This window comes from Pipistrellus hanaki (genome assembly GCF_964339955.1).
Source record: "Pipistrellus hanaki genome assembly, chromosome: 11".
Lineage (NCBI taxonomy): Eukaryota > Metazoa > Chordata > Mammalia > Chiroptera > Vespertilionidae > Pipistrellus > Pipistrellus hanaki.
The window spans coordinates 2313877-2448667 of NC_140513.1; the positions used below are offsets into that span (position 1 = coordinate 2313877).

The 134791-nt window shown below is 58.8% G+C and overlaps 1 protein-coding gene across 1 annotated transcript; it reads left to right on the plus strand.

The window, feature by feature from the left end:
• The first annotated feature begins 1205 nt into the window (after positions 1–1205).
• MED27 (mediator complex subunit 27) lies at positions 1206–112050 on the plus strand. The gene is made up of 8 exons (XM_084898665.1): positions 1206–1438; positions 3399–3543; positions 49794–49924; positions 82419–82512; positions 95851–95958; positions 100858–100899; positions 109028–109105; positions 111856–112050. The coding sequence occupies exons 1-8, from the start codon at positions 1236–1238 to the stop codon at positions 111988–111990; spliced, it is 936 nt and encodes a 311-aa protein (XP_084754791.1). The 5' UTR covers positions 1206–1235; the 3' UTR covers positions 111991–112050.
• The last annotated feature ends 22741 nt before the right edge of the window (positions 112051–134791 follow it).

Below are 134791 nucleotides of genomic sequence, written 5' to 3' on the forward strand. Positions count from 1 at the left end.
TTGGTTAGGGTAAGGTCTGCCAGGTTTCTCTGCTTTGAAGTCACCAGTAACCCCCTCCCCCTTTTACATTACTGAATTTAAAGATATATGGTAAAATACATGTAACATAGAATTGACCATTTTAACCACGGTTCAGTGTTTAAGTCTGTAGCATCGAGTGCATTCACGTTGTTGTGCAACCTTCACCGTCATCTGTGGGATTTTTTCATCTTCAACTGAAACTCCATCCCCATTAATCACTAACTCCCATCCCCCCCCCGCGCCCCCCCCCCCCCCCCCCCAGTCCCTGGCAACCACCATTCCACTTCCTGTTTCTGTGACTTTTCCCACGCCAGGTACCTCACAGAAGTGGAATCACACAGTATTTGTCCTTTTGTGACTGACTTATTTCATTATTTCATTTAACACAACGTCTTCAAGGCTCCTCCATATTGTGGCAGGTGTCAGCACTTCCTTTCTAAGGCCGAACTATTCTTTTGTCTGTAAACATCACAGGTTGCTTAAGTAGTCATCTGAGGATGGACACTGGGTTGCTTCTGCCTCTCAGCTATTGGGAGTAAAGCTGCTAGGAACACACGTGTGCAAATATCTGCTCCAGCTTGTTTTCCCTTCTTTTGGATCTGTGCCCAGAAGTGAAATCACTAGATCCTTGTGTTTTTTTTTCCTTCTTAATTAATAAGTTCCTTGGGAGCGATGCTCTGAGACGATATAAATATCCTGTTACTCCTCACACGTTCCCACACTAGTTTTAGCACCCCTCGATCCTTTCTGAATCAAGTATTACTCCAATGTTGACAAATGGTAATTTCCTTTGCATCGTTCCCTCTACATTTACTAGTTGGCATTCCACTGTAGGAAATAACTTTCCCATATCTCCCACTAATTTACGGGTGTGGACTCACTTTATTCAGGGGGGTATGGTTCTTTACTCCACGGACACTATTGCTCTGAGCAATTCTTTTCCATGTAACTCTCAAGAGCGCCAGTTTGGGGACTTTCTGTATTTCCTTGTCACCACCACGAAATTCCAGCGTGCAGCCTTACTTCCCTAAATGGAGGTCACTTTCCTGCCCAAGAATTCGTGTAGTTCAACTAGAGTCCCTTTTTTGGATGCTTGTCCCACACAGACCACTTGAGCAGCTTCGCCCCGCGGAAACTACATTTCCCAGAGGCCTCCGCGCGCCGCGTCATCAGAGCGCGCGGCTTTCGCTCGCGGAGCCGGCTGTGGAGGCGATATGGCGGACGCGCTGAGCATCGGCGTGAACCTGGAGGCCTTCTCCCAGGCCATCAATGCCATCCAGGCGCTGCGTTCCAGCGTGAGCAGGGTGTTCGACTGCCTGAAGGATGGCATGCGCAACAAGGAGACGCTGGAGGGCCGGGAGAAGGCCTTCATCGCGCACTTCCAGGACAACCTGCACTCGGTCAACCGGGACCTCAAGTAGGTACCGGCCGAGGGCGCCGGGGGCCGGCCCGTTGCGCACCGTCCCGCCCCCGCGCGAGCCTCCCTCCTCGGGGACTGTCCCCCTTTCCGCCTCTGCAGCCTCTCGGGGGCACGGTGTCCCCACGCCGCGGGCCCGTCTCCCTGCTCTGGGCCACGTCGTCCTGGCCGCCGCCGCCCGGACCCCGTCGGGGTCGTTCCGTTCCTCACGAGGAGACACGCCTTTCCTTGAACTTGGCTCCGCACATTAGCCCAGGCTCTCACTGTAGCCCTCGGTGCCCCAGAGGCCTCCCCGACTACTGTTGGCCCCCACCGGCCCTGCCCCAAGCCCAGGTGCCCCCATCTGATGAGCCCTAATTCCTCGCGTGGACCTGGAATTCATCAGGCCCACCTTTCCCACCCCCAAGCACCACAGAATTTCCCCCAAGCCTCCATCAGTCTTTCCCTCCCTCTCCCCCTCCTTCTCCTCCTCCCTCTCTCCCCTTCCCTCTCCCTCCCCTCTCCCTCTCCTTCTCCCCCCTCCCTCTCTCTCCCCTCTCCCTCTCCTTCTCCCCCCTCCCTCTCCTCCTCCCTCTCCCCCTCCCTCTCCCCCTCCCTCTCCCCCTCCCTGCTCCTGCCCAGTTCCCTCCCAGGACAGAACCAGGATCTGGCTTATCCACTTAACACTTAACACCCCCTCCCTTCACTTATTAGCTTGTGGCCCTTGAAGATGAAGGATTGTACATTTCTTTCTCCTTCATACAGGGTAACCTTCATTCCTTCCACATGACAAGCGGTGGTGTCAGAGTTAAGTGGGCGGGCATTTGTGAACCGCACATAGTAGGCACTTGTACTTGGTTAGGTCCTCACGTTGTCTTCCCTCCCGTGGAGAGCCAGCCAGCCTTTCTGGGTTTTTGCATTTTATTTCTCAGAACTGAGCTGAGCAGGGAAAAGCTCTTGGTGAGCTAGCCCTCCTGTGGATTCTGGGGCGGCCAGATTCTTTTTTTCAACTTGTCTCCTTGGTCACCAGATGGAAGAGGAGGTAGAACCGGGAGGAGGTGGTGGCCACGTGATGGGTGCCTCCCCCCCCCCCAGTAGGTGCCGTTCTCTTCTGGCGGAAGGCCGGGAATCACACCCCCTGCTCAGCGCGCACGTCACCGCTGTCCTCTGGTGCCGGCCCGTCACCACTCCCGCTCGGGGGCTGCGTTGGCCATCCTTTCCTTCCTCTTCCATTTCCTCCCGATTTGCTTCCCTCGGCAGTGTTCAGCAAGCTGTGCCCTTCCCGTGTGAGAGAGTAAGGAAGGTCCGAATTGCCCCTTTGCCTTCTTAGATCTTTCTGCGAGAAGAAGGTGACGGGAGCTTCTGAGGGAGCGTGGCGTGAGCAGCTGCTCCTTGGGCAGCTCCTGGGACAGTTTGGGACGGCCCCTCGGACCCCTCAGACCGTGCTCCTGGAGTGTCCTTCTCCCTGGCTCGCTGTCCCCGTTTCTCTGGAGTTTTCCTGCCGGACGGAGGCAGCCCCTCTCTAGGGTCTTCCCAGTCCATTTGTTTGTTTCATCTCTTCCTGGTTACTTTCTCCGTCTGTGAAGCCCCAGGGACAACCCTATCCCTGTGTCAGTGGCGAGTGGTCATCACTGACTCAGGTCCTTGCTGTCCCGCCCCATGTGGCGGCCTGTTTGTGGCCTGAACACTCAGCACGGAGCAGTGTTTCCTTCACCCCCTTCCAAAATTCCCAGCGCCCCCCAGCGGAGTTGTAAAATCGCAGTTTTAGGCGTCATCTACTGATTCAGGTGCTCTTAGCTTTCCCCTCCTTTGGAATGGCTCTGCACCCGAAAGCCGGCTTTTCAAATAAGCTCCCAGATAGGAGTGTTCTTGATTGTTCCCGATCTTTTTCACCAAAAAGGAGTCCCGTTTGCGGGGCTTCTGACGGCGGCTGGAGAGCCGGCCTTGTGGGGCACTCAGGCTGCCCTCCTGCTCTTTGCAGCGAGCTGGAACGGCTGAGCAACCTGGTGGGCAAGCCGTCCGAGAACCACCCGCTCCACAACAGCGGCCTGCTGAGCCTGGACCCCGTGCAGGACAAGACGCCGCTCTACAGCCAGCTGCTGCAGGCCTACAAGTGGTCCAACAAGGTAAGCGCGCAGGGCGGGCGGGTGTGGGGAAGCGGGCGTCCCAGTCTCCTGAGTGCCGAGGGGAGGGTTTTCTTTCTTGTTTTGCTCTTGATTCAGCTTGGGGTTACGGAGTTGGGAGTTTTAGAATTTCCCTGTGAGCGTGTGTCCTTGGAAGTGCTTGGAAGTTTTTGAGGCTTCGTCATGACGCTCAGGCAATAAAAAAATCTACGGTGTAATTAACCTGGAGGCTGGCTAAGGAGGCAGCTTTTCCCCCCAATCCTCTCCTGAGGATGTGATTCTTACTGATTTTAGAGCGGGAAAGAGAAACCTCGACGGGTTGCCTTCTATAGGTGCCCCGACTAGGATTGGAACCCACATCTGGCTATGTGCCCTGACGAGGCGCTGAAACCACAACCTTTTGGTGTATGGGCCCAGGCTCCAACCACAGGGGCCACCCGGCCTGGGCCATAGGAGCAGCTTTTAAAACCCCTTGAAACTATATCCAAAATAATGCTGCGGTCGCTTTTCCTGGGGAGCTGTCCTGGCTTCGCATGTTCGGCCCTCAGCCTGGTGGCGGTCATCCCGTCCTCGGTGAGGAGCACTAAGAGCTGTTCGGGAGATTTCTCTCTGGTTTCTCTCTGGTCACCTGAGGCTCCGTCTGTTCTGTACACGCAGCACAGAATTTGCTACTTCCGGTTTCCTCAGCTGGCAGGCCGGGGGCAGAGACCCCTGGGCCAGCCGAGAAAGGAAAACTAAACTGTAGTCTGAAGACAACAGGTGCCCGGCCGGCGTGCCTCAGTGGTTGTGTTGACCTATGAACCAGGAGGTCACGGTTCGATTCCCCATCACGGCACAGGCCCGGGTTGTGGGCTCCGTCCCCAGAAGGGGGCGTGCAGGAGGAAGCCTATCCACGATTCTCTCTCATCCTTGATGTTTCTCTCTCCTCTCCCTTCCTCTGTGAAATCAATAAAAAATATTAAGAAAAAGTAAAGATAACAGGAACAGTTTGGTTCAGAGCATGGAAGCAGTTTGTATATTGACGAGTTCCTTTTGTTGGGTGCTGTGGGCTGTATTTTATTATTTTTCTTTCTTGTTGTTGCTGATGGAGAGGGAGGCGATGTTTGGAATGATCTGGAAGCGCCTCCCTGAGACACTGCTCGCAGTCCTGTCCGGAGCTGCTCCGCGCCCTCCCGTTCCCCTTGGCTTTTCTCCTCTCTCCTGTGGCCGCACCCGCAGGTCTTAGGTGAGAGATGAGCTTGGACAGTTTCTTCCCTGTGTAGTTTTTTCTTTGAACTTCTCTCTGGGGCATTTAGTGTGCTTTGGTTTTAGGTGGAACCCTGGCAACTGAGTCTGAGATCAGGGAGAAGTGATTGATCGTGGGATGCTAAAGAAAGAGCTTGGGTCTTGGATGCGTACATTTAGCCTCTGAGGCTTATCCCCCAAACTCTGCCGGTGGCACCTCAGTTTGGTTTTGAGGACCGGGGGGCCCAGGTGCTGTGGGCCTCCGTCACTCCTTGGCCTCTAGGCCCGCCCTCCTGGAGTGGCCTGATCTCCACGCGGCAGAGAGAGCCCGGCATTCGTAGGTTTGCATGGTCCTTACAGGAGGTCACCTCCTGGTGTCCACATCAGACCCTGGCAGAGGGCTGGCCCTGCTTGGAAAGTGGCCCCAAGACAGTTCACTGAATCCAGGGGGTGGCATTCTCTGATTGGCCAACACAGCTCCCTGGATCACAGAAGGCACAGGAAGTGGGGCTCCTTGGGGTTGGCGAGAGGCAGTTCCCATAGGGGGTATGTAGACCGACAACAAAATTCTCTGTGTCTGCTGCCGTTGCCACGGCCAGAGCCGAGACTGTCCAGCCCTTCACAGACAGCATGCCCCTCGCCCTCCTGTGGTGCCTCCTTGGGCATTTCAAGGGTGTTCAGCTGGTGAGGTGGGGGGTGGGGCCCTAAGCGCATGGTGGGGCTGGCCTCTGATCCGACCTTGTCTGCCTCTTGGTGTTTGGACTGGGGGCCGGGTCAATGTGTCACGTGGTAAAGTCGTGCTTCGAACTTGCTGGAGCGAAGGAGACTTGTCAGCTGTGGGAACACTTAGCTGATCCTGAAAGCACACGTGACAGGGACTCGGGTGACGGGTGTTAAATGGAAATGATGATGCTTAACTTCTGAATGAAGGTAGCTTAATTGCTCAACGGATTTCATAGTTGGAGAATGAAAATAGAAGTGCCTGCCCTGCCCCCTGCCCTTCCCCAAGGAGGAAAGGAGGTCGTATTGAGGGAAAGAAACATGTGTATGGAGCCTCTTGTTCTGGTGATGCTCAGGCTGGAAGTGGATGGAGACGTTTCTGAGATTGTGTCATAAAAGAACAGAGGAAAACAGGGTAAGGATTTCTTATGTACATTTCTTTAAAAACAGAGAAGTAACCCAAGGAATAAGCCAGCCAGTGTTCTAATTTCCAGCGGAGGCAGCAAATGACTATACACTGAGTGGCCAGATGGTGTATATCGTATATAATATAAGGCTAATCTGCAAATTGTCCCCTCGACCAGGAGTTCGACCAGCAGGCAGGCCGCCCAACTGCCCATGTCCCCTCCCCCTGGCCAGGCTGGCCAGACCCCACCTATGCACGAATTCATGCACCGGACCTCTAATATATATATTTGTGTGTGTGTGTGTGTGTGTGTGTGTGTGTGTATATATATATATATATATATATATATATATATATATATACTGAATGGCCAGATTACTATACGTTCAGAGATCATAATAACCTGGCCACTCAGTGTGTGTGTTCATCACATGTGCTAATCTCGCCTCTCCTGCAAATGAAAAGGGCTTTCTCACGGCTGGGCTTTCAGCACTCATCACTCTGGCCCCCGGAGCTTCAGCCAGCAGGTGCATTACTGCGCGGGGAAGGCGGGGCGGGCCTGCCGCTGTCAGGCTGCGCTGGCTGCGGGGGAGGCGGGGAGCGATGCCACCCGCCCTGTGATGAACTCTCGTCTCAGGCGCTAGTGGCCGTAGAAGATAACAAATTATTTCCTTCAGGGGGCTTGTAATTTTTGTAGCGTCAGTTGGAATATTAATTACGTGGTAGTTGGCATAATTGTTAGGATAACATACTTAAAAATTAATCTCCGGAATGAAACGATGTCAGGTTGCTGTGAGCAGCACTTTTCCGTGCTGAATGGGGAAAGAACGGGCTTTTAACTCGCGGCTCCTGTGGCTGACGGTTCTGCGGGATGACAGGCTCTGGCGGAGGACAGGAATAATTGGCGGCCGCGCTGCTCGCTGCAGTCCTCCGCGCACGCTTTCTGTCGCTCATTCTGCTCAGAGACGAGGCAGGCTCATCCGAGGCCCCTCCGAAGGCTTCGGCGTCCTGGGCTTGGGCTTCTGTGGGGCTTGGGCTTCCTTCCTTTGTTGGAGGCGGAGGCTGCTGCTTACGCTGCCCAGCAGGTTGACACTTCAGCAGAGACCCAGCAGCCATTCTCCCCTGTGTGTGTGTGTGTGGGGGGGGCGGTAAGAGAGAAGCTGAAGCCGCTGCCATTGCCTCTTCCGTTTCTGCACACTTAACTTACATGTTTATTAGAGAGTGTCCCACTGGAAAGTCCACACATTCCCTCTGTCCGCCCGCCCGAACTCCTCCACCAGAATGCAGCTCCTCCCGGTTTTACGTGACCAGGCGTTCGTCTTCCCGGTCCGCACGCTGTGGCGCCGCGGAGCGAACAGCCTTTCCTCCGGGGCCTGTCCTCCGCGGAGTCCCTAGAGGTGCTCTGTCTGCGGGCCTGCGGGAGGCGCCTGCCCCGGGGCCCGGGGCCCCGTGCGCAGTCAGCGTCCAGCTGCAATGCCTGGAATGAAGGAGGCTGAGAGAGCGCCTCCTGTTGCCCTTCGGGGGTCTTTCCGGCCGGTCCGAGCGCCTGGCTGTGTCACTGGAGAAGGGCCTGAGCCCGCGGCCGCCGTGGCTGGGCTCCAGAGGGAGCGGGAAGGACGGGCTGAGGTCAGTTGATGAGCCGGGATAAGCTCCGAGGGCTGAGCTCAGCAGTTTTATCTGTGTCTCTGCCACCCGGTGTGCCCTTTCTGGGAGCCGGTGCTTCGCAGGGGTGGACTGGGTGGGATCCTGGAGTTGACTGAGTCAGGCTCGTGAGCGATCGCCTGATGTCAGGGGTCCTGTGGCAGCTGTCGCTTGCCAGCCATACGCTAATGACACCCCCTGTCACCGGCTGAGCGCTCCCTGACATCCAGCCCGCGGGTCCACGTGGCTGCGGGCATCTGCGCTCGGAGACTTCCAGGCTCTCCCAGTGGGTCCAGAGCCAAAACCCTGCGCCCACCACCTGCTGCTCGTGGTGGGCACCTTCGCGGCCAGGTGCCCGGACCTCACACCTTCTGACGAGGACCTGCTGAGTCCACCCCTCAAACCTCCATCTGCGGCCTCTCCCCCTCCACGGCTGCCGCCTGGCCAGGCCCCGTGGTGCCGGGCGATGCCGAGCTCCCGCCTGGTCCGTTTCCCAGCCTCCCGGGCTCCGGGTCTTTGTAAAGTGGGCGCCTCTCCCAGTGCCTTCTTCTGCCGCCTGCAGACCCAGCCCAGCGCCCGGCTGGCACTGGCCCGCACCTGCTCCTCGTGCTCAGGCCCCGCGTCCGGAAGCAGACGGCCCGTGGCCAGAGTCCCCAGCCTCCGCCTCCCGGCTGTCACGTGGGCGCACGGCCTGGCTCAGGGAACTTAGAGGACGGCCTGCGCCCTCCCCGGAGGGTGAGCACAGCGCCCGGCAGCTCTCTGTCCCTCTTCGTCCCTTGGGCCTCGCTGAGCTGCGGCTCCTCTGGGGAGTCTGAGCTGTGCCCCCGTGTCCGCATCCGTCACTGCTTTATCCCATCTGCCTGCTCGTCATCCTCCATGTTAGGACTCAGGTAACTCTGGAAGGTTATCGAACACCTTTGAGCCTCAGTCTGCGGGACTGTGAAATGGGCAAAATACCCATCTCCTAGGGTGGGTCTGAGGCCAATGGGAAAAGGTGTATAAAGTTTCCAGTTTGGGGGTGAATACTTAGTGGCGTTTAAATAGCAGTTATTGGTAGTAGCTATTTCCATTGTGTCAGAAAACAGCATTGGACGGCTCAGTGGAAGCCTCTAAATCTATTCTTTCATTTTTAGATTCTCTGTGTTTTCCCTGTAGAATCTGCTTCTGGATATTTCACCTTGACTTTGTCCAGCGTGCTGGTGTTGGCCACAGGAGAACAGAAGGGCAGTGAGGCTTCTTCCTGAGTTCTGGCCAGTGTACCCCACCCTCAGGGACCCGGCCGATCAGGCTTCCGCCCTGTGAGCGAGGCAGCGGCAGCGGCGTGCCCTGGCCCAGCCCGGCCTGCTGCCCTCGGCTTCCGGAGCTCCCGTCCCCCTCCCCCTGGCTCCTGTCCCCCTCCCCTTGCTCCTGTCCCCCTCCCCTCGCTCCCGTCCCCCTCCCCCTGCTCCCGTCCCCCTCCCCTCGCTCCCGTCCCCCTCCCCCTCGCTCCCGCCCCCCTCCCCTCGCTCCCGTCCCCCTCCCCTCGCTCCCGTCCCCCTCCCCCTCGCTCCCGTCCCCCTCCCCTCGCTCCCGTCCCCCTCCCCTCGCTCCCGCCCCCCTCCCCCTGGCTCCTGTCCCCCTCCCCTTGCTCCTGTCCCCCTCCCCCTCGCTCCCGTCCCCCTCCCCTCGCTCCCGCCCCCCTCCCCTCGCTCCCGCCCCCCTCCCCCTCGCTCCCGTCCCCCTCCCCCTCGCTCCCGTCCCCCTCCCCTCGCTCCCGTCCCCCTCCCCTCGCTCCCACCCCCCTCCCCCTCGCTCCCGCCCCCCTCCCCCTCGCTCCTGTCTTCCTCCCTCTCGCTCCGTGGCTTTGCTGCATCACTTGTTCCTGGACACTCCGCTCCCTGCAGCTGCAGGGCTTGGCCGCGCTGCCGGTGGGGTGCTCCGGCCGGCCTTCTGCTTTTCCTGGCCCCCACGAGCCTCCTCTCCCGGCAGCTCACTCACTCATCTGGCAGCTTCTGGCGGGCAGCGCGGGCGCCTCCCCTCGGGAGCCCTGTCAGCGTGCCCTCAGCCCTGCGGGCGCAGGTGCCGTCCCGAGCCTCGGCTCTGCGAGGTGTCAGCCCTCTGCCAGGAGCACCGTGTACCTCCCTCCCGAGTGTGTTCCCTCGTTTCCTCCTCCAGCCGCATCGAATGCTGCTGAGAGCAGCCTCCTGGTAACCAGGTAGGGCCGGTCCCTGGCTTTGCCACGGCCTCTAGCTGCGCTGTGGCTGCTCGTGCTCCAGGGCTGGGGTTCGGCAGCACCATCCGGCCCCGAATCTGGTGCACAGAAGGACTCAGTCACCGAGGTCCCCCTGCCGCATTTCCAAACAGACTCTCCGAACTGTGCCTCCTTTGTGTTAGATCCCAGGGAACCTCAGCGATCACGTAGAGAGTGACAGTCCCAGGCTGCCCGCCGCCCTCTGCCTGGGGACACCCGGGTGGCCAGAAAAGCAGGGGTCCCCCCCCCCCCCCCCCGGCGTTGCGGCTGCGGGTCCCGGCAGTGGAGCAGGCGCGGTGTGCAGGCCACAGGGCACATCGGGGCCGGTAGGGATGGCTGCGGTCCAGTGACCGCCGCAGAGCAAGCTGGCAGCGAGCCCCACGGGGACACGGCTCAGGGCCTTACCTTGACCTCCAGAGCAGAGAGGCCCAGACCTTAGTGTCTAGAGGCCTGGCGCTCAGCTGCTTTGAGCGCTGAATACAGCAAACTGGGGCCACAGCACTAACTGGCATCTGCGCTGGGCGTTCCGTGGAGAAAGGGGCTGCCTTGGTCCCTGACTGACAGGCGGGGACACCAAGGGCGGCTTGTAAGGATCAGACCACTCCCCCTTCTCCTTTTTAAATATACATTTTTTATTTCGGAGAGGAAGGGAGAGGAAGAGAGAGAAACATCAGTGATGAAGGGAATCATCGATCGGCTGCCTCCTGCATGTTGGACTGAGTCCGCAACCCAGGCACGCGCCCTTGATCAGAATCAGACCAGGGACCTCTGGCCCGCAGGCTGACGCTCTACCCATTGAGCCAAACCGGCTAGGGCCCTTTCCCTTTTTAACGGGAATTGTGCCGATCCTCCAGATGCCAGCTGCTCTTACCTCTCCCTCATTGGCGTGGTCTGTGTGTCTCAGGTTGAAGATGGCGCTGGGCCGTGTTATTTCCAGCCAGCGGGCTGCTCTGGTGATGGACAGCTTGTCCGTAGTGGCCACCACTAGGCGTTCTGGGCTCGGCTGTCTCCTGATGGCGCGTGGGGGATTTTGCAGGGACAGGGCAGGTTTGGAGTATGTGCATGCCTCCATGCCAGGAAATGCACTTGTAAGGGCTCCATGTATTCCTTTCCAAACCGCGTTTGAGTAGTGTGCTTTTCTCAGTAGGAAAATATCTAATCCATCTCCCCGGGACATGTTTGCTGAGCACCTATTATGTTCCTGGCACAGCGAATGAAACGGAAAATTCCCGTCTTCTGGAACCTAGACTAGATCCAATTCTCTGACTTGAGCAGAGAAGTTAAGTGCCAAGCCACCTGATTTTAATAATTCCTGGCTCTGTTGCTGATCCTTTTTCCTCCTCTGTCAGTGGCTTTTATATGCCTCAGTTTACCAGTCTTTTTTAAAAAAATGTTTTTGTTGATATTAGAGAGAGAGAAGAAAAGAGAGGAGGGTGGGAGAGAGGGGGGGGGGGGAGAGAGAGAGAGAGAGAGAGAGAGAGAGAGAGAGAGAGAGACATCGATGAGAGAGAGAGAACGTGGATCGGCTGCCTCCCGCATGCTCCCTGGGGATTGAGCCTGCAGCCTGGGCATTAAACCGGCTGCCTCTTGATGTCTGGAGTGCCACTCAGCTAGCTGAGCCACCCCGACCAGCGCTGCTCACCAGTCTTTACTGTCAGAAAGGAGCATAGCTCTTGAGTCCTGGTGGCTTAGCTGGCGGATGTAACTTTATGTCTGAACAAAGGGAATTTTGTCTTGTAGTCCTGATATCTTAAATATCATCCTGTTTGTATAGCTTGGTGCATTTTAATTCTGTCACATGCTTAACACCAATGCACATTTTTCCTAGTTATACACACTTCCCTGGTTTTTTGCATGGCACCAGCTAGCCCTTTTCTTCCTCAGCCGAAGCTGTGTTTGTTGAAGGGGTTCTCACTGGTTTTGAGAGAGCAGTAAATACATACTTACTTTCGTGTCCGTTCGGTCAGCCTTGGCACCTTGGGCTTCCTCCCTGGCCAGCTGGCCTGTCTCTGTCGTAAGCGAACTGTGCGTGTTCTTCGTCATGTGGTTCAGTGACTACACATGTGTTGTTCCCTGTATTTATGACGGGGTCTGTTTATTTATTTATTATTTATTTATTTATTTATTTAATTGATTTTTTTACAGAGAGAGGGATAGAGAGTTAGAAACATCAATGAGAGAGAAACATTGACCAGCTGCCTCTTGTACAGCCCCGACTGGGGATGTGCCCGCAACCAAGGTACATGCCCCTGACCGGAATTGAATCCAGGACCTTTCAGTCCGCAGGCCGCCGCTCTATCCACTGAGCCAAACCGGTTTCGGCTATGACGGGGTCTGTTTAAATTTCATTTCGGTGCCCGGAGCCCTGAAGGGTGATTTGCATGTGGTGGGATTGGCCTTAGGCACCAACTTCAGTCCCTCCCCCAGGGGCGGGGCAGGCCAGGCCGGGCCCCACTGTGCTCCCTCCCATGGCTGGCTGCCCTCCCGGCTGTCTATCCTATCATCTCTCTCTCTTCCTCTCTCTCGCCATTTAAACTCACACTTTATAGTCCAGTATGCCTCCCGGAGTTAAATGCACTGGTTCTAATCCTACATCATCCTTGGGTTTGTGATGAGAATTAGAATCACCCTGAGCCTCCAGATGGAATGACTTCTCGACCTCTGCTGCTCAGCGAGCAGATGACTCAGCGATGTGGCCTGGGCGTTTTGTAAGGGAGGGAGCAGCTTTCCTTGTAGAATTATCGGCTCGTTTCAGTCTGCTGAGCTCCTCACGGCGCCCTGCCTCTTCCCCTGCAAGATGAGTTTGCAGACGCCCGCACATAGTAGGCACTTGCTGGTATCAGTTTTTCTGTTATCACTGCAAGTTCCCATCTGCTGTGCCCTCCACCCCACGCACTGCACTCCAGCCAGGGAGACTTCCTGTTTCTCTGGGTGGTTTGGATAAATGCTGGTGTTAAATACCTTTAACACGTTAAAAGAAGTAACGGAATCCCGGAGGCCAGCGCTCTCCCGTCCCTTGCTTTCCCCAGTCTGAACAGGGCAGCCCAGCCCTGGCCCATGTGGCTCAGTGGGTTGGAACATCCTCCGCCCATGCACCAAAAGGCTGTTGGTTCAGTTCCCAGTCCGGGCACGTGCCCAGGTTTCAGGTCCTGTCCCCGGCTGGGGTGCTTATGCGAGGCAATGATCGATGTTCCTCTCTGTCTAAAAAGAAAGAAAATAAAAATATATCCAAACAGAGCAGTCCCAGTTAGCTCTAATTGCTCAGATGAACCATGACATTGAGATTTTGATGCATTTCACAGCACTCAGACAGCGTCACCGCTTCACCCTGCCGGCAGTTCTTGGGCTCCTCTGCCAGATGCTGGGCCGGGGACGTGGCTTTTAAAGCTGGGCCGGCAGCTCCCAGCGGGCCGCTGTGGGGGCGCGGCTCCTCCTCCTCGGCTTCCCCCAGTGCGGGGCGTCGCTGCCTTCCTTCCAGGCTCGGCTGGTGCAGAGCTTTCGAGGAAGGCTCCCCGGCTTCTGCTCCGCAGAGGCGCCTCCGAGGGAGTCACTGCCGATGAGTCACACACGGCAAGGCCTCGGCCGCCTCCGGCCGCCGTGGGTCCTGGGCGCCGGGAGGGCGGGCGGTGCGCCGCCACGGGAGCTGGGAACCCCGGGCTCGGTGAGCAGGGAAGACCAGCAGCCTCTACCCAGTTGGCGTGGTTGGCGCTGGTTTCCGGGCGGCTGGAGCCGGCCCTGCCGGGCTCAGTGTGTGTTGCTCCCTCCCGTCCCGCTTCAGCCGCCTCTCCCGGAGCCAGGCCACCTGCAGGTCTCCTCCCGGCCTCTGTCTTCCCCAGAGCCAGGCCACCTGCAGGTCTCCTCCCGGCCTCTGACTTCCCCACGCAGTCAGGGCCCCCTGACAGGGCTGAGAACGTGCAGCCGACTCCCTTCTTGTGCTCAGGACTCAGACCCAGTTTGAATGTAGCCGTCCCCTGAGTCCGCCGGGCCTGGCCCCTGGCACTCAGCCTGCGTGCCTCCTGCCCTCCCTGTGGCTGTTTCAGTATCTCCCCCCCCCCCAAAAAAAAAAAAAAAATCTGGCTAATACCTCCCACTTTATGTTTCCAGTTCTGTTTGTGGGACAGTCCCTCCCCGGTCCCTCTGTGCTCACAGCCCTACCCCCCATCATGGCAAGGCTCCCGTTGGCCTGTAAGTGCTGAGGCTGGACGGGGACAGGGACCCTGCCTGCCTGGTCACTGTGCCCAGCGAGGCCCACCCACAAACAGACTCACAACACACTGAGTGAAATGAGCGGTCTCATTAGCGCGGCGTTGAGGGCAGCGGGCACAGCTTTGGGTGGATGACACTTGACCGCTGTGTGTCCTGAGCCCACAGCTGTGAGGTGTCTGCTCGGCGCATGTATTCCACTCACGGCTTCCTGCTGAAGGGTAATCACATTAAGTTGTGCGTTTTTGGCTTTTAAACTAGTTTGGGGAGACAAACAGAAGGCAGATTCTCCTGATTATTGTGAGGCGGCTCTGGAAAGGGCAGAGAAAGGGTACAGCGTGGCTCCCAAGGGCCTTTCAGCACAAGGCGCGTCGTCTCGTTCCACCATAAGCCGTGGAGGGCGGCGTGGAGGGCGTGAGCTCTGGGCCCATGGCCTGAGTTCAAGTCCCGCTCCCCCCTCCGCTCCTGGTGCCTGCTCTGTCAGAGGAGGGGGCGTCGGGAGGTCTCAGAAGACGCCGGCCCCCGTAGCTGTCATCACCACATCAGTGCTCTGGGAACCAACGTGCCTGGGTTCCCCGGAGAGGGGACTCCCACTCCTCAGAGTTAAGCCGCTGCCCATTTCCGGGGTGTCAGGCCAGGAGGGTCTGGGCACTGCCCCAGTCTTCCCTGTGCCGGCCCTGTCTCAGCAGCAGGCGCTGGCCCTGGTTCCGGGAACGGGTGTCTTTATGGAGAGGCCTGTTAGGAAGTGGCTGACCTTGCAGGAACAATTCTCTGCCCCGGTGAGTGCTGGAGTCGGGAAGCAGCTTTTAAGTAAGGAGAGCACTGTGTGCATCCCCATCGGCAGCTCACAGCTCACAGCTCACAGCTCCTCTTTTGTCTTTGCCTGTGAGTCCAAGTCCTTTCCTCTAATGCGGTGGGGATACACAGCCCGCTGCTGCCGCTGGCTTCCAGACGAAGTGGTTTCAGCCCGAGGCTAGGAGGTTAGCTCCCTGCGGGGTTGGGAAGGAGGTGTGGTCGCTGGGGGCACGGTCACCAGTCCCTCTGTTGTCGTGACTGTCATGCCATTGGGGGAGGTGCATTGCTGTTTCATGTGCCGCTGAGACAGACAGCCCATCAAGATGACAGCTGCGGACGGCGTGACGGAAGGCGCAGGGGATTTCCGCAGGGTTTAGAACAAGCGAAGTCGATAGGTTGACAGTGGAGGTGGTTATAGAATGCTCAGTTTTGATACTCTTTCACCGAAGCTGTGGAGGTTGGATTTGGAGGCACAGATGTTTTTGTCACACAGTGTCCTTCGCATGACCTTCCATTTGCTGAAAAATATAATGGACCTGGCCTGTCTGTGCAGTCAGGTGAGGGGCCCAGATTCCCCTGTTATACATGTTACGTCATGCTTCTTATGTGTGACTTTCAAAGATCACATGTCCTATTTTTTCACTCAGCCCAATATAAAGATTTTACTTTTAAAATCGGGGGCCAAGCCCTGGTCAGTGTAGCTTGGCTGGTTGGAGCGTCATGCCGTACATTGTAAGGTCATAGGTTCAATTCCCAGTTATGGCATATACTCAGGTTGTGGGTTCGATATTCAGTCTGTGTGCGTAAGGGAGGCAACTGATTGATGTTTCTCTCTCACATCAATGTTTCTCCCTCTCTCTCCCTCTCTGAAATCAATAAAAACATATTCTTGGGTGAGGATTAAACACATAGATAGATAAAGAGATAAATAAATGAAACTGGTGGCCCAATGTTTTATAATTCTTAAAAATAGCACCGTCACCTCGAATGGTTCTCCCCTTGCAGGCAGAACATTCCCTGGCATTTGCTGCACTCCCCGGGGGGCACAGCCGTGGCATCGTCACTGCCAACCAGGAAGGGCTGAGGCCGTGGAGGGGACACGCTGGTCCGGCACCTGGAAGAAAGCTGAGCTCAGTCTCCGCTCAGGGGCTTACAGCACTAGGTCAGGGAGTCTCACTTCGGCCAGTAATGCCGGACCGCCTGCCAGGACCCCCGGGACAGGCAGGGTCTCCTGGGGCCGGCTGACTTAGTATCTGGGAAACTGAAACTCTGTCCTCCATCTGCTGTGCTATGTGCTTCTGCTTATCCTCGGTAATGACGTTTCCCGCGCTCCTCCCAGGTTACTCCCCATCATCCCAGGCAGGAGGCAGCTGGCTATGATGCAGGGCAGTGTTCAAATGCTTGCTGAGCTTGACTCACGCTGGGCTCTCTCCACGACCCCATCTCTCTTCCCTTAGAGGTGGAGGAGCCCGGACAGAGGCCACTAAGTGATCTTGCTCAGGGGAGTGCTGAGGGTTACCTCGGGGGGTGCAGGTCAGTGTTTGCATCTGCCTTAGCCTGGGCTCCTGTTTGCAAGGAAAAGATTTACTTGAGTTCCTGGGAGCAAAAAGGGGCCTTTATTGGTATTTTGTGGGACCAGTGGTCAGGAAATACGCCAGAAAGATATTGGGCACGGAGCCGTCCCTCTGCCAGGCTTGGCACCAGGGACCCGTGTCCCTTGTCCTGCTTCTGCATGCGTCTCCGGCAGGCCCACGGGTCCCGGCCTGGGCGGTACCTGCCCCGCTGATGTGAGCGGTGGCCATGGGAAACCCACCCTGCAGCTCCAGGTGCGCCTGGCCCAGGGGCGTCCATGGGCAGTTCTCAGAGAAGAGGGGCCATGCTGCCCCACCCAGAGGCTGCCCTGCACGGTCGTGATCTGTTCCTCCCTCTTCTGCTCGGAAAGCCGGAGAGCGGCCTTTCAGAACGGCTCAGCCCCCCCGGAAGTTGGGGATCTTGTCAGCAGTTCTCCGCATTGCCGGGGGAGGCTGGTGGCACTGATGGCGTACCTGCGCGCCGACCGCCTGGTGATTGAGGAGTGCTCCTCTCCCTGTCGCGATGGGTCCATGAGGAATGGCTCCGATGGAGGAAGCAGATCAGTCTGGGCCCCTCAGAGGAGCAGCGTACCGCAGCCTAATGAGCTGTGAGGACGGCGTGTCTGCCCTGGTAATGAAGTCCCCGTAAGGAAGGCAGGAAGTGGTCAGCAGGTGCGCAGACGGAGCGACTGTCACGCCGTTCCCTGTGAGTCAGGGCCACCCTGTGACCTGATGATGGAGCACTGGGCTCTGGTGCCGGGTTCAAGCTCTGCCTCCGCCATTCCCTTCCTAGTCTCCACCCCCCGTGCTCCCCGCCTGCAGGGCCTGCCCTGGGCAGCTGCCTCCCTGGTGGCGGGAGCCCAGGGAATTAATGCCGCGGCCTGAGACTGGCGTCCGGCCCAGTGAGCAGCGCTCCGCATTGCCCAGTGTGAGGGGGCACCGTGGGGTGCAGGCTGGACTGAGATGAGGGTCTGCATCCTGTCAGGTTGGTGGTCCCTCTGCTCTGACTCGGTGAAGGATGGTAATGGGGAGTCCTCTCTGGGATGATGCTCACCCAGGCCCTGGCTTCCGCACGGGCGCGCAGCCGTGCGGAGTGTGAGGCATCTCAACGGCCGCCTGCGTCTGTGGTTTGGAGCACCCGCTGACCCACGTCTACGTCCTCCCTGATTTAATCGTCTTTGCTCTCCTGTTTGATCTTGTAAATATTAATTTCGCCGGGCTGTGCGTGTGGTTTCCAGTGGTCCCAGGTTAATTGCCGGGTTTTGTTTATAAAGTACTTGTAGAGGGCTGGCCCATCGCGGAGGGCGGAGGGCCCAGGCCCAGTGGAGCCTGCCACCTGCGCTGAAGCTTGGGGAGCAGCAGGAGCATTCCGGGTTCTTTCTGGATCTGGCTGGCACATTGCTGCTGGAGTCCTCCGTTTCAAAACTCTCTGGGGCGTGACTGTCCTCGGCCTTTCCCGGTGAGTGGGCAGATGTGAGGAATCCTGAATCTCCTCTTCTGAGAAGGATGGGGGAGTGCCTACAGGCTATTTAGGAAGCATGTCTTGAGGTCCTACTGTGTGCACAGCTGTGTGCTCGGCGGGGGGAGGGGCCTAGAGAAGACAGGCCCTGCCCTCCTAGGGCCTCCAGCCATAGTGCACAGCGGGACACCCCACCACGAGCTTCCCAGGTGCAAATTCAAATTCTTCTTGAATTTGTTTTTTTTGGGGGGCCGTAATCCCCATATCACTTTTCCTTTGGTTACTTGATAACTTTTAGATAGATTAACTATTTTTCTTAATACATTTGCTTTCACAATGAAACTTTATGACATTTCATTACTAATTATGTGTGTGTGTTTTGGTCTTGTTAATTCTCACTTGAGTATATTTTTTCCATTGGTTATCAGAGAAGGGGAGGGAGGGAGGAGGGAGTGAGGGGGGGAGCAGAGCTGGGGGATGGGTGTGGCACAGGAGTTACACACCTTTCCTAGCTGTGGGGCTTCAGGCGTGCGTCAGTCCCTGTGCCTCAGTTTTCACACGTAAAATGGGGTCACTCACAGTGTTTACCTTATTGGGCTATTGTGGGAATGGAGGTGACAGCTGTAAATCACACCCTGTGGGGTCTGACACACAGCAAGCGCTCACCAGTGTTCTTGTTTCTGTTTTTAAGCGGCTTCCCCTAATCCCTCCCTCCCTCCCTCCCTCCCTCCCTCTGTCCTAATGTGCTCCCGCCTTCGGGGCTCTCCTGAGGAAATGAGCGCTCCGGCCGCATTGCTTTCTTTCCCGTTACGGTTTTTCTTGGAAGCCGAGCCAACCACAGGTCTCCGGGCAGCCCCCTCGTGCATCCTGAGCGCCCTGCCCCGAAGCGCGTAGAGGAGTGGTCACTGCGCCCGAGTCTGGCTGGCTTTGTTCAGACTCGTTTCTCTGGTGTGTATTTAAGTCTTCCTTTGAAATGTTCCTTCGACAAAGGGTTATTAGGCTGCCTCCCGGAGCCATTATGTACTTCAGAAACACGCCGAGCGCAGCGCCACCAGATAGCCGCTCCGCATTCATCTTTTGTTATTAAACCTCAGCACAGGGGCTGTTTGCGGAGGAAGTGTCAGCTCTTCCCCAAGACGCTTTGTTTCCTTTTGCTTGTGAAGCAGAAGTTTGTAGACAAGTAGCCGGCCCTTTTAGAGGAAATGTGAGAGGATAAAGTTGTCTTCAGGCGCCTGCCTCTTGGGGCCACGACCCCGGCTGCTGGCTGCTGCTTTCTTCTTTCACGGCCCCTTTCCGAGCGGCCGCCATCGCTGCCCGGGCGGCGGGGCTGCACCGACAGCTCGGCCTGGGCTGGCGGAAAGGAGATGGCCCTGCTGCTTTCTCCTGGTGCCCTTTCCTGGAGCACAGGTTGTTTTGTTTTGTTTTAATATGTTTTCATTGATTTCAGAGGGAGAGCGAGAGAGATGGAAACATCAATGAGAAAAAGAGAGATGGATCAGCTGCCTCCTGCACGCCCCACCCCTGGGATCGAGTTCTCAACCCGGGCCTGTGCCTGACCTGTAATCGAACTGTGACCTCCTGGTTCATAGGTCAACACCCAACCACTGAGCCACACTGGCCAGGCAGTCTAATTTGTCCTGTTTTGTTGCTCGTCTTTTGTACAGTTGATCCTAAGCCGAACGCCCCTTAACTATAAAGGCCCCTTCTCTCCCCCTGCCCCGGAGCTCTCTGTCCGCACTGTGGGTGTGACTGCTCGTGTTCTGGGATGAAGAACTCTGGATGACGGCGATGCTCTCAGCTGTCACTCGCTGTGATAGCCATCAGTCACGCGTCACTAGTGAGCACTTGCAATGTAGTTAGTGTAACTGCGTGATTATGTTTTATTTAATTTTAATTAGATTCAAATTAAATAGCCACACGTGCCAGTAGCCATTAGATGGGATGACATCGATCTAGAGCAGGAATGAACCCTTTTCATTTCGCTGAGAGCGTTTCCTGGCTTCCAGCTCGGGGTGGCGGGCGGCACGGGTCTTTGAGAAGCATTGGCTGTTGTGACTGTAAGGGCAGGATGAGGACGAGGCACCAGCTCGAGGGAGTCATTCTGTGGCAGGACGAGCCCTCTTTCCCCAACGTGGTCAGTGTTGGAGCCAAGTACAAGGCATGAGACCTGTGGGCTGATCCTTCCCGAGGCCAGTTCGCCGGCTGTGGTTCCGCTCCTCCCGCTCCGCTCAGGGCCGCCCGCGCTGCAGGTGAGCGTTAGAGGGCGGAGTCCGCGCTGAGTGCGCAGAGCGCAGCTGCCGGCTCGGGTGCTTTGTTACTGCCAGCCTCGTTTGGGGTGCGCCTCCCCGGTGGTTAGAGAGACTGCTGTCTTGACACCTCAGTTGAAAAAATGGATTGATCAGACCATGTGCAGCAGCGTGCGGGCAGGTGTATGTGTTTATGCACGTGTGTTTGTAAGTATTGAGCCAAGGGTCTCCTGGTGACTTATGAGTAAGAAACACTGGCTGAGCCATGGCGGAGTCTTCAGGCAACCATCCAGGATTTACCGCGCTCACCATGTGCCAGTGTTAGCAAGATGAGAAAGCCTCAGTCCTTGCCCTTGTGGCGCTTCCATTCTGGTGGTAGACACACCCCGATATAGATGGATCATGTAGTGGTACTGCCTTAGAGACAGAGTGAGGAGGAGACCAGCTGGGGCTCGCTTCACTGGTGTGTGTGTATGTGTATGTATGAGTGTGTTTGTGTGTGTTTATGTGTGTGTGTGAGTGTGTGAGAGTGTGTGTGTGTGAGTGTAAGTGTGTGTGTAAGTGTGTGTGTGTGTGTGTGTGTGTGAGAGAGAGAGTGTGTGTGAGTGTAAGTGTGTGTGTAAGTGTGTGTGTGTGTGTGTGTGTGTGTGTGAGAGAGTGTGTGAGTGTCTGTGTATATGTGTACACACACACACACACACACACACACACATCTCCCAATTCGGGATTTCTTTGAAGCAGTTTCACCTTTTCCCTCCTGATGTCCTTCACTTCTCCTGGCAGTGTGCTCAGTTCCCACTTGTCCTGAGAACTGGGAGTGTGTGGTTAGGCTAATGGGGGCTCTGGGGCCAGCCTTGTTGATGCGATTGCTCCCGATGTCTCTCTTTCTCTCCCTTTCCATCTGTGAGCCTGTGTGTTTTCCTCGCTGGGCCGGCCTGGCCCTCTGCTGACTTTCAGCCGGATCTTCCCGGTCGGTCACAGGATGGTCAGGACCAGTGACGCGTCCATTCCTGCGACCTGGCTCCTGTCACGGGGCCTCGCCCCACAGGCTGTGTTCTTCTGGCGCCGGAATGAGCCCGGCACGCAGCTCTCCTGGCAGAATATTGGAGCTTTTCCCTGATTTTCCCACAGTCCGCGGAGCCGGACTCCGGCCGCACCAGGATTAAGTGAGATTACCAGCAGCTCCTCTTGTCTCTCTTGTGTATCTTGTATGATGTGTCCTAATAACTATTGATGTCAAGTTCATCCCTCCAGAAGCCGAGCCCGACCTTTGGTGTCCTGCTGAGGCTGCAGTTTTATGATGTGTTTTTCTTGCAAGTAAAATCAATGGAGATAAATCTCCCCAACTTTTCCCGCACGACGAGGCGGGCGGGCCCGGCTGCCACGGGAGGCCCCTCCCTCTGCAGGGCACTCCGGTGTCACACGCGAGGTTGTTCACCACAATTGATCGGTGGGCCCACTGCTCTTAAAGGTCACGCTTAATGACATTTTGGGAAGATTGAGGAAGGTGCCCTGGTCGGCCCGTTCTCCTGCGCGGCTGTTTGCTCTGAGCCGCCTCCTCTCATTTACCAGGCGGTTACGCCGGTGCTTAAAGGGCAGGGCCCGCTGTGCATTTTTATCCGGAAATTGAGCCCAGCTCGTCTGCTGCAGTTCACAAAAGGCCTGTCTGGCTCACGGGAATCCTAATAAATGGATGATGCCCAGGATGCTGCGAAGCCCTCTCCGCCCCGTCGCCAGGGTGTGGGCTGCAAGACGGACCGTGGCCACAGCGTGGGCCAGGCTGACGGGTCCAGGGGGCCCTGCCATCGGCCTTTCATGTTGAGCCCGTGCTGGAGAACAGATGGAGGGGCAGGGGCCTCCTTGACAGTCTGGGAGGGTGGGACCTGTAAGTTAGAGGAATCAGAAGAACAGCTTAGTTATCAGTGGCGTGTGCGTGACAGCCTGACATTTGGTAATGGTCCGCCGAGACCTCGCTGCTTTGGAGCGGGGCTCTTGCAAATGCGCCACGTGACATGCTTTTCCCAATAAGGAGGACCGGTGTGATTGGGAGAGTTCTGAATAATTTCGCATTATTTATTAACCATCAGCAGGAGGGATATTTTTCCTTGCCATCATGGTTGACCAGAGGATTAGAAACAAGAGTAATTGAGATCCCTGCCGTCAAGAAACATGATTTTCATTCTTGAGAGAAACGTGTTGTTTGGGAAATTTCTGTGATAGGATTTCGTATCCTGCGAGATCACATAGTGAATGTTCACAGATAGCAAACTTTTTTTTTTTTTTTTTGGCAGGAAGTAGTCAGTTACCATATTCAAAGTAATAAGTGCTCATTATCCCAACTGGAAAATACAGAGAAGCACAAGAAGAAAAGATGGCATCTCTAATTCTCCACTTAAAGTGTAGCACAGTTAGCAGCTTAGTATTGTCTTTTTAGTCTTTTTTCTACACAAATGTTTGTGTTTAGATGTGTTGTAGTCATTCTTCATATGCAATGAAAACCACTCCCACTCTAGTTCCAATTATATCCTAAGAATTGTGCCGTTATGTGGTGATACTATATAGTACTCAGAAAATTTCACATTGAAAAACTGGGTGACAGTCTCATAGTTTCCCAAACTGTTTCCCTGGTAGTTCAGACATTCATTAGGTCACCAGTGTTACCAGTGTGGATGGGGTAACTATCTCCATGCACAGCTTTTTCTTTGTCCAGGAGTAGAGTCACTGTGGCAGAGGTCTGTTTTATTTTTCAGAACAAGGATAAGCTTTATTATGTATAAAACCATAGCTCACCAGTTGAGCCACTGCAGAGGCGCCAGGTGGACGTGTGTGTGTGTGTGTGTGTGTGTGTGTATGTGTGTGTGTCTATTCTAAAAATGCCATTCGTCTCCTTTGTAACTTGTTTCTTTGCTGAAACTTTTCTATTCATTTCAAGAGTGCCCTTTACTCGTTGGATTTCTATAGTAACCATTTGATGTCTCTGTCAGAGAGTTCCAGAGTCTCTGACCTCTGTAGTGACATCGTTACCTGAGTGAACGGAGGTTTTCCTTGTCATTGATAGCCAGGAACGTCGGCTTATGTCCTAGACGTTGTTGCTGTCACGTTAGGAGACGTGGAAGTTCCACAGAGAGCAGGATGCTCTCGGGTTAGCGGGCAGGCAGCCCTGCTGGGTTCAGGCTGCAAGTTCAGGCCTTGTATGGGTTCAGGTTTCAATGTCAGCTTTGCTTTCAAAGACTTGGCATGTTTTTTCCAGCCCATCTCACATGTGTGCCACTCAGCGTCCAGTCCTCGGTCCTGTGTCCAGTCGCCAGTTCTCCTTCTCTAGAAGGTCCAGTCGATGCTGGTGTAGCGTGGACGGAGCAGGCGTTCACAAACGGCCTCAGGAGGTCACTCCGGTGCGTCGCCCCTGCAGTCCCTCCCGCACCTGCTGCTTGTCGGGGCCTCTCCTCTTCGGCCCCGGCCAGAACTGGGCCTGTGTTTGCACTGCTCTGCGTGCAGGTCTCTCTGTGGCACCGGGACAAGGCAGCGGGCGGCGTGTCTCTGGCACTGGGGACAAGGAGCGGGCTGCAGAGAGAATAAAAGGGGGCAGGGAGTGTCCCTTCTCTCCGGGGACTCCCGCTTCCGATGGGAGGGCCATTACCTGCCTCAGAACCAGATGCTTCTGGGCCCCCATCGCATGCTGAGGGTGGGGCAAGGGGACCGGAGCGAAGGAAGAACCAGCAGAGGAATTGCCCACTCACTCTGACTGGGGGCCTTTCCACTCCTGGAGCGGAGCTGGGCGGTGGCCTGGGGTTTGTCTGCACTCCAGGCCGGCCAGTGTCGAGTTGAGGCTGGGGATACTGGGGGGCAGAGGGATGCTGGCGCACCTCTGGTTCGGGGTACTTCGGCGTGGGGCTTCTTTCTTCATCCCCCGCTACCGCTTCCTTCTCAGAACCCTCAGCTGCTCGTGGTTCTGCCGTTTGTGGCTGCATCCGGTGGAGCGGCGTGAAGGATGCCAGTCTGGCTCACCGGGCCTGGATGAGGATGGCTTTTAGGCTCTCGGTGCATCTTACCAGGTGCTTTCTAAGTGGCCACACCAGCTCACAGTTCCTGCCAGGCGAGCTGGCCTGTCTCCGTGCACGTCATGAGTGTCGGGAAAGACTGTCAATCAAAGCAAATGCTCCCGTCTCTGCTTCCTGAAGGAGAGCCACAGCAGCTGCGGGGCCAGCCTCCTTAATTAGTGCTTAGGGTCAGACTCTGCCTTTATATTTATTACCGAGGTGTGTCTCTCTTCTTCTTTTCACTGTCACTTCAGGCCCATGGCCCATTACGTAGATAAGTGGAGACAGATACATTTATGTCAGGGTCAGGTCTGGGTGTCAGTAATGTAGCCCTCCCAGGATAGCCCAGGGCTTTCGGGAGCTCTGCATTTCCAGGGACCCACTGTTCAGCTCACCTCGTTGCTTGGCCGAGCACAGCTTCTGTCCCCCTCTCCGCAGTGGCTGCTGGAGCGCCAGCCATCATGTCCTCGTTCCTAGCTCAGCTGGAAGAAGGCAGAAGGAGCAGTAACTGTTAAGATGGCCTCCCAGAACCTGCCAGAACATTTTATTTGCATCTGATTGGTCAGAACTTACACAGACACCCGACTATACGAGCTATAAAGGTTGCTGAGAAAGAGAGTCTTTGGCCCGAAAGCAAAGAGTGTGTTTAAAAACTTGGGGTCTGTTATTAAGAAATGGAGATTGGATATTGATGGGCAGTTAGAAGTGGCTACCAGAGTATCTTACCCCCCCCCCCCCCAACTAGAAGAGAATATCTGTTTCTAATAAAACAAGCAAACATAGAGGTCTGAAAAGGAAAAAGTGAGTGGCTAGAGGGGGGTTCCCTCCCTGGACCCCTTTCCCTTTACTCTCAGATCTAACCACTGTTAGCAGCTTGATGAAAAGCTCTTCAGGATGTGTGTGTGTGTGTGTGTGCGTGCGCGCTCAAGCACACGAATCTGTGATCAAAAAAACAAATGTGGGATCTTACTAAACATATCCTCCTATGTAATAAAAGGCTAATATGCAAATTGTCCCCTTGGGAGTTCAATCGCTCACTATGACGTGCGCTGCCACCAGGGGGTGGCGTGGAACATGGCGGGCCACCCGCAGGGGATGTGGTGGGCTCTGAGGGAGCGAGGGAAGGAGGAGGTGAGGAGGCGGGGAACCTGATCGGCCCTCATCGCCAGCCAGGCCTAGGGACCCTACCCGTGCACCAATTTTGTGCACCTTGCCTCTAGTTCTCTTACAATTTTCTTTCATTCACTAGCATCACATGTAAGCACACCATCCATGTGCTGTTCTGTTACATGGCTGTGCTGTGATTTACTTAACTTTCCTATTGATAGATGGGTTGCCTAGTTATTTCACTTGAAAATGTGTTGCAGGGGATATTCTTGAAAACATAGCTTGGCACACTTTGTACAAATATTTTTCATTGTTTTTCTAACACTATTCACACTAAGCTTTTTCATTTTTGCAGATATCTTCCCAATTTGTTGTTTGCCTTAGACCTCATTGTATTCTTCTTCTTCTTTTAAATTTTACGGATTTTTAGAGAGAGGAAGTTGGGGAGACAGGCAGACAGACATTGATGTGCAGGGGAAACATTGACCAGTTGCCTTCCATACGTGCCCCAGCCAATGACCAAACCCGCAACCAGTTGGTGCATGGGACGACGCGCTAGCCAATGAGCCACCTGGCCAGGGCTTTGCATTCTCTTTCAACATAAACTGTTTGAAGGGTTTTGTTTGTTTGTTTGTTTAATCAGATCTGTTGTCCCTTTCTTTGTGTCTTCTGTCTCTTTTGAACTAGTTTGTCGTGATATGCTCACATTGTTTTTCTCCCATGTTTTTCTGTGATTTGATTTCATGCTTTTAACTAATCCAGTGGTTCCCAACGTGAGGCACATGCCCTATAGGGGGGCAATTCTAGAATGAGTTATTAACTGAAATTTCTGCATTTTTTATGGTTGTAGAGGCCTCCCATACAGTATGTAAATATATATATTGTGACATGCTTATGCATTTCAGTTCTTTTTATGTGTTTCAAACTATTTGCTGTTTTTTTTTCATATCTATAATAATAAAAGCATAATATGCTAATTAGACCTATGTCCTTCCGGACGACCTTCTGGATGAAGCTGGAACTGCAAGGGAAGCCTGAGTTCCAGGTGCCTGAGGGAAGCAGGTGCTGACAGCTGGGGGAAGGCAGGCCCACTCTTGCATGAATTTCTGCATCGGGCCTCTAGTCACTTCATATTATTATTTTTTAAACAATTTCCTAGTGATTTTTTCCTCAGTACTTCAACTGTCCTTTCATTCTTTTATTTTTCTCTTTTGTGGATGCCATGTTCTTTGGAAGCTTGTTTAGACCAAGTTAATGGTCCTTTAGGATTCCCCCATGTGACTAGGAGTCACTTTTTGAATAATAAGGATTCTATGTCATGAGGGTGGGAGGGATCAGGATTTTAGCGATGCGTAGGAGGGGCGTGGCCAGAAAAGGCTCGGAGCCCTGGTCTGATCGATCTAGCATCACTTCTGGTGTATGGCATGAGGTGACACTCAATTAACACTTCTCCTGTTTTTAATGCATTCCCACTGAGTTAAATGCATTTCATTTTTGCCTTGTTAATAGCATGTCTTCATTAACTGGACACTGACCAGAAATGAAAGCAATTGAGTTGGTTCTCCAGGTAATTTTCCAGCCGTGGCCTTTGTGGGTGAAATGTGCATTGTTTTCATCACTTAAGCAGATACAGGATTGTCCTTCAGATGGGAGGTCAGCAGATCCAACTGCAAAGCAGATAATTAGAAACAGTTTGCAGACTGAAATATGGTGCAGCGGGCAGACCGGCTGCCAATGGCGCACCCGCCCGCCCTCCCTCTCAGGACAGGCCTCCTGGGCACCGGTTCCCTCCTTCACTTCTGCTGGAAGACCCTGAGGGAGGAGTGGCCGTTAGAAGTAAGAATCATAAGGAAAGAGCATTGGCTGGGCACTCAGGACCTGTCAGATGGTGGGCGAGGGGTGTCACCCTGTATCAGACCCCGGAAGCAGCTCTGATGTGTGCACTCTGGTTCCTGTTCGCGGAGGAGGACCCTGAACCTGGAGGGTGGGGACCTGCGCCAGGGCCACAGCCCCACGTGCAGGTGACAGCGTGCTGCCCGCCCCCACCCCACGCCCCCCTTCCCTCCTGCCTCCCTCCACCCGTGTTCTCTCTCCCTTTCCTCCTCTTTAAAAAAATATATTTTATTGATTTTTTTACAGAGAGGAAGGGAGAGGGATAGAGAGCTAGAAACATCGATGAGAGAGAAACATCGATCAGCTGCCTCTTGCACACTCCCTACTGGGGATGTGCCTGCAACCAAGGTACATGCCCTTGACCGGAATCGAACCTGGGACCTTACAGTCCACAGATCGACACTCTACCAACTGAGCCAAACCGGTTTTGGCTCCCTTTCCTCCTTTTTCTTTACTATCCTATGAGTCACTTTAAAAATTACATTTTAGGTTTAGAAAGTAGCAGGTTTAGTATAGAAATTTGGAGATATTGCAAATATGAGGAAGAAAATAACTCGCTGTTTGCACCCTTGCCCGGTGTGTGAAGGGCGTTCCCTCGCTCATGTCACTTCTGGAAGTTACCAGAAGGAAGTCTCCCCGCTGCCCGGGAGGCAGAGGCACTGGCACCTCCGCGCACACCACCTTCGCGTGGGCGGTTTGTGGCTTTTCTCTGGAGATCCACGGCCCGCCCACCGCGCTGTCCACTGCGGGTGCTCTCCCGCAAGAATCATGAATTGTGTTCCCATTAGAATTCCTTTCACATCTGTCACTTACATTTTAATGAGCCATTTCTTTCAGCTTTTCCTTTTTTTGGTAATCCTCACCGAGGATATTTTCTATTGATCTTATAGAGAGAATGGGAGAGAGCGAGAAAGACAAAGAGAAACATCGATGTGAGAGAAACACATTGATGGGTGGTCTTCTGCAAGTCCGCCTCTCAGGGCCCAGGCTGGGGAGGAGCCTGCAACCAAAGTACGTGCCCTTGACCGGAATCGAACCCGGGACCCTTCAGTCCACAGGTTGAAGCTCTATCCACTGAGCCAAATCGGCTAGGGCTCAGCTTACTGATGGCATGTATTTTCATTTGCTCCCTGCAGTAGGGGAATCAGAAGAGTTTTTCCTTTTTTAAACCGGGAAGGACTTGCTATGGAAAACCTGAATCTGCTCATGCGTGAACGGTGGCACAGTAACCGGGGAGCCGCTCCTGGCTCCAGAACGGGCGGGAGCAGCTCCGGCCCAGGTGCCTGTGAGCCCGCCCGGGACACCCCCTGGGGACTTCCCCCCTCGGAACACCCCCTGGGGAACCCCTTGGGATACCCCCCTGGGGACACCCCCTGGGGACACCCCCCTGGGGACACCCCCCTGGGGACACCCCCCTGGGGACACCCCCTGGGGACACCCCCCCGTCGGACACCCCCTGGGGACACCCCCCGTCGGACACCCCCTGGGGACACCCCCAGCTCCCCAAGGACACTGCTGCCCCAGGCAGTGTTCTGGGCTTTGAGTTTTGAGTTATTTCCTTTCTTGTTTTTTAGATGGAAAATTAAGCTTTAAAAGGTTCAGTGAGTTTCCCAAGTAGGAATAGCGTCTTGGGGTGTCTGGTTCTCTCTCTCTCTCTCTCTCTCTCTCTCTCTCTCTCTCTCTCTCTCTCAAAATGACTGCCTGCTCACTGGCTAGTAGTATGGCATTTCCCTCCTCGAGTTCACTACATAGATTTCTGAAGGGTGAAGTCAAGGTGTTTGTTGGAAGCAGTGCCTTTATCCACATTTAAGCCTAAGGGCTTACACTTGTTGGCTTCAGGTGTTATGGGAAACCGGTGTGCGGGCTGCCCGTGTGTCCTGCTGGGTCCCCGGGCTGGACACCATCGCTCCCTCACACCGCAGGTGCGATGGCTCAGTGGGTGAGCACGTCTGGAAGATACGCAGGTGGCCTTAAAAAACCCTGTCCTGGGATTTTCCACTGGATCCGATCGCTTTGTCAGTGTGCACAGCGCCATCAGCATTCAGCTCCCAGACGGAGGGGGGGAGCTCAGGAACAGATTCTCGCAGTAACAGGCGCAGTGGAGTCGCTCCCGGTCCGGGTGCCGGCGTCAGAGGTGGTGGCTCAGAGCGAAGGCAGGGCCCGGCCGCTGCACGCTAGACACTGGGGGGACAGGAATGGGGGCCTTGTCTCCCTGAGGCCTGGGCAGCACAGTGCGCAGTCCCTGGCGGCGTCCGGACTCACACACATACCGTGGCTTTCCCACTCCCCGCGTGTGACCTTGGGCACGTGACTTTGCCTCTGAGTGTTTTCTCACCTGTAAAACGGGCCCATCAGTACACACTCTGGCGTAAGGAGATGAAACAAGTATAAAGAGTGAGAATGAGATCAGTGGTGTCAGCGCCTGTCCCAGGGCCGGCACAGCGTGCTCCAGTGATGGAAGCTGCACTGTCGTCGCCGTCTCTCAGCCAGCCCCCCGTTCTGTGGAGGGAGAAGCTGAGCCTGATCCTACAGCCACTCAGGCTGAGCTGAGACAGGAGTCCCGGTGTCCGGCCCGGCCTCTGCGGTGCCCCCTCCACACACACACACACACACACACACACCACAGCCATTACCTGTCACCTTCCTGCCTCTCGCGGCTGCTGCTCGCCTCCCCTCTTGAGCCGGCAGATCCTGACAACAGATGGTGCTGTTTTGAATTAAAACAATTTAACTCCGGATCCATCAACTGCCAACATCAAACATCCTTAAAAGAAGGAAAGAACCTCATTATCAAGAGTGTTTAAGCAAAGGAGGTATTTGATCTAGCCTCCTCATTTGCATTCCTAAGCAGAAGCAAGGCCTGCCGCCACAGGCAGCCCCTCGCCGCACCTAATTGCCTCGGGATGGATGTCCCCTTCCCTCTGCGCTCGGCGCTCATTTGGCCGTGGGGCCCAGGCTTCCAGCCGCACTGAATATTAACAAAGCGTTTGAACCTGATCTTGTTGTGGGCACAAGCCCCGCGGCTGTCCGTCTTTCAGCGGTGGGCTAACACTCCGCTCCTGCTTTGTCCAAACGCACGTGGACATGCAGGCCCACGGACCGCGCAGGGCTGAGCCTGCGGCCCTGGGGGCGGGCGGGCTGCTGGCCCTGAGCCAGCCCGGGACAGTCTCTCTCCTGCTCCCAGTGCAGCGTCCAGAGGTGAAATGTATATTCGGTGACGCTACCCCTGCCGCCATGCTGTCCTCTCCATCTTCCCAAAGGCCACGGTCCACAGGGCCACTCCTTGCACCCAGTCCCCGTCTGATGGGGAGGGGAGGGAGTGATGCCGTGAACATACTCAGACTCCAGTCCCGGCGCTGGGAGCTCACCTGCTGCTCTCTGCTCCCGCCTGCTCCTCTGCCCACTCAGCCCGCCCTCCCTCCCTTCTCGCCTCCTGGCACCCAGCTGAGGGCTGAGGGGCAGGAGTTAGTGCCCCTTTGTCCTGTCTGGTTCCTGTCCTTCTCTATGCCTCCTCCTCTGTTTTCTTTCTCTTTCCTCTATTCTCTCCGCTGCCACAGTGTGGCCTCATGACTGATGGGGGCACGGCCACTGCCTTTCCCTGTCCCCCGGGTAGACATGAGTGGCACCCCGGGAGCCACGACCCCGGTGGCCCAGGTCCGGGTCCCGGCTGTGGCTGCGGCTGTGGCTTAGCTCAGCCTAGTGTCAGCAGGGGTAAGAGGACTGAGGTGAGCATCCATGTGTCTGCAGCCAAACAAGAGGTGCAACTGCAGCCGGGGCCTTGCTGGCGTCCCAGGGCTGCTGTGTGTGAGTGAGGAGGCGCCAGCAGAGGGACCAGCACCTGCCGAGTGAGTGGGTACTCGTCTCCTTCAGGCATCTTTCCCGGCCTTTGTGTCCTTGACCCAGAGGTCAGGCCTAATGGGCTGGGGGTCCGGTGCTCCCCGCGCGATTCTGCTGAAAGCAAATGTGCTGTCTTAGTGTTTGCTTGCCCGACGTCTGGGGTTGAACCTATTTATAGCCTCTCGTGACATTTGCACGGACAGCCGTCAGGTGATGTCTCCTGTGTGAGCCCCTTTCACCCCGGCCCCACCCCGTGGCCACTGCCCCTCCGAGCGGCGGCCCTGCCTCTGCTGAGCTCGGTGGAGCCGATCCTCCCGGGGACCGGAGGCGGGAAGGTGTCTAACCGGTTCCTGCCGCAGGGAAGGGCGAGCCCGCGGCCGGAAAGGCCCCGTTTGCTTAGGGTCCCTGGGCCCCGCAGGACCGAGGCCGCCTCAGGAGGCCACAGACATGGCGGGTCTCACAAGGAATCAATCTGTGTCTGCGGCGCTCTGAAAGGTGATGTGTGCACAGTGGGTGCTGGCGTGGTGTGTGAGTGATTTATCATATCAGTCTGTGTGAGGGGAATATCTGTGGTCTGTTTTCACTTTATCAAAACGTCCTGCTTCTGCATTGACACTGTCCCCCTCCTGTGGTCTTTGGAAACAAAACACGGAGCCATGATGTCTCAGAACCGGAAGGGGGGGCCGTAGAGCCAATACCTTCTATGAGGGAGGGGCCCATGGTCACGGGGGGGGGGGGGGGGTGAAGGTGTTCCCGGTGAAAGCCCCGAGGGGGACCCAGGCCCCCAGGGACCTGGCTGTGCCCCTGCTCATGGCGTCCTGGGGCCGGTGAATGCCGCCTCCTGGTTCCCTGCCTCAACCTCAGATGCGGGGTCTTCACTCGCTCTCATGTGGCCTCTGGAAGCCCGGTCCCCCTGCCAAGGGCCAGCAGACAGCTGGGGTGTGCTCAGTTCCCTGTCCCTCCCCGCGAGGGCCTGCCTCCGGGCTCCCCTCGCACAGGCAGAGGGGAGGGTGCGCGGTGGGAGCTGACAGCGACGGGGCTGAAGCTTAGCGTGCACGTGCGCTGGGCGCTGGGCGCTGGGCTGGGCGCTGGGCGCTGGGCGCTGGGCGCTGGGCTGGGTGCTGGGCTCTGGGCTCTGGGCTGGGCGCTGGGCGCTGGGCTCTGGGCTGGGCGCTGGGCGCTGGGCGCTGGGCTGGGCGCTGGGCGCTGGGCGCTGGGCTCTGGGCGCTGGGCTGGGTGCTGGGCTCTGGGCTCTGGGCTGGGCGCTGGGCGCTGGGCTCTGGGCTGGGCGCTGGGCGCTGGGCTGGGCGCTGGGCGCTGGGCTGGGCGCTGGGCTCTGGGCTGGGCGCTGTGCACTGGGCTCTGGGCTGGGCTCTGGGCACTGGGCTCTGGGCTGGGCTCTGGGCTCTGGGCTGTGCACTGGGCTCTGGGCTCTGGGCTGGGCGCTGTGCACTGGGCTCTGGGCTGGGCTCTGGGCACTGGGCTCTGGGCTGGGCTCTGGGCTCTGGGCTGTGCACTGGGCTCTGGGCTCTGGGCTGGGCGCTGTGCACTGGGCTCTGGGCTGGGCTCTGGGCACTGGGCTCTGGGCACTGGGCACTGGGCTCTGGGCTGGGCTCTGGGCGCTGGGCTCTGGGCTGGGCTCTGGGCTCTGGGTGGGCGCTGTGCATGGACGAACGCTCTTCCTGCACAGCAGCCTGCGGCATGGGCACACCGGTGACTGACTCATGTAAGAGGCGAGGCGCCTGGTGGGCGCAGAGCTTAGTCCTAGGTGGCGGCGGTGAGGTTGGACCCAGAACCACGCCCGTCACCAGCCGAGCCTCCTGCCTCTCAGCTGAGCTCTTGGCACATCACCCCCTCGGAACGTGACAGGTTTGACGGGAAGTTAAAGCACCAAATGCCACAGCTCCAGGGCTTCTGGGCTCTCACTCTGCTTCCACCTGGCCGCGGTCTCCGTCCAGAAAGCAGCCCCATGGCACGGGGGTGGCCCCGGCCTGTGGCACCTGCAGGTTAGAAGTCCAGTTGGAAGCGAAGGGACCGCAGTCACACCTCTGGCAGCCGTGGCCAAGCCAGCGGACGTCACGTTCTCGTTCAGGCCCCACCTAGACTGGTTGGCGCTCTGCTCCGTCAGCCTGCGCTCGCCCAGCAGCCAGAGGCCCGAGGCTGGCAAGTCACGTGGTGCCACTCCCCTGCCCAGGCCCACAGGGCACCCGACCCGGGCGCCCGCCTCCCCGGAGGAAAGCCACGTGCTTGCGGTGGCTTCCACACCCCGGGGTCTGCCCGCCGCCCACCTCCTGCTGCCCTCTCCTCCACTCTCTGCCAGCCACCAGCCTCCTGCTGCCCTCTCCTCCACTCTCCGCCAGCCACCAGCCTCCTGCTGCCCTCTCCTCCACTCTCCACCAGCCACCAGCCTCCTGCTGCCCTCTCCTCCACTCTCCGCCAGCCACCAGCCTCCTGCTGCCCTCTCCTCCACTCTCCGCCAGCCACCAGCCTCCTGCTGCCCTCTCCTCCACTCTCTGCCAGCCACCAGCCTCCTTGCCGATTCCAAACATTCACGCTGAGCTCCCGCCTCTCCCGGCCTCGGGGCTGACTGCTCTGCCTTCAAATAGCTCAGAATCTCTGCTCAGAATCAGAATCCTTAGCCTGCCGAATTCCCCACTCGCTTCCCCTCCCCTCACATCTTAAAACCCGGGACACACTTTGGCTTCTAAAGCAGCGCACTTTTACTTTTAAAATATAAAGCTTATTGTCTGTCTTCCTCTACTGGGGGTGTTCTTTGTTTCATTGATGTTTCCCAAATGCTTAGAAGATACCTGGCCCATATTTTTTGAATGAATGAATGAATGAATGAACAAGTGAAAGAAATGGATGAGTGTAGCGTGGCCGGCATGGCTCAGTGGTTGAGTGTCAACCTATGAAGCAGGGGGGTCATAGTTTGATTCCCAGTCAGGGTACATGACCAGGTTTCGGGCTTGATCCCGATGTGGGATGTGCAGCAAGCAGCTGATCAACGATTCTCTCTCATCGTTGACGTTTCTCTCTCTCTCTCTCTTTCTCTCTCTCTCTCTCTATCTCTATCTCTATCTCTCTCTTTACATCTCTCTCTTTACATCTCTCTATCTCTCTTTTTCTCCCTCTCCCTCTCCCTCTCCCTTCCTCTCTGATCAATAAAAATATATTTTTTAAAAAAGGAAATGGATGAGTGTTTCTTGGTGAAGCCCCTTTCTCGTTGGGCCGTTTAAGAGTCACATAGCTGCTTGTACCAGAGAATGTCATGTCCTCCCAACGGCATGCTCTGTGGGTCTCTGCACCTTGTCACGTGGATGTGTCACCGCAGGATGTAGGGTTTGCGGGGCAGGCAGCGCTGAGCTGGTGCTGAGGAGGCAGGTGAAGGACATGCTGGAAGCAGGCCCGCGCTCTCATCTCGTTCTGATGGAACAAGCTCTGTGTCAGCGGAGCGGATGCGACGAGGCACGCCGCTCACCCAGACCGAGTCGCCGGGGTGGGCGGGGGGCCTACCTATTTGCCAGTTTTGTCCCGTGATGTTCCGCGGAGACTCGCAGCCCCGCTGTGGTCATTTCCCCTCCCCGGCGTGGCAGCCCCAGCGCCCGGGCCCACTGCACAGGCCCAGCCCGGCCCACATCGCTGCGGGTTTGTCTGCATATTGCCGCCGCCTGTGTTCTGTGCCATGCAGGCTGTCGGCTACAGGGCACAGAGCCGTGTCCCAGGCACCGAGTACCATGCCTGGAACAGAATTGTGTGCTGGAACAGAATCATCTCTGTCTGCAGTGAGGGCTGTGCTCTGGGCTGCGCAGATGGCCCACTGGGTGCATGCATGTCATCGTTCCTGTCTTAGTGCCCGGGACACTGGGCACGGGAGGTCGGGTCACTTGCCGAGGTCACCAGGTGGCAGTGGCAGAGCCAGGACTCAGACCTCAGCCTTTTCCTCCTGCAGGGGACGCTGGCCCTCAGGTGTACTCATCATAACCAGCCCTGATGCCGTCAGAGCAGCAGTGCAGGAACCAAAGACCGTGTTCTAACTGCATCTGAACACGTGGGGAAACGAGGTCTTCTTATTTATTAAATGTCAGCTAGAGCCCTAGCTGGTTTGGCTCCGTGGATAGAGTATCAACCTGTGGACTGAAGGGCCCCGGGTTCGATTCCAGTCGAGGGCACATGCCTGGGTTGCAGGCTCGATCCCCAGTGTGGGGCAGGCAGGAGGCAGCCAATCAATGATTCTATCTCATCATTGATGTTTCTCTCTCTCTCTCCCTCTCCCTTCCTCTCTGAAATCAATAAAATATATATATATATATTTTTTTAAATGTCAGCTAGGAAGTATTTTTGTCTTATAGCCTTTTCAGATGTTTCCAACATGTCTTTCTGCTTGAATCCAGCGCAGATGTATTTCGCTATTGTTGTTGTTTTATAATTTTAATTTGCTGTTGAGGAATCGGCAGTTTTTCCGGCGCCATCACCAGAATGCAGCTCTCACCCGCTTGCCGGGCGGGTGAGCAGCCGTGCAGCCTCCACGGGGCCAGGTCCGGGGCTGGCGGTCCTGGCTGCCGGAGCTCCGGCCGCGCTCCGGCCCTGCGAGAGGGTCTGCGGCTGGTGTGGCGCCTCCTCCGTGAGGCCTGGCCGCCACCACACTCTCTGAAACTTGGACAGGTTTTCCAGCGTTTAGGGAAGTGACAAGAGTAGCACCCTGAGCTCTGCATGCTTTTACCCACCTTCGCGTTTCCTGTCCCCTGTCGCTCCCTGTGGGTGCGATTGTGCAGGCGTCTCTCTGAGGTGCAGGAGGTGCAGGCCGGCCCGGACCGCCACGTAGAGCGTCAGGCGCCGCGGTGAGGCAGTCACACTGGTCCCCTGGCTCCCGCTGCTCCTAGAAGTTACGCTCACACTGTACTGCCGTCTATAGCAGCATCCGTGATGTACATTCGTTAATGCCTATTGCTAAAAAGTGCTGGCGTTTCCCGCTGGGAAAATGGCACCAGTGGGCTTCCTCCTTGGTAGGCCTGTGGTTTGTCATGGTAACTGGCCCTTCACTCCCGAGAACAAGGGCGCCCCCCTCGGCCCGGTGCAGTTGTCAGGATGCTCCGGGCCACGGTCACAGGCGGCTCTGAGAGCTGAGCCTCAGCACACAGTCCCGCTTGTCTGGCATGACAATCGGATGTTTGTAGTAAAGCCCGTATCTGTGTAGCGCTCTCCTGCCTTGAGTCTCTCGCTGACCTGTGCTCACAGCCAGGCCGGAGGCTGCAGGCCGCGGTGCAGGCAGGCCGTCTGCCCAAACCCGCCCCGGGCACAGGCGCCCGAGCTCACAGCACGGGGACGCTGGGGAGACGGGAGCAGGTCCAGACCCAGGCTGTCCACGCGAGGCCCGCTCTCCATCACGCCTCCGTCAGACCCGGGGGAGGGGGCTCCGCTCTCCCGCAGCATCCGGAGCGCTTTGCCGGCTGCCTCCTTGGCCAGACTCGGTGATGCCACCTCTCAGGGCAGGCCTTGCTAGGGAACTGGCTCTGGGAGATGTGAGAACCAGACTTTGTTTCCCCATCGTAATGGGGGATGTTCATGCCTTCATTCCCGAGCTGACGCGCTCCGAGCGTTTATAACCTTCATTTGTCCCGGACACTCTTTTACTCTCGCCTCCCCTTTCTCTGAATCCAACAAAGGTAATCCTTGTTTTCCGGCTCAGATCTGTGGTGTTTATGAGAGCTAACGATGTGTTATGCCTTCGGGGAGGAAAGGAAAAGTCCCTGATTCTCGGGCTGGGAGGGGCGAGCGCCTCTCTGTTCCGTGTGTTTAATAACGATTGTGCGGGCGCTCCTGGCCCCGCATCTATTCATGTGGCTGTGTCGCTGCCTCTGAGATTGGACTGTTATATTATTAATGGCGCTGCTCACACATGCCTGGCATTTAATGTCCAACATAAGAGGCTCACCTAGTGTGAGTGAGACATCTCAAATTGAAAGTGTAGATGCTATAAAAATTTTAAAGGCGAGAATGTGCTATGGGTGAACTTCTGAAATAAAATTAGTATATTTTTAATCACCAAGTCAGGAATGTCCTTGGGTTCTTGAGAGGGAGAGGGCCATGGGGGAGGGAAGGAAGTGTGTTTGCTTGCTTTTTTTGCCAGGTGGGATCCAGAGACCCAGGTGAGATTCAAGGTGGGATCCGGAGACCCAGGTGGGATTCCAGGTGGGATCCAGAGACCCAGAGGGAGTGCAGGATGGGCTGGACGTGAGGAGGGAAGAGGAGATAGGAGACGGCCGCTCCGTTATTAGCTCGCCCGGCGGCGGCGGCCGAGCCCAGCACAGTGGGAGACGCACACACACAAGTGCAGGAGCTGAAATGCCACGCTCGGTGGCACGCGGGGGAGGGTAACCTTTGATGATGAATTTTCTTGCCCTTTTTAGGGGAGTGGAAGGGGAGGCGGTGCTACTTCACAAGACTAAATTTACCAAAGTTTTTCGAAGTTAAATTTGCTTAGAAAAAATGTCAGACGATTGTGACCGCAGAGCGCCTGTGCTGGCGTGTCACTGGGCTTTGTTTAGCCGGGTGAGGTGCGCAGGCGGGAAGCTAAGCTGCGTTTTCCTGGTTTTTCGGTATTGAGTCTGCACCAGACGGCGTCCCAGCAACCCCATGATTTATCTATTGTGTGTGATCTTTTCTCAGACACTGTTAACCTGTGCCCTTTGCAGACAATGCCGGGCAGAGAATGTCAGGGGGCGTCCCATTGCTCTCACGGGGTGCGAGGAAAATGAGTGTCCTCAGCCCGGCGGCTCTGCCGAGCATGCGGAGCGCGGAGTGCGGAGACACCGTGGAGGCTGCGCTGCTGCGGCTGCAGCCCTTTGGTGTGCGGTGTGCGGTGTGCGGCGTGCGGTGTGCGGCGTGCGGTGTGCGGGGGGCCGCCGCGGAGAGGAAGACAGCTGCTCCCGCCCCTGCCGGTGCCAGAGGGGCTGTGCGGCTCCACGCGGGCGGCTCCGCGGTGCCTATTCACACGGCAGTTTATCCGGCTGAAGGGAGGCTCGGGCACATGCTGGGGAGATGGCTTCCCTGCAGGCTCTGGGGGGCGGGGGCGGGGTGGGCAGCAGAGGCCCATGGGAAGCTGGGGGAGGAGAGCCCTTGATTGGAGCAAGTCGGCCCCGGAGCGCTGGCCTGGTGCCCCGCCCGGTCCCCTGCCTCCTGGACCTGTCACTCCCCGAAGATGCAGCGGACAGGGTGCTCTGCACAGGGGAAGGGAGCTGTCATTTGTTCATGTCACCACCGAGGTCATCACTTAGGCACCGAGTGAATCGAGGCCAGGGGCAGTTCTTGGGCAGAGCAGACGCCACGTGACTGTTTCAGGCTCCTCGGGCTCAGCTCTCCGGGAAAGAAGAAGAAAAACCAAACGTGTGGGCTTAAGAGGGGTTTTGCCAAATTACAGACCCGGGTTGAGTTCGGATGCCACATCATTGCATCCCCAAGTTTTACTTTCTGGTGAACACTGAATGAGAACCTACGGAAAGGAGCCCCAGAGCCACGAGGCACAGCTTGCCCGTCTCCACCATTTCCCGTGGCTTCTCAGGTTCCCATGGCGTTGCCATTCCGATCCCGATGCTGATGAAGCCAGGGGGCTTGGCTGGTGGGCCAGTGCGGCGGGACCCCCCCAGCCAGGAGCACCGGCTGCCAGCAGCTCCCGCAGCGCCTCGCCCACGCGCCCCGGCCGCAGTGCAGCGCTCTGCGCCTCATTATGCCCACCACCTGAGCGGTTTGCAGTAATTGATGTGTGGGAGGGAGGCATCTGCTGTAGTAAAACCTTTAACTGTGCAGTAAAAGGAAATAAAATTAAGTACCGCTGGAGTAAACCCGCAGGCCCGGCGGGCAGGGCGGGTCTGCGCGGCTCCTGTTTCAGGACCCGCTACACGCTGGGGCCCGCTTCCCCATAAAACCTCCTGTCCGTCAGGGCTGGGGAAGGCGAACGGGGTGTCCTGGGCGGGGTGCAGCAGCCTCTCCGGGGGGCGTGCCCCCAGCCCTGCTAGCTCTTCTTCGGATACCTGCCCATGTTTTCTAAATACCTCACTGCACCTGCCTTGTTAGATGTTAGCGTGGACTCCACTCTGGAAGATAGAGACCGAGCTTTGTATCCCCGCTCTCCATTGATTTGCTGATTGATACTCAGTGTGTGTGGGTGGGGGCTCTGAGCACTGCTCACAGCGGAGCCGTGCGGGCACTGTGCCTGCCGGTCCTCCTGGTGAGGGCAGGGGCGGGGGCGCGGCTCGCTACCCGTAATGCAGACCCACCCGCGCCCTGAGCCCTGCGGCCCCGGAGCCCCTGCAGTCCCGGAGCCCCCCAGTCGCCCCTCTCCTGCTCCTTATCCTGGCCACAGCCCTGGGTGCCGCTTTCCGCCACCTTAGTGGGGTGCGGGGTGCACAGGACACGCCCGTCCATCCCCTGGGGCGCACCCGGAGAGCTCGGGTTTTCTCCTTTAACTGTTCTAGTCTCACTCAGTTGACATCATGCAGTAACCCACTGAATCAAATTCTGAATTTTATTGCTGGCCAATTTAGCTCAGCAATTCCAAGAGACAATAGGTTTTGTGTATCTGTTCACTTGCTGTTTTTTAAATATATTTTTATTGATTTCAGAGAGGAAGGAGAGAGATGGAAGCATCAATGATGAGAGAAAATCATTGAGTGGCTGCCTCCTGCATGCCTCCCACTGGGGATCAAGCCTGCAACCCAGGCATGTGCCCTTGACCGGAATCAAATCCAGGACTCTCAGTCTGCGGGCTGACGCTCTATCCACTGAGCCACACCAGCCAGGGCAGGGCGTGCGTTTTGAATACAAGTTGCTTTTGTTTACACACAGACTTGCAGCATCTTAACTTTGTTTCTTACAAAGCTGAACTTTCCAAAGCAGCAGCAGCGCCATTGGAATGAGAGCCACCTCCCTCGTGCTGGGTGGGGAGAGCCAGGCAGTGCTGCAGGGGCGGGGGCGGGGGGGAGGGGGAGCGAGGGGGGTGTCCTGAGACCAAGCCAGGCTCTGGACCCAGGAGTGGCGCACATGGCCCGGCACTCACCAGGCTGTGCCGCCTGGAACAGACGCCCAGTGTTGCCGTCTGGAGGTTTGAGCTGCGCCCCCAGTGCACATGTGACTGATGAGGAGCTGGCCTTGGAGAGGGAATAAGATGCTGTCAGGAGGGTCGGTCCCTGGTGATGGGACTCGTATCCCTACAAGAAGTGACACAGGGACCTGGCGGGCGTGCAGGCCAGGAGGAGGACCTGCGCCCAGATCGGGCCTCCTGGCCCCCCGCTCCCGCCGGCAGAGCGAGAAGCAGGCGCCGCTGGCTGCCCACCCGTCTGTGGCCTCTTCACACCCTCCCCGTCCTTGGAAACCAGAGACAGCCACCAGCTTAACACACTGGTCCTCGTGCAGCGCTGTTCGCGCCACGCTGCTCATTATCATGGTGACGAGATGCCACAGGGACGCACTCTTGTTGATATTAATTATTCTCCAGTAAATTGGCATTCTTTGGGCGCCCTGCTTAAGTCACAGAACCTATTGGTGATAAGTGGGGACTCACTGGGTTTGCCTGTGGGATCCTTGCACTTCCTGTGGGAAACGCAGCCCTCAAACCCCCTCTCCTGACCTCTGTGCCACCGGAGGAGCAGGTCACCCAGAAGCCCGGCTGCCCTGACCTCAGCTTGGGGGCCCTGCCTTCCGTTTCGTCTCCTCCCCTGGAGGCCAGGCAGCGCGGCTCAGAAAGCCCGTTTCATGCATTACTGAAGCCGCACCCCCTGTTCCCAGCTCTCGGTGCTGACTCAGAGGCAGCCTGTTCAGATCGGCATGATTCTGGTGTGAAAAACCGTTGGCTTGTCTTCCCTCCCACCCCCTCCTCCTCTGTAACCCGCTTCATGGAGGCTGTTCTTACGAAATACCATCATGTGCTCATTGGAGGGTTATTTGTAAACTTAATTAACTCTCTGACAGAGGCGGAGGGTTCGGGCAGCCGCTCTGGCCGCGGTCCCCGCACCCTGGCCCGTGTCTGTCTGAGACGGGGGAATGGTTGGGAAATGCCAGGTGGTGATGTATGGCTCTCTTTAACATTTCTTTGATTTATGTGCAGTGCCGTGGAAAAAGGCAAAGAAAGCAAATTATATGGCGAAAAATGTTGCCAATCTTCACTTTCTTACTCTTGGTTTTAAAAGGTACACTTATCAATCAAATCTGATGGATTTTCTTTTTTTGTCAAGATTGAAAATTTAACTATTGGAAGACCGTTGCAATGCATGGTCTATGTCTGCTTAATCAAATGTGCTGTAGTTAGCACTGAGTAGATCAGCATTCTTTTTAAATATATTTTTTTGATTTTTTTTTACAGAGAGGAAGGGAGAGGGATAGAGTTAAAAACATCGATGAGAGAGAAACACCCATCAGCTGCTTCTTGCACATCTCCTACTGGGGATGTGCCCGCAACCAAGGTATATGCCCTTGACTGGAATCGAACCTGGGACTTTTCAGTCTACAGGCTGATGCTCTATCCACTGAGCCAAACCGGTTTCGGCTAGATCAGCATTCTGAGAGCTCTTCCGTCTCTGCTGTTGGCCCAGCCTGCTCTCCGCATCACTCTTCAAACGTGTGCACAGGGCAGTCAGGTTTTTCACAGGATTTGGGACAATGTAAGCCCCGGCTGCTGGAAGCATGTCACATCCATGTTTGAAAGCCTGAGTCCAGCTGCTGGGCCAGCGAGCTGATTGCGACTTGTCTGAGGGTTCCCTCTGGCGTGTTCGGGGTGGGTTCTAGGTGGAGACCGGCTTCTGCAATCAGCCAGGGAGTCACAAGTATTATATCTTGAGCATTCCTCGCTGGCTGCTGCTGGTCCCCGTTGTGGTTGTTTGCTTGTTCATCACAACTAAGTGGAAGCTTTGAGTAGGGCTGCAAAGCATCATGGGAGTAAGTGGCTTGTCCATGGAGCAGAGGCCCAGCTTCATGTCAGGCCAGCCATCCCTACTCTCCCCTTCCTCAGACCCACCCCCAGGCAGGCGCCTCCTCTAAGGGGCTGATTGGTTTTGTCAGAAGCAGGGCCTCCCCGTTCCTGGCTCAGTCGCCCTGAGCTCAGTCTAGTTGCTCACAGCTCAGCAACCTCAGCCCGATCCTAATCACAGTTAACACATATTGAGTGTGTGCCGTGTGCCAGCCACGCTGCTCAGCACAGTCATGTACGTAACCCTCACCGCCTGGGAGAACTTGAGTGGGTTTTGCTCAGTGAAATCCCAGTCACTTCGAGAGTAAGGAGGTCATATCACCAGTGGTGTCGCCCCAGGGGAGAGAACGGAGGCTCTTGAATGTGTGTAGAGAGAGTAACACGCCCAAGGTCACAGCGTAGGCTCAGTGAGGGCCCTGTGACTTCCACCCGGACAGCAGACTCCATCCCTGCATTCCAATTAGAGGGAGGCGGGGAGGTCACCGCGGTCATGCTGATCCACAGAAAATTCCCTCCCATCTGTGGTTCACCTCACACCAAGAACATGCCACTGTTAGCACATATGACTGCTGTTGCTTTTCCTCACACAGCCCCGTTTATCAGAGGAGAATCCTACCACGTAGGCCGGCGCCTGCTTTGCCTTCCTCACACTTCCTGTGCACACAGTCAGACTGCAGTCGCAGGGAGACGTCAGTGCCCTGTAAGGAGACAGGCGCTCAGAGCTGGAGGCAGACTTTGATCTTCAGGTGCCGAGCGCTCTTAGCTGCGTAAGCACGGCTTCCTAATGCGATTGTTTAAGACGCCGAGGCTGAGCCAGCGTCCCGGGCATCTGGGTGTGTGCAGATCAGAACAGTCTCTGCAGTGTATCAGAGGCGCTTCCCGCTGCCCCTGGGCCTTTGGGTCGGAGAGCTGGGGTGGGCGGAGTCCCTGGGCTTCCTTCTCAGCAGCCGCTCCTTCAGAAAGCCTCACCCTTACCTGAGCAGCTCATTGCCTGACACGTTGAGGGTGACAGTGTTTGATGAAAAGATGACCATCTAATCAGCTTTGTGAGCGCTCAGTCGTCGCTGGCCTGGCTGGAGGAGGCGAATTCCTGGGATAGTGATGCTAATCCAAGCACGGGCCTGTGTGCCGGGCACTGTGCTCACCGGGCGTTTGCGCGGATCGTGTCACTTAATTCCTGCAACTGCGCTGCTGCTCCGTCTGGGGGAGAAGCTGACAGTCCCTCCTTCCGGGCCGCGGGCAGGTCAGGGAAGGCGCTGGCAAAGCCCTGCTGGCCTGCGCGGCCGTAAGGTACGGCGTGTGCTCTGGGATCACATCGTCTTCCTGTTGGGCTGAGGGAGAGGGGCACCCGCCTGGGGCTGAGCTGGGGGCCGGCCTCAGCTGTCTGACGGCAGAGCTCCGCCTCCATCGGCCCTGCTGCCTCGGGCCCTAACCTCTGCACCCAGGCCCATCGCCCACCAGTACTTCTCAGTCACCAGGCTTTATGCCTCCTGTTCTTGAAGCGAAAAGGCAGCTGTTAAAAATGATCAGTAAAAAATGTGTCTTTCCCCTGGCCACTGTGGCTCAGGGGTTGAGGACTGACCCATGAACTGAGGTCATTGGTTCGATTCCCGGTCAGGGCACAGGCCCAAGCTGTGGGCTCACTCCCCAGTGTGGGGCGTGCAGGAGGCAGCCGATCCATGATTCTCTCTCATCATGGATATTTCTCTCTCTCTCCCCTCTCCCTCTCCCTCTCTGGAATCAATAAAAACATTTAAAAAAAAGTGTCTTCCCAAATGCTTCCTCCGGCCTCCTGACTCCTGTCCTCCCAGGCCTCTGAGCAGAGCAGCTGTCCCCTGTTACCGTGTCTGATGTCACAGTTCTGTTTCTGTCACAGTTAGGGACACGTGGCCACGTGGCCCCTCCTGCTGAGGTGCGGGAAGGAAGAGAGGGAGCTGAGGGCGGCATCCGAAGGGATAGATAGTAAATGGTGCCAGCGCAGAAATCGTCACTTCCTGACCCGGAAGGAAGACTTCCACTCTCCGGCCAACCCTACACCGATGGGGAGGCACGTGGGATCACTTTCACGCCCCATAAGAGAAGCTGCTAGTGTCTAATTAGGTTACAGGTATCCGAATGGTGACTTTTAAATAATCATGTTTGCTGGTTTCTTTGAAGAGTATTTTTTAAAAATATATTTTTATTGATTTCAGAGAGAAAGAGAGATAGAAATATCAATGATGAGAGGGAATCATTGATTGGCTGCCTCTTGTACATCCCCTACTGGGAACCGAGCCCGCAGCCCGGGCCTGTGCCCTTGACTAGAATTGAACCCAGAACCCTTGAGTCCACAGGCCGGCACTCTATTCACTGAGCCAAACCAGCCAGGGCAAGAATATTTTTAAAAATATGTATTTTTCTTGATTTCAGAGAGGAAGGTAGAGGGAGAGAGGGAGGAAGATAGAAACATCAATGATGAGAATCATTGATCGGCTGCCTCCTGCACGCCCCACACTGGGGTCGAGCCTGCAGCCCAGGTGTGTGTCCTGACGGGAATAGAACCGTTTCCTCCGGGGTCATAGGTGATGCTCAACCACTGAGCCCCACCGGCCGGCTTGTCTTCCTCGCGTTCCCAGAGGCCTGTGAAGGTCGCCTCCTCCGTTTGCAGCCACACGCACAGTTGGCTTCGCTCGTGGATCTGTTCAGAGATGAGTGATACCTCCCCCGACTGATTGGCATCTCTGACATCTGGTGACACGCGTGCAGCTGTCGTGTGAGCGGGCCAGTTGTGCGGCAGCCTATTAATAACGGTGCGAGTCCCGGCTGCTCCAGGCGAACCGTCTACACGCCCCCCCCCCCCCATACCAGGGAGGGAACCGCCGTACCCCGCCTGTTTGCTCGGACAGCGGGGGGCTTGGGCGTTTGCGGGTTTGTATGTAGGAAGAAAGAAGCACACATGGCACTAGCATGTCCATGTCCGTGACACTGCGCTGGGCGGGGCTCGGCCCCGGGCCGTGTCTTGCCTTCGTGGTAATTGAAAGGACTGGAATCTGGCTTCCCCGTGAGAACAAATAGGCAAATAAATTGGACGCTTCCTTCTGACGGTTTATTGATGGTGTTTTGACCAACTAAAAAGATCATTTAGCCAGGAAGGCTCAAACGTAGGGTTGTTTTTCTTTAAAAAAAAAAGTTGGCTATTTGAAAGAAGCCTTAGGAGATAAAAGGAGGGAAGAAGCTAATACCATTATCTGATATTTAGAGAGAAATCCAAGCGATGCAATTAGACAGATGGGTTCGGTGGCTGTTTTCCTCGGCACAGATACACCAGGCTGCTGCCTGGCTCCCTCAGAGCTGCGTTCAAAGGGAGAGGCGGCGCGTTAGCATCACACGGCGCGCTCATTAGCTGCAAACAACACAGACTCGGTAATGAGGGCAGAGGTCGCCACTCAGAGTGGCGATGGGTGTTTAATGGTTTGGGGGAGATGGGGCTGTGTGAGAGTCACATTAGCACCCCCCCCCCCACCTGCCACAGGCCCACACCCAGCCACACGCGGTGGCTCAGGGCAGGTGTCATTGTCCTTGGATGGGGCTGTGAGCAGGGCCTTTGCCGGCAGCTCTGGCTGTCCGGGTCCGGGTTAGAGGGCAGGGGACGCTGCCCGGATGGCGTCCTTTCTCGTCGCTCTCCTGGGCTGGACACAAACTTCCAGAGGGGACCCTGCGTGGCCCGGGTGGACACCGGTTGCACACGTGGCTCTCAGGATGGTAAAGGGACTTGTAAAACCCACTAGGCAGTGGCATGACGGCCCATCAGACAACTGATCAAGGCTGATGTGCTACTGCCGAGTCTACAACTTAGATTTTCTGACAATATTGACATCTCTGACTCCTTTCTCCACATTTTTTCCTTTTTTACCTTGAATGATGGTAAAACCTTAAAATGACAAGATAGAGAACTGCCCCCAACTGCCCACGTTGGTGGTGCCGGAGTCAGGGGGGAGCAGACGTGCCTCAGCGCCCAGCGGGCAGAGCGAGGGCGACGGGAGCCGGCGGGGTGGTGATGTGGGCCCCGCAGCTCCGGGCACGATGGGGTCCCTGGCGGGAAGAGCCGTGTGTCTCGTTGCTGGAGCAGAGAGGACACACGCAGCCATTCCTCCACGTAGACAGGTGAGCACTCACCCCGCGGTGACTGCCCGGTGGCCCGCCTTCCTAAGGGGGGTGGCCCGGGCCAGCCACCTCCCAGGCTGGCGTCTCCTCAAGGGAGGGGGGAGGACACCGCTAGGGCCTTTCCCCGGCCTTAGAACCCTGTTTCCCTCTCAAACTGCTGTCCATCGCACAGTCCATCCTCTGTCCATTCTGGAGCAGGAGGAGCCTTTAGGACAGTGGTGAAACCGAACGCCCATGTGACTCCCTTAGAGACCAGAGGAGCCAGACTTCCGAGCTGGGGTCAGGGGAGGGGGTGCCGTGCCCGGAGGGCGGGTCGGGAGATGTGGACACAGCTGTGGTTACAGGCGGAGCCGGGAGGTGGCCTTCCAGGCCCATTCCCCTGCCCCCCCCCCCCCGTCTCGGTCTGGCCCTTAGGTGTACCAGGACCCCTGGCAACACTTGGCAGCTTTGCAGGTGAAACAGCTTAGTTAAAACCCACTCCACAAATGGAGTTCTCCCGATTCTCAGCGGGGGTTTTCCGGGTCACTGGGCCTTGGGGAAATTTGCCCGGGTCCAGGGGTCACTAGCGGACACGTGGGTGAGGAAGGGCTTCGGGCTGAGAACTGACAGAACATCCCAGGTCGGTCATAGGCATTAATAGACAGCAAAGTTGGAACTGAGAGAATTGCTCTCAAAACCCAGGGAACGCTGCACTCGCTGAGTACCGAGAGACCACTTAACCCCGAAAAGACCACCCCGCCCCCCCGCACAGACACGCGTCCGCCCCGCGCAGAGCTGTGGGAGCCGAAAGAACAGAGCGTTTCATTTTCCTCCGCTTTCACTGTATCCTTGCTGGCGAGGGGAGAGCTGACCTTGGGTAGAACAATCACACGAGAACTTTGATAAGTTGCTTTTTGAAACCGTTGTTTCCATGCTCAGACGTTCGGAGCAAAGGATGCTTACGGAAATGCATTTTTTTTGGAAAAGATTACAGAAGCTGTCATTGAAAACTCCCGGCAGGACTTGTGGAGAGGGATGTGTTCTTAATGCTGATTGTGGATCAGCTGCACTTCCCTCTGCTGTTTAAAACCTTTGGCCGAGGCACGTGTTCCAGGAGCTTTCCAGATCCAAACTCTTCGTGGAATGGAGTATTTAGTGCTTAAATAATGCATAAATCCAGTTGGACAGGAGCTGCCTGTCAGTTTTATTAACTTTGACCTTTTCTCCCATTATAAAGATGCTTCGGTAAATATTTAATGGGGCCGTATAGATCCTGACATCGGAGCCGTGTTCCTGGAAGCCGGGCCGAGTGTAGTGATTAACAGATGTCCCTAATCACCGTGAGTCAGCGTTCTCCCCCTTCGGGGTGCCGGTCCACTGAGGCCGGCCGAGACGCAGAGGCTTCAGGAACCTTCCAGACAGCCAGCAGCCGGCATGCATTTCTGCTGTTTTGTTTTTTTCTTTTATTTGTTTGTTTGTTTGCGCAAGTGATGGAAAGGATGCCAGGTGCGCAGAACCACCCCGCCACTCTGCCTCGTTAGCAGGCCTCTCCCCCTCGGAGTCAGCAGGCCGGAACGGCTGAGCTTGCAGGGACCCTGACAAGATCCAGAGCGGAGGAGAGCCAAGGAGAGCCGCCCCGAGCCGGGAGCGGACCCCTGCCAAGCTGTCTTTCCCTTTAAGTCCATAAAGCCCGTGCATATTGCACTCATTGCAGATTCTGGTGGGAGAGATCGAAGCCCAAGTAGCTGACATTTTGAAACATTGTCTTTCAAACTTGTACTGTCCCTCGCCGCCATCGATTTCCCATTTAAGAACTCTGTAGGAGAAAAACAAATTTGAGCAAAATTCATTGGCCTAAGATGAGTTGTTAAAGCCAAATGATGCCCCCCTTTTCCACCATGAGGGGAGCTCCGTTTTTATTATGAATGTGATACATCTTTGTCTTGTATTGTGCAGCCATAAGGCTCCCGGGCAAATGGACCACGTAAATCAAGAGGCTGTTAGAAAGCAATATGGATGCTCCAAACACAGACGCCGCAGGCTCCCTGGGTGCCGGGATACCTTCATTGTTATGGCCTCTTGCGAGAAGCAGATCGTTCTGTTTGGTTTTCTCTCATTCTCTCTCTCTCTGTGTGAATGTGTGTGTGTGTGGCCAGGGCTGCAGGTGAGGCCACTTACTGTTCAGAGCACCATCACCCTCTGCATCCAGGGCCGCCCCTGTTAGCCGGCGCTCACCAGTCTCATTACCGGGAGCCGTATGCTGAGTAGCCGACCCCGCAAAGGAAATCTATCCTTTGAAGAGCATTTTGAAAAGAAATTGATTCAGGGACTCGGAATGAGTTACTATTTTGTATGTTCAGTTAATTCCAAATGCGTGTTTGAAAGGCCTTGCTTCATTTGCGGAGGGAGGAGGCAACATCGTAGATGTTATAAATAGTCTCCGTCCAAATTCTCAGCTTGGCACGTTCTCGTTTGAATGTGTTGTTTACATCTGTTCAAAATTGGGATACCCTTTAAGGATAATTTTATTATAGACAGATCGATGACAGCTCTTAGGATCTAAAATCCAAAAGTACGGGATTTGAAAAGGAAGGTAGGAGTCAATATCACATGTCAAATGGAATGTAAGCTTCATTTGTCAGCGAGTGAGAATTAGTTGTATTTAAGTCAGAATGTCTCGGTGGTAGGAGTTGGGGGCTGGGAGATTGCCCTGAGCACAAGGGCAGTGTCTGCAGAGATGGAAACTTCCGTGTCCTGATGCGGGTGGCAGTCGTACAGATGTATGCATATCAGAACTCATCAAGCTGTACCCTTAACGTGTGCTTTTCATTTTATGTAACTTATAACTCAACGCATTTTTTAAAAGTCCTGTTTGGTTTGGAATTAGGCAGCCTTACTTCTCATTTCACCAGAGAAATGGAGGGCTGGAGAAGTGAGATGATCTCCTAAGTAAACTCACAGCTCAGCAGTTTGTCCAGAACAAAGCATCGGCGCTGGCCCTGAGCCCATTCAAAGCGTGTGCTTCCTTACCGCTGCATGCATTTATGCATTTGTGGGTACAAGGATGAGAGTAGCTTTTCCATCCCCTCTCCAGTGAGCCTGTATCCATTGGTGTCCATATCTTCCTGAGCTGATGATGGTTGACATCGTATCTTAACCACTGAAAACAGTGCCCAGCGCTTCTGGACCCGACTCCGGATACGTCTGAATCTGTTCATAAGCGGTCTTCTGCCCCTGGTTTTCTTTAGTAGACTGTGGGTTATGTGGCTGTTAGTATAAGCAAGACATGACAGCAGCAAGAGTTCCCAGAACTAATTTATCTTTAAGAACGAGTGGTTCTTCTTATTAAAAAATGACATTGGTTTTAAAACTATTTACATAAGCATATATGAATAGTAGTAAAAAGTAAAGTAAAAATTACTCTGATTCTGCCTCTTAGAAACACACTATTAATATTTAGAGAACATCTTTTTGAGCGTCTCTCTGTTTATAATGTAACCTATTCGTTTGTTTTTCAATACAACAAAATGATATAAAGTTCTTTGAATATTCTAGCCAATTCCTAGTATTGTTGGGTATTTAGATTGTTTTCAGTTCTTCCTCATTATGCAGTGCTGTGCTGAGCAGCCTAATTCGTGTTTCTTTGCCTGTTTTCTTATTATCTCCCTCTCAAGCAAACCGGTAGCCGCTGGATTTGCAGTGATTTGAACTGTTCTGAAGGGTGCAATGTAACGTGTTGCTGGTTCAATGCCCGCCCTGCCTTTCCCAGGGTCATTCTCCCTGTTGTTCTGTTTCCGGGCAGTTGCAGTACCACGCAGGCCTGGCATCCGGCCTCCTGAACCAACAGTCGCTGAAACGCTCTGCCAACCAGATGGGGGTGTCCGCGAAGCGCCGGCCCAAGGCGCAGCCCACCACGCTCGTCCTGCCGCCTCAGTGAGTACCGGGGCGAGGGCCTTCCTGGGCCAGCGCCGCGTGCGCGTGGTTCTGGCTAATGGAAAGTTATTCTTGCGAGATTGTTCTTTTCTCTTAAAATTAGAAACCCAGCGTACAGGTAACATATTTTGTGTAGATCTTACATGAAGCAGTTATAATACAGCTCATATTGTATGTATTCTGTGTGTGACTTTTCCACGTAGGATTTTAAGATTCCTCAGAGCTGATTCTTTGTTTCCTTGTACCATTTCCATGGTCGGCGGAGGGTGAGTGGCCAGCCTGCCAGGAGCACATTCTGAAGGCTACAGGCTACCTAGTCGACCTGCTGGGCTGGCGTTAGAGTTGGCACTAGGCTCACCTGTTTTCTTCTCCTTCTTTCCTTTTATTTTAAACTAGAGGCCGGTGCAAGGAAATTTCATGCACTGGAGGGGGGTCCCTCGGCCCGGCCTGCCCCCTCTCACAGTCCGGGAGGCCTCGGGTGGAAGGCAACCTGCCAGTCAGGGGAAGACAACGCCCAGTCACACCGGCTGCCAGGCACTGTCCTGGGTTCTGGGAATGAAACCAGGAGCAAGATAGACACGGTCCCATCTTCCTGGAGCTTTCCATGTAGGGGGTGAGGGTAGAGTCCAAAAAAGGCGCCCTTAAACAAATGAGTGCATCCATCAGTAATACCGTGATCTCCGTTGGGATCGGTGCTTAGGGAGGGAGCGTGGAGGGTGGTGGGAGTGGACGTGGGGAAACTTGGAGAGTGAGGAGGAGAAGGTCAGCGGGGAGCTGTGAACACCGGAGACCACCATCGCGGCGACCTTCAGGTTTTCCTCACAATTAACATGTGCTTCCGGGAGAGAGCGAACCGAGCCAGCTGGCCTCGGCGGTTAGTGTGTGCCTGCTGCGGCACAGGGGCCGTGTTTTCCCACCACGAGGGCCACTCCTGTGAGTGACAGGAGCTTCTTAGGAATGTGATTCCTGTTCCTCGGGTGATGAGGTGGTGATTCAGGAAATCTCAATTCCAGCTTTGGTTGGAGGCTAGATCCCCGCCCTGGCTGGGGGTGTGTCTCTCTCACATCGATGTTTCTCTCTCTGTCTCTCGCCTTCCCTTCCACTCTCTCTAAAAACCAACGGAAAAATATCCTTGGGTGAGGATTAACGACAACAAGCAGATCTCAGCTTCCAGCTCTCGGAAGTCTGATGGGCCTTGTAACCTGTCATTTTCTCCGCGTGGATTGTCTGCTGAGGCAGGACGCTGGCGAGAGTGAAAGGCTCCCTAACGTCCCCTAAGACTGGAGCCGGGAAGCGCGGCTGCTCACTCTCTCCTTCGACAAAAGTCCGCGCTCCGGCCATCTGTTTCTCGCTCACTCATTTGCATTGGCTTACACCTGCTTCCAGGTGACACGCTATTATGAGGACACTCAGCAACTATTTTAAGCACCGAGGCAATCAACAGACTCTGTTCTCATGCCAGGAAAGAGAGGTGCTCACAACTGTCATTATACATTTATAACGAATCACTCAAAGCAGCCCGTTTCAAAGGGAAAAGCGATTGCTGTGTCCTAAGAATATGGCTTGGAAATGATTTCCTATACTGAGCAGCCTGTTTCCTGTGGAAATTGACTGTCACCTTCTCACATCATTGAGCTTTCTGGCTCCCGTTATCCGGGAAGCCCGTTGTAGAGCTGCCGTCCCGGGGCAGGATCCATAGCGAAAGGCCGTTCCGGGCACCTTATTGAGCACCTGCTATGTGCCACTTAGTGTGCGGACATCAGGGGAGAAACTCCGAGGAGGCTGCTGCTGGCTTAATTGGATTATAAATTTTTTAAATTAAAAATAGGACACAAGTTAATATGTACATTATCGTAGGTTTTTGGAAGAACAATGAGAACAAAAAAGTCAGGCTGCAGCGCCAGAACCGGCTCGGAGTGCCGAGACCGAGACCACAGGCCCGGCAGGGGTGCAGGCCACGTGTGCGGTGTGTGTTTATAATGCAGCACCCAGATTCCCGGGTTCCTGGAGGGTTGGTGGGCTCAGCGATCCAGAGCCGGCTCCCCCTCCGGAGAAGCTTGTGGGAGACACAGCTGTTCGCGCTGAGATCCCTTGTCACTCAGCTCTCCGGGGGCACGCACACGGCAGCTCGCTCCCCGGCTCCCGAGTGTTCACGTGGAGGCGCCTTTTCATCGTCTTTGGCTAATCCTCCCCCAGGGATAGTTCCCCAGTGATTTGTAGAGAGAATGGAAGGAGGGGAGGGACAGAGAGAGAAACATCCCTGTGAGAGACACATCGATTGGCTGCCTCCTGCATGCGCCCGAGTGGGGCCGAGGACCAAGCCTGCAACCAAGGTACATGCCCTTGACCGGAATCAAACCCGCATCCCTTCAGTCCGTAGGCCGAGCTCCGAGCCAGACCAGGGCCCCTGGGGTCTTGTGAAGGGGAATGGGTTTGGGCGGTAGCGGGCTGAGGGCTCCTCTGTCCTATTCCGCACACACAGCTCACCCTGTCCGGGAATAAAAAGAAATGGTCTCCCAGAAAGGTTAGAGTGAAAAATACTGCCTCCTCCCCTGGACGTGGTGGAGACGGGCTGTTTCTCTGCATCACGTTCTCTTTCTTGAAAAGGTCCTGCTGCTAAATCAAGGACACATCTCCGTCCATGGCGCCTCTGCCAGTCCCCGGAGGTGCCGCCAGCCCCAGCCCCGCACAGCCCTCCGCCGGCCAGCCCACCCGCCCAGCACCCTTCGTCCTGGGCCACCCCAGAAGAGCACAAACCCGCCCGCCTCCATGGAGACCCCCGCTCACCCCCCTGCCCTGGCAGCCTCTCCACAGCGGACCCCTGGGAGAGGCGGCTGCTGGGCTGCGGCTCTCACGCCCCACAGGCTGGCCGTTTCCGTCCCGGGCCCTCCTGTGCCTCTTGCCGCTGCCACACAATGGCCTCGGGCGGAGTGGTGGAGGCTCACTGTGCTGTGTGTGCGGGGCCGGTGCCTTCTCACTGGCTGGCATTCCGGTGTTTGCGGGGCCTCCGGGCATTTCCCGCGCCGTCCTCTGCTGCGGGCTGTCTACCACCACCACCACCACCACCACCACCCCCCCCACCCCACCCCCCGCTCTCCCAGGCCCGCCTGGAGCGGCACCCCACAGGCCCGGGGGGCGGCCAGGCAGTGCGGTTCAGGAGGTGACAGGAAGTGCAATGCTGTCTGAGCCTCCAGCGCGGCCACTAGTGCGGCTCCGGGGCTTTAACCGAAAGGGATTCAAGCTCTGCCACTGCCTTGCTGTTTCCCCAGATCGCTGCCTGAGGGCACACCCCTGCTCCCACTGGTGACTGCTGCTCCCACGGGGTCCTGAGCAGAGCCCAGCTTGGGTCTGTTGTCACGGTCACTGGCGTTAAACCAGGGCGGGCGCGTGGCCAGATGACACGTATGGGACCAGAGGTCACCCTCTCCCCGGGCCTCACGTTGCTGGGCCTTCACGGAAACCCTGACGCTGGGCCACTCGAAGGTGACACCTCCATCAGGGGCTCCGGCGGCTCTGTCCCGGACGACCCCGGTTTCTGTGGAGGGCAGAGATTGTGAATGCTGGTAGCTGATAGTTAAACCCTTCCACACAGACAGCGGTGGGAACGTGGGCAGAATATTTGGCCTCGCTTTTCATCAGGGTGTTGCCTGGCACAGAGGCCGGTGGGTGAAGCGGGAGTGGAGCCCGCTGGCCCGTTGCCATGGGCTTCTGAAACCAGGGCATCACTTCCGGTCCCCTCGTCCAAGGATGGCGCCACCCAGGCCGACCCCCTAGGCTCGGGCTGGGGGCAGGGCAAGGGTGGGGCCTGGACTGAGTGTCCCCGAAAGGCACAGAGAACTTCGCAGCTGCAAGTTTCCTGAGTTTTAGAAAAAGTCATCAAAACTTGAGCTGAAGTTCGCTAAATCCTGCTTTCCCTATTGGCAAGTATTAAGTAACAATATTCATGAAATGCCGCGGAGAGGCTGAGTAATAAAGAAATAAGCCCTGGCCTCGGTGGCTGCGGGCCCCAGAAGAGCGGAACGGAGGAGGTAATTAAAGATGGAAACAGTGTCTGCCTCTCCGGCGGCCGCATTAATAAAGAGAGATCAGTGCCCAGTAACACACCTCGCGCTCATTTATTAGCCCGGGGTTCAGCGGCGGCCTCAGTACTCGCTGCTGCTCTCCTGCAAGACTGGAGCTGCCTCCAGGAACAGCCAGGGAAGGGTACCAGTCTTAGCCCCAAAAAGGCGCCTGAGCCCGGCCGGGTGGCTCAGTGGTTAAGCATTGATTTGTGAACCAGGAAGTCACAGCCTGATTCCTGGTGTGGGGCGTGCAGGAGGCAGCCAGTCAGTGATTCCCTCTCATCACTGATGTTTCTAACTCTAGCTCCGTCTCCTTTCCTCTCTGAAATTAAAATAAATAAATAAATAAATAAATAAATAAATAAATAAATAAAAATAGGTGTCTGAGTCTGTCCAGGGTCCTGGGCGGGAGAGGGGCTCACTGCAAGGTCACCCGACTGGACCACCCATCCTGTAACTCGTCATCTCTGCTTGTCCACAGCAAAGGGTCTGTCTGTTGGTCTGTCGGTTCTGTGCAGGGTTGTGGGTTTAAGAACAAGTGAGTCTGGCAGTTTTAAGGTTTTATACCTGCGGGAAAGGGGTGAGACACTATAAAATGTCATTGCGCCATCTTGACGCAGTGACAGAAAGAAAGCCGTGTATCAGATGCCTGGTGCTCAGGGCTGCAGGCGGCAGCCGCCCTGCCCGTCAGGGCCTGCCAGATGGGCAGTAACAGGTAACTGACCAGCCGTCCACTTCCTCCTGCTGCTGTTTGGGTGGCTGTACACTTGAGACTATTGCCCGTTGGCACTGGTGCCGAGGCGCAGGCACCCTGGGGCCAGGGCGGAACGGTCCTCCCTGCTCGCCTCACTGCGGCCTCGCTCTTGCTTTTTCAGAATTCCTCCTGGAGGGCCCGGAGCAGGCCTCAGAAAAGCCCCTGAAATTCCTTTTCTTTTCTTTTCTTTTTAAAAAATATTTTTATTGATTGCAGAGAGGAAGGGAAAGGGAGAAAGAGACAGAGAGAGAGAGAGAAAGAAACATCAATGAGAGAGAATCATCGATAGGCTGCCTCCTGCACACCCCCTACTGGGGATTGAGCCACAACCTGGGCATGTGCCCCCGACTGGAATCGAACCCGGGACCCTTCAGTTCGCAGGCCGACTCCACTGAGCCACCCCGGCCAGGACTGAAATGCCCTTTCTCCTGTGCGTCTGTGCTCACGCTCTGGCCGGTAGAGAAAGGACGTGTCTCGCAGTCTGCGTCACTGACTGGGAAGGAAAGTGTGGTCGGTGGCTCAGACCTCCCGTGAGGCTTTCCCTGCAGCCCTCCACGGCCACGGCCACAGCCACGGCCATGACCACTGCCCACTGCCCACCCTGGGCTTACGTTAGACGGCACCTCCTGGGGGACCAGGGCTCTGTGACTCCTTTGCTGCCCAGCCTTGGCTCAGGTGCTGATGGCTGAGCAAATGGGCCTGCAGGCTAGTCCCCTTTATGCTCACACACACACACACACACACACACATGCACACACGCATGCACACACCCCCGAGTTGGTGGTGTGACCATGTTTTTCCAGGAGGTTCTGGCCCTGTGTTTGCACTGCTCGCGTCTTAGTAAAGTGGGAGAGTGAGCGCTGGGTGTTTCGGTGCCGGGAACAGGTGCCGCCTGCCTGACAGAATCGCCTGCAGTGAGGAGCTGGCCTTCCAGTCAGACCGCCCCGCTGAGAGGAGGGGAGGACCGGGGCGGGAGGCTCCAGCCACCGAGGGAGCACTGCCCGGGCTGGAGAAGGCGTGTGGCGGCGGGATCAGGAAGGTGAGGCCGCTGGCGGGTGCGGGAACTGCGGGGCCTCTGTAGCTGAGGCAGAGCTCATTGCTCACGCACTCACCGCCCCCACCTCCCTGGGCTGGAGGAGCCTGGAGGCTGAAGGCGGCGCCCTCATGAATATTAATGCGGTGATCTGTCTGTGGCGAGTAAAGAGAGGGACATTCTGTTTTAAACGCTCCATGCCTTATGCCTCATTAGCATAGATGGTGTAAAAGATCCCTTCTCCCCTTGAGAGCCATGTTGGTGCAGCTAGTAGCCGCCCTGGGATCAGTCTGGCGGGACTGTCATATCAGGGGGGCTGGGGGACACCTCTGCTCCCCACTTCACCCTGACCAGTGCGGGCCAGTGCGGGCCGGGGCAAGAAGCCGGTCTCAGGCGCAGGGCCCTGCCTGTGAGCAGGTGAGGGAGGCGGTGAGTCCCGGGCCAGGGTAGCCAGGGACTCGTGCTTGGGTGAACTAGGATGGCCTCGCTTGGCTTTAAAACCCTCCGCCTCCCCTTCTCCAGTGTGTTGGGGGGTGGGAGGTGGGGAGTGGGGGAGGGTGTATGATAAAAACAGTTGCTAATTGTTGGAACTGCCCGGCGGGAACATAATGCTGCTGATGAGCTCATTATACTGTTTTATCTACTTTTGGGTGAATTTGAAAATGTTCACAGTAGAATGTTTTTAGAAATGTGGGTCTGAAGCTTGGATTGTTATTGAAGAAACAGAATTCTGGTGATCAGTGTGGGGTGAGAGGAGAATTCTCGGGGTGGGGAGAATCTGCCGGGGCTGTGGAGGGAGGCCAGTGGGGGGGGTGGGGGGGGACTGCGTAGGCAAGGAGCCCGCCGGCAGCCACGTGGGTGACAGCCCTCACCGCCTGGCCCTCGCCTGGCCGCCTTCAGCTGCTCTGTGCTATGGTCAGACCTGCTGTAACAGGCTAAATGCACGATCTCTGTCGTCTGCAGATACTGAATCAGAGCAAGTGCAAGAAAAAGAGCCCGGCCATTAAGCAGGACGTGCAGTGCGGCCGCCCGGACAGCGGAGAATTACGTTCATTGCCCCCCTAATTGCATTTCTCACCGCGAGGCGGTGTGCAGGAAGACAGCTCCCTGTGGTTATGACATCACCAGGGCCATTACGGGCTGAGGAAGGAACCGGGTGGGCGGGCGGGTGGGTGGTGTGGCTCAGCACACAGGAGCTGGCTTCCAGTCCCCTTTGCATAACAAAGAGCTGCAGGAGTGTTCATATTTCACCCCGTGCCCTCCCAGCCAGCGCTGTGTGTAAGCCTTTCTGTGCTTTCCTGGAATGGAAAGGAACTTGCTTGGTCTTTTGATGTTGCTGTCTCTCTTTCTCTGCCACATAAGCTCTTAGTAACCCACAGAGTTTGGCCCAAAAAGCCCGTTTAAGGTGATGCGTGACCAAGAAGCAGGGAGCCGGTCTGTGTTCCCTGTGGGGCCTGTCCCCGCGCCCCGCAGCGGAGTGCTGTGGTGTGAGAGCGGCGTGTGCGGCGTTGGCTGTGCAGACTGAGGCGGCCCGAGAGGCGTCTGGGAGAGGACGGTCACTCACAGAGCCGGTGGCTCGGCTCTGCGCCTGGGGCGGGACCGTGTCAGGGCTCCCCTCGCCCTGATGGAAGCAGACACCAGGCCTCTGGGTCTCACAGCTGCCGCAGTTCGGCTGCCCCTCGCTCTCGGGTTCCTGGCTGAGCTGGAGGAAGGCGGAAGTCACCCTCGGCTTTCCAGTAGGCCCCGCACGGGGGTATCGAGGGGTGTCTCCCGGGTGCAGGCGCAGGCCCTGCGGCGCCTGCCGGGTGAGGTGCAGCTGTACTTGAACGCAGCATGCGGCTGTTGTTTGGCACGGCTACCCTCAAGGTATTTGGGAACAAGCAGCAGCCCTGAAAACTGTCAGGAGTTGCCGTGGGAGGGAAAACAGGCTCTTCCTGCAGTGCCTCCGGGTTATGATTTCAGAGGCAGGGCTCGCCCGCTCCGCCCGGAATGACCCGGTAACTGGCGGACCGCGGTGTGTACGGTGTCGCACTCCACATCCCATCAGCGCGCAGGGCTACGTCCGATCGAGGGGCGCGGAGCTCAGAGGCGGGTGAGCCGGTTCCGGGCGGCTGGCCAGCAGCCTTCCTGAGCCTGTGAGCTGACATCCCCCCGGAGCCCGCCCCCAGGCCCCGCTCTCGTGGGACTCGCTCTGCTCGGACCCCGGGTCCCGGGCAGCGCTGGCTTTCAGGCTGCAGAGCCTGGAGTTCAGGGCGGAGCAGAGCTCTCATCCTCAGGCGACACTGAGGTGACGTCCTAGGTGACAGGGCCGGGCGGTGGCTCTGTGGGAGACGAGCAGGATGCTCAGGAAAGGGGCGGGAGGGGTGGGGGTCCTGTTGCAGGGACTGGGGGTCTGGGATGCGGTACCAGCGGGAGCCCCGGTCTCACGGAGAGTGCCTGCGAGGTGGAGGTACTGTGTGCGGCCTCAGGGCCCCTCAGGCCATTAGGACGGTCAGAACGAGGGACACCAGGCCGAGGCCGTGGCCTCACAGACGGTGCCAGCAGCGCAGGAAGGCTGCAGACTCTCGCAGCACCGCCGAGTTTGGGATGCACTGGTTCGCAGGGTCTGCGTGGGCGGCGGGGGTTGGGGTTGGCAAAGGGGGGTCAGCGAGCTGGGCCCTGGCCCTGGGCAGTCGGGCCTGGCTGGACTCGTTCCTGTGAACGGAAGGGTGGGGGGAGTGCAGGGTGCGCTGGAGAAGGACAGTGTGAGGAGACAGGTGAGCGGTCCCGTGGGAACTGGGCGGATAGGGAACCGCCCCGTGGGCGTCCGCAGCGGGAGCGTGCGCTGAACTTGGACTAACTAGGCGGTTGGGGCGGGTTTCCGCCAGGTGCAGCCAGTTCACTCACGGTCAAGGTGAGTATATTGCTTCCCAGGCAGGTGTTAAAATAGAACCAGGTGCTGCCGGGGCAGATTAGAGGTGAGGTGATAGTGATGCCTGGATATGTGTCCTGTTTCAGGTTTGGTGTTTCTTAAGCACATCTACGTCGGGGGGTAAATGAAACGGATGACACGGTAGAAAAAACTGCAGAGCTGGCTGACACGGAGTTTATTATCCGGCTCTCTACTTTTGGACGTGTTCCAACATTTCCATAAGAGAAAGTGGAATTGAAAATAGAATAGCTGCTCGTACACCTGTGAGTGCACCCAGGCTGTGCACTGAAGTGGTTAAGACAGAGCGTTTTATGTCATGTGTTTTTTACCACAATTCAAGAAAATGGTTAAGATGGCAAATTTTGGTATGTGCATTTCACCACATTAAAACAGCATCGGATTGTGACTGCGGCCACAGAACCTACTTGGAGGCCTCTTCAGACATGCTCTCAGCCCTGGTACGCCAGGTGGGGTTCCATCCCCAGCCAGGGCACAGACAGGAGTCAACAATGAATGCATAACTGGAACACACCTCGATATCTCTGTCTCTGTCTCTCTGTCTCTGAAATCAATAAAAAGGCCACGTTTTCCTGGGACGGAAGGTGAAGGGACACCCACTCCTGCCGCTGTCCGGGAGGGAGTCCCAGGGAGACCTGGATCCAGCCGGCTCCTTGCTTCGGGGTTTTGCTGAAGGAAGCGCAGACCATAATTAGTGCTGTCTGAAAAATAGAATATTTGCAGTATTATGAATGTGTTCTTTCTAATACACACCAGCTATTTACACTGTAACCTCCAACTTAATTCGTTCTGGAAGGCTGTTCAAAAAGCCGAAGCTTTTTTCCCCACTAGAAATCACGTCAGTTGAGTTAATCCATTCCAGGACTCCAAGTGATTCCGTTTTAACCTTTCTCATATATGGTACTGTTTACAAATAAACACTTAAAACCATGAGATGAACTGTCCAAAAAAAATGGAAATTTAATAAGAAGCAACAATAAAAATCAGCGCGGAGATGTTCCTGTGAGGGTTAGCAAGAAACCGACTCCTACCCCCATGTCCTGGCCATTGCCGCCTGGGAGACGCGTGGCCGGCCCCACAGGGCTCCGCACGGAAGGGTGGCCGGCTGAGAAGCCAGTTGGAGATGGGAGAACCGGGGTTGACTGCGTGTCATTGCCATGAGCCTTGGTTTCTGCCCCACAGAATAGCGCTCCGTTATTTACACCTGTAGCTGTGTGGACGCTTAGGTGAGGTTGAGTGCTGATTCTGTCGCCCTGCACGCTGAGCCTCCCGCTGAGGAACAGGCTGCAGAGTGAGTGGTTCCTCCAACAGCTCAACCGCAGCCGATCCGTTCACAGCTGTTCCTGGGTAAGTGGCTGACAGAGGAGATTTTCTCAATATTTACCCGGCCATTTAAAAATATGTATCTATTGATTTCAGAGAGGGAGGGAGAGGGAGAGAGAGATAGAAGCATCAATGATGAGAGCATCATCGGCCCGCTGCCTCCTGCACGCCCCGCCCTGGGGATCGAGCCTGCAACCCGGGCCTGTGCCCTGACTGGGAACCGAACCTTGACCTCCTGGTTCATAGGTCGATGCTCAACCACTGAGCCACACCAGCTGGGCACTTGGTCATTTTCTTTTTTAATTAAAAAGTGTGATTAATCACAATGCTACAGAAAATATTGTAAAGGGGGGGAAGCTCACAGTTTTACTTCTTTAATATCATGATTTGATTTTATTGTATTTTACAGAATGATTTTCTCAGCTCATATTTTTTTAAAATTGTAAACCTAAAAGTCAACTAATTCCATCCCAGTCTTTTTATTTATTTATTTATTTTTAATATATTTTATTGATTTTACACAGAGAGGAATTGAGAGGGACAGAGAGTTAGAAACATTGATGAGAGAGAATCATCGATCAGCTGCCTCTTGCCCACCCCCTTACTGGGGATGTGCCCGCAACCAAGGTACATGCCCTTGACCGGAATCGAACCCAGGACCCTTCAGTCCGCAGGCAGACGCTCTATCCGCTGAGCCAAACCGGTCCCGGCCCGTCCCAGTCTTAATAAACATGAACCCTGACCATTGCCAGCAGTTTTGGCCGCCCAGGCCCTGGGCACACACGCAAGGAGACAGAATCAGCACTCCAGGTGGTTTACACTCACTACCTCACCCTGCGCGCTCCTGTGTGAGGGGAGCTGAGGCCGGGCCGGACAGCCCCTCACACGGAGGGACAGCCTGGTCGGGTTCGAGCCCAGCAGGTGCTCCCCGCCGCTGCCGCGGGATCCGGGCTGAGGAGGCCTGCTGGCACTTGCTCTAGCAGGGAGAGGACCCATAATTCTTCATGACGGCCCATAGCATTTTAATTGCTTGCTACTGTGTCAAAATATTGTCCTCCTGACAGTCGGGATAATGAAAACAGAAAGCCAGAGGAGACGGGAAATGGGGTGGTTTGTAAGAAAATAGGGATGCCTGGAAACACCTGAAAGGCCGCTGACTCTCATCAGAAGCACCGGGATCTCGGCGTCAGGTGCGATGGGTGGGGAGCTGGTGATTCTTTCTTCAGGACGGAGCCGGCTCAGCTGTGGCTTCTCTGGGTTAACACGGCCGTGGGAGGAGCTCGGGTCCTGCCGGCCCGCCCTCCACTCCCCCCTGAGGGAGTGACTGTGGACCAGTGGAGCAATGTAGCACTTCGCATCGGCCTGCTGGCTGCTTAGCCCACATCTTCGCTGCTTCTCGCACGGTTAGCTTGGTCCCGGTTTCAAACCCCTGGCACGCTGGCCGGACTCTGCGCCCGCAGGGAGCAGCAGGAGCTTTGAACAGGACAGATGCCGGGGCTTTGGTGTGGGGTGGCCGCTTCCCAGACCCCGGCTGCTCCCACTGCGCTGGATGAAAGGGCCAAGAAGTCCGCCAGCAAAGGGGCGCCTGTCAGTCAGGCAAGTGGCTCGGAGTTCTTCCCAGCACCACTCAGGGCCCGGGACCAGGAGCAGGGCCACAAACCGTGGCCGGAGCGTTCTCCCGGGAACCTTACGGTCAGCCAGCTTTCCTTACAGAGGCAGACAGCAGTTCTTTAACAGTAGGCCCGCTGCCCAGCCAGCGGGCTCAGGAGTTGAGCATCAGCCTATGAACCAGGAGGGCACTGTTTGATTCCTGGTCAGGGCACGTGCCCAGGTTTCCTGCTGGATCCCCAGTAGGGGGCATGCAGGAGGCAGCCAATCAATTCTTTCTCATCATTGATGTTTCTATCTCTCTCCCTCGCCATCTCCCTTCCTCTCTGAAATCAATTAAAACAAAATGAATCAACAAACCACAGACATGAGGAAAAGCCCATAAGCCTGTCCTTAAAACACACCAGAGACACAGCCCAGTGAGTCAGGTGACCAAGTCCATTTGTTCCTCGGCAGACAGCTACTGAGCCCCGCTGGGTGCTGGGTGCTGGGCACCGGGCGCCGGCCTCGACCTGGGGTCGTAGCGCCATTGGCTTCCCTCCCGCGAATGATGGCGAGGCCAGCGGTCTTTCTGAAAATACAGCCACGGGAGCTGGAGGGAGTTAGCCATTAGGTCTCCGAGACCGGAGCTCTCATTAGGTTCTTGAGACCGGAGCTCCACGCTGGCCCTGATCCAGCCGAGGCAGAGGGAGGGCCTGAGGGATGGAAGCTGGTGGTGACCTTGGCCCGCAGGTCGCTGGCAGTTCCGCCTGGTGCGCTATAAACAACAGGCCTGGTTTTATAAATTGTTTGGAGGGTACAGTGTGTGCTAATTTCAATTATTAAATTGTCCATTTAGAAAACGTATTAGCGCAAATGAATTCAATTATTTCAAACACAGAAGTAAAACATTGCGTGGAATGCACACAGACGATGTAATTAGCCTTCATGGAAGCTCGCGTCCCGTTCCTCGCGTGATGGAGAGGGAAAGCCGCCCGCCGCAGCCTCCGCGGCCAGGCCGCTATTCACCGTCTGTCTGAGACGCGCGCTTTAGGCGCTAAAATCGGCGTCGCTAATGACGGGAAGGAAGTCCAGGCTCAGCGTGGTAGTCACTCCCCGTATTTATCTCACACCCAAGGCAGCCCGTTTGTCAGTGCTGCCGGCGGCCTGTGAAGGAGCCCCGTCCGGGCTCGCAGGGCCTGCCCGGGGAGCGGGAAGGAGGGCTGGCGGGTGGGTCTTCTTGGTCTGGTCGGCATGCCCGGGTCTGGGCGGGTCTTGGTCTGGTCGGCATGTCCTGAGACAGCAGCCCGCACTGAGTGAGTGATGTCAGGGGCCGCCACACTGATAGTTAAGTCACAAGATCATCCTGGACCGAGGGGAGGGGACCACGCGGGATGTAGGTACCGGGAAGTGTCCCCCTGGGGCTGTCATGTAGCCGATACCATGTGTAAGAACCTCTGACATGTTATATGCTGTCTGTGCATGTTACGTGCTGTCTGCTACTAACAGGTACACACATGGGGGCGTCTAAGTTAGTAAGCTCCTTTCCCCAGACGCTCTCCCCCATAGGAATCCTTTCCCCACCTCCGTCCACTTCCGAGTGAAGCGGGAAAGGGGTGGGGTCCCCTTTGGTCCGTTAGGAAGATGCTCATTCCCCTGCAGTGTGCCGCCTGGCGCTCCTCCTGCTCCTGCGGGGGCGGGGCGGGGGTCCAGGGGCCGGGGCTTTGCCCTGTGGCTGTGGCCGTGTCCTCAGCCACCGGTGGCTGTGAATTCTGAGTCCCTGTGCCAAGCCGCCTTTGGGCTGGGGGTTTGGGGGAGGAGAAGCTGAAGGGAGAGCTTGCAGCTTGCTCCGTTAGGGTGGTTCTCACAGATGCCACGGGTTCAGATAAACGGGGGGAGGGGAGAAGCGTGCATCATCTGTGTGCTCCTGCGTGTGTGACTTTGCCGGCGTGGCGCTTGGTTCCGTTCCAGCACGTGGCGCAGGCTCCGTGGAGCTGGCGTGGCGCGTGGCAGTGCTGAGGGGAAGCGTTGAGCCGGCAGAAACCCGAGGCAGTGCATTTGTTGTGATTCAGCCCAAACAAATCGTGGTTTTCCTGAGACTTGCCATCGCTGTGAGCGAGCACATGGCACCCAGGATGTGAAATGGTTCCCGAGGCTCAGAGCGCTCCCAGCAGCTCGGAGCGGGTTTGTGTTTCGGTGACGATGTCAGCGCCGTGGTTTGTTGCAATTAGGAGCCTGCTGCTGCGCAAATGATACCTCGTCCCGATTTTGCTCCCGAGAAAAGAAAGCCGCGCCGGTTCCTGGTGAAAACCCGAGGCTCAGTTCCTGCTTCTAAAATGTGCAAATTCTGTCAAAACTCTGGTGACTGAAAGTCTTCCTCCAGGGTTTTCTGTCCTGATCGCGCCCCCCCCCCCCCCGAACAATTCCCCCCCAACAAGGAGGGGAGCTGCCTTCGCCGACTGTCTAGGCGCCTGTCAGCGCACCGCTCGGAGGGCCGCGGCCGCAGCGAAGCGGTAATGCTCCACATCCCTCTGCCTTTTTAAAAAACGGGACACGGCAGGCGGATGCTTCTCTACAGCTTTTCCACCAGACAGTCAGACCCATTTAAAGAGTGTTTCCAAGAAGAGCAGGATTCACAAAACGTGTGCGCATTGCGCTCGGCTTTTTCAGAACTAATTGGGAAGCTCGCCCGTCTGCTGTCACAGCTGAGAAGGGAGGGAGACGTGTTATTTTGCGCCCCTTCCCTCCAGGTCCCAGGCCCCATTGCTCTGTGGGGAGACAGTGCAGACAGGAAGCGGCTGGCTGCCCTGAGCAGCCTGCAGCTGGGCCTGCAGGGCCTGAGGCGGGCCGGCTGGTGTGTCTGTGGGAGGAGGCTCCGCCTGGCCTGGCATTTGGTACCTAATGAGCCAGGGCTGGCTCGTTTCTGAGGCCGCTCAGTGCTCAGAGCTCCGCTCCTGCTCAGTGACAGCTCGCTTGCCCCACTCCCCTCCACACACACACCTTCCTTTATTTTATTGTTTTAATACATTTTATTGATTTTCCACAGAGAGGAAGGGAGAGGGATAGAGAGCTAGAAACATCGATGAGAGAGAAACATCAACCAGCTGCCTCCTGCACACCCCCTACTGGGGATGTGCCCGCAACCAACGTACATGCCCCTGACTGGAATCGAACCTGGGACCTTTCAGTCCGCAGACTGACGCTCTATCCACTGAGCCAAACCGGTTTTGGCGCACACCTCCCTTTAGAAAGGCTGTTTTCACATTGTGAACTTGTGTGATGTATGTATGTATATATGTATGTATGTATGTATGTATGTGTGTATGTATGTAATATATTCTCCCCCAAAGAAACAGCAGAGCAGTTTTCTTAACAGTGACATTTGTACTTCTGGCAGACCAAAGGCCATTTAAAGAAACAATTACATTTTGAGCTGAGTTTCCGAACTGGAGATACATATAGTTTTATTATGTTTTAAATAAAAAGTTTAAATGTCAATTTGGGCAGACGAAGTAGCCCGAGGTTTTGAGAAGGAGATCCTGCAGAGTCCCGTGGGTGCATTTTACTGTTGGTCCGTTCGACCGGACCTTCGTCTCTGTAATCAATAAAAATATATTTTAAAAAAGAAAGTAGAGCCGAAACCAGTTTGGCTCAATGGATAGAGCATCGGCTTGGGGACTGAAAGGTCCCGGGTTCAATTCCGGTCAAGGGCATGTACCTTGGTTGCGGGCATATCCCCAATAGGGGGTGTGCAAGAGGCAGCTGATCGATGACTCTCTCTCATCGATGTTTCTAACTCTCTATCTCTCTCCCTTCCTCTCTGTACAAAATCAATAAAATATATTAAAAAAAAATAAAAAATAAAAAAGTAGAGTTCCACTGTCCGAAAGTCCCTGTGCTAACCTCACATCACACCCCAAGCCCTCCAGACCCTGCGGCCCCTGGTCTTCTCCCCCCCTCTCTGGCTCTGCGTTTACAGACTGCGTATGGTTGGAATCTCACCGCTCATAAGCTTTTCAGACTCACGCCTTTCTGTTAGCATGAAGTGTTTAAGTTTCCTCCATGTCTTTCAGGCTTAGCTCATTTATTTTTATCACTGGATATCCTATTGTATGGAAGTACCACATCGGTTTATGCATTCACTGAGCGGAGGATATCCTGGTCGCTTCAATTTTTGACAAACATAAATAAAACTTTATAAACGTTTCTGTGCAAAATATATATATATATAAACAAATGTATGTATATGTATATATATGTAAACAAACAAACAAAACACACGACCACAATACTGTAATCTTACTAACAATAACAGCGGTTCCGTAGCATCACGTTTCCAGTCTTCAAACTTGCAGGTGCTCGTGAGTGTCACAGGCTCTTCCCTTTTTCACAGTTGGTTTGACCCTGGATCCCAACAACGGCCACCTCCTGCGATTGGCCGCTGTGTTTGTGTCTCTTTAATTGAGAGCTTTGTGTGGGTTTTGCCGGGGCCATCGCCGCCGTGTGGTGAGCCTGCTCTCCGACCTCGGTGTGAGTCTGAGGGGCCACACTCTCGGCTGGAGTCACGGTTGAGGTGTGTGTGTGTCCTGGCCAGGCTGCCTCATTGCGGCTTCTCCCCTCTCAGAGGCACAGAGGTCTGGGGTCCGTCTTCTTGATGACACTGCAGCCGGTTCTGCTCAGCGTCTAGACTCGTTAGCGTGCAGAGGCTGACATTAGTGCTCTCCCATGCTCATCCACTCGCTGGAATGCTTCCAGAAAGACAACTTCCCCATCGACTATTTGATTACCCTGATTTCACAGTAGAGCAGGTTCCCTCCCAGCCTGCAATTAAGACTGGCTTTTCCCTAAGTGCTTTAAAAGAAGCTTGTTGTGTGTTGGTTAGGAACCCTCACTTGTGAGATGGCGTGGGTGATTCTTCCCATGGCCGGGAGCAGCCCAGGCTTTGGGGGAGCTGATGGGTGCCCTGGGTCCAGGCACCTCTCAAGAGTGGCAGTGCCCTGCTCCCCGGGGCCGCCAGCAGAGCGGAAGGCCCGCCCCACGCAGCCTGCGGCCCGGGGCTGGTTGGATCATGGGATTGCCCTGGCCTGGGTTGTCAGGGAGCGGAACACTCCTCGGCAGCCATCTAGACCAGTTCACTTCCACAGACAGGGCAGGGAGGCCCAGGATGCTGGTGAGGCCGCAGCGGCGGTGACAGAATGGAAGCCACAGCCACACTCTGACTCTCAGCGCAGCACTGTGCCCGCAAACTGGCTGCAGCCTGCCACCCCCGTCCGCGGCTCATGGTTGGCACTGGACTGCTCTGTGGGGCACAGCAGAGGCCCCTCCGAGGACGTGTCACGTGGGGTGTTCCCCGGGAGGCAGCTTGGAACGAGGTGCCTCAGCCCTGGCTGGAATAGGGGCGGCCTAAGGGTTAACCTCCCGGATCACAGGCTTGGCGGGGCCATCAGGATTCCGCTCAAGTTCATCCTCGTAACCGACATCAAAGCGTGCAGCTGCGGCCCGAGTCCCAATTAGTGCTTTTCCCGGTGAAATGGCGCCTGCGCGTTGACTCTGAGACAGCGCGCTGTGATCTGGTTTGGGCGCAGAGAGGGGCAGGCCCTCGGATAATTGCCGTGTCTCCGAGCCTAATGGCCCGTGTCCCCGTCTCCCCTGATTAGATGGCGGCGGGCGATCAGACGCAGCCGCTCCGCTGCTCGCCGGGCTCATTTGCTGTGCGGTCGGATGTCTTTGGTAGCTGGTTCTGTAATCACTGTAAACAGTTTATATTTACAGATTTATTTTTTTATAAAAGCAAGTGATGAAGCAAATTGGTCAGAGTTCAGCCTGCCAAGGAAGGAAAGAGACTCCGAGCACATTTCTCTGCTCACTTCCCAGACTGCCTCGTTGTCCCAGCGGGCTGGGCTGAATTCACGGGCAAGGCCTGTCAGTTCAGGAAGCCCGGACCAGTGATAACACTGTTCACATCCGGGTACAGGCAAGCACTCCCCACTGGGAACAGCCCCTCACTCATTTCAGAATAAATGGCCCTGTGCATCCGCACCACCGGAGTCTGTGTTCCTGTGTCCTTGGCCTTTGACCTCAGACATAACTCACCGTGACTTGCTCAGGGCTAAGGAACCCGGCATCAGCATTTTAGACCATGTGGCCAGCTCCTGGGCTGAGTGGGAGGCCAGGGCGGGGGCCGTGGTGGGTGCTCAGCTGGCCGGGTGGCCTCTGACTCACTCGACTGTAGTTCACCCGCTTCCTCACTGTGAGCTCTGAGGAGCGGGACTAGTGCAGCTCTGAGTTAGCGCCTCTGCACCGGCCTCTGGTCCTTACAGAACCGTCTCCCTGGACACGGGACTTGCTGCTCCCACCACTTGTCTCAGATAAAGACAGACCAACAAGAGATGCTGCCTCGATCCCCCACAGCCCCTCCCGCCCCAGGGCTACAGCTTCCTGTCCTGGCGTCTGTGGGAGACGCCTGGGTGTCCCGCCCAAGATCTTCCCCCTTCCCTCAACTCCTCAGGGGATCCTGTTCCTCTGCCAGCGGGTCCCAGGACATGGCCTCCTCGTACCGCCCACGGGGCTCTGGCTCCGTCCTCTCTCCCAGTTGGGTGTTGATGTTCCTCTGCCTCTGGGCGTGAGCTGAGGGCGGGGCGGACCTTGCTCATCTTCACACTGAGGAGGGTACAGGAGGTGGTACATGCTGGTTAAAGAATGGAGGACAGCTCCTTTTTTCAAATTTAAAACGGGGAGATATTTGCTCAGACTCCATGCAGCTTGCTCTTAGAGAGGTGAAAACTGGATCAGAACTCAGGGCTTTTACCAAATGCACGTCCCTGCAGCCATCGATGTGAGTGTCTGTCAGTCCTCTTCTTGTCTGTCAGTCCTCTTCTTGCTGTCTTTGCTTCTGCCCGCCAGAGGCCTCAGCGAGCAGTGGGGCTGGCCAACAAAATTAAAGCAGAGCGATGTGGTCTGCTGGTCCACCAGCCACATTTCTACAAACCCTTTATAACAGAGGGATGACTGCATCTTACCCATTAGGTGAGCTGCTCATCATAGAGGTGGAATGCTAAGCTGCCATTTCTTTGGTAGAAAAAAATTAGAGATTCAGTCCCTTTAAAAAATACTGGCTTCAAGATAGTATAAAAACTTACTTGCGTATTCAGCAAACCTTCTCCAAATCACACATTTAAAGGATAAAAAATAAATAACAAGTAGCCAAAACAAGTTTTACAAATGACTGCAAAGTAATTAAGTTTCTTTTTACGACCTTTTGCATCGGCTTAAAGGTCAGTGTGAAATAGATAAGTTAAACGAAGAACCAGGTGCACCAGACAGAAAATCGCTCCGGGGTCACTGAACACCAGGCCCACCCAGCTTTCTGCCCCTGAAGCACGGTTCTCGGAGGGGGCATGGTGTGCCACGTGGCATCCAAGCAGTGACGTCCCCAGTTCTAAGCTGCGCCTTATTTTACGGCCCACTGAGAAAGGAACTGTCCGTTGAACTATGGCAGGCTGTTGGTTATGGACACATCTGACTGATTTCAGACAGGATCGGGTGAAATCGGTGGCACCGTCCTCTGCCAGCGCCCTCCCCGCCGCTGGTCCTGGCCTCGCAGCCTAAGCGCGGGCGGGGCTGCCTCCGGGGCTCCCTTAGGAAGGGCCGGGTCCCAGAGCCGCGCCGGCTCCCGCCTCCTCGGTGAAAGGTCCTGCTCACATGCCGGGTGGCGTCCCCACCGCTGCCGGGGGACCAGGAACTACGAGGGCCGAGTCAGACCCTCGGGGTTTACCTTCCTGCCCGCCGGAGCTGGACGGCTGTTTGGGGCCCGTTCCTCCATCGGCTCCGAGGTCTCCCTCGAGAGGCCTCTCGCGTGGTGATGGGAAGCACCACGGAAGACGCCTGCAGTGGAGCTGCGGGCGGCGTGTTCCGTGAGCGTGTAGCCAGCCTTGCAGTGACCTCTGTCAGTGCCCGCAGCCTGTGTGGGTGGCTTTGCTGTCTGTGCAGGGAGTGGCCTGCGCCGGGCCCAGGTAAGGCAGAGTTCTCAGTGACTTACATCTGACAGTTCCTTTCAAAGAGGCAGGCTCCAGGGCACGGAGCACCTGCTGGAGGTCAGCCATGGACACCTGCAAAGCTTTCTCCTCCCTGGGGAAGGTTCCCATCAGACAGATGACATGACAAGACCAAAACCAAGAGTAAATGTCCCTTCTCCACCCCCACCCCCCCATCTAGTCCATTAACAACAGCTTTTCAATTACATCCCAAGTCCCTCCCTCTGTCACCACCAGGGTGGCCCCGGTCCGCTGCCCGCACGCCTGCAGCCTGCAGAACAGTAACTTGCGTCTAGGATGCATGACTCCAGCTCCATAGGTAGTTTTCCATTCAGGAGCCCCGTGTAGTGGGAAGGAAGATGGGCTTAGCGCCAGAAGCAGAGCAAGACTCTTGCCATCTGTGCCCTTGCCATGACCTGAACGTGACCCCTTCCTGCCATTAGGGTTTCTTCCATCGCTGAGGAAGGGCTGGGGCCTTTCGCCTGTGAGGAGTGGGACTCCTGGAGATCCGTGGCTTCCCCCGGGTTCTGACGCCCAGTACCGGAGTCGGGAGTGGCCTGATGGTGGAGGCAGGGGCACTGCCTCAGGGAGCACGCGCTTCCTCTCCGTTTGCACTTCCCATTTGCAAGGAGCCGCTGCGCATTTTGTGGATTCGCAGAGCGTGTCACGGGGATACATTTACGGGAGTTTCCTTGGCGAAGTACAGTTCTGAAAATAGTACCGTGCCTTGCTGGAATTTTTGAATTAACACCCACAAATTGGAATGGCCCTGGGTTTGTATTTTGAATAAGCTGTGGCACACTGTTTATTCAAGCGCGAGATTCTTGCCAGATTCGAAGGCAGCGGGAGGAAGTGATCGGTTACTGACGTGACGGTGCTGGCCACCCATATCGAACACCTACTACGGACCGGCCCTGCCACGCACAGGAGTCCTTGGCCTGCCCCAGGAAGGCTCCCACTGTGCCTCGTCCCCCAGGCCTCCCCCCGCGCTTTCTGGGGGGCCCCCCAGAGGGGTCCTCGGAGACGGCGGCCACAGTGACCACTGGCCGCCGCTCTGTGTGGGAGGCGGGCGCTCCGTGTCCACACGCCGGTCCTTGGCCGGGGAAGCCGTGGCCGTCAGCGCGGGGGCCAGGCTGAGATTCCTGGGCTCGGACCCCGGAGCGTGTTTTGTGCACTGGCAGCCGCCCTCCAGCAGCCGCTTACGCCTGACCTTCGGGAACGAGGGGGAGAGTTTCATGAATAATTTATTTCCAAAGAGAAGATGAAGGGACCTGAACTTCCCCCTCCCAGATCTTTTCGACTCGAGTGAAAATAACCTGCGAATGCTCGCCATCAGGCGGATGAAGTCGTCGCGCACTAGACGTGCGTTCGCTGGGCACCTCGGTGAGGGGCAGCTGTAAGCACGGCGCGTTTGACAGGACCGGCCCGGGCTTGCTGGGAGGTGGGTTCGTGCTGGGCGCATGAGCAGAGCGCACGGGAGCTGCAGGCGGTCCCCGTGTCCTTGGATCGCAGAGGACGCATCGGAGCGGCCAGTGCGCCCTTCCCAGGCGGGCCCCTTCTCCGATGGCGCGTCCTTGGTCAGGTCCAGATGGGAGCGTTTGGGGCAGGGGTTGAGTACAATTTCACCATACAACCACCTCCCACCCCCTTCTTTCTCCTGTTCTTCTGTCATAACTCCCTTCCTCCCCCCCACACACCGTTTTGTGCTGTGGCCAGAGGATGGCCGTGACATTGAAGGAGTGAGCAAGGGCACCGTGTGCCTGCACACTGCTTCCCAATGGGCATCCCCCGGCGTGGCTGGTGGTGGCAGGGGCAGAACAGAGCGCCCTCTTGGAATGACCTACCTTCTGACCATTGTGTCTGGGAAGCACTGACCTCGGGGGTCCTTGTTCGGCACCTGTTGGGAAAAGTTCCGCTGCTCCATGGAACGGACCGGGCGTGGCTCCCGGGATGGTCCGGGCTGTTTCCCCGGGACAGTCAGTGGGGTCTGGAACGGCTGGGCGGCACCAGCTGGAAGGGAGGCCTGGCGGGCAGTGGCCTAGCGGGCATGAGTGCCTGGTCACTGCACGGCGTTTTAGAAATGCATGCTTGGCTCTTTAAGGTTTTATTTTTGGAAACTTTCTCACGCACCAAAATAGATGAATCAGGAGCTTTCCGATCAATGCCGGAATGGCATCCAGTCTGCAGAGTGGAAACCAGTGGGCAGCCACCGAAATCCACAGGCTGACACCCGCTTACCGCGGCACCCTCTGCAGGAGGGAGCGTGCGGGGGTCCCTGCGGGAGGGGCCGGGGCCGGGCGGCCTGTATTCCAGGGGCGTCTCAGAAACCCAGCGCGGAGAGCATCGAGCGAGCCGCTCCGGCCGCATCGATTTCGGGGCGTGCGCGCATACATCAACCACGGACTCATCCCTCCGGAGGCCGCGCCTCACGCAGACCGAGACCATTTCTCACAGCCCGTGGCGTGATTCCAATTGCATTCACGCGATGGCCGGAATTCATTGTTGGAAAAGTGAGAGTGGTGAGAGCGTTGGGAACGCTGCAGTGGAGCGAGACAGTGAAAACCGTTACCTGCGACTATAAGAGGTCCGAACTCTGCCCTTTGGAGGAGTTGTTTTTTTTTGGGGGGGGGGCCGGGGGGAGGTACTATGCAGCATGTGCTAAAGGTCTGTAAGAAGGACCAGAGCAGGTTCCGAGTCCGAGTTCTAACCCGGCTTTGCCCACAGCGCCAGAGGCTCAGCGCGGCAGCCGTTCCCCTCTCCGGAGGGGGGACCGGAGAGCCCGCCTTCCGCTTCAGGGTGCCGTGCCTCCAGGGGCTGTTCCCGTTCTCACTGCGTCAGCTCCCCGCGTGTTTCCAGCATGAGGGATCTCCCAGTGCCTCCCGCTCGGGGAGAAGACGTGCTGGCAGTGCGCCGTCCTGTGGGCCTGGGGGTGGGGGCCCGCGGACACGGTGGGCGGTGCCGTCTTGGGGTGAAGGGGTCCCCGAAAGCGCTCCCCCAGCTCGGGATTCCTGGACCCGTAAGGAAGGCGGCGTTCCCTGTGCACGCTCCTTCCGGCCTCGGAGCTGCGGAGCCGGAGGTCAGCTCAGTTCTCTGTTTCTCCTCTGACTTGAGTGTAAGAGAGGATTGCAAGGGACTGAAAGGCTGCCGCAGACTCTCCGCTCAGGGAGACAGGGTCAGTGTTGGCGATGGTCTGGTGAGGCCACTGACACCTGTAGAGGGCGCCTCTGAGTCTCTCCAGGGCTCTGCAAACCACCTCTCCCTGTCTCGGGGGAGGCCGGGACTTGCTGCCCTGGGAGGAGCGTTCTGGCACCATTTAACGCCTTTGACCGTGGGCAGGGGGTTGGGGCCATGGCCCTGGGGCTGCCTGTGAAAGCCTGTGCCGTGTGGAGACCTCCCTCCCTGCTCAGCAGCCCTTCCCGACTCCCGTGGAGTCAGCTCCCCGGCGGACCACCTGCAGCCGGACCACCACAGCCGGACCACCGCAGCCGGCCGCGGCTTTGTGGACCTGGCACCGCCCTCCCGGGCCGCCTCCCCGCTGCTCCTCGCCAGCTCCAGGTGTGGGCAGGAGACCTTTTTTTTTTTAAGGTATAAAAGTGAAGATTTATTTAGAGTGGGGGAAAAATCACCAGTTTTCAAAGCCAAGCAAAACCTTTTTGAAACCAAGCTGTTTTATTGCCTGCCTTTTTTTTTTTTAATCCTCTCCTGAGAATATGTTTTTTAATTTTGAGAGAGAAAGAGAGAAACATGGATGTGAGAGAAAAACATCGACTGGTTGCCTCCCGTATGCAGCCCAATGAGGCATGGAGCCTGCAGCCTTCTGGTGAGCGGGGCGACGCTCCGACGACGGAGCCGCCAGCCAGGCTGAGCCTGCCTTCCAGGGGCTTCTCCCTCAGTCATTCACAGCCGCCCAGAGGAGGTCTGCCTAATCTCTGACCAGCTGTTCTATTATCTGCGTGATATTTTCCTTTAAATAAACCCATGTTTCAACAGCGCCATTCTAGGAGGTGGTGTCTATGAACTCCTAGGTTCCAGTTGCTAGTTACGTGTTTTTCTCTGTACGCATGTATTTAACCCTTTGCACTCCGCTGTCCCCTCTCAGGGGACATCGGAATTCTAGCATATCACTCGGATGTCCCCTCTCACGGGGGACATTGCAGTTTATTAGTGGTTACGGGGAATTGAGTTAATTCAACGCACGCTTCCTCCGCAAAGTAAAGTCGAGTAGCTGGTAGCCAATGTCCAGAATGGTTCGGAGTGCAAAGGGTTAAATTAAACATGCCCACCCATAGTGTGCGGCGCCTCTGCACCACTCTGTGAGTGTTAGTCTGGGGAGATGTGAATGGGACTGAGCTCAGAGGGAGAAGCAGACTGGCACCTGACAGTGTCCGGGAAGGAACGCCCGGGGCCCGCAGTGGAGGTGCTGGATGGAGGGAGAAGGGGACGTAAGAGGAGCAGAGAGGCCTCTGGGTAACTTTCTCATGTTCTGTGCGAATGCCTTCCCTGTGCAAACTGGCCACACCCACAGGTCAACATGCCAGGGAATGTTTGTTTCATGAACTGCGTGTGTGTGAAGTTTTATCTTGTTACCAATTTAGAATATTCATATCACTGTGCCCTCAATTAACGTAAACATTTTTCAGTTTCCCAGCCATCTCCAAAGACGCAGGCAGGTGAGCCAGCTCCTCAGCTGGCCCCCAGGCGAGGCGGCCTGTCGTCTGTCCCATCCCCTTCCTCACCCTGTGACGTGACCGCTCCCACATCCTCACTGCCGCCTGAGCCCCAAGGCTCCCTCGCCAGGCCGCCGGGATGCCTGGCTGAGCACCTGTCAGTCTTCCTTGTTTTCCTGGTTGGGTGTTTTTCTCCATGACACGTGAGAGCTGGCAGCGGACGGGGGTGTTCAACGAAAGTGTAATTCTTTCCCAGGCTTAACACATTGCTTACATGTTTTAGGGAAAACGGGGCCCACAGATACCTGAATAAATTTCTAGTGCAGGAACAGAGGTTTTTAAAATGTCCGCCTTCTAGTTAGTTATTAGTAACAATAAAATGCAAAGCAGGTGTGTACTATTTGCCCCTTCCTGTTACTTAGCAACTTTGCACATGAATTGTGAGTCACAGAGTAAAAACCCAACAGGAGGAGGGGAGGAATCTTGTGTTTTTCTGGAAACGAGCCTGTGGCCTTTAAGGAAAAGGGTGTGCAGATGCCGTGGGAGCCCTGCGGGATGGGTCCCCGCACCTGTGTCCCACCCCTGCGTCCTCAGGCCGACCCCCCGCACCTGTGTCCCACCCCTGCGTCCTCAGGCCGACCCCCCGCACCTGTGTCCGGCCCCTGCGTCCTCAGGCCGACCCCCCGCACCTGTGTCCCACCCCTGCGTCCTCAGGCCGACCCCCCGCACCTGTGTCCGGCCCCTGCGTCCTCAGGCCGACCCCCCGCACCTGTGTCCGGCCCCTGCGTCCTCAGGCCGACCCCCCGCACCTGTGTCCCACCCCTGCGTCCTCAGGCCGACCCCCCGCACCTGTGTCCGGCCCCTGCGTCCTCAGGCCGACCCCCCGCACCTGTGTCTGGCCCCTGAGTCCCTCAGGCCAACCCCCCGCACCTGTGTCCCACCCCTGCGTCCTCAGGCCAACCCCCCGCACCTGTGTCCCACCCCTGCGTCCTCAGGCCAACCCCCCGCACCTGTGTCCCGGCCCTGCGTCCTCAGGCCAACCCCCCGCACCTGTGTCCGGCCCCTGCGTCCTCAGGCCGACCCCCCGCACCTGTGTCCCACACCTGCGTCCTCAGGCCGACCCCCCGCACCTGTGTCCGGCCCCTGCGTCCTCAGGCCGACCCCCCGCACCTGTGTCTGGCCCCTGAGTCCCTCAGGCCAACCCCCCGCACCTGTGTCCCACCCCTGCGTCCTCAGGCCAACCCCCCGCACCTGTGTCCCACCCCTGCGTCCTCAGGCCAACCCCCCGCACCTGTGTCCCGGCCCTGCGTCCTCAGGCCAACCCCCCGCACCTGTGTCCGGCCCCTGCGTCCTCAGGCCGACCCCCCGCACCTGTGTCCCACCCCTGCGTCCTCAGGCCGACCCCCCGCACCTGTGTCCCGGCCCTGCGTCCTCAGGCCAACCCCCCGCACCTGTGTCCCGGCCCTGCGTCCTCAGGCCGACCCCCCGCACCTGTGTCCCACCCCTGCGTCCTCAGGCCGACCCCCCGCACCTGTGTCCCACCCCTGCGTCCTCAGGCCGACCCCCGCACCTGTGTCCGGCCCCTGCGTCCTCAGGCCGACCCCCCGCACCTGTGTCTGGCCCCTGAGTCCCTCAGGCCAACCCCCCGCACCTGTGTCCCACCCCTGCGTCCTCAGGCCAACCCCCCGCACCTGTGTCCCACCCCTGCGTCCTCAGGCCGACCCCCCGCACCTGTGTCCGGCCCCTGCGTCCTCAGGCCGACCCCCCGCACCTGTGTCTGGCCCCTGAGTCCCTCAGGCCAACCCCCCGCACCTGTGTCCCACCCCTGCGTCCTCAGGCCAACCCCCCGCACCTGTGTCCCACCCCTGCGTCCTCAGGCCGACCCCCCGCACCTGTGTCCCACCCCTGCGTCCTCAGGCCGACCCCCCGCACCTGTGTCCCGGCCCTGCGTCCTCAGGCCAACCCCCCGCACCTGTGTCCGGCCCCTGCGTCCTCAGGCCGACCCCCCGCACCTGTGTCCCACCCCTGCGTCCTCAGGCCGACCCCCCGCACCTGTGTCCCACCCCTGCGTCCTCAGGCCGACCCCCCGCACCTGTGTCCCGGCCCTGCGTCCTCAGGCCAACCCCCCGCACCTGTGTCCCGGCCCTGCGTCCTCAGGCCGACCCCCCGCACCTGTGTCCCACCCCTGCGTCCTCAGGCCGACCCCCCGCACCTGTGTCCCGGCCCTGCGTCCTCAGGCCGACCCCCCGCACCTGTGTCTGGCCCCTGAGTCCCTCAGGCCAACCCCCCGCACCTGTGTCCCACCCCTGCGTCCTCAGGCCGACCCCCCGCACCTGTGTCCGGGCCCCTGCGTCCTCAGGCCGACCCCCCGCACCTGTGTCCGGCCCCTGCGTCCTCAGGCCGACCCCCCGCACCTGTGTCTGGCCCCTGAGTCCCTCAGGCCAACCCCCCGCACCTGTGTCCCACCCCTGCGTCCTCAGGCCGACCCCCCCGCACCTGTGTCCGGGCCCCTGCGTCCTCAGGCCGACCCCCCGCACCTGTGTCCGGCCCCTGCGTCCTCAGGCCGACCCCAGCACCTGTGTCCCCGCCCCTGAGTCCTCAGGCCGGGACACTGAGTCTGTGTCCACTCACCTGTGTTCCCCAGCACCTGTGTCCCGGGCCCGCTGAGTCTCTGATGCATCTATCTTGTTTGTGAGGTGCAGTTTAGAACCTATAATACTTCTTTCTGAGAGAACAGAAATCTTGCTCAGCATGACAGGATATCTCACAAAGTGGAGAGGGCTGGCCTCCGTTCCCAGGCGTTCTCCGTCCCCGTGAGAGGACAGTTGTAGTTTCGGGCAGCGCGGCCTCGTGGGGGCGTTAACCCAGCCCCGCTCTGTCTCCCCCGGGCAGAGCCTCTGGTGCCACCACTCTGGGCGGGTGTCCCGGAGGCCTGAGCTCACTCAGGTCGGGCAGGGACTGTCCCAGCACCACCTGCCCCCGGAGGCGGTGACCGAGCCAGGCCCTGGGCTCGAGCTCGCAGGGGCCGTGGACGGTGCCGTGTGCCCGCCCGGCGTGGGCTGGGGGCTGTGGAAGCGGTTTGAGCGGCTCAGCATCTCCCTCTCACGGGCTCGCTGGCCGGAGTCCAGATTGTTGGTGTGTTTTTTCTTTTGAGGAAAGGTCAGACTTTAGAGAACGGAGCCATCTGTCCAACAGATTACTCTGAGGCTTAAATAACAAGTAGTTTGCGATGTATTTCAATGAGTGGAGTGGACGGTTTGTGTGTGGGAGACCGGTCTCTAGAAATGTCTCCCATAGCCCGTGTAGCTATCGCTTTGGGGTTGTGACCCCCGCTGGGTGGGGCGCATCTTTGTGCTGATGTTTCCGCAGAATTAATTAGCTGGTTAGAAGCGGCGTTAGGCTGGCACGGCTCCTGCTGCCCGGACAGAGGCGGCGCCGGGCACTGTGCTCGGAGGCTGAGCCGTCGGGGCTGTCTGTGCGGCTCTCTGGCTGCTGTTGTCACTGGTGTTTGGTGACTCACATAATGGACTCTCCCCACACCCCACATCTGCTAGGACCTGCCTCTGAGCTGTTCGTGACTGCCTCGCCCGGGTCCGCGGCTGGCGTCCCGTCCTGTCTGCTCAGCTCAGCGGGCGTGGCGGGAGCGTGGAGGGCACCGGGCCTGTGACAGGGAGCGGGACGCAGCATCGAGGGCGGCATCCTGCGACCCCGGAAAGGCCTGTTGGGAAGAGAGACATTAAACAGTCACCGGGAAAACTGCTCAGTCACAGCGGGGACAGGAGCCCAGAGAGAATTAGGAGTGCTGTGGGTCAGATGAGATGCTCCGGCTGATGCGGGAAGGGAGTGTCATTGATGTGGGACCCCACAGACATGGAGCGGGACTGACCTGACGGGGGGGCTGTGAGCAGCATCCTCCGGGCAGAGGGTGCCGAGTGCACGGGGTGCGGGCGGTGCGGGGGGCGCAAGCTGCCAGATGGCCCGCGGAGGCGGAGGCGGAGGCTGGGCCAGGGGGAGCAGCCAGGGGGAGCAGAAGGTCACGGAAGCAGGTCCTAGACCTTGGGCTCCATCATGGAACCATGACATTAAGATTGACTCTTAGACTCATTGCCCCCCTTCTGTATTCCTGCAACTTTGTTTCTAAAATTAAAGTATATAGCTTTATTGGAAAAGACAGTCCCGTTCAGAGGAACAGGAGAAAGCAGGTGCCTCGGCGCTGGCACTGGGGCAGCTCTCCTGAGCCTGGTCTCCGGGTGGATGGAGGCTGAGGAGCTGGGCCCGCGGCCGGCAGCCTGGGCGGTGTGCTTCCGCTGCAGCACGCTCCGGGGGCCCGGGGCCCGGGAAGGGCTAGCGGCTGGTCAGGAGGTCAGGGAAGCGGGCTCTGTCCCCGGCTCGCCAGAGCCTGTGGGCTGGGAGGAAATGCCTGAGTGTCTCCCACGGGCTGATGGTGGCTGGGTGAAGACGCTGCAGCCCCGGGTGGGCAGGGGGGTGGAGACCACCGCATGGAGACGCCAAGGACCCCCAGACTGAGGGGGCTGGACGAGAGGACCTCCGAGGCCCCAGGCTCTTTAAATGGGGGCGTCTAAAGGAGCAGGCCCAGCCGCTGGAAAACAGAAGAGAAGGCGGTGCGAAGTCTGAGCGCGGCCTGCCTGCCTCCGATCCGCAGCGACGGGGAAGCAGTGGTTCTGGGCTGAGCCCCCAGGACGCCTCAGAGCCCCGGGAAGAAGCCGCTGGGCTGTCCTGGGAGGATGGGGGAGTCCAGCGGAGTCTCGGAGCAGAACGGGGTTCTTCTGTTGTTCGACGTTGATTCCTGTCTGAAAATACTCGGATGAGCCACACCGTGACCTGGCCCGTGTTCCTGGGGGTGTGTGTGCTCCTGGCCCTTCGTGGCCACCGGAGGCTGCGCTGGTGGGAAGGCCTCTGGGATGGCACAGGAGCAGCAGGTGGGCAGAAACGTGCACGTGGTGACTCACTGCTCAGTTTGGCACGAAATTAGTCTTCCCGCGTCGCATCTGCTCAAGTGTGACTCACCACCACTGCTCTGTGCTGCTTGTGTGCCTGGAGCCAAAGGTAGAATTAAAGCGCTTTGCTCTGCCGCGGGGCGAGTGCCGGGTGGCAGGGCGCGCTGTGCCTGCCTTCCCACCTGTCCCTGCCCTGCACGCGGGGCCTGCGTGGCAGCGGGCGTGGCTGGGTGGGCAGCATTCGGAGCAGCCTGCAGGAGGGGCACCCGGGGCAGAGCTGCCTGGCAGCAGCCCCCGCAGAGAGCGTGCGCCATGCCGCCAGCCTCATCCTGCCAGGCCACCAGCAGTGGTTTGCGTTTTGAAAGCCATGTCTGCTTGCAAATGGATGTTTTGATTTTTGCTGCAAGGACTCAGACGTTGTTTTCCTCAGTTAAGCAGGCAGCTGCCTCTCTCTCCCCTCTTGGCAAACACATCATGTCACCTGTGAAAAGGAGATTTGCATCTCCGTTATGTCAGACGTGGGACTGAAAAACAGCCTCCTGGAGATGGATTGCTGCTTCATAAGCCTTTGGGTGGAGTGTACTGAGCTGCTTCTGCGATCGCCGGTTGGGAAGAGAACAGCAGTGCCGCCCAGGCCGCTCCGTGCCTGTGGGCAGCAGAAGGTTTCCCGGGAACCTGCCCTCCGCCACTGCCCTCCTGCCTGCACCAGCGAGCGCTCCCGGACACGGGATGGAAGTGCGAGGAGCACGCGGGGTCTGAGCGGCCCGCGGCCAGGACTCCGGCCCCTCCTCACGCGTCCCGCAGTCGCACCGAGCTTGCTTTCCCGCCTCCTCGCCCATGACAGGGACAGGCTTTCCAGAAAGTGCTGCGAGTCCCTCAAGGTGACCGCACAGAGAGCAGCCGGGAGGCCACCGGGAGCCGAGGTCCGGGCTCATTTGCATCCTGCTGTCGGAGCTATGATGGCTATTGATTATGATGGCTATTGATTGAGGATCGTTCAGAAAACATGCCCCTCTCCCATTAGCATATGCTTAGCAAATGACCTCCGTTCTCACAGGACAGCAGATTTTTCTTCCTGCTGAGTCTGAATTAACTGGGTTTAAACTGCGTGCGTGGATTTGGAGAGGAATAGGCGGCGTCCTGTGGCCCGGTGTGCCCTGTGGCGGGGTTCGCCGTGTGCCTCCATCCGGCGGGGAGCATCGGAGGGATAAAGTGAGCGGACCCCCTCCTTCCCTCATGCTTCCACCTTCCGCAGCGGGAAGCTCAGAGCTGAGGCTGCGCAGCAGGCTGCTGGACGTCTGGAAGGGACGGTGTGGCCTGAGGTGTCGTTTCTTAGTCACTGCTTCTTGGCCTTCTTTGTATTTCTTATTGATTCCAGAGAGGAAGGGAGAGGGAGAGGGAGAGAGAGGGAAACATCAATGCCGAGAGAAGCCTGGATCGGCTGCCTCCTACAGGCCCCACACTTGGGCCTGTGCCCTGACCGGGAATCAGACTGTGACCTCCTGGTTCATAGGTCGATGCTCAGCCACTGAGCCACACTGGCTAGGCTGTTCCTCAGCCTTTTTGAAAGTCAACAGAATGGGCCTTCCCTCTGAGAACTGCCTCTTGTTCTTTCTGGACTCGTTTGCCTCTGAGTGCCATGGCCTCCTCTTCGGTCCTCTCAGCTGTGCGGTGCTGAGTCTGCGAAGGCTTCGCAAAGTTGGTCTCCCGCCCTCTTCCCCAGCAGCCTGTGCCCTCAGCGCCCCTCCCCCTCTCCCCCCCATCCCTGCCGTCTTCCTGCGGGCGGTCCTTACTGCCCCACCTTCACCTTTGGAGCAGCTCCCTGCTCCTGCTGTGAACCGTGGTAACTGCCCTGAGGAGCGAGTTAACCAGCGGACTGCTGTCTGCCCCCCCAGCTGATGGCGTTTTAAACAAATGGCGCTGTGTTGTCTGCCGCTCTCCGGGGCCTGGGTTGCGGGCCGCAGCCTTTCCTGTTGTGAGCGGAGAGCTAATCTTCCCCTCCCCCGAGAACACGGCTCCCCTTGTCCCTGATCTAATGGACCGTAATTTAATTTGTCGTGTCCAACAGATACGAAACCCAATGCAGAATCCTTAATGGATAGTTTTGCATCTCTGCTGCTGTATCAGACACCCCCTCTGCGGCAGCGGGCAGGCACAAATGCTGGTGGATTTCACGCTCAGAGGGTCGGAGCCAGGCCAGCCCTGTCGGGGCCGCGCTTGGCCTCTCCATGGTGAGCCTTGGCTGGAGGGAGTTCACACTCCGAGACGGGGCGTTTTTGCAGAAGCGGCTCACGGGGGTTCAGAGGTGTCTGTGTGTGCCAGGTGCCATGCCAGGCGCTTACATCACAGTCATTTGTCTGTGATTGTAACCTTAAGAGAGAGATTCCGCTTGGGCCAGAGCACAGAGGACTTCCTTTGGGAGGAAGGCTCCAAAAAGAGTGGCGCTGATAGAGGCCTAAGCTGTGGACTGTGGGAGAAGTTTAGTCCTGTGGAGAGTTCAGGGGTAAAATGGTAACAGGGACATAGAAAGCTAACCAAGTGAAAGTCAGGCAGAGCAGGAAGCTGTACAAGTGAATAGATGTACTCATGCGCCGCTGTGTAGCTCAGCTACTAACGACATGTGTATAGCCCTGGCTGGTGCTCCCCGGGTTGGAGAGTCATCCATACGCCAAAGGATTGCGGGTTCACTTCCGGTCAGAGCGCATGCCTAGGTTGTGGCTGGATCCCCAGTCAGGGTGCATACGGGAGGCAACCAATCAATGTTTCTCACATTGGTGTTTTTCTCTCTCTCCCTCTCCCTTCCTTTCCCTCTAAAATCAATAAACATAGAGTGTAGCATGTAAACATTGAATATCTGTTTAAGCAAAGATTGTGATATAAGTTGAATTAGCTAGTGTCCAGCCAGGAAGAAGGAAGGGTTGGGTTCGGGTGAGGGTACCTTCACCCTGACTGAAGACGGGTTGCCTGGAAGGCAAGAGGAGGAACGGGGAAGGAGTATTGCAAAGAGTCATGTTATCCCTGTAGCCTCCTGACCTTGGATTCCACTAGTCCACGTGAGGCTGACAGAAGTCGGAGCGCTGCGGGTCTGTGTTCCCGTGACGAGGCGCCGTTCATGCGGCGTTAATATCATGATGTTTCTGTTCCCGTAGGTATGTCGATGACGTCATCAGCCGCATTGACAGGATGTTTCCTGAAATGTCCATCCAGTTATCCAGACCCAATGGAACGTCAGCGATGCTTCTGGTAAGTTCTACCTGACGGTCTGTATGGAAGAAATCATGGTAAAGGGTGTAAGGTCACTAACTCCAGAGCCCGTGGACCCAGGCAGATTCTGGGTTTTCCGCCACCGCCAGGGGCAGCAGCGAGCCTCAGGCTTCAGGCCTGTCCGGGAGCCCTGGCCGCCCGCAGTGTCTGCCCAGGCAGCAGGGGCAGGAGGGGGGTAGACGTGGCTCCCTCTAAGGCGGTGGGATCTGTTTGGCTCATCTAAAGCTGGCCAGCCTTTCCTCCTGGGCCCAGAGGGATCAGGCTCCGGAGCCCCTCAGAAATGGGGGGCGGCCCCTCCCCTGTGTCTGACCCGGAGACACGCTCCGCCTCCTCTTCACGCGGGCGACGGGCGAGAGCGGCGGGGCGGACACACAGGCGCTCGGTAAATATTTGCTGGGTGAACACACGAGTGACAGGTCACAGCATCTTTCTCTCCCGTGTGTCCGCGGGGGCTGCAGTGGGGACCGCTGCGGGGGAGGGAAGGAACAAGGCATCCACACTAGTTCCATCCCAGAATTGTCCCTAAGCCTAACCCCAACCCCAATCCCAACCCCAGCCCTCCCTTCTTCCTGGCTGGACACTAGCTCATTCAAGTGACATCACTTCCGCCGGCGTCTCTGAGTCGGAGGTCATGGCCACCGCTGTGTGCTCCCTTCCCCGGATGATGCACCTGCAGTTTCAGCCTCTGCTGTGGCTGCTCTCGCTGCCCTGCGGGGGGCTCTTTGATGTTAATATCATGATGGAATAAATCCTATTTCCGTTCTTTGAGGAGATGAGCTCAGTCATCCAAAATAAACCTCGCTGTGTTGATATTTAGTTTCGGTTCATCTACCGCCTAACATCCCATTATTAATTTCCTTCCAGCAGTCAAAACACTGTAAGCGCTTAATCGAGTCAGAGACCAGAGCAAGCAGCTGGCTTCTTTCGGCATTTAAAATACTCACGTACTGCCGGCCAGTGTGGCTCAGTGGTGAGTGTCGGCCTATGAACCAGGAAGTCATGGTTTGATTCCCTGTCAGGGCACATGCCCGGGCTGCAGGCTCGATCCCCCATGTGGGCGTGCAGGAGGCAGCCGATCCATGGTTCACTCTCATCATTGATGTTTATATCTCTCTCCCGCTCCCTTCTCCTCTCTGAAATATATAAAATATATTTTTAAAATATATTAAAAATTGTGACTGATTCACCAGGTATAAAATTGTAGGGAAAAGATGAAGCTTCAACCATGATATTTGAAAGATACCTTGATAATATGTAACTGAATCTTTATGTTACATGGTTTACAACATAAAACTCATTTGTCAATCTTTCTAAACATACATTTTAACTGACCTTCCATCTCTTTAACATATTCATGTCTTCTGTTGAATGACACGTCTTTTTTAAGCCACGCGGACACATCTCAGTGCCAAGGTTGAGAAGCCGTGCTTTAGCGCATGCAAATGTGCGGCTCCCAGGAAAGTGCCAGAACGTCTTCCTGGGAGGCAGCGCCGGAGCGGGACACAGACCGTGTCCGTGTGCCGAGGCCAAGGCGCAGCTCCAGCCTCCTTGGGAACGCTCCGGAGTCTAAAATTCTGTGATGCTGCTCTGGCCAGTGTGGCTCAGTGGACAGAGCATCGGCCTGTAGACCGAAGGGTCCCGGGTTCAATTCCAGTCAAGAGCATTTACCTCGGTTGCAGGCTCCTCCCCAGCCCGAGCCCTGGCCAGGGTTTCTCTCACATCGATGTTTCTTTCTGTCTTTCCCTCTCTCTTCTGCTCTCCCTAAAAATCAGTGGAAATATATCCCTGGGTAAGGATTAAAAATAATAATAAATAATAAATACCTAATTTAAAAAACAAAATTCTGTGATGCTGCGGCAACCACTTGCGGAATCTGTACCCAGATTCCAACACTTAGCCACAGCACCGATTATGATTGGAATTCTTTGTTACATGCTGTTTTGAAAGTGCCATTTTGTAAGACTTACTAGAAAAGTCATCTTTTATTTTTTACTTCATTTTGACACACAAAAATTGTACATTTGTTTCCTGACATCAGACCCATTCTTTAAGGCAGCGCTTCTCAGATGGGGGTCCAGCCGAGGGGCCGCAGAGACTGCTCCGGGGCTCCCCAAGTCAGCGCCGCGTCCAGGCGGACATGCCTTCCTCTGGCTCTCGTTCAGGTTCACTGTTTCCAGGCTGCCCAGCGTGAGGTGCCCTCTGCACCCTCATGCCCTTTGGCCTGCGTCTGTTTCAGACATTTCTGTTTTGTTTCTAATGTGGCAAATATTGATAACTTCCCTCAGAAACAAAGTGCCAGGGCCACAGCGAGACCGAAACGTTAGAACTGCTGCTCTGAGGACAGGTGTGTCCAACGTACGCATATTCAGACAGTGTGTCAAGCTGGGCGTCACAACAGTGCTTCCAAAAACGGGTGTTGCAATGGCAGTGAGATGAATGGAAGTTTGTTTATGATTAAAAATGTCGAGGTTTAAAAATAAAGAGTAAAAGTTGAGGGATGTTGGCGGTCCTACAGGCCAGCCACCCGGCTTCCCCGGGAGAGCGTTTCGGGGCAGTCTGGGGCTGTGCGCGGGGCTGCTCTCGCCCGCACCCAGGGTGCTGGTGGTTGTCGGCTATGACAGCGGCCGCTGGGCTGAGGCCGAGCTCTGTCTGTGAGGGAGGAGACTGAAGTCTGAAGTCCGAGGTTTGCTGGCACTGGCTCCTCTGAGGCACGGGAGGCTGTGCTCACCCTCAGGGGAGCGGCTGGGGAGCTAACCGGTACACCTACTGATGACATACTGCGTGGAGGACAGCCCGCATGGTGATCTAGCAGGGAGCTGGCCGCAGATGCACAAAGTGCCGGTTCGATTCCAGTCAAGGGCACATGCCCGGATTGTGAGCTCAGTCCTCAATAGGGCAGGTACAGAAGGCAGCCGATCAATGATTCACTCATCATTGATGTTTCCATCTCTCTCTTTCCCTTCCTCTCTGAACTCAATAAAAACATTTTTTAAAGTAAAATAAAATGCCATTAGACAGCTCCTACAATATCACATACCACATGCACAGAGCCTCGATAGGCTTCTGAAGGAGTGTGTGGCCTGGCCAGTGACTCAGTAACCTCCGTTCCCACCTCGTCATGGCCTCAGCCGCCTGGGTGGACAGGGAGCACTCTACAGAGAGGCTTCTCGGGGACTTCACAGTGTCCGGAGGACAAAGAGCGGTGTAAATTATTGGCGCTGATCTCGTTATTAGAAAACAACCCTATTGATCAGTAGGCCCTTTGACTCCCTTGTAACTTGTCTCACTTTGTATTTGACCAAAGGGGGCCATTTCTCCCAGCACCCACTGCAGTCAGTACATGGAGCAGAATGCGCTCCTCTTCCCGACTCATAATCTTTGTTGTGAAGAGTTATTAACCGGAGCCGCCGCTGTTTGCCGTGGACACGGTTGTCTTCGGCAGATTTATGCCCGGCAATTGAATCTCATTAGCCCGGATTTACACTGCACGGACCACGCGTGTAAATAATTGAAACCTTCCGGGGCCGCACTCCATCTTCCGCTGATTTTAAAGCAGTTCGTCTCTGTATTTTACTCTCTCCCCCAGCCCCGTCCACACAGTTGATTTTCCCCCCAGTTAATCCTTCCATTGTGCCATGCATTGAGATAAAACAGTTGTCGTTTTAATAAAAGTGACACACACAATCCATTTCGGTTGCCAGCTGAATTAAAAGATGAGGAGGCGTTCACACCGCCATGATCTGAGGCATTATTAGTTATGTAAGTTATGTGATAGTGAATTTTATTAAAGTTAATTGAGATAATTGGGCTGCACGTAGATACAGGCGTGGTGGTGGGCATTACACCATGGTCATCACCATCAACCCCCTTCCGGAGTGAGAATGCAGGCTCTGGCCGGCCGAGCTGGGGGGCTCCGTGGTTGAGTGTCTACCTATGAACCAGGAGGTCACCATTTGATTCCCGGTCAGGGCACAGGCTTGGGTTTGGGCTCAGTCCCCGGTAGGAGACATGCAAGAGGCAGCCGATGAATGATTCGCTCTCATCATTGATATTTCTCTCCCTCTCCCTCTCCCTCTCCCTCTTTGAAATCAATACAAATAGATTTCCTTTTAGAAGGAATGCACTCTCTGGAGCAGAGCGCTGGCTCAGTGCGGTGCTCGGACACTCTGGCAGGCTGAGGGCTAACCTCTGTCAGCTTGACTCAAGGTGCATGTTGTTTCTGATTCCCGGCCCCCTCCCCGCTTCTGGGTGTTTTTGAGCCACTACCAAGCCTCTGGGATCGGATTGTGCCTGTGAAGGCCGCTGGCTGGCCTCTGTTCGTGGCGGTCACTGAGTCCCTTCTGAGTGCCTGGTTCCCAGGCAGCACAGAGCCTGGCCCTGCCCTTCTGCTCAGCCTGAGCCACCGTCTTGCATGACTGGGAGCCCCAAAACAGAATTTTACCCAGTTCTCCCTGTTCCCTGTCATGTGTGTAGAGCTGTGCCTGGGCAGAGGAGGCCTGCTAGCAGCCGCCGAGTGGATGAAGCCAGGCTCAAGTAGTGCGGGTGGCAGTCAAGTTTCCGGTTGTTTACGTCAACAAGGACCGCCTCCCGCTGCCCGCTGCCCACTGCCCGGGTGGGTAAGCCACGCCAACGTGCAGGGACTGCTGGACTCCGGTGCTGGTTAGAGGCCAGCTCAGCCCAGAGCGAGCCGGGGGCCTGTTTGGGGTGGGGAGTGGGGGGCAGTTCACACAGTAACAGTGCCATCCAGGAGGGACCTCACAGCCGCCCCACCCTCACGGAAGGGGTGGGATTTCAGGAAGCTGGCGGGCCTTCCACGCAGGGAGAAAGGAAAGCGAAGGGTGAGGCTTGTCCTGATTCCGGAAAAGTCTGCCCCTGCCATCGTGAGTAGAATCCTAATAATTGCTCCCTGTAACTCTGCCTGCCGTGTGGTGGGAGCTGTGATATATGCTCATCAGTTTGATTTTCACACCAGCCCCCCGTGCAAGATGTCAGCACGCCTCATGGAAGAGAACAGAGATTCAGAAGGTCACGCTGAGCGCAGGAGCTGGGGTGTGGCCTGAGACCCAGGGAGTCAGCCCCAGTCCTGGTCTCAGGTCACCCTCTGCGCTGTCCGCGACAAGGTCATGGGACACACCAACGCAGGAAGCTCCTCGCACCTGTGGGCCGGGGGATGTGGCGCAGAGTCCGGTTTCTTTAAAGGTTTCTTAAAGGGGATGGTTCTTAAAGCTTCTTAAAGGGGATGCTCTGATAGCATGTGAGGTGGGTAGAAACACTTTCCGAATATATTTCTGACTCTCCCCGTTCTGTTTTCTTCCTTCCACGGGCTTTATCCAGCGATGGTTGTGCTGGTAAATTTAGGGTGCAGTCGGGACTTCTATGTAGACGGTAACCTCCTCTCAGAGGGAGAGGATTTATCGTTTCCATTCATTCTCATTAAAATCAGAGCATTTGCATCTTCACTTTTACATCTTGTTCCAGGAATTTTAAGCAGCTGATTGTATGGAAGTGGGTCGTATTAATTGCAAATGGGCTAGACATCTGCTCGCTAACAGAGCGGTTTTTTTCCGCTGTTTTGTGTTATATACGATCCACCAGAGTGATTAAGTGAGGGCTGGCGGGGGTGCTGCCACAAGACCAGGCTTCTCAGAGGCTTCACTGTGACCATCAAAACGAATGTAAGAGTGAATCTGAGAGTCCCAGACTGGGAGCACAGCCTACCCATCTCAGGGTGGTGGTTTTTACCTACGGCGTCCGGGAGCCTCTCTGATCCCGCTCACAGCGAGCCCGGGACCGGCCCAGGCTCTGGGGGAGGGGAGGGGCGGCATGGCTGGCTGCTCCTACGGCAGCTGTGGGCGGAGTGAGTGAGGGGCGGTGTCGGGTGGAGAAATGCCGTCCAGGCTGGAGAGGGGTGGATGGAACGAGCGAGTTCTCTCCTGATACTGATAGAGCAGTTCCCGAGGCGGCTTCCGGCAGCACTGCTTGCTGAGAGGGTGATGTGACGGGAAGCACAGTGGTTAGACACAGCTCGGCAGGCTCCTTGATTGCAGTCCTTCTCAGAGCCTTTAGCCTGCCAGTGTGCGCGGTGAATCTTCACCAGGGGTGTGTGTGTGGTTTCCCGACCTGTTTGACAGGGACACCTCTTCCTCCCGTGGTGTACACTGAGGGACGTGCTGGCGGGGAGAGCCTGCTAAGCACTGATCTATCCTTAGGCGCCGAGGAGCCCGACGGGTGCTGTTGGCAGCTCAACGCGGGGTCCAGCTCCCTGGGGGCTGCCCGAGCGTCGTGCCACCTTGAACCCTGCAGGATCGGGCTTCTTCCAGGTTCAGGGTCCAGGCCACTGGCTCTGCTGAGGCCGGAGGGAGGGGGGCGGGTGGGGGACCTCGCCATGCCTGAACTTGACAGGAGGAAGGTGGCAGGTGCCTGAGCAGCAGCGATGGGGAAGGAGAAGGAAACCTGTGAGGAAAGTGTCCAAAACAAGCCGCGTTTCCCACGGAGGCTTCCGGCCTGACCCGCGCCGGCTGCCCGCGGCGCCGTCGATATTTGCCGAGTGAGTGAATCGTTCGGTGCCCGAGGCTCTGCATAGGAGATCTCCGATGTTGATACTCCGTCACGTTCTGTTTCCGCTTCATTGTCACCTGTACGTAATCTTTCACGCCTGGAATCAGAGGCTAGAGCACCAACTTCTCTATCCTGCCAACACCGGCGGCCTCAGAGCCAAGGGCCTGGCCCGGCTCCCGCAGCCGCTGCCCGGGCGCCGTTCCTCCGGGCGCGGGCCTGGATTGAACCGATGGATCCAGACGGTGACCCCGCCCCTCCCGGAGCCTGTGAGGAGCTGACATGGAGACGGGTGATGTCTGACACCATGGCACTGAGCAAAGCTCGCGGACTCACCAGAGCGGCCAGGCTGCAGTTCGACCTGTGACCTTGACCTCCTTCAGGCGTCATGGTAATGGTTCCGGACCTGCCTTACAGCTGAAATCCTTCCCTGTGCTCAGCAGGCTCTGCCCACTCAGTCCCCGCCTTCCGCAGACGGCGGCTTGTCACCCAAAGCCAGGATCCCGGCCGCCCTGTGCTGCTGGGGGAGCCATTCAGAGCACTTACCTCGCGTTGACTGTTTATTGGTGCGTGCTGCAATTAAGTTAGATTAATGAAAGGTAAATTCCAGTCTTTACGTGAAAACAAATCTCGCGGAAAGGTCCTAATTAGCATGCGTGTTTATTTAGCCTCTCGTGGCTTAATTGCATCTCATCTTGCTATTTACAAACAGGCGTCATGACGGAGTAATGAGTGTGCGGAGCATTGCCGCTGCTGCAGATGTGGGCTGGGGGCGGGGCGGGGCGGGCCGGAGTCTGCTGGTTTGTGTCCGCTCTCCACTGAGGAAGGCAGATGAATGGTCCTCTGAGCTGTCCGAGGGGAGGACAGGTGGCAGCTTGCCCTTTGCCGCAAGGAGCGGGGCTGCTTTACCTCGCTGCTGCAGTGTAACCTGTGAGCGTGCACGCACTCACGTGACTGTCTGGCTCAGTGCGGGATGCTCTGTGCAGCCCTGCACTGCAGAGCCTCTCACTGCACATCCCTGAGGGCTCCCCAGAGGCGGCCGGCCCTAGAGGTGTGGGGCTCCCCTGGAAGCTCAGCCCTGACCCCTTCACCCCTTAGAAAAGCCCGGGGTAAGGAAGTGGAGAAGGCGGTTCGTGGACGGTCTGTCAGCGGCATCCCTGATACCTCATTCCAGCCGGACAGAACGTGCCGTCCTTCCTGAGGTTACACAGGGGGTTCACCTCCTGCCGCCGGGTGCTTGGTCGTTCATCGCCTGTGCTCGCCTGGTTCCAGGGCGGAAGGCTGAGCTCCCCGTGGGAAAGCGAGGAGCAGAGGATGGTACGTCCCGTCTCTGTGCGGCTCTCCGGTTCCTGCTGTGCAGCCACGCTTCTCCTTCGCAAGGAGCGGAGTGGAGGGTCGCGGTGGCAAACCCGAGGAGGACGCGCCCCGAGTCCTGGGTGGAAGCTGGGGGGAACGAGCCTCGGAAATGCCAGGGCCTCCGTTCCCCGGTTCCGGTTATTGCCACCGGGTCCCGGTTATTGCCACCGGGTCCCGGTTATTGCCACCGGGTCCTGGTTATTGCCACCAGGTCCTGGTTATTGCCACCGGGTCCCGGCTATTGCCACCGCTGCTGTGACTGTTCTGTATAAATGCAAATCGCTGCCCCTCACTGCAGTGACCCTGGAGTCCTCCAGGGATTCCCGGGGGAGCTGCAGCCGGTTTAATTTATTTAAAATCAGGCTGCAGGAATTCACCATTTTCAGTGCATTTGTCCCAACAAACCGGATGAATTTTAAGGCGCCGTAAGTAGATGCCAGAAAGTTCTCGGTGTGGTGGCCGCGTCCTCCGCAGCGAGGCCTCTGTCATCGCTAACTCGCCACGGGTCCTTCCCAGCTCACAGAGCGTGGGCACTTCTTCCCGTTCATATTAATTGGATTTTAAAGTGACCTTGTCTATGTATTGATTTGAATGAACATTTTCTACATCAAGGTCAAGGCGGCGCGCGTCCGACTGTCGAGATGGTAAAAAGCCAGGCGCTGCCGAACGCACGGACAGGAGGGCGGGGCGGGGGGGGCGACTTTGCACAGAGGACGCCCTGAGCCTTTGCAACGGAGGGCGAGTTCCCTCCTGGTACTAACATGACAGTTTGCTGAGGGGGTTGATGTGCACAGGAAGCACTCAATGGTTAGACCCAGCTCGGCAGGCTCCTTGACTGCAGTCCTTCTCAGAGCCTTTAACCTGCCAGTGTGCACGGTGAGTCTTTACGAGGGGGTGTGTGTGGTTTCCCCGACCTGTCTCATAGCCACAGTCCTTGGGGCAGGTGGCGGGGCAGTGCGGGGACCACCCTCACCTGGGCTGGGTCTGCCTCCTGCCCCGGAGCCCGGGCCCAGATGCTGCTCCTCGGGTGTGTTCAGGGCGAGGTCTCAGCTGGGCTGAACTCGCACCCGCCGCCGTGGGAAAGTCAGCCATAAACTCTACCATCTGGCGGGACCTCATCCGTGAGTCCCGTCTCCTGGCTGCCCCTTGACCGTCTCTCCGTGTAGGCGTCTCAGCAGAACCCATACTCAGTAAAGGGCAGTGATTCCCTTCCTCCCGCCCTCCTCTCCCCCCCGCCTCTGTTCTGCCCTCTTCTCTTCATCACCTCTCAGGCAGCAGCAAGACCATCCACCTGCCGCTCAAGCCAGCCGCCCAGACGTCTGTGTGCGGCCTCACAGGTATGCCCTGCCCAGGGCACGTCTGCACTGGGGGGAGGGCCCCCGGAGTCAGGGGGAGCCCGGGTGGCAGTGAACATGGTCGCCATATCTAAGAGCACCTCTCAGGAGGAGCGCCGGGGGGAGTGCTCACTGTCCGGCCGCCTCCACCTTTCAGCCTGTGGTGACGGACAGGCGCTGAGCCCACTGCCTCTGATGGTGCCGTGCACAGGGTGACGAGGCGGCGCCCCCTCCAGGGTGCCCTCCAGCTACTCAGTCACGCGTCGCTCTGTCACCTCTGCCAGAGGAGCCATATGGACTCTCCTGAGCCTCAAGGCTTCTGCTGATGACGGGGCCCTTGGACAGATGATGTTTTAATCCTTTACAGCTCTTGTGTCAGCGCCCTGAGTGTCCCCTGCTACAGGCACTCTCTGTTCAATGAATGAGTGCTTCTTGGGGTCACTCACTCCATCTTTTCTTTCTCGGGAATTAGAACAAATACGTAGGCTCTTCTTGCTGTCGGGTAGCTAGGCCTGTCTGCCTCCCCTCCCTCACCTTCCAACTGCACCTGGAAAACAGCACCTGCAGACCCAGGCTCTGACGTCCTGGAGAAGGGCATCTCTGAGCGGCTGGTGGTGTGAGTGGCTGTGTGGTTGTGAGTGGCTAGTGGTTTGGCTAAGAGTGGCTGGATGGTTATGGTTATAAATGGCTGATGGTTGTGAATGGCTGTGAGTGGCTGGTGGTGCGAGTGGCTGTATGGTTGGCTTCTCTTTTTGTAACACACCCCTCCCCCTGAAGCCGAGGACACCGGGCCGCCTTTGTCCCAATGACAGGCACTGTGCCAGCCCTGGCTTCCCACATGTGGCTCTGTGCTGGGTCACGCATGTGCATCTGGTCCTGGGATCTGGTGCTATTAAGCCTTCGGTCAGCTTGCCTCCCGTGTCCTGACACAGACGCCGCTCCGGTTCCCAGGCCTTCCCCTGCGCACGCCCGGAGGGACAAGGTCTGAGCTCTCGGTCTCTCACAGCCTGAGGGTGGATCCAGCGCCGTATTTGCCCTGTTTGTGTTAGATGGCATTTGGTGGCAGAGTGGAGATAAATATTTCTGCTGTTCTCCTCAGCCTCGCTCCACGCTGCCTTTCCCGCCTGCGACGAGCCTTGCCACGGTGAACTAGGAATTCTCTAATGGACGACTCCCCGCGGGCAGCGGCTGTGAGACCAGAGGGGGGGGGCGGCTTCAGCACGGCTGCCCAGCGTGCAGCCGCCCGATGCGGAGCGAGGTCCAGCCTGCCGGCAGGCCCACAGGCTTCCTTTGAACACGCGGGACAGGCGCAGGACGGGTACGGAGGGAGCTCCTTGGAAATGTGCTCTCAGTATAGAAGGGTTACCGTGGCAACGGCAAGCCTGCCTCATTACCAGCTGGCACTAGCTTTGTCTGTGGTCTCCCAGAGCAGTTAACAGGAGCCCACCTGCCCCATCCCTGGGCATCTTGCCTGTGACCAGGCCGGCGCTGGCCAGTCTGCAGGTGGCGTCCATTGGCCTGTGTGTGACGCACTGCATTTCCTTCTCCCACACTCACGGACATTCCCACCTACCGCACGCCGATGCATTAAACCAACACATCACACCCGAGGGAGATGGACACGGGATGAGAAAAAGGCGGAGGAGCTCTGCCCCTGATGCAGGTTCACACAATTAACAGCAAACCTGGGCCATCGGAGCCGCTGCGGCTCCTGCCCGGTGTGGTCTCAGTCCATTTCCCAGGGCAGAACCAGGGCTGCGGGGCCGGGCCTGGCAGGGGGTGAGAGGCGGCCTGGAGCCGCAGGTGCCCCACTGCAGGAGGCGCCAGGGGCCAGGTCGTGAGGGACTCCACGTTGAGCAGGTGCCCACGAGCCTCAGACGGGGCAATTTGAGCCTCAACACGAATTCTAATCGCACCAGACAAAACCCCAGCAGCCGGTTCAGTCTGAGAGCGGAGGGTAATGAGGGAGAAGGAACCCGTCTGCAGTGGGAGAAAGCTGGTGAGCCGAGGACTGTTGTAACAACGGGACAGGAACGGGAGGAATTGAGCCTGTGCCCGCCTTTCCTGTAGAGGGAGCCTGCGCTCCGTGGCCGGGCGGGAGGGGAGCTTTCTGTGAAAGCGGCCCCGCTGTGAGGGGAACAGAGGCCGCTCGGAACCGCCGTGCGGAGCCGCCGGGTCAGCGCCGGGTCAGCGGTCCCCCGAGACCCACCCACACGCCTCCTGCGCGCGGAGCGGAACGTGCCTGGGAAGCAGTGTTGGCGCACACACCGTCAGGCCTCATGCCACCTGATCACCGATTTACGGGAAACATGGTGAGAGGAACACGGCAAGCACACCGCCGGGCGGCGTCAGCAGAATCCAGGCCGGGGAAATGGCGGGAAATGAGCCGGTTTCGTCGGCAAATCTTGAGGAGGGGGGTAGAGAGAGAATGTCTCTCTTAGAAGATGGTGGGCAGTCACAGCGGGTCCATGTTCAGGTCCCGGGACCAGCAACCTCAGGAGCGTGCCGCGTGGGAGGCTGCGGAGCTGAGCACGCTCACTGCACCGAGCGAGGGTAACGGGGAGATGGCCGGTTTAGTGGACGTGGGGTGCGTCACAGTGATGCTCTGCTGGTCCAGAGCCTGTATCTTTTGGAGATGCAGCCTGAAACATTTACAGGTGGAAACTGCACTCTGCTGTTCGTTTCAAAATAACACGGTAAGGGTAAACAACCAGCTAAATCCACGCACACGCAGAAGGGGTAGTAGGTGGGGGAGGGGAAGACTTGCCGGGAGTTGTAATTGGTGCCATTGGGATGGGTCCCCGGAGTTCCTTATACTGTTTCGTTCATTGGTACGTTATTTTAAAACTTCTTTAATGAAAGATTTACAGGGATAATGAAGGTGGTGCTCCTGGGAGGGTGGTCTGTGCTGTTTTACTTGAACAGCACCTGTTGCAGCGAGAGCCAGCTGAAGCGGGCGTGCTCACACCTTTCTGGTCGGCGTGGCCCTGTGCTCAGCACGTGGGCAGATTGTATCAAGAACCTTAACATGTTTGCACTGTTCTCCTCAATAATTACATTTCCGCGAATCTGTCCTCAAGAAGTGATCCCAAACGTCTTGAAAGCTTGGTGAACGGAGTGTGTGGCAGCCATGTTTATATCAGGGAAACTGGGAGCACCTCCTGTCCCCCAGGGTGGCCAGCGGAGAGCCAGGCCACGTGCAGCGCCACCCTGCAGGCCACGCCGGACTGACTGCACGCTGCCCGGGGGAGTGGCTCTTGTCCTCACTCAGACCAGCGGGGAACTTTGGCCAATTCCGTGGCCGGCCTCCTCGGAACCCGCTCCAGGGGCTCATCCAGGTGTCGGACGAGCTACGGAGCCCCAGGAAAGGGGGGCACTGCTCCCTGCATGTGTGACTCTCACTGTGTTTGTATGTTTTAATCCATGTGCTTCCTGAACGTTCTAAAAGAGAAACAGCACTTACACGTGTTTCCAGGATTCTGTTCCTCTTTGGAGATAAGATTCAGCCACTTTCCGATTACAGTCCCCTCTGACCGGCCACGGGAACAGACTGCCCGGGGTCCCCCTGCACTCCGGGGGCACGGGCCACGGCAGCCTGAGAACCCGGCTCGCTGACTCCTGGAGCACCCGAGTCAGGGCCAGCCTGGGGGGAGCCCCTCTCTGGGCAGAGAAAACAAGGGTGTCACCTTACCGGCAGATAGCAAGCACGTGGGGCTTGTCCGGACAGGTATGAGCCAGTTATAAACCACGCGTGGTGAGAAGAGGGCCCGGGCTGTCTCTGAGTGAAGGAGGAAGAGCTTGTGTCGCCGGGAGTTCATTACTGAGTGCTTTGGGGTGCAGGCACAGGACAGCCAGCAGACCCCCTCCTGGCCTCCCCCCTGGCCTCCCCCCTCCTCCTCCCTTCTGGCCTCCCCCTGGCCTCCCTCGTGGCCTCCCTTCTGGCCTCCCTTGTGGCCCCCGGTGCATCTGACACAGGAGGGCGAGCCCAGCGTCGCCTTCTCGTCATCTCGCCCAGCTCGGTGTGATTGCATGTTCAGGCATGGTGTTCATGTCTGCACACGTGTGTTGGCAGGTGACCTTGGGAAAGGTGCTGAAGGTGATCGTGGTCATGCGGAGCCTCTTCATCGACCGGACGATCGTGAAGGGCTACAGCGAGAACGTCTTCATGGAAGACGGCAAGGTAGGCGGGCGGGCGGCCATGCTCTGCTTTGTGCTCTGGTCCGGTCCCGGGCCGATGTGGCGGAGCCCGGACGGAGCCCGGACAGCGGCTCACACACACATGGGGAGGCCGCGGTGATCGCACACGGCCGAGTCCCTTGGAGGTGGCACAGCACAGCCTCCGTGGCCTCCACAGGCCCCGCTGTCCTCGCCGAGGCCCTTAGCTGAATTCCTAATTCATCGCTTAGACCCAGGTGCCTCATTAACGTGTCTTCCGAGGAAATGGATTTTTTCCTTTTTCTGTCTTTTTTTTTCCCCCGGTCGCGCAGCACATCAATAGCCCGCGGCCCGGCATTCTGCTTTCCCGGAACATGAGGGGAATGTGAGTTTGACACCCAGGCTGCCGCCCAGCTTCCGGGGAGCTGACGGAGCGCAGGCAGCAGCTCGTCCTCAGCAGCTCCACTGAGCAATGCCGGCCTGAGGCGGTTCCTCCGGGGGTGACTTGCTTCACGGAAAGATCACCCCGTGAGCCCCTCGTTTCCCGGCCCCGCACTGTCCATATGGCTCTGCGGCGAGCGGCAGAGACGCTGATGGCCGCTGACAGCCTGCATTGTGTCTGCTCCCCGAGCGGAACGGGCGCTCCTGCCGGGACACCCCCAGACGCCCCCGGGCCCCAGCACCTGCCCGTCTGCCCCAGGCTGTCCTTCTGTCCATGAGGCCCACGGAACCCCAGTGTGTCCGCTCTAGCACTCACCCAACAGCCACGTTCTGATGAGGGGAGAAGGTTCTTCAAAAAAAAGAGCTGGCAGCCCTCGGCGTGGCTCAGTGGTTAGAGCAACACCAGCGGACTGAAGGGTCCCCGGTTTGATTCCAGTCAAGGGCCCAAACCTCGGTTGCAGGCTCGATTCTCTGCATCATGGTTATTTCTTTCCATGTCTATCTTGCAGGTGGTAAAAATGCTAACAGTACCCGTATATTAGTCTGGTGGCACTTTGCTGGAGCAAGCTTTGCCTACAGGGGTTACTGAATCCTAGACCCATTTTCCAGATTAGGAGACTGAGACCTGCAGTCACACTGAGCCAGAGCTCACACCTCCCGCTGTCCATGGCTCCTGAGGACACAAGCTGTCCTTCATTGTCCCAGGGATAGACCTCAGGGCCTGGAGCACAGCCCAGTGGCGTGGGGGTGGGGGGGTGCAATGAGAAAGCCACGGGGTGTGAAGTGCTTTGCCTGCGGTGAAAAGGGGAGAGAGAACTGTTAGAGGCGGGGACTAAAGGAAGCAACAGGGAGTGGAGAGTGAGTCAGAGAATAAAGGACACGCAAGGCGCACACTCTGGGTACAAGCCCCGGGGCTAAGTCTCCAATAAAACAGGGAAAGGTCTCAGGCCACTGGCCTGGCGCGCGGTGTCCTCTGGGCGGCGCCCGGAGCTGACTCAGCGCCCAGGCCTGTCCTCGGCTCACACCGCACTCACCTGGCAGTGCCGGCGCCCGGCTGACTCGGCCTCATTAGGGGATTTAGGGTACGCTCGCGCTGCGGCTCCGTTAATTACCCACAATCACGTGCGTACGGCTGCTTAGCCTCGCGCGGAGAGGAGTGGGTATCAAAGGGAGCCTTCAAAGGCAGCCCGTCCCCGGGGTGCTGCTGATCCCGCTTCTCCCACTTCAAAGTGGGCCGCGTGCGCGCCTGGGCCGGGGAGCTGAGTGATTCCGCTAACAAGAGCTGGCATCGGCCCGTTTGATATTGGATGCAGGGAGCGTTTTGATTTGTTAGAGCCTTTGAAACTGTTCAGACGACCTTCAGCACAGGGGCCTCTTGTTACTGTGGGGGAGGGCAGCGCGGGGCGGGCACCGCTGGGCGGGACTGGGCGGGACGGGTCCTGCAGAGGAGGCCCAGGTGGGAGTGAGAAGTTCCCAAATAGTAGGCCTGTCCCCGTCCTGGGGAGGCGGGCCTCTTCCCTTCCCAGGACGGTGGGCGGGCACCAGAGACCACCAGAGGGAGGGTCGTGGTTAGACTCCCTGACCTGCCCATGTTGGGTGATGCTGATGTCTCTTCCATAAGTTCCTGTCACTGTTGTCACCAGCTCTTTTTGTGCCTGGGCCGTGGTATTGACAGCTTGATGGCTGGCCCGGGGCAGATGTGTGAGAAGCAGGTGGTCCTCCGGGATCTGATGGAATCCACCTGGAAGGCGATGCGCCCACCCTGAATGCTCAGCCAGCCCAGAGCCGGAGGCTGCTCCGAGGCTGCGTGTCCGCCCGTCACGGGAGGTTGGCTTCTCCCGCAGGGCCTTCAGGGCCCGATGCTGCGGCGTCACTCCTTCTCAGGACACTGTGTCAGAGTTTCCCAGGCGTGGGCAGCGGTGTGCAGCCTCCAGGAGCTCCCATTTGAATGCACAGCCAGCGAAGTCCATAGTCCTGCTGCCTTGCAGTCCAGAAGCAGGAGCTAATGAATATTCATTTGGGTTAGACGTGGCTCCCGGAAATGAATTTCCGAAATCTTCTGGCCCCGAGGAGAGGCGGACACTGACCCCAGAACGCTGGTGAGATGCTTTCTTCGGCGTAAACGTGGCAGAAAACCCAGGGCAGTGCTGCCGGGCCTTCTTGGCACACCGGGCCCTTGTTACCGTCCTTGCCTGCGTGTGCGCCTGGTGCGGGCGCATTGTCCGGCGTCCCCGTCCCAGGTGGCCCCGCGTCCCCCGGGCCTGGGTGACGCATGGCCCGTCCCGAGGGAGCAGCGCACGTCTCACAGGCCGTGTGCTCCGCCCAGGCGGCCGGGCAGGGGCTCTCCGTTCCCTCGGGTTTCTCTGTGAAACATTTCGCTGAAGGTGTTGCTGTTCTTTAATAATTTCATCTTTTAAATTAAAACCCTCTGTATGCAGACGCCTTCTTTCCTGCCTGCCCATATCTCTGTCTGCTGAGCCTGCACTGTGGGGCGGGTAGGAGGACAGGCTAGACCACAGGAGGACCTGTCTGTCCCAAGCCCAGACATGGCGGTGACTCTCCTGGAATTTAGATTTGGGATCTTTGTCATCTTCCTGTCATCTTGGCGGTGATTTGTTAGAATAAAGACACAGAAGATCGCTCACTCAGCGAGCTGATGGTCTGTAAGGCTGCGTGTTTAAGCCCAGGGCTGCACTGCTTCCCTAGGAACCGGACTGAACCGGCTTCCCTGAGGGGACAGCGCCCCAGGCCGCCCGCCGAGGAGTGGCTATGAGGGAACTCATGTTTCTTTTTTATATATTTTTTTAAATTTATTTTTACAGAGAAGAAGGGAGAGGGATAGAGAGTCAGAAATATCGATGAGAGAGAAACATCCATCAGCTGCCTCCTGCACACCCCCAACTGGGGATGTGCCCACAATCAATGTACATGCCCTTGACCGGAATCGAACCTGGGACCTTTCAGTCCGCAGACCGATGCTCTAGCCACTGAGCCAAACCGGTTTCGGCAGGAACTCATGTTTCTTCAGTTTCCTTCAGATTTCCTGGAAGTAGTGTGTCTCTTTTCCCCTAGAACTGGCAAACCTGTCAAGTTAAAAGTCTCAGCCTAAAGCCGGTTTAAAGTGTTGCCCCATCAGCTGGTTTAACTGGGCTGGGGGCTGGCAGTGGCAGCACCCTATGAGTCGGCTCAGCAGCCAGGAGCGGTGCCAGGGGTGAGTGGGAGTCCGGGAAGGGGTGGACAGCAGCGGAGGGGAAGGGCTTTGGACAGATGTTCAGTCCATCACATTCTTCCATGGTGTGTCCTGGACTTGGGTCAGCAAAACCTCCCCCTGGCCAGCAGGAGCCCCGCAGGGGTCAGAGGCCCAGAACCTTCTGCTGCCCCAGAAGGTTTCCGACACCGTGGCACTTACATGGAGCCGACTGCGAGCTGGGAGGAGAGCGGGTGCCCGTCTTTCCATCCTCACCCAGGACAGGCGTCTGGACTTTAGAGAGAGGGGAGGGGAGAGAGAGGAAGAGAGGAACATCGACGTGAGAGAGAACTCTCATACAGGAGAGGGAACATCAGTGTTTGCCTTCCACACAGCCCGGGACTGAACCCACAACACAGCTCTGTGCCTGACTGGGGGGCTCGAACCCACAACCTTCCGGCATGTGGGATGATGCTCCAACCAACTGAGCCACACCAGCCGGGGCCACAGCCCAACTTTCCATTTCCAAGGACTGTTTTCAGAAGGCCAAGCGTTGGTGTCTCCACCTGTCAAATGCAGCCCTTCACTTCCTGTCTCAGAGCAATCTTCGGCTGACTGCTGCCCTGCTCCCACCTGCTCGGGATCAATACCACGGCCCAGGCTCAGACAGCTGGGGCTCAGGCCCCCTTGACCCCCGGCCAACCCCGGAGGCAGGATGCAGGAGGCCCATCGACCAGGTGTTTCAATTTGCTCAACCCTTGACCTCGTGTATTGAAGTGGACCTTTTAGCACCAGAGGACACGCTGGCGGCCCCACTCAGCTGCCCCGTCCGAGCTCTCCGTCCGCTCCGGGTGCTCTGTCTGCCAGCCTTCACTTGCTCTTGAAATAGAGGAGCATCCGTTTGATCTCTCCCGCAAACCTGTGAGACGGGTGGTTTGGTGAGACTGCAGGAAGTGCCCCGTGCGGACCCAGTGTGGCCAGAGGACTGGCCTGGGTTCCCGCCGAGCCCTGCCCACGTTTCCTCTTGGGCCGGGTTCGAGTTCGGGGCGCCCTAGTCACAGCCTCTGACCTGAGCAGCCGGCACAGTTACTCGGTTTCCCTTCAACAGGCTCCTTACGTCCCCGCAGGCTGTAAGGAAGACATGCGGGAGGGACGGTTAAACCCTTTCAGTCCAGGGATGGTGCTTCTAGAATCAACGGTCTTACTCCTCCAGGCTGAGCAGCGGCAGCCAGAGCATCGTGTTTTAAAGTCCGGGTCCTAAACTGACACTGACCATCCTTCCTTCCCTCCCCACAGCTGGACATATGGTCCAAGTCCAACTACCAGGTGTTCCAGAAGGTAAGCTCTGCTCTCAGCTGCTTGCTCAGGGGGGCTGAGGGGAGGACGGTGCTCTGAGGGGTCAACCTTCTGGGCGGTGATTACAGGGAGTGTGCTTCAGAGCGAAGGGACTGGAACCTGCAAATAACTATGAATTGGGCCCCGTGGCATGTGCCAGGCACCGTGGCAGCTGCCAGGAGTCTGCGGGACAGAGAAGCGCAGTGAGACACTCAGGGTGTCAGTGGGGCTGCTGTCAGGAGCAGCAGGGAGCGCCCTTCATCTGGGGCCGTCTCAGGAGGGAGGCCTTTCCGGGCAGACCCTCCCGAGGCCGGAGGGAGAGGAACAGCGGGTGGACGGCCTGGGAAGAGGTCCCAGCATGGAGGCAGCAGCCAGGCCTGGTGCGGGAGCCAAGTCGCTACCTGCAGGTCCCAGCAGGAGCTCCGGGGACCGGCCGCCCCTGGAGCAAGGCGACGGCCGCAGCGGCCCTGAGCCTCACCCCCACGCAGGGCACGGCCTGGGCGAGCTGGGGAGTCCACAGGTGCTGCTGAGGGCAGGAGGTGAGGGCACATCTGGGTGGCACATGGGCTCCTAGAGTGTGCCCAGCCCCTCCGCTGCCGGCGGGACGGGCTCGTTCTTTCTGAAAGAAGGACTTTCCAGCACTGGCTGGTGGGGGTGGATCATGGCTCAGGGTGAGCGGTCAGCCTGCAGCCACCTCCCCAGCCGCACTCATCGCAGGGTCCTCTGCGGGGAGCGCCGGTGCAGCGGATCCCGGATAATTAGTGAGGATTCGGCCTGAGCCGTCGCCTGCAGCTCTGTCCCTCTCCTCCTGCTGCCTGCGCTCGTCACCGCGGCCAGAGGCTCTCCTCGCGGTGGGCGGCAGCCGGGCTCGGCTGGAGGGACGCTGCGGTCGGCTCTCTAGCAGGCTCCTCTTCCGTGTACTCCTAAGCCCTCGTCTTAACTGTCCCTGTCACTGACCCTGCAGGACGGACTTCTAATCCGGGGCCAGCTCTCCTAGCTCAGCGGGAGGGGCGTGGCGGACAGACAATGGAGTCATGCTGGTGGGCCCCACAGCGAGAGCACCTGGACCCTGGGGCCTGGTCAGGCTCGGGGCCGCTCGGCACTGCGGGCAAGCCCTTCCCTGGCGCGGAGACGGCCTGGAGTGGGCACACACCTGCACACACACCCACGCAGTCCTGCCTGGCATGGGGATGGCCTGGAGTGGGCACACACCTGCACACACACCCACGCAGTCCTGCCTGGCATGGGGATGGCCTGGAATGGGCACACACCTGCACACACACCCACGCAGTCCTGCCTGGCATGGGGATGGCCTGGAGTGGGGACACACACCCGCACAGGCCTGCCCTGGTGTGGAGATGGCCTGGAGTGGGGACACACCCCCCCCCCCCCCACACACACACACACACACACACCCCTGCACAGTCCTGCCTGGCATGGGGATGGCCTGGAGTGGGGACACACACACACCCCCCCCACACACACACACACACACACCCCTGCACAGTCCTGCCTGGCATGGGGATGGCCTGGAGTGGGGACAGTCCTACCAGCTGCTCGGGAGCCGCTGGGCTGGGGCAGGCCACCCCCTCCCTGTGCCTGGGAAGTGGAATTCTCACAGCCATCATGAGGTCCTTGTGGGAGCCCTCCCACCTGGGGTGCTTGCTCTTTGTCAGACCCTGTTCAGGTGCCTTCCTTCCAGTACAGCAACCTGTCCGAGGTCACGGCTTTAAGTGACAGGCCCGACCCCAGCCGGTGCCCTCCCCCGCGCCAGGCTGTGGGGTGGGCCAGCCCTTGGCGGGCAGGAGCTCAGGGAGCAGGCAGCTCCGCTGGGTGCAGCTGAAATAGCTTGTCGTCCCCGGTGCCCTCCAGCGCCAGATCCCGCGGAAGGTGTGGGCTCCTCACACACAATATGGCGGCGGCGCTTCGGGACGCTTGTTTTGACTGGCAGCTGTTTCAAGGTCTCCTGAGAGATTCCTTCTCCTCTGAGCTGGCTCCCTCAGCCTGGAGGGGCCTGTGAGCCCTGCAGGGAGGGAGAAAGAGCAATCTGCTGGCGGCCGTGGGCATGGCACCCACGCAGACCACGGCTCCCGTGGGCCAGCCGGGGCTGGAGGCGCCCAAACTAACTACTGCGCTCTGCCCTGAGGTGGAGTGGGCCCTCCCCGTGCTCCTCCTCTTCTCTCTGCCCCTCCTCTTCTCTCTACCCCTCCTCTTCTCCCTCCCCTCTAGGGCCCTGTCTCCCCAGCTGATAGTTGCTTTGTCTTCCCCTCGCTCCCCATAGGGGGTGCCTTCTGCTCCGGTCTTCGGGCTGTTTCAGCCCCGGCACACAGGGCTCTGTTCTCAGGGCCCTTCCTGCCTCTGCCCGCTTCCTCTGGAGCCTCGTAGCTCACACACCTGGGCCTCCGGGCGGCAGGCGATGTCAGTGACTTAATGGCAAGTTTCTGCTGCCAGGCCCCTTTCTCTCCGGCTTGGACGCTGAATAAAAACATCTTTGTTGTTGGAAAGTGTAAAACAAAAACAGACTGGAGGTGGCCTGCTTTGACAAAAAGGACGATGCTGCAGGGGGGTTTCTCCAACCCCTTCTTCCTGTCTGTGCGGTTCGGCATGGGAAGCAGGAGCCAGCGAGGAGGGCTGGGAGGAAGGGGGGACCCGCCAGAGAGCGCTCCTTCTGTAACTTCCTGTGTCACTGCCGACGGGGCGCTCCGAGACTAAATGCCTGTGAGCATTGAGAACCGTGACCGTTTGGCAACCGAAGGAGGACTTCACTGGCCTTTCAGAACCGGCCTGCGTCTGGCCGCCCGCCCGCCCGTGACGGGAAGGCGAGGCAGGGCCTGCCCGGGAGCCGCCTGCCGAGCAGAGCAGAGCGCTGCCCGAGTCCGGAGGACACCGTTAGCTCTCCGCTCTCGGGGAGCCACGGCAGGTCCCGCCTGCGCCTCGGCGGGGACTCCGCTTCCCGGAGACCCACGGCGGCTGGTGGGGCAGATGGCGCCCGGGGAGGGAGGCCACAGCTCAGAAGCCCTCGCCCTCCCGCCGAGTCTGCTTCCTCTTCCGTAAAACGGAGAGAGAGCACCCAGCTAGTTGCCATGGGGACGAAGTGCGAGGGGCACGAGCATCACAGGCCCCGTGAATGCAGAGACTTGGTTAGTAAGTAACCCCGGCCCTGAGAAGGCACCTTTGGGAGTAGGAGAACCCCACATGGCGCCAGCACCCGCTCCACGGCACCCCGCTCCACGGCACCCCGCTCCACAACACCCCGCTCCACCCCGCTCCATAGCACCCCACTCCATGGCATCCCCTCCACAGCACCCCGCTCCATGGTACCCCACCCCGCTCCATGGTACCCCACCCCGCTCCACGGCACCCCGCTCCACGGCACCCCACCCCGCTCCATGGCACCCCGCTCCACGGCACCCCGCTCCACGGCACCCCGCTCCACGGCACCCCGCTCCACGGCACCCCGCTCCACAGCAGCACCCCACTCCATGGCACCCCGCTCCACGGCACCCCACCCCGCTCCACAGCACCCCGCTCCACGGCACCCCCTCCACAGCACCCGCTCCACGGCACCCCGCTCCACGGCACCCCGCTCCATAGCACCCCACCCCGCTCCACGGCACCCCGCTCCACGGCACCCCGCTCCACGGCACCCCGCTCCACGGCACCCCACCCGCTCCACAGCACCCCCCTCCACGGCACCCCGCTCCACGGCACCCCGCTCCACCCCACCCTGCTCCACAGCACCCCGCTCCACAGCACCCGCTCCACGGCACCCCGCTCCACAGCACCCCGCTCCACGGCACCCCGCTCCATAGCACCCCACCCCGCTCCACGGCACCCCGCTCCACGGCACCCCACCCCGCTCCACGGCACCCCACCCCGCTCCACGGCACCCCACCCCGCTCCACGGCACCCCGCTCCACGGCACCCCGCTCCACAGCACCCCGCTCCACGGCACCCCGCTCCACGGCACCCCACCCCGCTCCACGGCACCCCGCTCTACGGCACCCCGCTCCACGGCACCCCGCGACATTTCAGCAGCTGCGTTTACCTTGATTCTTGAAAACAACACGCTCTCCTTCAGAGTTGCCCTCCTTGGTGGTGTGCACAGACTCAAAAGCCGAGCTAGGGTGAGCGCGGGCGGGGTGGGGGGAGGAGACCTTTTCCCCCCGCGGTGCCTGGACCCCACCTCCTGGCTGCTGGAGCCATCCCTCCCGCAGCGGGTCCCCCGGCAGCCGGCGCCTGAGTCTAGGAAAGTCCGGCTGGAAGGAGCCCCACCCCAGCCCTTAGTCAGCATCTGCTGGGGAGCAGGCCCGGGAATTGTGCTCGTTACCGTCTGCGTCCTCCGCTCTGGGATCCCTAAGAGGAGCCGCAGAGGCTGGCCGAGGGCGGGGCCGGCCCGAGACCCTGGTCCCAGGGCCCGGCAGGGCCCAGAGCGCGCGAGGCCGGTGCTGCTGGCCCTCGAACCCAGTCTCAGGCAGCCGCTCCTGAGGGAGCGTCCTCACCCAGGGTGACCTTGCAGGCTGGCCAGCGCCTGGCTCCTCGCGGGTGGGCGAGCCGCGTCCTGGAGGAAGAGCCGGGAGAGGGGACGTGGTGCTGCTGCGACAGAGGAGCCTCTGTCCGTCACTCCAGCAGCCAGCTTGCTTCTTGCTCACAGACACCCACCCGAGGTGGCCGAGAGCTGGGCTTCCATCGCTCGGGACCCAGGCTTAGCAAGGCGCCCCCTGTGAGCCACCTGAGCGTGGCCCGGCCCGGCGTGGGGGCACGGGACCCTCTCGCCTCCTCCGGCTCCAAGGGAAGCAGCACCGTCCATTCCCAGAGCGTCGGCGGGCCAGCCCTGGACCCACCCACCGGGCAGCTCAGGAGCCTGAGGGCGGCCCGGCGGGAAGGCCCCTGCGCTCCCAGCCTGAGAGCTGCGGGCTTCCCAGCCGGCCGGTCCCCCCGTGTTTCCGATCCCCCCCGTGTTTCCGGTCCCGTCCCCAGCCATGAGGCCTCACTGCCCCACACCCTCACATGAGCCGGTCTCCCCGATGTCTCCCTGATGTCTCCGAGCCGGAGTGCACCTCCGGTCGGCACACGGCCAGGAACCTCTGGGCCGGGTGGGACAGGCAGGACTCTGCCTCTCAGAACTCACCGTCACCTCAGGGAAACGGACACTAAACAGAAGCTGCAAAGAATAGTCACACGTTCAGTTCCAGGAACGCCACCAGAATGATCCGAGCCCAAGTGTGTCCCCTCAGGGCCGTGGTCTCCAAACTGCGGCTCGCAAGCCACATGCGGCTCTTTGGCCCCTTGAGTGTGGCTCTTCCAGAAAATACCACAGCCTGAGCGAGTCTTATTTTGAAGAAGTGGCGTTAGAAGTTTAAGTTTCAAAAATTTGGCTCTCCAAAGAAATGTCAATCGTCGTGCTGTTGATGTTTGGCTCTGCTGACCGATGAGTTTGCCGACCACTGCCTCGGGATTCTGGGAGGCTTCCCTGGGCACCTGGATCTGCAGGGGGATGGGAGCTGGGGGGAGGGGACACTTAAGGACCCGCAGCGTTTGGGGCAGAGGGGGGAGGAGAGGAGGCGGGACCAGGGCCCAAGGGTCCCCAGGGTCCCATCTGGATTCTGTCTGGTGTGCACGCATACCGAGAGGGTCTTCCGCAGCGAGGGCCATGGTCAGAGTGACGGCCGAACAAGCACTGTGTTGATCGAACAGTCTGCAGGAGCTCAGTTACCCACGGGCAGGTGGTGTCAGTTTCCCGTTTTCCAGGGGGGAGGCCGCAGCCAGGAGAGCTGAGGTGCCTGCCCAGGTGCCACTGCTGGGAGGCAGCCCATTCCGCCCTCCAGAGCCCTCAGCCTCTGCCCCTGGGGCAGCAGGTCCCTGCCCACGCCCCGCTGAGGCAGGCCTGGGAGGAGCGGCAGAGCTGAGACGGGGCGGGGAGAAGCCGGAGAACCACCCGCACCCAGAGACTTGAGTGCGCGCCTCGGACAAGCCCGGGTGTCAGCGTAGACCCCGGGCAGGCGGCGTGTCGTCACTGAGCAGCTGGAGGAGAAGCAGGTTGGCAAGAGCGCTTTAGATGTTTCTGGAAGGCAGCTATCAGCACAGCCAGGAGCGGGCAAGTCCCGAGGTCGGCCAAGGAACGGAGGAGGAGATGGGCGCAGGCCAGCACTCCGTGAGCAGGGGATTCTGGGCAGAGGTTCTTGGCAGAATCTTGGGGAGATGCCCTAAATTCCGAAGGCCACGGGCCAGGCAGATAGCACGGGGAAGCAGGTGGTGGAACCCTGGGGTCTGGCACAGGGCCTGCTCAGAGGCCGCCCACCGGGATCACTGCTGCTGGCCACGGGGCTGTGGGGGCCAGCGTGTCACATGGGGACTCGCCTCGTCCTCACACTGACCACAGAGCTGATTCTGCGGCAGAAGCTGGGGATCGGCGTTGGGCGGAGTTTCCTGAACTTAAATGTTGGTCATTCGTGTTAAAAATTGTCACCAGGGAAGCAAAGGTCCTGTCCACCTGAACAGAGCGGGTGCCTGGGGGGTGGGCTCAGGCCGCCGAAATGCAGAGCCAGGCTCCCCCCGGGGCTCGGGGCCGGAGGGGCCCTTCCGGGGCTGCGGAAGGAGGACACCCAGGTGGGGCACAGCGGGCCGGTCCCCTGCTGCGACAGCGGTGATGAGGGGGCGGGCTTGTGGAACTAAACGGAGGTGCAGGAGGAAGAATCCTCCAGAAACTGATTGTGGGGAATGCCCTCAGCTTATAAAGCGCCATGTGCCGGCTGGAGAACTAGGCACCGATGGGGAAGAGGCAAGCTTCCGGCTCAGGGCCCGCTGGCCGGGCGGGCTGTGCTGTGGGCACCACACCTTCCACCGCCGTTCACCGGCCGCCCTCGCCGCGGCGGGGAGGGTGAGAGAGCGGCCGGCGGGGAGGCTGCGCGGAAAGGCAGTCTGTCTGCCGGGCGCGGCGCGGGGACCTCGCACACGCGCTGTTTGCTGCGTCGGCAGGAGAGCCAGGCAGGTGCTGCTGGTTGTGGCCTCTGGTGAGCCGGCACTTTTCACTTTATTTCTTAGTCAACAAATACGTGCGAGCACCTGCTGGAGGCCAGGTGATGTTCGGGCCTGGGGACTCAGCACACACCAGATAGGCGTGCCCCGGGCCCCCAGAGCTGTTCACCTAGCAACCGAGGGGCTCAGTGGCCGCCAAGCAGCCAGGACGGTCCCTGGGCAGAGGCCGGGTCCGGGGTCCAGGGGAGCGGAGGGGCGGGAGGCGGGAGAGGCGGGAGCCAGGAGGTCCCGGGGCAGAGGCCAGGTCCGGGGTCCAGGGGAGCGGAGGGCGGGAGGCGGGCTTTGCGTGCATGGCCATTGTATCGGGGAAACTGAGGCCTGGAGAGGGTCTGTGAGTGTTCTGTGAGCTGGGGAGCCCGGTCCTCTCGCTCCGGGCGTGGCCTCTGGCCTTGGGTGCAGGCCACAGTCCAGCTGTGGGTCGTTGACAACTCGGCGAGTGGGGCCAGCCCAGCCCCTGGCTGTCACCTGGCCGGTGTGCGAACGGCTCTCAGGCCCCCAGTGCGTCACACGTGCGCTGCGGGAGGGGGAGCTGGGAGCCGGCACGAGTGGGACCACTGCCTCTCTGTGCACCGAGTGTCGCAGCATCTGTAACGCAAGGATCCCCGATGAGGACGGTCCTGTAAACCATGTGTGGACAGAACCGTCAAATCCAACGTAACCTGTCAACTAGCCGATGGGTGGCGGGCTTAGCAGTGTGGCGTCTTAGAGCATCAGGCCTGCAGGACCTCAGGTCGGTACTGTGTTCCAGAAGCGCCAGGAGGCAGGGCTGAGGCCAGTGCCTCCAGGGTCTCGCTACAGCTGAGCCCTGGGCACTGACAGCCACTGCTTGGAGTGGGGGGGCTGCTTGGTCCTCAGAAGTGGCCCCACTCCTGACCTGAGGTTGCTGGAATGTTCCCCCCTGGGCTCGCCTTCCAGCCCGGACCCCTTCCTTTCGGCCCCTCCCCCACGGCGGCTGCCCTGGCCCTGGGAGTTTCCTGGCAGAGCCTTCCCTCCTGGGCGGGTGTGAGGAGGCAGACTGCGCTGAGAGGAGGGAGCGGGTCTTGTTCTCTCTGCGGACTGGAGTGGCCTCTCACCCATTCCTCTCCCGTCCCAGGTGACAGACCACGCCACCACCGCCCTGCTGCACTACCAGCTGCCCCAGATGCCGGACGTCGTGGTCCGCTCCTTTATGGTGAGTGGCCAGAGGGGGCTCGTTCAAACCGAAGCCCGAGTGAAGCCCGCAGAGGTGGGGGGGCCCGCAGGGGCGGGAGGGACCCACAGGGGAGGAGGGACCCGCAGAGGTGGGGGGCCCGCAGGGGAGGAGGGACCCGCAGGGGGGAGGGACCCGCAGGGGAGGAAGGACCCTCGGGGGGGGGGGGACACCTGTAGGGGCAGGTGGGACTGCAGGGGCGGGGGGGGGGGGGGGGAACCTTAGGGGCGGGGCGGATCCATGGGGGAAGCCCGCAGGGGCGGGGGAAACCGCAGGGGCAGGTGGGTGTCCCGTCCGCACACAGTGAGGCCTCCCAGGCGGTGGCCAGCGGAATGACACTGCTTTCCGCTGGGAAGGGACCCAGGAGGAGCGTTGTCTGCTCAGCTCTGAGGCGTGCTGGCCTCAGAAGGTGCTTTCTGTCTGCGGGAGGGACACCCCGGCCGCTCCCAGCTCCCTCAGGCAGTCCCTGAGCTCCTGGCTGCGGCTGTGCTGGCCTGAGGGGGTCGCAGAGACTCGGACCAGCCTTGCGCTTCTCCCCGACGTTTCACCCTCCAGTGAGGAGCGGGCTCAGGGTGGGGAGGCCCGGGCCGCTGGCTCAGCTCCGGCCGCTCCTGTTCAGCAGCCAGTTTTGTGGGCAGCTGTTCAGCAGTGGGGTCGGAGCTGGGTGTTCACACCGTGGAGATCAGCAAGCTCTGCAGGTCAGGGCCCTCCGCCCACCCCACAGCCAGGTGCCGGCACGCGGGCACCGTTACCAGTGACCGCCAGGTGGCCTCAGCGGCCGGCCTCTGGCCCCGCACGCTGGCAGCGCCGCCCCCGTGGGCACCTCGCTGCGGGCTCCACGCTCTCCCACCGGAGGGCCCGGCCTCACCGTGGCTGGGCCGCCCCAGGCCCTGCCGGCAGGGCTGCCGGGGGGAGCCACGGAGGACTTCCTGTCAGCAGCCACGGCGGGGGCAGGAGGGGGCGCTCCTCGTGCCCTTTCCCGACCGGGTGGCTCCCAGGTCAGCGGTTGAGAGAAGCTGCAGTTGGTTTCTTGGCGGACACGCCCGGCTCCTCGGTGGGCGGGAGCAGGACATGCCGGTGCTCAGCACTGTCCACGCAGCGGCTCGCTCCGGTGTCCGGTCACTCGTGTGGACAGAGCCGTCAAATGCGATGGTGGCGGGCTTGGTGGTGGCGGCGAGCGTCAGGCCTGCAGGACCTCCGATCGCGCTGTGATCCAGGAGCGCCAGGAGGCAGGGCAGGCTGAGCCAGCGCCCCCTCTGGGCCCGCCCTCCGGGGTCCTCACCTCGGGGTGCGCAGGGCTTGGTTTTCCCCCGAGACCAAAACACCTGCTTTCCGGCGACTCGCCTGGAGGCTGGGGAGCGTTTGATTTGATCACTGAGATAAACGGTTGAATGACCCATTGACCTCCTCGCGGTCACTGCCCAAACCTCCAGCCCGCCCTGCACGGCGGTGGCATCGCAGCCAATGCGGTTTGTCTAAGGGTGATTATTACTAATTGAAAAATTTCCCCATATTCCGCCATGACGACTTGAAACCTTGGCAACTTTTGACAGTCTCTATGGAGACTGAATTATAATAAAACACACACATACACACACACACACACACACACACACTCACACTCACACTCATACACACACACACTCATACACACACACACACTCACACACACACACTCACACACACACACACACTCACATGCTCACACACACACTCATACACACACACACACACACTCACATGCTCTCTCACACACACACTCACACACACACACTCATACACACACACACTCACACATACATACATACACACACACACACACACACACACACTCTCACACGCACACGCAGCACCTCCAGCCCCGGCCTGGAGGCGGAGGGGGTGGGCTGCCCTGCAGGCGGCTGTGGGAGAGGGCCCATCAGTAGCCGCCGCCTCTTCAGAGAGCAGGGTCTCCCGCCGTAGCCCAGGAGGACGGTGAACGGCGCTGTGAGCTCCGCAGCGGGCACTGGCCGCGGCCGGCTGGGGAGGGAGGTGGGGGGGGGGGTGGGGGGGTTGGTTTGCGGCGGCCCGCCCTGAGCCGGGCTGGAGCTCGGAGTCCCACGCTTGTGCGAGACGCCGAGCGGGACTCCGCCGCTCATCACGTCCCCGTGGCACCGGGGTGCCCGCAGGTGTGCTGGCCGCACCGTGGCCGTGAGCGGCGGCCTGGAATCCCATCAGGCAGAGGCTGTGGCCTCGGTGGGAATTAATTCTGAAGCATCAGCAGTGCGTTCTCCCTCCACACGTGTCCTCGGCCACTGGGAACAGGGGGGCCCATGCCGTGTCCACAGACACTGCCCGCTGCCCAGGGAGCGTGCCCACATGCGCCCGCCCGTTTGAGGGGGCGAGGGTGGGGGCGCAGAAGTGAAGACGGGCAGGGTGGCCTGTGGGGTCCAGGGGGGACTGTGGGGTCCAGGGGGGCCTGTGGGGTCCAGGGGGGCCTGTGGGGTCCATTGTGGCCTGTGGGGTCCAGGGTGGCCTGTGGGGTCCAGGGGGGCCTGTGGGGTCTAGTGGGGCCTGTGGGGTCCAGGGTGGCCTGTGGGGTCCAGTGGGGCCTGTGGGGTCCAGTGGGGCCTGTGGGTCCCACTGCAGCCGGTGACGACTCGGTCACCTTAGCCCTCTGTCCGAGAGGTCAGGCTTGAGAGGAGGTGACCTTGGAGGCACCGATCCCTGTCTCTGGTCTCTCCTCGCTCCAGACCTGGCTGAGAAGTTACATAAAGCTGTTCCAGGCGCCGTGCCAGCGCTGCGGGAAGTTCCTGCAGGACGGCCTGCCCCCCACCTGGAGGGACTTCCGCACCCTCGAAGCCTTCCACGACACCTGCCGGCAGTGACCCCGCCGCTGCCCCCGCGAGCCAGGGCAGACCGCCCACTGCCCCCCCGGCCCCCAGGAAGCCTGGCCCTGAGCGAGCCTCCGAGCACAGACCGGCCCGTGGACAGGACACTGGGCGGCCCGGCGGCCGCGGAGCCGGGGGGGGGGGGGGGTCCGGGAGCTCGGGGCTCTGCCTCCGGAATCGCCCGCGGACCGGGGGGGGGGGGGGGGGGGCGGGCGCTCGGGGCTCTGCCTCCGGAATCGCCCGCGGACCCGGGGGGGGGGGGGGGGGCGGTCCGGGCGCTCGGGGCTCTGCCTCCAGAATCGCCCGGTCGCGGTCCCAGTGTTTCCTCGACCCCGGGTTCCTGCAGTCGGGCTGGCGCTGCGTTTTGTAACTTATTTTTTATGACAATAAACCTGTCCCAGCACACGTGTGTCCTGTCTCCTGTCCCTTCGGTGGTCAGCGGGTGGGCAGGCCGGGCCCGTGGAGAAACCCGGTCTCCGCAAAGATCGCTCTCTGCTCGCTGCTCTCAGGGGCACGTTGGCACCTCGTCCAGACCCTGGGCCCCTCGGAAACTACCGTCCTTTCTGAGAAAAGTGCCGGTGCTCCTTGTTCCTGAACCGGGAACACGCACCCTGCATGTGCGGGCGTCTGGCGTGTCTGCTGAGCTGGGCCTGGGTGTCACTGAAAACAGGTTCCAGCCCCGTCTGCTGGCTCGTCCCCCGAGTGGGTGGGTTCTCGAGGAGAGCGGGTGTCCCCAGGGCTGTCCCACCCTCCTGCTGCCGGTCACCCTCCCGCTGCCAGTCACCCTCCCGGTCACTCTCCCGGTCACTCTCCCGGTCACCCTCCCGCTGCTGGTCACCCTCCCGCTGCCGGTCACCCTCCCGGTCACCCTCCCCCTCCCGGTGACCCTCCCCCTCCTGGTCACTCTCCCGGTCACCCTCCCGCTGCCGGTCACCCTCCCAGTCACTCTCCCGGTCACCCTCCCGCTGCCGGTCACCCTCCCGGTCACTCTCCCAGTCACCCTCCCGCTGCCGGTCACCCTCCTGGTCACTCTCCCGGTCACCCTCCCGCTGCTGGTCACCCTCCCGCTGCCGGTCACCCTCCCGGTCACCCTCTCTCTCCCGGTCACTCTCCCGGTCACCCTACCGCTGCCGGTCACCCTCCCGGTCACCCTCCCTCTCCCGGTCACCCTCCCGCTGCTGGTCACCCTCCCGCTGCCGGTCACCCTCCTGGTCACCCTCCCCCTCCCGGTCACTCTCCCGGTCACCCTCCCGCTGCCGGTCATCTTCCCCCTCCCGGTGGCCCTCCCCCTCCCGGTCACCCTCCCGGCCACCCTCCCGCTGCCGGTCACCCTCCCGGTCACCCTCCCGCTGCCGGTCACCCTCGGAGATGCCCAGGGAAGGGCGGTGCCGCCTGGTGTGGTGCGGACGTGGAGCGGGGTGAGGGGACTTGCTGGAACAGGAGGGCCGGCAGCGTGGCGGGAGCTCAGCAGAAACACCCTCCAGCCCAGCGGAGCCCGGCGTGACAGAGCGGACGGACGCCCGGGTGCCCGCAGCCCGGTGGGAGCCCCCGGGGGCTGACGCGGGCCGGAGCGGGTGGCCCTGCGCCCTGCGGACAGGAACCGGGGTGTCTTCACCTGGCCCCAGGGGCGTGGCCATGCTCCTGCCGCTGCCTTCCGTCCGCCGGGACCTCGGTCCCTCCACAGGTTCCCGCCGCAGGGCATGCGGCTCCCGACCTGCCGGCAGGTCCCTTCTCTCGCCCGAGGCGCTGCGTGCGGCTCTGCGGGAGAACAGACTCAGGACATTGGGGTGTGCGTCCCCGTCCCCCGCTCCGAGGTTTCTCTTCCGCAGTGTCAGTCTCCCGTGACAGCGGCGGGCAGAATGTTAAAGGGCCCGCGGGGACTGCCTGTGACACGTGACTTAGTTACCCCGCCAGCTCTGCCTGGGCTCCGGGCCCGAGTCTCACCGTCACCCAGGAGGTGCAGGTGTTGCCCGGGTGTGGGTGCCCCAGCTGGAGGTCCCGCCAGGTGCCCTGGGCCCTGGGCAGATCTCTGCCCGCGCCTGTGCCGCCCGAGCTGGTGCCCAAAGACCGAGTCAGCAGGCACCGCCGGGCGACAGAGCGGATGAGCTGACTGTGTCCTGGCTTCTGCTCCAAACAGGGAGCTGGCCTTCAGGAGGCGGGCAGCCTTCACACCTCCGCCGCCGGCCTGGTGCTGGACTCTGCCTGTGAACGCACCAGGCTCCATCGCCTCGGGGTGTCAGAGTGGGGGCCGCTGCTAAATCCGGAGCCTTTGAAGGTCACCCTGAGGGACGGCAGCTTCAGCCGCCAGCCTCAGGGCGGGAGGCGTGGGAGCGGCAGGGCCTGAGGGTGGAGGCCAGAGGGTAGGCGTCCGCTCCCCCCAGCTTCCGCCTCCCAGCAGCGTGAGGACACCTCGGGGGCCCGCCTTGTCCTGCACGGACAGGAGCGGGTGCACCGGGCCGCCCCCTGCCGCCCCCGCAGTGCAGCCGCCCCTCCGGGGCTGGGCACAGCCGCCGCCGCCAGCTCGCCCGCCGGCCCGGGGACCGTTAGGCCTCTCTCTCGGACAGCAGGCCTCTCCCGGCTCTGCCATCCTCCCCTCTCATTCCCACCCCGCTCCTTAAATTAGTGGAAAGGAGCCTCGTAAAGCGACTTCCCAGTTGGGTTTTAAATTGCAGGTCAGCTGCTTCCTGTGATGAGGACGCGGAGAGGGAGCCGCGGAGTTCCCGCCCAGCCCAGGTACCGCGGCGGCGGCTGCTGCAGGGTGATTAGCTGCTCTGAGCCGCTCCCGGGTGTCTGTGCTAATTGAGTGAAACTCCGGCTGCAGGCGTGTGGGCCCGGTGTGACCCGCAGCCGCCTCGGCTGCAGCTGCTCCCCGTGTCCACAGAGACGCCGCAGGGAGGCGGCCCCGGGGAGGAGGGGGCGGGAGGACGGGGAGGGGCGGGAGCTGGGAGCCGGCCTGGGACCCGCAGGCCTCACCAGCCTCTGCGGAGTGGATCGTTAGTGAACGCATTGCTCACTGTCATCGAATGCTGGCTCTCAGCTCAATCACCGGCTTCTTTCTTAATTACCGAAGGAATACATGTGTTCTTTTTACAGGAAGTTAGGTAACCTGGCCGGGCCAGCGTGGCTCAGGAGTTGAGCGTCAAGCTTTGAACCAGGAGGTCAGGGTTCAATTTCCCGTCAGGGCACATGTCTGGGTGGCAAGCTTGATTCCCAGGGTGGGGCGTGCAGGAGGCAGCCGATCAATGATTCTCTCATCATTGATATTCCTGTCTCCTTATCCCTTTCCCTTCTTCTCTGAAATCAATAAAAAAAATTTTTTTTTAAACTAGGTAATGAGGATAAACACAGAAAAAAAGATAATATTCATAGTCCCCACTAGCAAGAGAGAATTACCAGGCGCTTTGGTGGCTGTCTCCCCAGACCTTCATATGGACACATTTGCATGTGTGTGCGTGTGTGTGTGCTTGTAAAAAAAGATGCTACTCAGTACCGTTCTGAAACCTGGGCAGAGACCTGCCTGTAACCAGAGGCCCCAGAGGCAGGGCTCAGAGAATGTGGACACTCACTCCTCCCCTCAGAGCCCCCGGGAGCGGCTCAGACCAGGCGGACCTCGGTCCCATGCAGTCCCGCGGGGCCCTGTCCTCCCGCCCCGTTGCCCCGCCCGTGGCCGGGGACAGGGTCTGCAGCGTGGGACTGAGTCACGGGCACCTTCTGAGCTTGCAAACGGGGAACACAGAGCCCCTGGGAGCACGGTGTGTGGGGTGTGTGAAAGGCCGTCTTCGTTTCCGTGGGGCACGCGTGCCCGGCCAAGGAAATGCCAGCCTGGCATTTCACATTCACACCAGCAGGGTCTTCAGCAGCATTTGGTTTGCCGCTCTTTCCTATGTCAGCCGCCCCGAGGGGTGTGGAGTGACAGCGCATTTGGGTTTATGTCCGTGTCTCTGCGACATAATCCTGAACCAGATTGACAGGCTCTTTCAGTCACATCGGCCTGCGGCTCCACCTCCTGGGTTTATGTCCATGTCTCTGCGGGCGAACCACGTGGCCCATCTCCCTTCCGTTGGCGCTTTGTCCCGGGTGAGGTATCTGTGCGTGTCTTCTGCCCGTTTCCTAATCGGATCTTTTTGTTGTTCTTTTGCAAAATGTGTTTTTATTGATTTTTTTTATAGAGGGATAAAGAGATAGAAACACTGGTGAGAGAGAAACATCCATCAGCTCCTCCTGCAGGCCCCACATTGGGGATCAAGCATGTGCCCTGACCGGGAATCGAACCGGTGACCTCTTGGATCGTGGGTCGATGCTCAATCACTGAGCCACACCAGCTGGGCTGGATTGTTTTTTAATACTGGGTTTTCAGGGTTCTCTGCATACGATTCCTTTGTCAGGTGTGTGATTTGTACATATTTGGCCCACCTGTAGCTTGTCTGTCCCTTCATCCTCTCTATGGGCTCCTCCTCAGCGTGTTTTCACTTACCCGTCATTCTTAAGGTGTTGAATCTAACGTAGGGTTGTAGGTGAGCAGTGTTCTGCTCTTAGGAACGTTATTGTGTGCATGTGTGTTCTCGCAGGCAGAGCAAGCTGTGGGGCAGGCCTCCCTAACCCCTCCCTGTCCACGTGCCCCCCCCCCTGCCGCCCCCTGGCTGTCCGTCAGAGCTCCCATCACATCAGATGTTAGTCATTTGTTTACTTGTCATGGCCCGCCCCCGTCACGAGAGGGCGACTCCGTGAGGACAGGAGCTGGGTCTGTCTTGGGCGTTGCTCTGCCCCTTGCATACAGTAGGTGCTCAATAAACATGTGCCGAATGTTGACTGGAACAAGGAAGCCAGGCTCAGATCTCTGCTCTGCTCTGCTCCCAGACCAGTGACGGGGCCGGTCGCTCATCCCTCTCCGCACTCGGGCTCCGCCCGGGCTTCCCGCAGGGCAGTCCTGTGAGAGATCACCCAAGAGCCGCCACATGGGCCTGGGATAAAGACGTCCCCAGCTCCTTGCGGTTGGGGGTGGCCGTTGGGGTGGCCTCGGGTTGTGTTCAGCCGCTAGGCCGTGTTCCTGGGGGGCAGCAGAGGGGAGGGAGGTCTGCTCTGCCCCCTCCTCCCCCAGCCGGCCGAGGTGCGGCTAGAGGGCCGGCTCCAAGCAGCCCTGCTGGGCCAGGAGGTGGAGCCGCAGGCCGATGTGGCCGAAAGAGCCTGTCTCCCGGGCACCTGTGCCCCCCTCCCGGGGCGGTTACGTGGAGAGAAGGAGGCTGTCTGGTTCAGGGGGGGTCACAGGACACTCATGTTCCGAATCTTCCGTAAATTAGCTGAATTGGACCCTCACTGACACCGGGTCTCTGATGGAGGTTGGGTTTTTACAAAATCCTCAGCGCTAGCTGCTTCTCCTGGTTCTTCCTCACCTTCCGAGGAGCTCATTGAGAGTCCCGTTTAATTGCTGTGTTTCTGTTCTCCATGTGGGGTTTGTGACGGCTGCGCCCCAGGCCAGGCTGTGCGGGGCGCCCCCCTCCTGGCCCGTCATTAACACCCCGTTCCGCCGCCTCCACGGCCACCCACTCGGTTTCGGTTTCAGTTTCTGCTGGTGTTTAACGCTGCTAAAGGTTATTGAATCCAACCAGTCAAGGGAAGAGTTTAATTAGCGTGTTTCTGCCTCATGAAGAGAGGGGCTGCACGCGTGTTCTGAGCTGCCACACACACACACACACACACACACGTGTACCGTGCGTTCCTGGCCCGTGCACATAGACCAGGGGCTTTCTCATCTCCTCCTCCCAGCCGCCCTGTCCCCTCATGCATTTTTCATCTCCGCTCGCCACTCCCGCATCCTGCCCTGTGAACGGCATCGATCGGCTGATTAAGCCGTCAAGTCACAGCAAACACCTGTAATGTCCGCAGCCCGGGCCCTCGCTCCATCCTTCCCTCCTGCCGCGTTCCTGTGCGTTCCTGCTGTCCGAGTTCCAGACAAGGCAGAGGGTTCCGCCCGCCCCACCCACCTCCGCCCTCCGCACCCTGCCCTCCTCGGGGGCTGCGGGGTGATCAGAAGATGGACTTACAGGACACTGGTCCTGGACGGAGCTGCCCTTCCCCTGCCGTCTCACATGCGTGTGGGCGCCCTGTCCCGGGGCCTGTTGGGAACCCCTCTGGTGAGCTCCCTGTGCTGGGACAGACAGCCCCACGCTGAGCGGCGGAAGGAGCAGACTCGCTGTCTCGGTTCCGTGGGTCAGAGACGTGGGAGCGGCTTCCTCGCCACGTGGTCCGCCTCCGAGTCTCGTCGGCCGTCGTGGTCACGTGGCAGATGCTGTCGTCCGAAGGTGACAGAGCCAGGGTGTGGTTTCGGTTCCTCACAGATGGGCACCTCAGGGCTCCTTGGTGTCCCTGGCGTGGCTGTGCGCCCCGTGGGGGAGGGGTCCAAGAGAGCCTATGGCCGCCGCGGCTCACACCCCATCTCTTCCTCTTTTCTCTTCGTCAGACGTGTCACTAAGTCTGGGGAGGTCGTTAGGATGGTCACGCTCTGCCCTCGGACACAAGTGGACACACAGGTCCTCACCCCACCCCAGGCTCAGCTTGCTCCTAAGTCAGCCCGGGCGTGACGGGTCAGTGGACCGACCACACCTGCTCCCAGGTGCTTCCCAACTGCCTGGAGGCCCCAGGGGGTGGGGAACCCTCATCCGAGTACGCCGGACGATCAAGGCCAATCTGTGCGTGTGTGTGCATGTGTGCGTGCATGTGTGTGTGTGCATGCGTGTGTGTGTGTGTGTGCGTGTGTGTGTGTGTGTAAGTTGGCACTGACCGGTGGCTGCACACTGTGCACCGCGTTGGAGAACTGCTTGGTCTGGTGGCTCCTGTGGCAGCCGTGGCCACTTCCTCCAGTAAAGTCTCCGTGTGTGCCTGCGCCTTCTCGTGCTCGTCTACCACCTGGCGGGCGTCCGAGGACTGTGCTCCCCGGGGCCAGCAGCTCCGCCCGGATCCAGATTCCGGATGGGAGGCGGAGCCTGTGCTGCCAGGGGAGGGCGCCCTGGTGGTCTCCCTGGCTCCCAGCCCCGGGGACGCCCGCACAGTGGCCACTTCCCTCCGGAGGCCCCTCTGCGCGTCCCAGTCAGGAGGGGCGCCTCTGCTGGGGTCCGGGCGCGGGAAGGGCAGGCGGGCTCCCGCAGGTGCTGTGTTCTCCCGGGCCGCTTGCCAAGGACTGCTCGTCCGAAAGGAAGACAGGAACAGAGCGCCGTGCCCTTGGCTCGCCCCGGACAGCTGCTGTTCCCAGGTTCTCGCTGGAACCATCTCCTCTTCCCCCAGGGGATCTCCCCAAACCCACGTCAATGTGCCCCAGACCACGCCTCTACCCAGAGCGCATTCCCCCCAGGTGTGGCCAGAGCTGTGCTCCGGCTCCCGAGAAGCCACTGCTGGATGTCCAGCCCCCTCCCCTGCCCCGGCAGGAACGCTCATGGCCATGTCCAAGGGTGATTGGGAGGGCTGGGTGGAATTTACTTAAAGCCCCAGCTCCACTTAAAATAGCTCCCACCAGCACTGAGCAGCAAAGCCCTCTGATTTCCCCTCCACGTGCTTTCTCACCATCACTAAATACCAAGATATTCCGGTCCCAGTTCCCACTCCCCCAGGCCTGATTCACGCAGCGGCACATGCTGGGGAGCATGAGACATCGCCGCCGTGAACTTGGATGGGCGGTGACATTGACGAGAGCATCAGGCCAGAAGCTGGCATTTGAGCTCGAGAACCACTTGGCTGGCAAACACCGCCAGCGCCCAAGTGAAACCGCCGGAGCCACGCGTGTGGCCAATGACGTCACCTCTCGTCTAAGGCACTTTCAACCGGTTTTTGTTCTTGTCTCCGTTGGTGTGTATTTCCAACTGCCCGTTCTGGCCCCTGAGCTGTGAGAGTCGGGGCCATGTTGAGGGCAGATGCCCCAAGGCCCCTCTCTCTCAGACTTAGTTAACCTGGTCTTTGAACATCTCACCTTGATTTGATCTCTGGCTTTTCATTTCCACCCAATTTTGAATTCACCTACTTGCCTTCCAGCTGATATGAGTTGAGATAGGCTTGATGATGGTGGTGGTGCTGATGGTGCTGATGGTGATGATGATGGTGATGATGGTGATGGTGGGGGAGATGATGATGATGGAAGTGATGGAATGATAGTGGTGGTGGTGATGATGATGGAGGTGGTTTTGATGGTGGAAGTGATGGAGATGGTGATGGGGGTGGGGTAACAGGACACTCAGGGAGGGCTTGCTGTGTGCCCAGCACTGTGCAAAGCCTTGCTGAGGTTGGCTTCTCTGGAAGGGGATGCTGAAATGGACTGTGAGAGATTTATTATTGATCAACACCTGGGGGTGGGGAGGGGGCAGGAGGAAGCAGGATTGGGCAGAGGGGGTGGCTAAACCAGATACCTCTGGGACCTTGGCAGGCCCAGTGGGGGAGTCCAGCACTGGCTGACACCCAATCAACTGAGCCACTTTCCCGGGAAAGGGCACGTGCTCAGGGTGCAGGGCTGGGAGTGGGACCCTGTTGGAGTGAATGCTGGAGGCAATTGATCGATGTTTCTCTCTCACACATACATCGATGTTTCTCTGTCTCTCTCTCCCCACTCCTCCTCTCTAAAATCAATAAAAACGTACTTTAATTTTAAAAATGTGATTAAATTTAAGTGAGGTCACATGGGCAGACCCTAATCCAATAGGATTGGTGTCCTTATGAGAACAGGACATAAACAGTACAGACTGAAAGAGGGCCTTGTAAGGACAGCAAGAAGGCGGCCATCTGCAAGCCACGGAGAGAGGCCTCAGGCGGTGCCACGCCTGTGGACACCGATCTTGGACTTCTGGGCTCCAGGACGATGACAACATCCATGTCTGTTAAAGCCGCCGGTCTGCGGTGTTTATTATGGCAGCCGTACCTAAACCTTCGAGGACATTTTCAAGTTTTTCTTAAGCTAGAATCACAAAAAGGGGTTACTTCATCAAAGCATGTGCACTTTTTCAAGACTTTTATTTAGAAACTAGAGGCCAGGTGCACGAATTCACGCACAGGTGAGGCCCCTCAGCCTGGCCTGCGATTGGGGTCAATCTGGGCCGGCGGGCCGGGCCGGGGGACAGACTGTGGGAGGGTGGTCTGCCGAAGGGGAGGGGCACGCATCTTCACGGACCACTGCCATGTTCTTGTCAGGGTTCAGCGTTACGGTGAGGCTAGCCTCCCGCAGTGGTTTGGGAAGTGCCCCTCCCTTCTTTCTGTATTCTGTCGGCGATCTGGTGTAAATTTGGGGTTATTTCTTTCTTGAACGGTTAGTAGAATTTGCCAGTGAAGCCATCTGGACTTTTGTTTGTTTGTTTGTTTATCAGATAGTTTTCATTTTGGATTCATTTTCTTTCATAGGTAAGCATTTTTTTTTTTTTCTTCTGAGGGTTTTGGTCCGTTGTGTTTTGAAAATATTTTAAGATGTCATCTAATTTTCAAGCACATCAGCATAAAGCTCTTCCCGGCGTCTCATCCGATCCAGGTCACACATTAGGCCTCTGCCTGATCACACAGGTTTCTGGACGGTTCTCAGTGTCACTTCCTGACCCATGTGTGGTAGCCCCGGATCAGGCACACCGGCATGTCTGTGCCCGTGCCTGTCTCATCACCTCCCCACCTCCCCACACTGAGAAGAGACCAGACGGAACCCACTGAGCAGACAGGACCCCTGAGGGGACGCTGGCCCGGGACAGAGTGGACGGTGGACGCGCGGGCGCAGGGACAGGCTCGCTGGCCGCTGCAGTGACTGCTGCTCACGGTGAGTCTCGCCTCGGACACGAAGCTCTCCCGTGCTGTCGGCAGCAAAGCGTCCGAGGACCGCCCAGGCCCCTCAGCCAGGGGCAGCCGCTGATAGATGAGTGTGAATGAATGAAAATTAATCAATAATGTATGCTGATGTTTTCCCTCCTGCTGCAGGCAGCCCTGTTTTGATATAACTTGACAGGGTCGGGCACACCTTGGTCTCATGAAAGCCGATACAGAAAATTAAAAGGAAAAAAATGCGGACCACCCCACCGCGATTGGTCACCAGGATGGACGCAGCCTGCAATCGATGAGGAGAGATCGAGGGGCGGCTGGGGGTGCGGGGAGGAAAGTCCGGACTCAGCTGAAGCGTCTGCGTGTGGCCCGGTGGAGGCGGCACACGTACGGGCGTATCGGCATCGCTCCTGGCGAGGCCTCGGGGGCAGCCAGCCGCGCCGTGATGGATGGTTACCGCGGGGCCCGCTGAGCCGCGGAGCAGCCCCCCAGCCGCAGGCAGAAGGGGGGGTCTCGGAACCTGGCGGAGAGGCATTGCCGGGGGCTCCTGGGTGGGGCTCGCCAAGGTCTCCCCTCCGGCTCTCCCGCTCCTGGTTCCGTTCTGGGAGGGACCCCGCGGAGTCCCACTGAACCCCGGGAGCTCAGAGCTTCCGGAACTGCTCTTCTAGCTCCTGTGTCCTCCGGCCTCCGGCCTCCGGCGTGGATGTGTCTCTGAGGCCGCGGCCCACAGTGAACCCAGGGACCATCCTGCTCAGACGGCTCCGCTGCCCGGGGCCGGGGAGGCTGCCCCGTCAGGCTGGTCACTGACCTCCTCCCGGGGCCTTCTCGGCCTCCAAACACACGCCCCGAGGTCGCAGGCCGGGCTGCTCCCAGCCCCTCGGGCCGCTCAGCGGGACGGACTGCTGCAGCCTCAGACTCTGCCCAGAGGCAGCTGGAGCCTGCATTCACTCCGCCCTCATGAAAGCGGGGCTGTGATTCCCGACTCCGAACGGCCCCCCCCCCCCAATCCGGATCCGGATCAGTCCCAGCCAGGCAGAGCGGAGCAGCTCCGGGGACGGGCCTGGGGGCCCAGGAAAACCCAGCGCCGCAGGCCGCGGCTCAGGTGGCCCGCCGGCCGAAAGCCTGAGCCTGAGGCGCCGCACACGAACACCCTCAGCTCCTCAGAGTCTGTCCCTGTCCCCTGGTCCCTCTGGGGACCCCAGACTGCAGACCCGGACCTGGGGGCATGAAGCAGGATTCTCGCCTGCTGTTTGGGTTTTGATTGACCAAGGGCCTGGGAACACACATACACACACACTCACACACACTCACACACACACACACACACACACACACACACACACACACACCGCCAAGCCAGTGAGGGCCTCCGCCCAGGGCCTGGGCAGTCTGGGCTCCCGCTGAGCCCCTCCTCTCGTGGGGCTCCATTTCCCAGCCTGCCTGCTGCCGGCTGCTGGTCCCTGGTCGGTTCAGGTCCCAGCGCAGCCGGAGGCCAAGCAGACGGGTCACCGCTAACTATATGCTAATGACAGCGGGGACCAATCCATCTCCCTTAATCAGGCGATCGATGCCTGGCAGGTGTGTTCAATCCCGGCCTGGGCCTGAGGGTGGAGGGAAGGGATGGGGAGGAGAGGGGGGAGAAGGGGAGGGCTGAGCTCCCAGCCCACCTTCCTCCACCCGGGGGGGGGGGGGGGGGCAGAGAAAGAGAGAGAGAGAGAGAGGCTGCAAACTGAACTCAGGGCTCAGGAAATACCGAGAGGAAGGGGGAACGTCAGCATCTTTTTAATCAACAACCAGAGCTGCAGCTGCCGATGAGCCAGGTCCTCTGGGACCCCAGGGCGCCTCCCCGCGCCCCGCCCATCGCTCACCTCGGCAGTGGGGGGCGGGGGGTCTAAACCTTCAGACTGGGGGACCTCGAGCTCAGCTAGCCCCACCCCGCCTTTTGGAGATGGAAGGGCCCCCAAGGTCACGGCCACTCTGTCCCCTCAACAGACAGCAAGACCCAGGGGGCAGGGCCTCTTCCTTTGTTCTCGGGCCGTGCCCTGGCAGCTTGTGGGCTGGGACCTGGTCCTTGAGGCCCTGGCCTCACTGGGCTGGGCCTCCGCTCCCTCTGCCCGCCGGTCCTGCCAGGAGCACAGGGGTCTCCTTTTCTAAGCTCAGCTCCGTCAGGACACACGCTGGGCACAGGGCTCCACACCCCCGTCCTCCCGCCTCCCAGCAGGCCGGGGAGGAAGTCTGGGGTCGGCGGTGACACTGGCCGAGACTGCCCCCCCCCCCCCCCCCGCCTCTGCCTCTGCCTCTGCCTCTGCCTCTGCCTCTGCCTCTGCCTCTGCCAGCGGCTGCAGCTCTCACTCTGGAGTCCTCGGGGGCCCCCTTCAGCCACGGGAGGCACCAGCCAGCCCGCAGAGCCCGGGGTCCCTCGTGGGATGGGCATTGTGCTCCCTTTGGCCCTGTCGTTGCCATGGGAATGTGCACGGCTAACCTCATGAAGAAGGGAAGACACGTAATAGCAGTTCACACGGCCAAAAGCAAGCTGATTCCAGACACGGGTGAGCCCAGCCCAGGCCGTGACCTTGGGGGCCCTTCCATCTCCAAAGGCGGGGTGGGGCTAGCTGAGCTCGAGGTCCCCCAGTCTGAAGGTTTAGACCCCCTCCCCCCACTGCCGAGGTGGGCATGCTCACGCCTGCCGCTGAGACTGGGGGTGTTTGTTACGCAGCACTAGCATGCGATGCACATTTGGTTCACTCTCATTGTGTCCCTTTTGACACAAGGTTGTTGATCCTCACCTGAGGCTGTTTTTCTACTGATTTTTAGAGCGTGGAAAGGAGGGGGAGAGACAGAGAGAAACATTCATGTGAGAGAGACATATCGATTGGCTGCCGCCTGCACATGACCTGACCGGGCTGGGGATAAGTCTGCAACCGTGGTAGGTGCCTTTGACCGGGATCAAACCTGAGACTGTTCAGTTCAAGGGAAAATGCTCTATCCACTGAGCAAAACCAGCTAGGGCATCACCGTGTCCATTTTGAAGATGGAAAAACTGAGGCCAGGAGATGTTACTTTGCTCCAAGTCTCGCTGCTGGTAAATGGCAGGGCCCGGGTCAGCCCCTGTCCGCTCACCACTGAGGCACCAGTCTGAGGCCTCCGCTCTGAGGCGGACGTGTGCGGAGGGGTGTAGAGGCTGGTGCCGGGGGAGGGAGGGGAGAACCCGCTCTGAGTGGAGCGGCTGGGAGGCCCCTCTTGCTCTCGGAAGCTCGTGGCCTGACTCCCCCCAGCGGAGAGGGCCTCTGCGCCAGCAGTCAGCCTCTCGCAGGCGCGGAGCGGCCGACAGGGACACGTTACACTCAGGCATGCACTTTGTTCTCCGCGGGCCCAGGGGAGGCCGGCCGGAATCAAAGGACGAGGGGAGAGCTTCTCTAAAAAGCTCGGGCTTTTGATGCGATGACAGCCCCTTCGGGAAAGAGGAGGGAGCGGAGGGAGGGGCAGGGCAGGCGGGGGTTTGGGGGGAGGCTGCTGAGTGGCTCAGGCCGAGGTGAGGCCAGCTGAGGCCGGGAGCCACCCAGAGGGACACCTCGAGGGGAGGGAGGCAGGGTGCAGGGCGAGGAGCTGGACCGAGCCCCTTCTCAGCACCCGCTCACCCAGCCCTGCAGCCCGGAGCCCCGGGGGCCTGCTCTGCGCGCCACCACCGAGAGCCGAGGACACAACGTCCTCTCGTTGGCTGTGGTTTCACTCACACACACACTCACACTCACCATACACACACACTCTCACACACACACTCACACACACTCACACTCACCATACACACACCCTCTCACACACACTCACACTCACCATACACACACACTCTCACACACACTCACACTCACCATACACACACACTCTCTCACACACACACACACTCACACTCACCATACACACACTCTCACACACACACTCACACTCACCATACACACACACTCTCACACACACACTCACACACACTCACACTCACCATACACACACCCTCTCACACACACTCACACTCACCATACACACACACTCTCACACACACACACACACTCACACTCACCATACACACACCCTCTCACACACACTCACACTCACCATACACACACACTCTCACACACACACACACACTCACACTCACCATACACACACACTCTCACACACACACACACTCACACTCACACATGCACATTCACACACTCACATACACTCACGCACCACACACTCACACTCACACCATACACATACACACTCACACACATGCACATTCACTCACACACACTCACACACACCACACACTCACACACACCACACTCACACACACACACTCACACACACACATGCACATTCACTCACACACACTCACATACACTCACGCACACACACTCACCATACACATACACACTCACACACACCACACTCACACACACACTCACACACACACATGCACATTCACTCACACACACTCACATACACTCACGCACACACACTCACCATACACATACACACTCACACACACCACACTCACACACACACTCACACACACACATGCACATTCACTCACACACACTCACATACACTCACGCACACACACTCACCATACACATACACACACACACATGCACATTCACTCACACACACTCACACACACCACACACTCTCACACACACACACACTCACACACACACATGCACATTCACTCACACACACTCACATACACTCACGCACACACACCATACACATACACACTCACACACATGCACATTCACTCACACACACTCACATACACTCACGCACACACACACACACATACACCACACACTCACACTCACACCATACACATACACACTCACACACATGCACATTCACTCACTCACACACACTCACATACACTCACACACTCACACCACACACACTCACACCGTACACATACACACTCACACACATGCAGATTCACTCACACACACTCACATACACTCATGCACACATGCACACACACCACACACACACTCATACACACACTCACATGATACACATACACACACACATTCACTCACACGCGCACACACACTCACAAGCACACGCACACAAGCACACGCACACACATGCATACTCTCATACACACACTCACACACACACACACACACACACAACACTTGGTCTTCACTTACCTGATGTTCCCCATCATGCACCCCAGCTCCAACAGCCTTATGATCCCATCACATTCCTGCCCTGTCCCTAATCGGCACTGATGCGTCTCTAATCGGACAGAATCAAAGTGTGTAGGCCTGTGTGCACCCTCATGAACACCCACACGCACACACAGAAACCCTGCTGGTGGGCCTGCGAGGCTCCCTGGGTGGTCGGAGGACAAAGCAAAGCACCCCCAGGTGAGGGGTGTCAGCCGTTACCAGCTGCTGGGAACTCCGGCCCCCGCCTCCGTGTCCCTCTGGTCTCCCAGGAGCCCGTGCAGCTTCCCGGTCAGGACTCTCCCTCTCCCTGAGGGCAGAGCGGGGTGGAGCCCCCGGGGACCGGGCTCCCCCTCTCTGCGCCTCCTGTGGGAGCGCCTGTGGGGCTGGCAGGTCAGCACGTGCAGATTCGTAACCGTCTAACGGTCTCGACATCATGCCTGGCGTGTGGCGTGCAGCGGGCTCAGTAAGTGCGTGCAGCCATGTGTGCTTCCCATGATGGGGGGGAGGTGATGGCGGCGGGAGAGGTGCTCTCTCCTCCCTCCCTGACGCCCTGGCACCGCCTCCTTCGGGGTCTGTCTCTCGGCCACTGAGCCGCAGCGCCGGGCTGGGCTCAGCCGAGCTTCGGCTGTGGTCAGGGACGGGCAGCTGAAAGCCGGCCTCGAGGGTCAGAGACCTTCGCTGGAACCGGCTCCGGTGTGCGCGCGGCTTCGGCGAGCTGCTCGCGTCCTCCGAGCCTCCCCGTGACCCGGCTGTGATGGGCCTGCTCTGAGCGTCACCGTGTTTGCGGTGAGACAGCGTGGACGGTGCCGGCAGCCGGGCTGGGCGCTCACACTCACACACACACACACTCGCACGGTTGGGCGGTCAATGGTGCTGCAGGGTCGAAGTTCACACGGTCCGGGCTCGGTGCTCTGGACGGAGGTGCAGGGAAGCGAGGACCAGGCCCTCCGAGGTCCCCCCGCGGGGTGGGGACAGAGAGCACTGGCTGGAGCAGCTGGGAAGCTCTGCCTGCTGGGCGTGGCCCTTGGTGTCCAAGGAGCCAGAGGGCACAGGGGGGAGAGGCAGCCACCAGGGGTCCCGGGAGGCGGCGACACGGAGGTCGGGCCTTGAAGGGGCAGAGGGCAAAGGCCTGGGCTGGAAGGAACAGAGTGAGCACAGAGCCCCGGACAGAGGGAGTGTGAGCAGACACCGGTCAGAGCCACCGGCTGGGTTTGGCCTTCGCCATCAGGGGGCATCAGGAGCACTTTGTGGGGGCCAAGGTCCCAGGGGAGGGGTGTGCTTGGTGATGCAATGATGTGAAAGCTGGGGCCGGGCGTGTCTGACCAGCAGCCCTTGTCTCCGCCCCTCCTCCCCCGCCCCGCCGCCCCCCACTTCCTTTGGCCCTGGCCCAGGCACAGGCAGACGCGGGCCTCCAGCTGCGTGTGGGTTCAGCACCACGGAGAGCGCCCAGGGCCGCCAGCCACCGCTTGGGGCTCAAAATGCCAGTGGTTCCTGCCTCCCCGCCCCTCCCGGAAGCTGGTCACGCTCCGCTGGGCCCACGCTCAGACCACCCACTCCCGGCTCCCCCGCCCCCTGCATCTCATGCTCTCAGAATGTAGTCTCCGCCTCCCATGAGGTTGGCGATACTTTGCCCCGTTCACTCCAGGAAGACCCCGATTCCTCTCGCCTTCCCAGGCCCTGCCAGCCCAGCACCCATGGCGCAGACACCCAGTGCGCCCGCCCCGTGGACGCCGCGGGGCAGAGACAGGCCGGCCCCGGCCTCCCCGCCCGGAACGGGGGCCAGAGAGACGGACCCCAGACGTGTCATTCCGTCAGTCCCTGTGAATAACGCTGTGCAGGCAGGCTGTGGGTCGAAGAGGGTCCCCCAAGTTCATGTCGGCCTGCACCCCCAGAATGTGACCTCATTTGGAATGAGGGTGAGGATCCTGAGATGAGACCTCCCGGATTAGGGGGCCCTCGGTCCAGTGGCAGTGCCTTCATCAGAGACGAAGGGAAGCTGGGCCCAGAGGGGAAGGGGTGGCGATGGAGGCAGGGGTGGGGTTCTGTAGCCGAGGCCTGGGTTTCGGACGTCAGCCTTCGGCCCTGGGGACCTGTTTCTGCTGTGTCCGCCCCAGGGTGTCAGCCTGCAGCACCCCGACAAAGCTGGGCAGCACCCAGGCCCCGTCCTGGTCCAGGCGGTCCGGACCGCCCTGGAGGGGAGGTGTTAGTGGCACCGAGCGTCCCAGCGAAGGCCCAGAGCCCGGAAGAAGGGCCGGGGGAGGGCCCCGGGTGCTGGCGTGCTGGGCCGGGAGGCCGCCAGGTGTGCGGGGCGAGGGGTTGGGGAGGCGGCCAGGTGCGGGGTCAGAGGTGAGAGGTGGGCGGGGAGGCCCGGGGTGCCTCCAGCTGGAGCCTGGTCTCTGCTGGCCGCGTGCACGAGGTGCTGGTAGATGCCAGGTGCTGGGCTGTGTTGTGCGTGTGCGTGTGTGTGTGTGTGTGTGTGTGTGCATGGGGAGTGCGGTGCCGTGACCGCGCCTGTGGTGTGCCTGCGCCTCCCTCTGTCAGCCCTGCTACCCGGAGGCCCCTCCGATCCTGCATCCATCCCGGGTCCTTTGTCCGTTACACACTCCCCCCGCCCCCGTCCTGCCGCCCCCTCCACACCCCTCCCCACGCTCCCTCCTCGGCGTGTTCGGGCTCCCCTCCTTTGATCATCCTCGGCCTGAATTGAAGTGGCATCTCCACGGCCCTGTCAGATGTGCCCCAGGAATTCCGAGTCTCCGGTGACTTCATTAGCGCCGGCCCGGAGTCGTCTGAGCCTCACGCTCCTGTCCCGGGCCCTCCCCCCGGAGGGGCCTCATTAGCGGGGAAGCAGGACCACTTAGTAGTTCCATTAGCTCGGCGCTTCCAGCCGGCTCCTCGCCGCCTTTCTTCCTGCTCTGCCCCCCTCCCCCAATCTCTCCTCTCCCTCCCCTCCCCCAATCTCTCCTCTCCCTCCCCTCCCCCAATCTCTCCTCTTCCTCCCCCTCCCCCAATCTCTCCTCTCCCTCCCCCTCCCCCAATCTCCTCTCCCTCCCCTCCCCCAACCTCTCCTCTCCCTCCCCCTCCCCCAATCTCTCCTCTCCTCCCCCTCCCCCAATCTCCTCTCCCTCCCCCTCCCCCAATCTCTCCTCTTCCTCCCCCTCCCCCAATCTCTCCTCTTCCTCCCCCTCCCCCAATCTCCCTCCTCCCCCTCCCCCAATCTCCTCCCTCTCCCCCTCCCCCAACCTCTCCTCTCCCTCCCCCTCCCCCAATCTCTCCTCTCCTCCCCCTCCCCCAATCTCCTCTCCCTCCCCCTCCCCAATCTCTCCTCTCCCTCCCCCCCCCCAATCTCTCCTCTCCTCCCCCTCCCCCAATCTCCTCTCCCTCCCCCTCCCCCAATCTCTCCTCTTCCTCCCCCTTCCCCAATCTCTCCTCTTCCTCCCCCTCCCCCAATCTCCTCTCCCTCCCCCTCCCCCAATCTCTCCTCTTCCTCCCCCTCCCCCAATCTCTCCTCTTCTCCCCCTCCCCCAATCTCTCCTCTTCCTCCCCCTCCCCAATCTCCTCTCCCTCCCCCTCCCCCAATCTCTCCTCTTCCTCCCCCTCCCCCAATCTCTCCTCTTCCTCCCCCTTCCCCAATCTCTCCTCTTCCTCCCCCTCCCCCAATCTCCTCTCCCTCCCCCTCCCCCAATCTCTCCTCTCCCTCCCCCTCCCCCAATCTCTCCTCTCCCTCCCCCTCCCCAATCTCTCCTCTCCCTCCCCCACCCAGAGCCTCTCCTCCAGCTCATTATCCCAGGGCCTCCGAGTGGCCCCGTCCCCCCCACACACACACACCTTCCCTTCCTTCCCCCCATCGATCTCAGAGTCCGGGACTCGGACCCCTGCAGCCAGGGCCTTCTGCAGGGAACCCTGCCCCCCCAGCCCTCAGCCCCCTCCCAATAACACCAGGTCGGTTTCCGCCTCCATTCGGCTGCGGCTGGAGCGCTAAAGGCCAGAAGCCGACAGCCCCGAATGCTGGCGAGGACGTGCACCGGGGACCTGCGTTCCCTCGGAGTGAGGCCGCGTCGTTAAAGGGCAGGGTCCCTGCCCGCGGCCCACCCACACCTGGCCCTCACCCAGAGAAACCGGGCACGTGTTCGCAGAAAGGGGTGCCCAGGGCAGCGGCCACGCTGGGAACAACCCCAAATGCCCACCAACGGGGCGGGGCGGGGGGTGGAGGGATGAACAGATTGTGGCTCCTTCCTGGAGGAAGGGTGCGCGGGCTCCCACACGGCGGGCGGGGTGGCCGGGCAGGCCCGGTGAGAGCGGGACTGTGCACGTGCAGCCTGGGAGCAGCAGGCCCAATCTGTGGTGTGAAAACCGGACCGCGGAGGCCGGCAGCCAGAGAGGGCGACGGGAGCCGTTCTGTCTGTCCTGGGCGGGGCCTGTGGGCCTGTAAAGCTGCGGAGGTGGGTGTGTAAGGCCTGGCACTGGGCTGTCTCTAACCCTCCCTCAGTCACAGAGAGAGCGCCCAAAACACGGGCACACACACTGAGTAATTATAAAGGCGGTGTTTACTAAAACACATTTCATTTTGAAAGGTGGCCTATCAGCTAGCAGGGGTCTTTAAACTACTGCCCGCGGGCCACATGCAGCCCCCAGGGGAGTCTGATCCTGCCCGCCAGGTTTTTTGGGCAGTGAGCGCAGCCAAGGTGTTACAGTAGGAATTAGTAGTTCATATAGTCCGGCCCTCCAGCTCTCTGAGGGACCGTGATCTGGCCCCCACTTTAAAAAGTTTGAAGACCCCTGAGCTAAGGTGTGTATTCAATTTTCAGGGACACTATATGTGCATGCATGTATCTGCGCATGTGTGTGCGTGCGTGTGCGTGCATGTGCATGTGTGTGCATGTGTAAAGACCCCTCAGGCCTTACCCCTCCCAGGACCCCTTCCCCTTCCCGTGTGCAGCCCACTCCCTGCTGAGCCAGGCCCTTCTTCAGCATCTCTGCCTTTGCTGCCCTGGAGCCTCCAGTGCCGCCGCTCAGCACCGGTCCTCGCGCGCCCCCTTGTGGTCGCAGGTGGTGCTGCACCTTTCTCACCAGCCCCGGGGCCCAGCATCTCTCCCCACGCCCCTGTGGACTCAGCAGACACGCGAGGAAATGGTTGCCGCCTTTGTCTGTATGGCTGTGGCTACGGTCTAGATGCGTGTTTTCCTCCTGTTTAGGTTGGTCTCTGTCCAATCCATACAGATCCACAAACTCCGTTTCCAGTGCAGGTGTGCCTAACTCTGTGACCGTCCTGAGCTCCGGGGAGGGGTAGGCACCGGCCAGCTCTCTGGCTCTCGGGGTCCCCGGGGCCTACAGGTCAGCAGCCTCTGCCCGTCCTCCCTGCAGGCTCGCCCACGCCCAGAGGCCCTGCCGCCTCCTCCCCACCGCTGCTCTGAGGTAGTGCGTGGAGCTCAGGGGCCTGAGGTCAGGCTTTGAACTGGACGGAGTTGGGTTTGATTTCTGGCTCCGCTGTGTGCCCCTGAGCCTTAGTGTACTCATCTGTGAAATGGGGCAATAGCACCTGCCTCCTTAGGGTGTCTTGTAATGCCCCGAGCTGTGTGCTTGTGGGGAACTCACAGCCAGGCAGCCCCGCACACCTCCAGGGTCTCCCAGCCCCTCCCTGAGTGAGGGGTTCCAGCCCTGCCCCCCAACCCTGGGCAGCCTCCAGCGGCCTCCTCGGGACAAGGAGCACTTCCAGCTCCGAGCAAGGAGCCAGCCCTGGGCAAACTGGGACCTGGGCTCCGGTGGAATCCTGGGCCAGGGAGGAGCTGCAGGCGGGAGCCGCAGGGGTGATGCCGGCCAGGGGCTCCACTGCACAATGGAGAGGCTCTGGGCCCTGAGCCCGTGACACTGTCCCCAGGGGAAGGCCGCCGAGTGCGGCTCCCACTCCTCGCCGAAGGAGAGACGGGAGCTGACGGCAGAGGCGCTGGCTGAGCGGCGGCCATGATCGTTCTGCCGTTTATAGTCTACCCGTCACCGCGTGGGCACCTTGAATGGGCACAGTTTGTATCTGCCCGTCACGTCCCATAAAGCTGGGGGGAGATTCTATAGAAACATCAGGAGGACATAATTCTTTCCTAAAAGGCAATCGTTTACGTTTTTAAAAAGATTTACATTTCGGGGGGAAAACGCAAGCGAGCAGAGGAGAGAAAGCAGGAACCCCTGCCTGAGAGGGACCGGTACGCGCGCGCGGGGCGGTGTGAGGAGGACCGCCTGCCGTGGGGACGCCCGGAGGCGTCCGCACTGTGCCGGGGCCTCAGCCACGCCGGGCCCAGGCGCTCCTGGCACCACGGAGGGGCTGTCTGCTTTGAGCCCAGGTCCCTCCCTGGGCCCCACAAGCGGGATGCCTGATGCATAGGTGGCAGAGCACGAAAGACAGTTGGCGGGACCGCGCTCTGCGCTGACAGGGGCGTGGGGAGACCGAGGCACGAGGAGTGGCTGAGAGGAGTGGGTGATAAGAGGGTGAGGAGTCGTGAGCCAGATTTCAGCCGATGCTGCAGGCAGAGTCCCGGGCGCGTCGAGGCCCCTCCACCAGGCACCCGCCTGCGGAGAACCGCACGGGCAGTGCGTGCTCAGAGGGAACGAGGCGACAGCCGCAAACGCAAAGGAGAGAAGCATCACCCCAATCCCGCCTGGTGCCCCTCGGAGAGACACGCCTCCCGGTGTGCTTCCCGGCGGCGGGTGCGTGTGAGCCCGGCGGGGGCGAGTTCGCAGGAGTGAGAGGGCTCTGCCCGGCTCGGCCGCTGCTGGCAGACAGTGACGGCGCACAGCCTCCATGTCCTGCCCCGCGTCCTTTCTCCTGCCCGGGGAACGCTCCGCGGTGCTTAGCCGGAGCGTGATCGCCAGGTGGGGCAGGTGCCACTCCATCGGTGAGTGTTTGCAGACAGCAACGCCGGGCGCGGGTGACTGGCGGCCCCGGTTCCTCTGGGACAGCCGGGGAAGGGACTTGCCTCGTCCATCGCAGGGGCCGCTGGGTGGCGGTCCTTCCCGAGGGGGCGCCCACACCTGTCCCCCAGAACTTGCCCACATTGGTGTCCACTCTGCATGGGGTGACATGGGGTGTCCACCCCTCGCCATGGCCTCCTCACCCCCCCCCCCCAAAGCCACTGGCGTTTCCTAGCCCACGGCCCCTGCCCTTGGCTCCGGCTCCGTGCGGGGAGGGCTCCTTCCCCGTCTCCCAGGCGGGCGTGAGGTTGGTAAGTTCAGAGGTCAGAGCCCTGGCTTCTGAGCCACACAGGCCTGGGATCCTGGCTGGACGGCTCTGGGCGGGTACGGGAGCTGCTGCCCTTCACTTTCCCGGCTGTGAAATGGGTTAATAACAGTGCCCGCCTCACGGGGCCGTCACCGGGCTTTCACAGTGACCAGTGAGCTCGGCCCTGCCCCTGGCAAGGACTTGGGCTCAGTGGGGCGGTGGGACCTCACCCAGACGTCGCCCCAGCCCTGCCCGCCCCCACCCTGGTCCAGGTCTGTGGTCTCAGAGGGGCGGGCCCAGGCGGCTGGGGAGGGGGAGGGCACGGACCCGGAGAGCCATGGATGCATTATTTAACAGCGAGAATGCAAATGAGGAAGAGTAATGAGGGCGCTCCCTCCGCCCGCCAGCCCGCGTCCCCCGGCCTGCGCGCTCGCTGACAAATTCTCTAGAAAATACCGAAACAGCCTCCGCTGGAGCTGCGATCACCGCCATTTATTATTGATGGAACCTTGGCGAGTTCTCTTTCTAAGGAGGCGAGCGGGAGAGAGCAGCTAAGCCGCGTTTAAAGGGACAGACCCACCCCCTCCCCGAGCACCGGCCACTGGCCACTGGGCACTGC

What these genes read in the sequence shown, in the direction of transcription:
- MED27 (XM_084898665.1), top strand. Translation starts at nt 1,236, where the DNA reads ATGGCGGACGCGCTGAGCATCGGCGTGAACCTGGAGGCCTTCTCCCAG. An exon ending in TCGGTCAACCGGGACCTCAA is followed by an intron (nt 1,439 to 3,398) that starts GTAGGTACCGGC and finishes TGCTCTTTGCAG; the next exon opens with CGAGCTGGAACGGCTGAGCA. An exon ending in GAACGTCAGCGATGCTTCTG is followed by an intron (nt 82,513 to 95,850) that starts GTAAGTTCTACC and finishes GTGTGTTGGCAG; the next exon opens with GTGACCTTGGGAAAGGTGCT.